The sequence below is a fragment of the Aphidius gifuensis genome, linkage group LG1 (genome assembly GCF_014905175.1).
Source record: "Aphidius gifuensis isolate YNYX2018 linkage group LG1, ASM1490517v1, whole genome shotgun sequence".
Taxonomy (NCBI): domain Eukaryota; kingdom Metazoa; phylum Arthropoda; class Insecta; order Hymenoptera; family Braconidae; genus Aphidius; species Aphidius gifuensis.
Window position 1 is genome coordinate 11,459,576 of NC_057788.1, and position 121,896 is coordinate 11,581,471.

Below are 121,896 nucleotides of genomic sequence, written 5' to 3' on the forward strand. Positions count from 1 at the left end.
AGAATGTCTTACAATATTTAGCAAAAAAATACTAGTTGAATTCTTTAAAAAAAAAAAAAAAACAAAGTACTCGATAGTCGATATACCGGTAGTTTTTTGAGCCGATATACCGAGTACCCGGTATTCCCACGAAACTATTCGATTCATTTTATACCGAGTACTTTTGTTGAATATCGAAGACCACTACGAGGGACAGAAATCTGAAAAGAACACGTGCATCTGCCCGAAATAGCAGTACTACTAGTGAGGCCTCAACTTCTGATTCTCAGAGCCGAACAGCTCTAACTGTATCTGATCGCCGAGAATCATTTTTCATCCACGTCAAGGTAATAGCAATTGCTTTTTTAATCTTACTATTTCAGACGTACATATTATTCTAAATTTAACCATCGAAATTATTCCTGACTACTTGATTATATACAATAACATACTTTTTTTGTTGATTTTTTGACGATCAGTTTATGAGTGTGGCATTGATATCTAGGTTTAAAACATATATTTCTTTGATATTTTCGATAAGATAAGCAGTATTATTTATCATTGTTTTTTTATCCATTACAGGATGCAGCAGCAATTGATCCAGCTGTAAATTCTCTTGAAGAAAAACTACTTGCAGCAAAATTGACATTTCAGCCAATCCCTCTATTTGTAGGACCTTTAGAACACCTTGAAGCAACATATGTTGTAGTTAATGAGACCAAGTACCAGGTTGATTCAGCTTTACACGCTTTGAATTTATGCTTACAAGCTTTTTATTCATTAGATTGCAAATATCCAGATCGTGCCAAGTCTCTCTGGCAGTTTATTCAAATTGTTGGATTTCAAATCAACGTTAAAGAACGTTGCAGCCAAGCACTTCATGCATTAAGTGGTGACATTGAAAAAAAAATTTTATTGAACACTGCTGCTCATGCTGAATGATAGCAGTTTTTTTTTATAACCAGTTAATGTATCATTATTATTATTCTTATTATTATTATTTTTGTATGTAATTTATTATTACTACTATCACTACTATTGTTATTATCATCTTTTTATACTTATTGTTGCTGACAATTAACACTTAAATATATTGGTTTAATCATTTATTTTCAAAATGTTTAAATGTTTTGAATGCGATTTTTTAACGATCAATCAAAAAGATTACATTGGGCATACACGTATTAGCCATAAGTATTTAACATCTTTCACATGTGGTTACAAAGCAAGTTCTGTTGATTCTGTCTGCGCAAAAACTTTTCGTTCCTCGAAATATTTACGTGAACATGTTAATCGACATACATTTAAAATTCGTACACTACTTCCAACTCAGAAGCCAGAAGTTCCTAAAAACTCTCAAATGTCAACTAATATTCCGTTAGAAAATTTGAATACCACGATTGATTCTGCGATTTCCCAAGTTCCAATGAAATGTATTTCTCCAGTAAAACAGACCGTAGACTTTTCGGAAAATCTCGACGAGAATCCTTCGGTCCCTGGGTGTTCGAAAGAGAAACCACAGACCGAAGAATTTTTGGAAAATCTCGACGAGAATCCTCCGGTACCTGGGTGCTCGAAAGAAGAACCACAGATTATTTCTGATAGATTTAACGATTCAGATAAGATTGACCCTCACATTATGTTTGCTTCAAAACTCCATAGTTTTCCAGATATGTCGCGAGCTCGTGTTACAGAAATAATAAATGATGTCGACGTACTATTTAAATTTACTATTGATAAAATTTCAAAAGATGTTCAAGACGCAATTGCTTCTTGTCATGATAAAGATAGTACTTCCAAGCGTGTAAATCAAATTTTTGAAGATAATCGATCAAAATTAGAAGATATAAAAACAGAATGGCTCTGCTTTAAGAAATTCGAAAGTCTGCAAACATTTATACGGCCAGAACATTATAACTTGGGACACCGATCAGACTATATTCAGGAAGAACAAGTTAAAGTTATGAAAATGGTGCTGGTTTCAGCGCGATTCGTTCCACTGCGACATGTTTTAAAAAAATTCTTTGAAATTCCAGGGTATTTGGATGATACTCTTCGTTACGTAAATTCTCTCCGTAATAATGAAAATGTCGTTTCTAATATCATCCAATGTCGGTTATGGAAAGATATTAGTCGGAAGTTTGGCGATAAAACTGCATTTCCTTTGTATTTATACTACGATGACTATGAAAGCAATAATCCACTAGGAAGTCACAACGGTCTTTCAAAATGTGGTGCTGTTTATGTGTCAATTGCTTGTCATCCACCAATATTAGCGTCAAAGTTAGAAAATATTTTTTTATTCATTTTGTTTAACACCCTTGATCGTGTCGTTTATAAAAATCCTGTCGTTTTTTCGAAAGCTATCAATGAATTGAATTTTTTAGAGCAAGAAGGCTCTCAAAAAGAAGAAGGCATTGAGGTTGATCTTCCAGTTGGTAAAAAAAAATTTTTTTTTAAATTGATATTAGTTTTAGGGGACATCAATTGTTCGGATTTATTGATAATTTTAAGGCCACTTTTTTTTGTAGATTTTGTCATATCATGCAAAAAAATATTCAACACATTTTTTATGAACGTGACTGCCAAATGCGAACAAAAACAAGTTACGACAATGATTTATTAATAAATAATTTTAAAGAAACTAGTATTGTAGAAGGGTGCGTATTTCATGATCTTGAAGATTTTCATGTCTTGAAAAATGTCGTTGTTGACGTAATGCATGACATGAGGGTATCTGTCAATATAAATTGGGAATTATTTTGCATCACTTTATTAAAGTCGAAAGAATATTAACTTTAAATGAGTTAAATGCTTATGTTAAAGGGTTCAATTATGGCAAAACTAAAAATAAACGAACACAAATTTTAGATAAATAACAACGAAATAAAGTAGAAAAATTAACGTTGTATCTCGTGAAAGTCACTTTGTTTATAAAGTCAAAACAAAATTTGTTTTTTAATTTAACGTGACACGTAGAAATTTTCACGGGATACCCCGTGAAAACTACGACATTGTACTCAAGAAATAAACTCATCTTTTTAATGTAACTATCCCGTGAATTCTTCGTTGTTGTCCTGTTAAGTGTTAAGTTTACATACTGTCACGAGATTATTAAGTTGTAGACGTTAGAGCACTTTCTGGTGGTGTTACCCCGTGGGCCGTGATTATAAAGTTATTTTCAATAATATTTCACGTTTTAATTCTCTCAGTGTGCCTGTATAACGCTCCATTTAATGTTTGCACGGAGTATTTTTGTTTTGTCCATTGTAAAACAAAAGCGATTTAGTCTTCTTGGTTTTGCAAATCCCACTCGAACATAACCCTAATTCAACGGTTTTAACAGGGTTCTAATTTGGTTGAGTAATCTATTCGGTTTGAATTCCGTTGGGATGACCGAATTCAAACGTTTCGGGAAAATCCAAGTTTGTTTTCGGTTCATTCTCGGTTAAATTGGGGTTGTCGGTTTAACTTGGGTTCGATTTGCGCAGCTTTCAACTGTGAATATTGTTCGTTTTCGGTTTAAGTACGGTTCAGGAGTTCTGCTAGGGTATCCTTGCCTAAGCCATTTGTCAATAGCTTTCACTTTATTTAAATAAATTAAAAGCTATTTAGGGGCGGTTTTATAGTCCATAGTTAAGTTAAAAGACCTGATGTAAAATATATGTCTTTAATACTGAAATTTTATTTGGGAAAAACCAGGTGGGGTCAAGTTTAAAATTTTTTTTTTCAATAGTTCAGACTTAATTACATACGTCAAAAATATATTTCCTTCTTGTCTTTCTGGTATCACATCTTAATTAATATACTCACAATTAGTGACAATTTCGAATACTTGACACTTTTTTTGAAAAAAAAAACTTGTTTTTTTTTTTTTTTTGTTGAGATAAATATTTCCATCAGAGTAGTGACTTGTTGTTTGTATGCCCCTTTCACATGAATGTAAAGAAAAAAAAACAAAATGATGATGAACACATCGGTATGTAGACCCCACATCGGTCGTCATATTTTGAGTAATATTTTTTCTTTCAATATTACCTCTATATTCATGAGTACCTTTTTCTAGCTGACCACATCATATGTACTGTATACTGTATGTATAACGAAAATTTTAAATCAATTTTTTTTTCGATTATAGTGGTGCCGTGAGACGAGACGAGACGAGAGTCAGTTCTTTCTCGTCTCGTCTCGACTTTAAAAGATCGTCTCTCCTCGTCTCTCGTGACGAGAGAAAATTTGTCTCTCATCTTGAATATTCTCGTCTCTCGTCTCGTCTCGAGTTCTCTTGTCTATCGCGGCATCACTAATAATGTTATGAATAAAATAATTCATTCGTGTAAAAAATTAAAAATTTTATAAAAGATAACTATATTGCTAATAAAAAAATTAGTTCATGCGTAAAGGAATTCATAGAATTATTTCTAATTCTATAGAGAAAAAAAATGCAGAAACTTTGAAAAATAATAATACAACCGCTATGCAATGATTTTTTTTTATTTTAAATAATTAAATTAGTGAATTTTGAAAACTATTATGTTTATTATTTGTTTGTGTAGGCATGTAGAAGATAAACCTGCTCAGAATGAAAATACTCCAATTTTAACAAAGATACAACTAAAGTTGCTCCTGAAATTGATTTAAACGATCTTGTTAGATTATTAATTTTTACTATATAAATAAAGTATGAAATATCTAATCATGTGATTTTTTCATACAGTTTTTTCCTGAGGATTTAAATAAACTTTTTTCAATCTTGTTGCATATATATTTTTTCATTTTAAATTACAGGGATCCAATGGTTAATTCTCCTTATATAAAAAGGACACTTGACCGCTTTTTATTCGTGGTGTGATTGGTCAAAAATTTTTAGCATTTGTTTATAACTAATATTTTATTATTTTCTCTCTCTCTCATACTAACACGTTGCTACGTGCTGTTGTATGGTTGCTATGTTTGTTTATTTTCGGCAATTAATTAATTTGAGTTGTGTCGTTCCTAGATCAAAAGTCATATTACAGCTTTTTATTAAGTTCTATATATTCGAATTTAATAAAAAAAGTATTGTTATATTTATTTATATTTATGAATACAACTAATATATATTACTAAATTAATATTTAAATAAAAAAGTTAAGGTGGTTATTACTTTATGGTTACTACGTTTATCAAAAACCTCATCATACTTATTAGTATTACTTAATTAAAATAATATATAGATTTAAATATTAATATTTAATACAATTGTATAAAGTATAAATATTTATATAAATAAGTAAACAAATAGAAAAAGTTAATGTGTGGGTGCTACGTATGATTGCTAATTATATTTTTTCATCAAATATAATAATACAATTGACTTTATAAAAAGCTGTAATATGACTTTAATACTTTGATTGAGCAACGACACAACTAAAAGATTTAGTAATTATTTATAATTAGATCAAATGATATCTTTGTTCATTACGATAATTATAATATTGATTATTAACTTGAAATAAATATAGTAATTCATGGAAATGACAAATAATAAAAGTACTTCATGTGATTAATAAAAAGATATAATTATGATGAAGAAAATAGTATTAATAAACATAGTACACAATAATATATAATATATACGCCGGAGGCGCGGGGTCGCTCTTGTTAAATAAATAAAAATATTTATTATTTTTCGAATATAATATTTGTTTTTCATTTTCGAAAAATCTTTAAAAATATTTGTGTTTGCCTAAATCTTTGTTCAGGTAAATGATCGGTAAATGTATTTCGTGAAGGATTACTCATTAGAATTATATATTGCGTCAATAAGATGAATGTCTTGTAATTATTGAAAGAATATGTTGTAATCAAGATAATTGTCATGTTTGAGAATTCACCATATTTGAAAATTTGGATATATCAGCAATAAATTTCACGTTTATGAAAAAAATATAGAATGATTTTTTAAGTCACTAAATCAAATATTGTTAAACCTGTAAATACAAATGTACGATTAGAGGTAAAAATAATTGTTTGATTTGAAATATTATTTGAGATAAAGCGTGCATTTATATTTTTTTTAATTTTGTTTAACAAAAATATTAACATTGACATCTGAATTTGTATGATTTCAAGTAATGTATGAAACAAGTTATAATTAAAATGTTGTTTCACAATGTCTTTACAAAATCATTGACTTGGTAACGTATTTTGTATACGATAAATTTAATTGTATCTATTGTATAACTAACCATTGAGATTCAATTATTGACTTAGAAGCTTTTATTATTAACAGATTGTACGTTTTTATGTGTAAAATGACACTATTCATACGATTTTTAGTTGTTTGATCAGCAGCAATAACCATGTTGATCGTAATATTATCTATACCCACGACACTAATCATTCCAAGATCTGGGTTATTTTTTATAAATTGACAGATACCAGCATCACTAAGTTTCTCGCAACCATTACAATGTAATTCTTTTAATCCTTTTAATCTGATAATAAAGTCATCTGTAATATCACAACAGCTTATATCTAGTTTTTGTAAATTTCCAAGTTAATTAAAGCAACGACAGCTGCTTCAGTAATGGCACTGCATCCTCGAATTAAAAAACTTTTTAAGCTCTTGCATTATCTTCGAGATTTTGTGCCTCACTAAGCTAGTTGACATGCCTCTTTCCATTTGGTACAAACTGCAATAAAAAGTATCAAATTTAAAAATTATTAATAGAAACATTGATATTTTATTAACAAAAAAGAAACTTTACTTTGATAATAATATATTCACCTTTTTCCATGTCTACCCTTTCTGGTATTGGCAACAACATGATGATTTTTGCTAATGAGTCGTAATCCAGTGAATTGAAGACAATTTTTGGATCCGTGTCACCATCATCAGAGATTCGTTGGTCTTCCTCAACACATATTGTTGTTGCATTCATTTTAAGTAAATTCTGAAAATGGTGTTGTCTACGTCTTCGAGAACCTGAGGTCTTCTAAAAACAGAAAAATATGTTGTTAAGTCCTGCTCTTTTTTTTTTTATTTATAAAAATTCAAATTTTTTTTAAAAAACAATTTAGTCGTTAAAAACACGTAGGTCACAGTATATTTTTTTTTTTAAATAAGTAAACCCTTTTTTTCAAGCACATTAAACTAATCTTTACCTGGAACTCCAGGTGAATTCCAGGTGTACGATTTCTTGCAGCTTTTATAAGGTTTAAAAACTCATAATTGTCGATATGTCAAATTCTACAAAATAAAAGTCGGTAATTTTTTAAAATAGTTTGTGCAGAATAGCTCGTAGTTTTCATTCATCTAAAAAAGTGCAAATGTGTAAATAGAATATGCATATTCTTTCATCACTATCGTGGCTAACCAATAGTAGTATATGTTTTTTTTTTATCAACTATGTCTACGATATCAATTATTTCTACACTTTTAAATGCTCAGTTGGTTCTGATTGTTAATTAATCAAAGCTTTATTGGTCGCTTTCTCAACACATGTTCTTTTAGCACTCATTTCAAGTAAACTCTAAAAATATATATATATTTAAAAAATAATGTTGAATTTAAACGTATTACAACCAGAATAATCAAATAAACAAAAATAAGCATGAAAAAAATATATATATTCCAAGATATAGATCAATTAAAACTGATATTTTTATACTTTATTTCTATACGTCAATTGATTATTGATAAATAATTTCGTCCAATAAAAAAACAAACTGTAATGAATATTAAAAATAATATATTAAAAAACAATTCAATGTAAAAAAAAAAAAAAAAACAATATCGTATAATAAAAACTTGTCATTTAAATTAGTATTTTTTTTTTTTGTATTTAAAATAAATTATTGATGTATCATTTGCACCTGTAGATATTTTTATTTTTATCAAAATTTTTCAGAGTAATAAATATCAATCGAAATAAAATGAGAACATCATTTATTTTATTATTATTTTCGGTGGTTTTCGCTGCGTGCAATTCGAGTAAGTAAAATAATAATTTAAATTGATAAAAATTAAAAAACTAAAATTCATTTATACCTACAATTAATGCATAATTATATTTTCAGTATCAATTGGAAAACACATGAGTAATAGATTGACCACACTTAAGGAAAATGAGCCAGCTTGTGAAACATATTTTTGTAATCAAGCATCAATTTTTTTCAACATTGATGCTGTATGTTCAAGATCACACAAAATAATCACCAGAATATCAGTAAGAAAAAAAAATATACCTAATCTTCCAAGTGATATATTCAATAAATTTTTTCATCTTGAAAATTTAAGATTGATAAGTATAAATTTAGAAAAACTTGATGAAAATATTTTTGAAAAATTGAGTGAACTTTTAATTCTGTCTTTGAGAGAAAATCAATTGACAATTCTATCAAATAACACTCTCAAAAACCTTGTTAAACTTGAAATATTAGATTTAAGTTTTAACAAATTGGAATATTTAGAATTTACAATTTTAAATAATTTAAAAAATTTAAAATTTTTACATTTAAATAACAATAATTTAAATTATTTAGAAGAAAAGAAAATTCAATAATTATACGTATAATTATTGAATTTTCTTTTGTAACTGTATATACAGTTAATTTGTTTATGGCCATAAAAATTATCCAATAATTTGTGAAATAAATATTAAAAAATAAAAAATTATTATTCAACTTATTTATTGTTTTTTTATTTTTCTATTATTTTTATAATATCATTTTGTTATTAATATTATATCCGGCTGTCAAAATAAATGTCAAAAAGTCAAGGACACTCAAGAAGCTGATCATCAACGTGGTTTTTCATCAAATCAAAATGATTATATTAATTTAGAATCATTTGTTCACGATCCAATCACGTGATTAACAAAAAATGACTAATTTTTAAATATATTTTATTATATTTATAAATCTATAAAGTGTTATCATTAAAAAAAAAAAAGAATAATTTATTTTTAAATATAGTCAAGTTTAAAAGATAAGTTTGACCGGTTTATCATTCTGTTCTCCTAATAGTTTCAGTGATTTTTTGACCCTATGAGCAAACCACCACCACCACCGCTACTAGCGGCAAGTGTAATGAGAATATGAATAAAATAGAAAAATAATATATTTCTCAACTTGCAAGTACTACTTACAACAATATGATAGTTGGTGCCGTGATGGCAAAATATTACTGATTTATACTCGAAAAACATAACAACAAAGAAGGTATTTTTGCATAATTATTATTTTACTTTAAAGTAAACTGCTCGATAGATTATGTTATCCTGATAATTGTGTAGCTATTTAGTTACCAAAGTTGACGACTATCTATATACTGATCAGTCGTTATTTTTTAATAAAGTTTTTACCTAAAAATAAATCGTCAGTCGATTCACCAAAGTGCACCAAAGTCGTGGTGGTTCGACCGTCCAACCATCGTACAACTGTACGACCGTATAAAACCGTATTTCGGACTAAAGTATAGGTCGGACGTGTATCAAGATAACAGAATAACCAAGGAGTTATTTTAAAATGTCTTATTGTTGATGGTAAAATAGATCACTCAGTTGATAAAACAGTTGATAAATATATTATACATCTCTATTTGTATTTTGTTATCCTGATACTGTCTGAGGTTTTACAACGCTCAAAGACACTAAAATGACTCAAGCAAAGTCAACATTATCACACTAAACTTGTTATTTTTTGTATTAAAAAAATCCATCAATTATTGACAATATAAATTAATAAATTAATAAATATATAATTAAAATTTGTTTTTTATTATTAAAATTAGAATTTTATTTACATTAAAAATCAGAAACAGCACTCTGCCGCCTGTAATCTGAATTTGCTGTTACACCATTATAATTTTTTTTTGATACTGCTGTTATTGCACTACCAATACCAGAATAAAATGTTGTATTATGACCAATTCCATAAAGATAATTATAAGAATTGATTGATTAAAACCAGGCTCAGCTTCAATAGTCATTGGTAATAACTAAAAAAATTAATTAATCAATAATTAATAAACAACAACATGAAGATGATAATTATTTATATTATATAATCATACCTGATGATGAAGCCGACGTGCATCAACAGCTTCTTTGATATTATATCCTTTCCAAATATTTAATATTATTACTAAAGCAACAGATGTTGTTATTTTTGTTCCACCAGCTTCACATAATTGCTAATTTAATTACAATAATTATTGGAACCATTGAACTCAATGGTCTTTTTCCTGGTTCAATAAAATTTGCTGGTGATGGAGGAAGATCAAAACGATTTATTATTCCAGGTGCACTAAAATCATCCATTTGATCATTAAATATTATTCCAGTTAATTTTGAGCGTATCATGGCACCTCAACTGATCAGACATTAAAATCAATATTAATATTTATTCCAAAAAAATAAATTAAATAAAAAATATACTTACACTTGATTAATTGTTGATGTTACTGATACTGCTGATCCACCATCAGCCAAGACAGATACATGTGATGTACCAGAATCATCTGGTGTTGCAAATACAGCACCATAATATTTTGGATCTTTACTTGTCCAATTGTCATCAATTTCTTGACGTATTTCTTTAGCATATGTTGGTGATGTTAAATTTTTTAATAATCCATTTATATCAACAAAATTATCGTCACCTAATTCTGTTCTTTTTGCATATCCCCATTTGAATGTTTCAACTAAACGTTACCAAAATATTGATTCATCTTTTGTTGGTCTTATACCATATAAAATATTCATTATTAAATTTAATATTACTCCAAAGCCTGTAAATGGAGCTGTATACATTGTTAATTTATCAAATTTCAATGCTATTGGTGAGCTTTATTTGATACTAAAAATAATAACAAACTAACATTAGTTATTGTTTTGTTTATATAAAAATCTAATTAATTAATCATACCGATAATTTTTTAAATCATTCATACCCATGATTCCTCCAACTTCTTTAATTTCTTTTATCAAATCTTCTCCCATTGTACCATTAAAAAAAATACCTGGTCCATCTTCAGCTATACGTTTTAATGTCCCTTTTAATATTGGACGTTTTATTCTATCACCTATCTTTAATAATAAAAACAATCAATTACTAATAACTTATTAGTAATAAGTATAAATTTTTTCAATTTAAAATTATTCGATGTTGGCTCATTGATAATTTTATTTTGAAATCTTCTCAATGTATTTGCTAAATACTGATTAACAACAATTCCATTTTTCGGTAATTTACCATTTTCACCAGTTATACCAATTGCTTTTCAACCTTTTAATATATACAAAAAATATAAAAATTTATTTATCAAAAACATTATAATTATTTAAATAATAAAACAAACCAAATTGTGATAAAGTTGCATTTCCTTCAAACATATTTTTGTGTGATGCTGCTGGTGCTGTTTCTCTGGCATTTAAAAATACAGATTTTTTTTTATTTGCATCCCAAATTGTCATGAAAAATCCACCACCAAGTCCCATATTGTAAATAAATAAATAAATAAATAAATAAATAAATAATATAAAAAAATTGATATTAATTTATTAAAAAATGATAATTTATAAATGTAAAAAAATTATTTTTATATTTCTTTAAATAGATTCTTTAAATTATAAAGATGATGATGATGATGATGATGATGATGATGATGATGATGATGTTAAGAAATTCTCGTTCATTCATTGAATAGAAAAAAATTACAGTTATCGAATAGTAACCGAGATTACGTGTAGCGGAAATATTGTTGGATCACGCTTTCACATTTTTGTTTACACTATCAGTTGCGAATACTGTTTGAAATTTTTTGCATATATCTCTTTTTTTATTCACAAACTTTTTTATTTACAATCAATATCGATTTCTATACACTTTTACATACTCAGTCGGTTCTAATTGTTCATTAGTCAAAGGTTTGTTGGTCGCTTTCTCAACATTTATTCTTGTTTAAATTTGGGTAAATAATAATCAATACTTTTTTGTAAATGGTTATTTATTAAAAGAATATGTTGCCAATGTTGTAATTATCATGTTGAAGAATTTACCTTATACTTACTAATTTGTAAGTATCAAAAATAACAGGCATGTTTATTAACAAAAAATAAAATGATTTTTTCATCCACTTGAATATCATCAAACTTGTAATTACATATTTACGATTAAGGGTAAAAATAATTGTTCCATACGAAGAATTATTTAAGTTAATGTTTTTTAATTTTGTTTGACAAAAATATTAATATTGGTATTAGAAATTTCATGATTCGAAGTAATATTAAAAACAAGTAATAATAATAATGTTCTTTAACAACGTTTTCACAATGTCATTGACATGATAACGTAATTTGTATGTGTTTTTGATAATAAATTAGGAAAAGTTATACGATGAATTTAATTATAGGTATTTAACAACCAACCATTGAGATTCAATTATTGACTTAAAAGCTTTTGTTTTCAACATATAAGATGTTTCTAAGTGTAAAATGATACCATTTGTACGATTTTTAGTTGCCTCATTAGCTGCAATAACCAAGTCAATTGTAATATTTTTTATATGTCTGAAACTAATCTTTTCAAGGTCTGGATTATTTTTTATAAATTGAATAACACCAGCATCAGTAAGTTTTTCGCAATTATCGCAATGCAATTCTTTTAAACCTTTTAATTTGATAATAAAACTGTTCGTAATTATATCAAGAAACCTTACGTCTAGTTTTTGTAAATTTTCCAGGTTTGTTAAAGCAACGAGAGCTGTTTTAGTAATAGCTCTGCAATTTTGAAGTTCTAATGTTTTTAGGTTTTTACAATTATTAGCGATAGCAGTAATTGTACTGTCTTTAAAACTCTTTGCTTGAGACAAGTTTAGATGTTCAAGACATTGTAATTTTGATAACTCATCAAGAACAGATGAAGAAGAAAATAAGTTACCATCAATAGATGGTACTATAGCACAACCAGGAATTTCTAAACGTTTAAGTTTTTTGCAATTGTTTGAAATTGCGATTATTGATTCCTTATGAAGCTCAGCTACACCAAGGACTAAACATTCAAGATTTTCCAACTCTGTCAACTTTTTTAAAGCAGTATTATTCATTGAGTAACCAGGATTATGTAGCTCCAAATGTTTCAAATTCTTGCAATATTTAACAATTGTTTTTGCTAAGTCAGGCTTCATATTACAAACAATACCAAGATGTTGTAAGTTTTGAAAGTTTATCCATTTCTTGAGAGGAATTTTATCTAGATCATAAGAACCATATGGAATGTCAAGGTGTTTTAGATTTTTGCATCTAGAAAAAATGGTATTGAGTACGTTTGTAGAAACGTTATTCGTACATGCATATACACATTTGACAATGTTCATCCTTAGGTCGATATATTCTAAATTAACAAGTTCACTAAATAGAGGAAACCCGTAGTGTATATCATATGGTCGGAGTTTGAGATAAACAAGTGTAGTTATTACTGATATTTCTTGAAGAATTATGTCGTCTAGTTCGAAGCCATGCACTGTTAATTTTCGAAGATTTTTAAATTTTTTAAAACTCTGAAAATAATAAAAAACCTCTTTAAATTATTTGTATTCAATTGATAGTATTGTTTGTTACTGATGATACATAAACATCTAGTTAATATTTGATAACAACTTACCATAGAAATATTTTGTTTGAGATCCCACAGAGGTTTAGCAAATAGATGAATTTCATGAATTTCTTGTGGAAAACTATTAATTATTGCAGAGAGATTAATTGTTTCATTCAAGCAGTGGTCATCCACCGTTATTTTGATGCATTTTAATTTATCCAACCGTGTAAATGCTTGAACCAAGTGATCAGCATTATCAATTAAGAAACTATCATCAAATTTACATTCCAAGATTGTTAAATTTTTACAATGATCACCAACAAATGGCATGATACTTGAATCACAAACATCTGAGAGAGACAATTCTTTTAAATAATTACCACATCTTAATAATATCTCCTTGAGGTATGATTGTGTCAACAAACGGTTATCATACAATGGATGGCTACATATATTTGGTACAAACTATAGAATAAAAAGTATCAAATTTAATAATTAATAATAGAAACATTGATATTTTATTTTAAAAAAAACTCTATTTTGATAATACTATATACCTTTTTCCATGTCTATCCTTTCTGGTATTGGCAACAACATGATGATTTTTGCTAATGAGTCATAATTCAGTAAGTTGATGACAATATTTTGATTCTTGTCACTATCATTAAAGGTTGATTGGTCTTTCTCAACACATATTCTTTTTGCACTCATTTTAAGTAAACTCTGAAAATATTATATAATAAAAAATTGCGATTGTGATTTTAAATGTATTACAACCATAATAAAATAAACAGAAATATATTACAAAATATAAATTAATTAAAAGTTGATGATTTACCAGTAAATCGACATCAATAAAATTATATTTATAAGCCAAATAATATTGAATGCAATATGTTAAAATAAAATTGATACACGAAATTATTTTATAAATGTTATTGTTGAAATTATAAATTATTTCATTTACCTCAATTGATCCTTTGGTTTTTCGATAATTAATTTAGGACTCCAAATACACAATGTCATTGACTCGGTAACGTATTTTGTACGTTTGACTTAGTGGTCTTCGATTTTTGCCAATGTGTCGACAAGCCGATTTTAAATCGGAAAGTATCGAATACTTTTACTTGATACTTTTTTTGGGCCGATGTATCGATTCTCGATACTTTTTTTCAAGAATCGGAAAAAAAAATCGGATGTACTGAGCCAAGAAAAAATATGAAATCACTTGGTTAATTTTTTTTATTTTGGATTTTTTTTCTATTTTTATTTGTTTGCAAACTATGGTTCTATTATATTAGAAAAAAAAAATAGTGTTTTTACCATTTTTCACTAAAGTGATGATTTCTTTACCTACCGAGTAACGTATGGCCTACCGTGAAATGGAATTTTTTTTAATTCAATAAACAAATCAATAAATAATTATATAAATGAATAAAATCATTTTTTTTTTTTTTTTTAAATTTTCTGAATTTTCTCATGAATATATAGTTAAAAAAAAAAAAAAATATTATAATCAAATGATAATTCATTCGAAAAAAAAAAAAAAAAGTACTATTTTTGGCCGATGCATCGATTTTCCGATTCTTAAAAAAAAAAGTATCGATACTCCGATTCCGATACTTTTTTCAAGAATCGAAGACCACTAGTTTGACTGCCAATTGTGCTATTGTTATTGGATAACCTTCAATATGGATTGATATGGATGTTAAAAAAAAAAAAACCTACGGGTAGATTAAGGTTGCTTACAAGGGACATAGTCGTACTATTATTTAGGCTTGGAGGACTCGTATACCACTACGTTTATTTTGTGGCCCCTCTTTGAAAATTTTGTTACGCTTTTGCCTTAAAAATCGTAGTGTGTGTGTAAACAGACAGGCACCAACACTATTCCAGCAAGCAAAATGGAAATCGTGAGACACTGTATTTTTTTATATACTACCACTACTACAGTGCATCATTGTGTATGTCACGTTGGTGTATAACACCCCGCTCGGCAAGTGAAAACTAAACAAGGAGAAGAGAGCAGTGTTGCCGGATCGCAATTCTCTCATGTCCTCTCGTTGCGAGAAAGACGAAAATTTCAAAATTTAACATTAAATATCTTTAAAAATCAACGTCAGAAAAAATTCAAATTTTTTTATCGTATTCGTCTTGTCGAGCACTACAATTTGATAGTAATTTGAAAATTTTTTAGTGAAAAACGAACTCGTTAAAAATAAAAATGTACGGTATATCAACTTATAGTCCTATCCTCGCGTATAAAAGTTGTCAACTTTGACATTAATTATCTCAAAAAAACGACGTCAGAAAAAATTGAAAAAAATTGAGAGTATAGATATTTATTTCATTTGAAAAATGAGCCAAAAAAAAAAAAAATTGAGTGACGATTTAATTATTTATAAGCAACCTTAACGTGATCCCAGCAGTCCAATTCACATTACAATTTAGGGCTTTTTTCCTCTACTGGTGGCGCTTGTAGAGCTTTTGTAATGTTGGGCAATGTTGAGGATTAATAAAATGTGTACAATGATAAACAATAACATTTTTTAAATAATCAACAACTAAGTAAATATCAAATTACTATATCTTATCAATTCATTATAGTATTTAATAAAAAAAAATAAATCAAACTTCAATATCTGTTATTTTTTATCACTGTAACCGCGCATGCGCAAGTTCTAATTAACAGGGGGATGAATAGTACAATAGTTTTTTAATTAATATTTAAAAAAATAAAAATTATTGAACAATGACAAACAAAAAATAATGATGTACAAACGATTTGCTATCGATTAAGCATCTTATTACTATAAAAATATCAGCCATTTGAAAATTATGAATTGTGAATTATGAATTATGAATTATAAATTGTCGGCTATCTTTTATTTATTATAAATAATAATAATTAATATAATTATTTAAACTATATTAATAAATACAATAATCAATAACAAACTATTTATTTCCTTAAAAATAAATAAATACACATTAATTTACTCCAAAATTTTAATATCATTTTTGAATTATTATTATTATTATTATTATTATAAACTTAATTTTTTGCCGCTATTATGACACAATTATTATAATGCAATTATTACAGTGCAAATAGCACCACAGCACCACAAATCCCTAGAAATTTGAGTTTTTCAAGTTTTTTAAAAGCTTGAACCAGCTCGAACTCACGACAAGAATTTCGCTCGTAAACGTGGCCGACATAATTCTGAGCGATTTGGGGTCCGTTCAGAAGCTCTCATTTTTCGGATCTTCAAGATGGAGGACGTCAGTGCCTATATATATGAGTGCCCATCTATCATGAAGACTAGAGTCCAGCTCTACCCTGGTAGAAATAATCTCTCCGGATTTTTCCCGGATTTTCTTCGAATTTTCTACGCAATTAAGACTTCCGGAGTTTTTTCGGATTTTCTTCGGTTTTTTTCAGAAAAAATTCCTTTTTTATTTTTCGTATGTAAACTCTTATTTCTAGGTTTTTTAATTGATTTTTCCATTTTTTTTGTTTGTTTTTTTAAGCGAAAATTCCGGAAAAAATCCGGAGATATTATAAAAATAGTCTGGAGATTACTCCGTAAATATCTCCGGAAGTCTCAATTACGTAGGAATCCGGAGAGATTATTTCTATCCGGGTAAACTCAAAAAAAAAAATTTGATTCCCCTGATGATTTAAAAATAATCAATTACCATTTTTAACAGTGTAATATATATCTATTGGTTTTTGACGATATTTTGTTAATTTATATATTTTTTTGACAGCTTCGCGAGTCACTTTTGTTTTTCGAATATATAAAGTTGTCAAATTTGGTAAATTTTCAACAAGTTTAAATAGCGCTTTATCAGTGATTTTAATGCAATTCGATACATCCAAAGTTTGCAATTTTTGATTAAATAAACATTGAATTGATTCATCAGTGATAAATTCATTTCTTTGTGATCGCGAACCAACAAGACTATGAGTTAAACCAAGATCGAAATCTTTTAATTGTTCTAAATTATCAATTGCACTCATACCAATATCAGTTATATTTGTGCCAGTTATAGATAAAAACGCTAACTTTTTAGCATTATTACAAAGATTAATCAGAAATTCATCTTTAACACCATATTCACACCATATATCTAAACTCTTGAGATTTTTCAAATTCCCAATTGGATACATATTGATTCTTGCATCAAACATTGGATGATTTTTCAGCCAAAGAGACGTTAGTGATAGATGAGCCAAATTTTTTATTTCACCTATCGACTGGAGTAATAGTTGACTTAGTCCAAAATTACTTATATTTAAAGTATTCAAAGCGATTAGTCGAGGAAATACCTGAAAAATAAATAAATAATTTATTAAAAATTAAATAATATTAATAAAATATTTTTTTATTGTAATATATGATATAATATTTATTAAAAATTTAAACTTACAGAAGCCAATGAGTCTGGTGAGAAAATAGCATGTCGTTTTAAGTTACATGAAAGATTTAATCTTTTCAAGGTTCCACTAATTTGTTCTAATGACTTGGCTAAAGTCATTGGTAAAGTTGAATCTCCACATTGCCATAAAATCGACAGTGATCTAAGGCGAGACATATTAGAAAAAACATTTTCAAAATCTTGACTCATTATTTCTTTGAATCCTAAATAAAGCTCCTCAAGACTTGGACAATTAGCATTGATAATTGGCATTATTTGAGAAATAGGATATTGTGTTAAATTTAAACACGTTAAATTAGTTCCACAGAGATTAATTAGGCACTCTAGATCATTTGCTTTTTCATGTAATTCTTTAACTGAATCATTTTTATTGCTCCTAAATGTATATGTTGTAAAGCATGTAGGAAGAAACCTGTTTTTCCAATCTTTGCATACTGAAAAATTAATTAAATATTTTCATTAGTATATTCAGAGTAATACAAAATTTTTTTTTTATCATTAAAAATTATAGTGTTGTTATTTTTTTACTTTTTTCAAGTCGTGGTTGACTAGCAAATAGAGGACCTATGCGAATCATACGCAAACCATACTGTGCTGTTAGTTCTTTGCTATACTTTTCATCATCATCATCATCATCATCATCATCATCATCATCATCATCATCATCATCATTATCATCATTATCATCATTATCATCATTATCATCATTATCATCATCATCATCATTATAATAATTATTATCATTATTACAGTTATCATCATCATCTACGGTATTATAACCATCATCTTGTTCTTCGTAATATTCATTGACCATAGATACTATCACATTATCATTTGAGGATTTTTTTGATAACTCAAGCTATATAGAAGAAAAAAAATTAATTTATTATTTAATTTAATGAACAATAAACAATAACAGTAGCTACGAAAAATATAATATCGTCGCATTAAAGGATAAAGGGCGTAAGTGCCAAAAACATCAATTTTAAAGGAAGAAGGGCGTAAGTGCAAATTTATAAATTTTTGGATTTTTCATCTAATTTTAAGGCTTTAAAAAGAAAAAGGGAAAAAGGGCGTAACAACCTTTTATAAAGGATGAAAGGCGTATGTCCAGGGACTTACGCCTTTTTTCCATTATCAAATTCATTTTTGATAGAAGATGAAGGGCGTATGTCCAAGGACTTACGCCTTTTTTCCGTTTTCAAAATAATTTTTGATAAAAGATGAAGGGCGTATTTCCAATTTTATTTTCAATTTATTCAAAGGGAGTGTTTTCAAATTATTGATTATTTATTCATAATTATCAATAAATAAATGATCAGTCGAAGTACACTGCCTTTGAATAAATTGAAAGTAAAATTGGAAATACGCCCTTCTTCCTTTAAAATTGACGTTTTTGGCACTTACGCCCTTTATCCTTTAATGCGACGATATATAACTCAAAACTTACTTCTTCTTTCGAAATTATTATGAATTTTTCAAGCCATTCGGTAGGACTTAAATCTGCAGTGTCCATATCGATCTTACTTGGATTAGTCTCCATTTTTTTTTTCAGTCCCATTTTTTTTTTCGGTTGACTGAAAAAAAAAAAAAAACAATCAATGAATGAATTATTATACCGTCAAATACTAAATTCAAAAATGTCTAATGGTGTTCAAAAGGTTACGTTAGGTACTCAGCTGACCTAGGTATGAAATCGATTGCCACGTGGTATGTAACCTTACTTTTTTAAAACCGAATTTTGCAGTAATATGATTAATATATGACCAATTTATGTGTGCACTTACCAGTCTATTACCAATGGTCAATGGGAGAATTAGAAAAAATTACCTAAGGATCAAGATGTCGGCGATTCCGTGCAATTCCGTGAAGACACCAGCACCCGTATTCAGAGAATGTTCTCATTAGGGCTTTTTTTTCCGATGGCGGCGCTTGTGAACTTTTTATATAGATTTTACATAGAAAAGCTTCACAAGCGCCACCATCGGAAAAATAAGCCCTAATGAGAACATCCTCTGAATACGGGTGCAGGTGTGCTTTCTTTTGTGTATTTTTTTTTTTTTTACTTTAATGCGCATGATCATGCACATGCGCCTGCATGCAAACTTGATGAGAGAACAGTGACGTCGAACAAATAATTCTTAAAAAATAAGAATTGAAACATAGCGGATCCAGCCCCTTCTGTACTACGCTGTTGCAAACTGACTTTTTGCTGACTGCGCATTCAATTGCGCATGCGCAAAAATAAACAGGAAAAAAGATAAATACACAAAAGAAAGCACCTAGGGAGCGTTCGATAGCTGGCCGAGGCCCCGAGGGCCTCGGCCTGGGCCAACGGAAAAACAACTTGATAAATCAAAAACTCACTATGAGAAAATCCCATGTAAATATTTGAAATTATAATGTCGCAGTGCTGACACTACGAACATATAAAATAAACCATGATAAAAAATTGGCCGGATTTTTGGCCTCGGCCAGCTATCGAACGCTGCCCTGGCCACCTGGTAGGCACCGCTTTGGCCAGTTTTTTTTTACGTATTCTGACCGTGCAATTGCGCAGAAGTCGAGGAATCAAGTAAAAATTTTAAAGTATATGGCAGCGTTCTTTGGCCAGTTTTTTATAATGTACATGTATTTTATTTATTGAATAAATAAATGACTACAAGGTATATTCTTTCACGGAGGATTTTCTGGCGGATTTCCACCTCTCCTAGCGTTTGAGCTTCCCTTCTCAACTAGTTATGCTCAAACGCTCAAAGAAGGGGTAAAAAAAAGAAGGGACATCTAGTGGAGGTGGAAATGCGCCCAAATCCGCCAGAAAATCCGCCATGAAAGAATACACCTAGACAAGCAGTAGCTAGGGAAAAGATGTAGCTAAAAAAAATTATATGGTAAAACTTTGCGATCACGTGGGTTTTATCCGTTTTATCCTGTTTTAAACGTTTTATCCATGGATAATTGTAAACAACTCAAAAACTCACAATATGCACATCCCTGCACCCGTATTCAGAGGATGTTCTCATTAGGGCTTTTTTTTCCGACGGCGGCGCTTGTGAACTTTTTATATAGATTTTCATGGAGGTCTACAAGGATTCCATGTAGATTTTACATAGAAAAAATAGAGTGGGTATAAGCAGATTATACCCACTCTAATAGAAAAGCTTCACAAGCGCCACCATCGAAAAAAAAAACCCTAATGAGAACATCCTCTGAATACGGGTGCTGGCCCAATGTATCCATGTAGGGATTTTTCATTTTTTCACTTTTAGTTGTGTCCAGTGATTGGTAAATGGTCGATTTTTGAGGTTTCATACACTTACAGTAAGATACCTCTGATGCCATTTTGAACATTCTTATTGACTGTCGACTCGACAATTAGTTCTTATTGCTCGATATATATTGGTACATTTAATTTATCTGTTATATAAATATATATAATATCAAGGAAAACCAGTTTTAAGGAATTACTGTTGCTTGAAACATAATTTTTTGGCAACATTAATTTCTTAGTTCTCCTTATTACTGCTTTTCCTCGACATTTTCTATTTATTAAATAAATAATATACATGTCATTTTATTTTTAAAAAGATGGAAATGTCCAAGAAAAGCAGTAGCTAAGGGAAAGATGTAGCTAAGAATTAATGTTGCTTAAAAGAATTTCTTTATAACTGTAATTTTAGTCTATCTTTTCCTCAGCTACTATTTTTCCTTGGGATTTTTATTTATTTCAAAAATAAAATGCATGTAAATTTATTTATCAAATAAATTAAAATGTCCAAGGAAAAGCAGTAGCTAAGAAAAAAATGTAGCTAAGAAATTAATGTTGCCAAAAAATTATGTTTTAAGGAATTAATGTTGCTTTAATTTTAAATAACTAATTTTTTGAATAAATAAAAATTCCAAGGAAAAATAGTAGCTAAGGAAAAGATGGAGCTAAGGAATTACAGTTGCCAAAGAAATTCTTTTTTAAGCAATATTAATTCCTTAGCTACATCTTTTCCTTAGCTACTGCTTGTTTTTGGAATTTTTATTTATTTAATAAATGAATTACATGTATTTATCGAATAAAAGAAAATTGTAGCACGAAGGTTCCACTTTTATTCGTAGAAGGAGCTGGGAACGCAATGTAAGATACCTTGATGTATGAAACCGATGATGTAAGATACGGTATCTTACATGGTATCTTACACATACCAAGGTATCTTACCTACCCAACACTGTTTTGTATGTGAAATCTATATAAAAAAAATTTGACAAGCGCCATTACCGGCAAAAAAAAAGCCCTAAATTGTAAAAAATTTGCCCTGTGAATTGGACTGCAGCTAGAAGTCTATGTTCCCTACATGGTTTTGATATCTAATGAGTTGGCTACAATTGACTACTGCATTCATTGAGTTGACTTCATCGACAATGCACTTATCAAAGTCTTACGTTGTAGTCAAAAGTTTCAAATTTTAAATAAAAATTTTTAAATGTTATAATTTGTTATTAATTAATAACTTATAATTTATAAATATAAAAAAAATAAATATAAAAATATAAAAAACATAAAATATAAAAACATAAATAATAACAAACAAATAATTTATTGTAATTTATTGTCATTTGTTAAAAGTTAAATCCAGTATATCATCAAACTACATCAGATAATTTTACCAATTACTTTATTTGTTTGTAATTCAATCTCCTTGTATTTATTTTTTCATTCTAAATTAAGATACACAATGGTTAATTAAATGAATAATAATATTTATCATTTTTGAAATATAATATTTGTTTTTTATTTTTAACAAATCTTTAGAAATATTTATGGCTGTATAAATATTTGTTTAAGTCAATAATTGATCAATTCATTTTTGTGAATGATTATTCATTAAAAGAATAGAAAATTTATAAAAAAAAAAAGGTAAAAATAATTGTCTGATTTAAAAAACTCCTCAACACATATTCTTTTTGCACTCGCATTTCAAGTAAACTATGAAAATATATATATATATAACACTCAAAATAATATAGAATAAACAAAATAACCATAAAAATATATATATATATATATTCCAAGATATAGATCATAAGATCAATTAAAAGTTGATGATTTACCAGCAAAATCAAGACCGATAAAACTATATTAAAAGGCAAATAATTTCAAATGTCACGTGATTATTCTATAAATTGTTAAAATTATAAATTTTCATTTACCTCAATTGCAGATATTTTTTGATAAATGATTTAGTAGTTGATGCAATTATAAATTTTTTTCTTTTTTACTACTCAATGTCATTGACATGGAACTGAAGTTAGCAGGAATGTTAGCAGGAAAGTTAAAGAGCGCCAGGGACGAATATGGGTCAGGGGCCCCGAGCACTAAAAATTTAGTAAATTTAGTTAGAAACAAAATTAAACGACGTGAAAGGAGTATAAAGTTTATAATTATGTCTCGAAAATTTTTTAAAGTATTAAGGAATAATAGAAAGGGATAAAGTAAAGGGTTAAATATTATTTATGTTTTTTTCGTGATTTCTAGTAGAGACTATAAAATTTGAGATTGATGGATAAATAAAGGAGGTCAAAAACAAGTATTGGGAATTTTTTGGGAATATTTGAAGGGATCGAAAGGGTTGAAGTAAAGGGTTAAATATTATTTTTTTTTTTTTTTCGTGATTTCTAAAAGAGACTATAAAATTTTAGGTTGGCGGATAGGTAAAGGAGGTCAAGAACAAGTATTGAGAATTTTTCGGGAATATTTGAAGCGATCGAAAGAATTGAAGTAAAGGGTTAAATATTATTATTTTTTTTTTCACGATTTCTAAAAGAGACTATAAAATTTTAGGTTGATAAATAGGTAGAGGAGGTTTAAAACAAGTATTAGGAATTTTTTGGGAATATTTGAAGCGATCGAAAGGGTTGAAGTAAAGGGTTAAATATTATTTTTTTTTTTTCGTGATTTCTAAAAGAGACTATAAAATTTTAGGTTGACGGATAGGTAGAGAAGGTCAAAAACAAGTATTGAGAATTTTTTGGGAATATTTGAAACGATCGAAAGGGTTGAAGTAAAGGGTTAAATAGTATTTTTTTTTTTTTCGTGATTTTTAAAAGAGACTATGAAATTTTAGGTTGATAAATAGGTAGAGGAGGTTTAAAACAAGCATTGGGAATTTTTTGGGAATATTTGAAACGATCGAAAGGGTTGAAGTAAAGAGTTAAATATTATTTTTTTTTTTTCGTGATTTCTAAAAGAGACTATAAAATTTTAGGTTGACGGATAGGTAGAGAAGGTCAAAAACAAGTATTGGGAATTTTTTGGGAATATTTGAAACGATCGAAAGGGTTGAAGTAAAGAGTTAAATATTATTTTTTTTTTTTTCGTGATTTCTAGTAGAGACTATAAAATTTGAGATTGATGGATAAATAAAGGAGGTCAAAAACAAGTATTGGGAATTTTTTGGGAATATTTGAAGGGATCGAAAGGGTTGAAGTAAAGGGTTAAATATTATTTTTTTTTTTGTTTCGTAATTTCTAAAAGAGACTATAAAATTTTAGGTTGGCGGATAGGTAAAGGAGGTCAAGAACAAGTATTGAGAATTTTTCGGGAATATTTGAAGCGATCGAAAGAATTGAAGTAAAGGGTTAAATATTATTTTTTTTTTTTCGCGATTTCTAAAAGAGACTATAAAATTTTAGGTTGATAAATAGGTAGAGGAGGTTTAAAACAAGTATTAGGAATTTTTTGGGAATATTTGAAGCGATCGAAAGGGTTGAAGTAAAGGGTTAAATATTATTTTTTTTTTTTCGTGATTTCTAAAAGAGACTATAAAATTTTAGGTTGACGGATAGGTAGAGGAGGTCAAAAACAAGTATTGAGAATTTTTTGGGAATATTTGAAACGATCGAAAGGGTTGAAGTAAAGGGTTAAATAGTATTTTTTTTTTTTTCGTGATTTCTAAAAGAGACTATGAAATTTTAGGTTGATAAATAGGTAGAGAAGGTTTAAAACAAGTATTGGGAATTTTTTGGGAATATTTGAAACGATCGAAAAAATTGAAGTAAAGAGTTAAATATTATTTTTTTTTTTTCGTGATTTCTAAAAGAGACTATAAAATTTTAGGTTGACGGATAGGTAGAGGAGGTCAAAAACAAGTATTGGGAATTTTTTGGGAATATTTGAAACGATCGAAAGGGTTGAAGTAAAGGGTTAAATATTATTTTTTTTTTTTCGCGATTTCTAAAAGAGACTATAAAATTTTGGTTGATAAATAGGTCAAACAATATTGGGAATTTTTGGGAATATTTGAAGGGATGTTGGCAGGGTTTTTTTTTTTCGTAATTTTAAAGATTGGCAAAATTTTTAGGCTTGGCGGATAGGTAAAGAGGTCAGAACAAGTATTGAGAATTTTCGGAATATTTGAAGCTTATCGGTTAAATTGAAGTGGGTTAATATTATTATTTTCACGATTTTAAAAGACTATAAAATTTTAGGTTGATAAATAGGTAGAGTGAGCAAATCGTACAGAATTTGGGGAATATTTTGAAGCGATGAAAGGGTTGAGTAAAGCGGCCAAATTTTCATTTCGCATAAAGAGACTAGGCCGACGGATAGAAGGTCGGGTACAAGTATGGCTTGGAATATCGAGCGATGCCAGCTGGTGCCAATAGTATTTTCGTGATTTTTAAAAATTGCGAAATTTTAGGTTGATGCGTGTTTAAAAACATGGGGAATTTCGTGAGCTTGAAATTATCGAAAGCGGTCAAAGACGCATAAAATTTTAGGCCGACGGATGTCAAAAATGGCATTTTATTATTTTTCGTATCCATGTTGAAGTAGTTAGTTTTTTTCTCGCGATTTTCAAAAGAGACTCATGTAAAATTTTAGGTCGACAACAGGCAGGAGGTTTCAGTGAATTTTGGGATTTGTGAGGGTTGAAGTGGTTAATATATTGTGATTTTGTAGAGACTGGCAAAATTTAGGTTTATAGGTAGTAGGTAAAAATATTGTATTTTGGGAATATTTGAAGCGATCGAAAGGGGTGAAGTAAAGAGTTAAAAATTATTTTTTTTTTTTTCGTGATTTTTAAAAGAGACTATAAAATTTTAGGTTGACGGATAGGTAGAGAAGGTCAAGAACAAGTATTGGGAATTTTTTGGGAATATTTGAAGCGATCGAAAGGGTTGAGAAAAAAAAAAATCATTAACCCTTTATCCTACCCCTTTCGATCATTTCAAATATTCTCAAAAAATTTCTGTCACTTGTTTTTAACCTCCTCTACTTGTCTATCAACCTAAAATTTTATAGTCTCTTTTAGAAATCGCGAAAAAAAAAAAAATTAATATTTAACCCCTTACTTCACCCCTTTTGATCGCTTTAAATATTCACAAAAAATTCCTAATACTTGTTTTTAACCTCCTCTACCTATCCGTGAACCTAAAATTTTATAGTCTCTACTAGAAATCACGAAAAAAAAAAAATACTATTTAACCCTTTACTTCAACCCTTTCGATCCCTTCAAATGTTCCCAAAAAATTCCCAATACTTGTTTTTGACCTCCTTTACCTATCCATCAATCTAAAATTCTATAGTCTCTACTAGAAATCACGAAAAAAAAAAAAATAATATTTAACCCTTTACTTCAACCCTTTCGATCGCTTCAAATATTCCCAAAAAATTCCCAATACTTGTTTTTTACCTCCTCTACCTATCCATCAACCTAAAATTTTATAGTCTCTACTAGAAATCACGAAAAAAAAAAAAAATAATATTTAACCCTTTACTTCAACCCTTTCGATCGCTTTAAATATTTCCAAAAAATTCCCAATACTTGTTTTTGACCTCCTTTACCTATCCATCAACCTAAAATTTTATAGTCTCTTTTAGAAATCGCGAAAAAAAAAAAAATTAATATTTTACCCTTTACTTCAACCCTTTCGATCGCTTCAAATATTCCCAAAAAATTCCCAATACTTGTTCTTGACCTCCTTTACCTATCCGCCAACCTACAATTTTATAGTCTCTACTAGAAATCACGAAAAAAAAAAAAAATATATTTAACCCTTTACTTCAACCCTTTCGATCGCTTCAAATATTCCCAAAAAATTCCCAATACTTGTTTTTGACCTTCTCTACCTATCCGTCAACCTAAAATTTTATAGTCTCTTTTAGAAATCACGAAAAAAAAAAAATAATATTTAACTCTTTACTTCAACCCTTTCGATCGTTTCAAATATTCCCAAAAAATTCCCAATGCTTGTTTTAAACCTCCTCTACCTATTTATCAACCTAAAATTTCATAGTCTCTTTTAAAAATCACGAAAAAAAAAAAAATACTATTTAACCCTTTACTTCAACCCTTTCGATCGTTTCAAATATTCCCAAAAAATTTTCAATACTTGTTTTTGACCTTCTCTACCTATCCGTCAACCTACAATTTTATAGTCTCTACTAGAAATCACGAAAAAAAAAAAAATATATATTTAACCCTTTACCCTACCCCTTTCGATCGCTTTAAATATTCTAAAAATACTGCGGAACATCTTTTCTGAACCTTCTTTACTTTTCAATCTTCATTAATTTACATAGCCGTCTTTCATATTTCGATTTCTATCTACTCTTTAGTTTCACATGCCCAGGGCCCGAGATTTACCGTATTCGTCCCTGGCTTTTGAGATTGTTCCTGCTAAAGTTCCTGCTAACTTCAGTTCCATAAAAAATACCGACCCCCAAGATAGCGTTTTAGGGGCGGGGGGAAGGGAGACGGAAACTTTAATTTTTTTTTTTATTGCTTTTAATTAGTTGACTAAAAAAACTAAATTAACATGTATTTTTTTATCTATGAAGTAGAAAAAATCCCAAGGAAAAGCAGTAGCTGAGAAAAAGATGTAGCTAAGGAATAAATGTTGCGGAAGAATCAGGTTTCTAGGAAGATATTTGCTTGGGAAATAATTTTTTGGTAACTGTAATTCCTTAGCTACTGCTTTTCCTTAGAAATTTTGACATGTATATTTTTTACTTAACAGATAAAAATGTCCGAGGTAAAGCAGTAGCTAAGGAAAAAATGTTGCTAAAGAATTACAGTTGCCAAAGAATATGGTTTTAAAAAAAATATATTTGCTTGAAAAATAATTATTTAATTAACGAATAAAAATGTCTAAGAAAAATTCAGATACGTTATTTCCTTGAAACATAATTTTTGGCAACCTTATTTCCTTAGCTACATCTTTTCCTTGTCTACTGCTTTTCCTTGGGAATTTTCATTCGTTAAATAAATAATAAACATGTATTTTTATTTTAAAGAAAAATAAAAGTCTAAGGAGAAGCAGTAGCTAAGGAAAAGATGTAGTCAAGGAATTAAGGTTGCTAAAGAATTATACTTCAAGCAAATATATTTTTTTAAAACCTAATTCTTCGGCAACCTTAATTTCTTAGCTACATCTTTTCTTCAGCTACTGCTTTCCGTTGAAAATTTTTAAATCTATTTTTTTTTTTTAACAAATGAAAATTCCGAAGGAAAAACAGTAGCTAAGAAAAAGATGTAGCTAAAGAATTACAGTTGCCAAAGAATTTTTTTTGTTTTAAAAGAATATTATTGCTTGAAATATAATTCTTTAGCAACCTCAATTTCTTGACTACATCTTTTCCTTAGCTCCTGCTTTTCCTTGGATTTTTGTTTTTTTTAAATAAAAATACATGTTTATTATTTATTTAACAAATGAAAATTCCCAAGGAAAAGCAGTAGCTAAGGAAAAGATGTAGCTAAGGAATTAATGTTGCCAAAGAATTATGTTTTGAAGAAATATATTTTTTTTTAAATAAATTCTTTGGAAACATTTATTCCTTAGCTCCTCCTTTCCCTCAGCTACTGCTTTTCATCAGACATTTTTATTTTTCAAAAATAAAATACCATGTATTTCATTCATTTTATAAATAAAAATGTCCAAGGAAAAGCAGTAGCCAAGGAAAAGATGTAGCTAAGGAAATAAGGTTGCCAAAAATTATGTTTCAAGGAAATAACGTATCTGAATTCTTCATAGACATTTTTATTCGTTAATTAAATAATTATTTTTCAAGCAAATATATTTTTTTTAAAACCATATTCTTAGGAAACTGAAATTCCTTAGCTACATTTTTTCTTTAGCTACTGCTTTTCCTTGGGAATTTTTATTCGTTAAATAACTAATAAACATGTATTTTTATTTAAAAAAAAAAAAAAATCCAAGGAAAAGCAGGAGCTAAGGGAAAGATGTAGTCAAGGAATTAAAGTTGCCAAAGAATTTTATTTCAAGCAAATATATATTTTTTTGAAACAAAATTCTTTGGCAACTGTAATTCTTTAGCTACATCTTTTTCTTAGCTACCGTCTTTCCTTTGGAATTTTTATTTGTTAAAAAAAAAAAATAGATTAAAAAATTTTCAACGAAAAGCAGTAGCTAAGAAAAAGATGGAGCTAAGGAATTAAGGTTGCCAAAGAATTTTGTTTTAAAAAAATAAATTTTCTTGAAATATGATTGTTTGACAACCTTAATTCCTTGACTACATCTTTTTCTTAGCTACTGCTTTTCTTTGGACTTCAATTTTTCTAAAAAATAAAATTACATGTTTATTATTTATTCAACAAATAAAAATTCCCAAGGAAAAGCAGTAGCTAAGGAAGAGATGTAGCTAAGGAATTACAGTTGCCAAAGAAGTTCCTTCTAAAAAAAATATATTTGCTTGAAATATAATTCATTAGCAACCTTAATTCCGTGACTACATCTTTTCCGTAGCTACTGTTTTTCCTCGGACTTTTATTTTTTTTTTAAATAAAAATACATGTTCACTATTTATTTAACAAATAAAAATTCCCAAGGAAAAGCAGTTGCCAAGGAAAAGATGTAGTCACGGAATTAAGGTTGCTAATGAATTATATTTCAAGCAAATATATTTTTTTTAGAAGGAAATTCTTCGGCAACTGTAATTCCTTAGCTACATCTTTTTCTTAGCTACTGCTTTTTGTTGAAAATTTTTAAATCTATTTTTTTTTTTTAACAAATAAAAATTCCAAAAGAAATACAGTAGCTAAGAAAAAGATGTAGCTAAAGAATTACAGTTGCCAAAGAATTTCGTTTTAAAAAAATATATATTTGCTTGAAATAAAATTCTTTGGCAACTTTAATTCCTTGACTACATCTTTTCCTTAGCTACTGCTTTTTCTTTGACTTTTGTTTTTTTAAAAAAAAGAAATACACGTTTATTATTTATTTAATAAATAAAAATTCCCAAGGAGAAGCAGTAGCTAAGGAAAAGATGGAGCTAAGGAATTAAGGTTGCCAAAGAATTTTGTTTTAAAAAAATAAATTTTCTTGAAATATAATTTGTTGACAACCTTAATTCCTTGACTACATCTTTTCTTTAGCTACTGCTTTTCCCTGGGAATTTTCATTTGTTAAATAACTAATAAACATGTATTTTAATTTAAAAAAAAATAAAAATCCAAGGAAAAGCAGGAGCTAAGAAAAAGATGTAGTCAAGAAATTAAGGTTGCTAAAGAATTATATTTCAAGCACATATATTTTTTTTAAAAGGAAATTCTTAGGAATCTGTAATTCCTTAGCTACATCTTTTCTTTAGCTACTGCTTTTCCTTGGGAATTTTCATTTGTTAAATAAATAATAAACATGTATTTTTATTTTAAAGAAAAATAAAAGTCTAAGGAAAAGCAGTAGCTAAGGAAAAGATGTAGCTAAGGAATCACAGTTGCCAAAGAATTTTGTTTTGAAAAAATAAATTTTCTTGAAATATAATTGTTTGACAACCTTAATTCCTTGACTACATCTTTTTCTTAGCTACTGCTTTTCTTTGGACTTCAATTTTTCTAAAAAATAAAATTACATGTTTATTATTCATTCAACAAATAAAAATTCCCAAGGAAAAGCAGTAGCTAAGGAAAAGATGTAGTCAAGGAATTCAGGTTGCTAAAGAATTATACTTCAAGCAAATATATTTTTTTAAAACCAAATTCTTCGGCAATCTTAATTCCTTAGCTACATCTTTTCCTTAGCTACTGCTTTTCTTGGGAATTTTTATTTGTTAATTAAATAATAAACATGGATTTTTATTTAAAAAAAAATAAAAATGTTAAATAAATAATAAACATGGATTTTTATTCAAAAAAAAATAAAAATTCCCAAGGAAAAGCAGTAGCTAAGGAAAAGATGTAGTCAAGGAATTAAGGTTGCTGAAGAATTATATTTTAAGCAAATATATTTTTTTAAAACCACATTCTTCGGCAACCTTAATTTTTTTTATCTATAAAAACGAAGCGTTGGTTTTTCACGATTATTTATTCATTTTCTATGTCTCGTCTTTACCTTGTCGTTATTTACTAGCAACAACAATTTATTCTATTGCTTTTTTTCTTCGGCTGTTAAGGTTTATACATTATCAACCACTCTAACACCAAGGACGGTAACACAAAATGACAGATAAGGATACTGAACAATTTGAGAATGGTAGTGTGCCATCCGAAAACACTCTTACTGATTCTTATCAATCATTGACTGACAGCGATTTTGATATGAGTGGAGTCACCAGTTCAATTTATTATGCGGATGTATGTATTTTTACTTTTTATTTTTTTATTTTTTCTTAATCGTCTATAATTATATTTTCCTCGGTTTTTCGATTCATAAAAAAAAAAAAACATTTTTTTAAACAAATTATCATATATGTAAGCATGCTGCAGGATGCTTTGTTCGTCTTATATGCTTCAGTGCTTTTTTGTAGTCGGTACAGCTTATAGCCTGCTTTAATGTCATAATAAATCACTATTCTTTTTGCTCATTTTTTTACAAATTGACTGTCTTATTTTAACAGAATCAGCCGTTATCTACTGTACCAGTGCTTAACGGTAATAATCAGGTTTATTATTCTAAACAGAACGTCAATCATGGTCCTCTAACGTCAATAATTAACTCAAATCATTGTTTGAATAACAACATAATACAATTACCACAGACTTCAATCTCTACCGATAACACATCTGAATTAAATACAGCTAATGAATATATAATATTAAATCCAGTAAAGTTGCAAAATTCTCCAGTCATAAAAGATGTTCCACTATTGATAGAACAAAATTCAAATTCAATTCTAAATGACGGAGCATCCACTTCGATTCCAACAAATAACTCATCTGCAAATAATATACGTTGTATAAATAATTCGACTACGAATAAATTACCTATAAAAAATCTTGTTTTAAAGTCGAAAATTAACGAAGGTGGATCTACGTCACGTGGTACAAATAATTCAGCTACAATTATTATATGTACCTTCAAAAAAACTCGTTTTGAATTCTCAAATCAATGAAGGGGCATCAACCTCACGTGGTCTAAATATTTCAGTTACGAATAATGTTCCATCAACTACAATTACACCAAGACCTAAATCTGTAATTTTTGGCGAGGCTTGTTTGAAGATTCCCCAAGTTGAAATTGAAATATCAAGAAGTATTGTAATACCTCTCAATGATTGGTTGCAAAGAACTCCAGTAGGGGAGTCAATTTTGAATTATTACACCAGTTTTAACAGATTATCGGACAAATTGCAACTAAAACTTTGCGACGCTATTTTATTTCGTGAATTTCATGGCGTAACTGGTCGTCGAAAAATAACTCCAGAAAGATTTACAAAATTAACTAAAGAAATAACAGATCTGTTTCCAAGTGAGTTGCCAGGAACTTATTATACCCCAAAAGTTGAAAAAGGAATTACAGAAGCAGTAGCAGCTTATGGTAAACTGATACAACAGTACCGTTATTTCAATAGAAAAAAAAAAGGTGATGTGGTTAATTTTAATTTGAATAAAGAATTAAATCGTCAACTAGAAAATTTGGATCCACCGTCGAGTAAAGTTGATGTTAAAGAAAAATTAACTTTTCTGGAAAGAGAGATTACTCCTTGGACAACAATTATTAAAAACTGGGAAGAAACTCACGAGGAAAGATTGAATAGTTATAAAAACCTTCGTGAATATTTCGAACGCTTTCCATGCTTAAAACAGCCCCAGGCTGCTAGTTTGGTAAGGATTTTCGGAGTTATTTTCTTTTTTTTTTAAATAAGATTAACTTCATCATGATTTTTTATAAAATGAAGTCATAGCTATTATTTTATTATTTTAACTACTCTATATTTTTTTTTTTAGCTTACACTCGACTTTGATATTAAGTGGCCAGAAGTCGCAAAATGTATGGAAACAGAATGGTATGGAAGTTCAAATGTTATCATATATACTGAAGATGATGATGGAACATTGACCAAAAAACGTAAAATTCCAACCCAGGTAGGAAGTGACGACGGGCACAAGCCTGGGACAAGCCTGATTACCCGGCTCTCGGGCCTGTGTCAGGCCTGTGACACAAGCCTGTGTCAAGTCTGGAATGTTCACGATGTATTTACTGGTGTCGGACTAGTGTATCAGGCTTAGCACAGGCTTGTGTTCCCAGGCTTGACACCGGCTTGCAAAAAAAATTATAAAAAAATATAAATAAACAATTATTATTAATTTATTAATTTATTAATTATCGATGATTATATGAACGAAAATAAACGGCGTAACGGGGGATCGATCCTAGGTCTCTCACGTGGAACTCCAATGCTCTATCAAGTCGACCACGGGGGATTCATGAAAGAGTCAGTCAAAATTTTTTATATGAATGAATTTTTTCGACAGTCAATACACAGTCCTTGTAAAAGCCTGGCACGGTAGTCAAAACCTAATAATTTTTATTTAAAATGTCTATTTACAATTTATAGATCTAATTAATTAATTTTTTTTTTTTAATTGAATATATGCACAAGTCAAGTCCCGTGTGAGGCTTGGTAAAACGGGCTTGACACAAGGCTCGTGTGAGGCCGGGGAAAACAAAAAAAACAGGCTTGACACCGGCTTGGACTATTGAGGCCTGTGTGAGGCCGGTTGAAAACAACGGGGACAGTCTTGTGTCAAGCCTGTGTTAACAAGGTTCGTGTGAGGCCGGGGAAAACAAAAAACACAGGCTTGACACCGGCTTGAATTATTGAGGCCTGTGTGAGGCCGGTTGAAAACAACGGGGACAGTCTTGTGTCAAGCCTGTGTTAACGAGGCTCGTGTGAGGCCGGGGAAAACAAAAAACACAGGCTTGACACCGGCTTGAATTATTAAGGCCTGTGTGAGGCCGGTTAAAGACAACGGGGACAGTCTTGTGTCAAGCCTGTGTTAACGAGGCTCGTGTAAGGCCGGAGAAAACAATGGGCACAAGCTTGTGTCAAGCCTGTGCTCCCCAGGCTCGATACACGACCCTCGCACAAGCCTGACACAGTTGTTCAAGCCCGAGAACTCCTACCTGGGAACCACAGCTGAGTGTCAAGAGGGCCTTTTGTTTCATGTGCAGGTAAGGCAAATTGAAAACTACTAATCATTCGTCTCCATCAATTCATATATCTATTTTTTCTAAAATCAATTATAGGCTTGCTTTAACTACTCTAAATAAATATCAAAATTTTATAGACTAAGAATAAATAATATGTCTTTAAAAAGACATGAGCATTTCAAAACTAAAAAATTAGAAGTACTTTTTCTATTTTCGCGATGTCGGACCTAAGATTTTTTTAAAATCATTCTAAACAGTAATGTTCTTTCAAAAAACGCTCTGATCTTTTTAAATAATAGTGGTAAAAAAAAATATAAATAGGCTAATTATCTATTAGTTGTTTAATTGAATGATTACATTTTTAATGGCTATGTAGTGATACATTTATTTTCGACTTTATCTAGTTGCTGGACTGTAGTTACTATAGCTTTAGCCAGGCTCCGTGAAGTTGGCGCGCAACTTCATCGTAGAAACTTTATATAGGGCTTAAAAGAAAGCTCTGAATTTGCAGTATTTTGTAGTAAAAAAATAAGAATTTGTAGTTCAGAAAAAAAGGGTTGAAAAAAGGGTTAACAGCAATTTCCTGCAAAAATCGACTAAAGACGTTGTATATGGGTCAGAAATTTTGTCAGAATTTGTAGTAATTTGTAGTGAAAAAATTAGAATTCGTAGTTCAATAGTTTTCCCGGTAAATTGAATAATTTATCAAGGTATTTATAAAACAAGTTTTTTCTTCGTGAAAATTGTCAAACTACAAATTCCAATTTTTTCACTACAAATTGCAGCATGTCTCCCTGCATTTTAAAAATATTACAATTTTTATTTTTGACAAAAAACAAAAAAGTTATACAATTTTTTATTATTTTATCAGATAATAAATATTAATTAATTTTCTTATTTATTGATCGGAATCAGAATAAAAATGTCTATTCAATGCAAAAAGACCTGCTGCAATTTGTAGTAAAAAAATTAAGATTTGTAGTCTGATAGTTTTTTAAAAAAATATACTTGTTTATAAATACATTAATACACAAATTAATTTTCCTGGAAAACTATTGTACTACAAATTCCAATTTATTGACTACAATTTTCTAGAAGTCTTCATGCACCTACCTGACATTATAGAATAATATTATATTGATAATAAAAAAAGTTATATTTATTTAAAAATTTTGGAGTAAAAAAAAAATTAAAAAAAAACCTATCTTCCGGAGATAATTTTTGTCCAAAAGATAGGTTCAACTACAAATTCTAGTTTTTTTACTACAAATTTCAACAAGTCTTTCTGCTTTAAATAGACATTTTTATTTTGATTAATAAATAAAAAAGTTAATTAAGATTTAAAATTAGATATATTAATAAACAAATGCATAACTTTTTTGTTTATTGTCAAAAATAAAAATTGTAATATTTTTTTAATGCAGGGAGATCTGCTGCGATTTGTAGTGAAAAAATTAAAATTTGTAATCTGATAGTTTTCAAGAAAAATATACTTGTTTATAAATATCTTAATAAACAAATTAATTTTCCGGGAAAATTATTAAACTACAAATTCCAATTTTTTTACTACAATTTTCTAAAAGTCTGCCTGCACTTAACTGATGTCATAGCATCATATTATGTTGATAATAAAAGTTATATTAATTTAAACATTTTGGAGTAAAATAAAAATAAAAAAAAAACCTATCTTCCGGGGAAATTTTTGTCCGAAAGATAGATTCAACTACAAATTTTAATTTTTTTACTACAAATTACAGCAGATCTCTTTGCATTGAATAGACATTTTTATTTTGATTTTGAACAATAATTAAAAAAGTTAATTAATATCTATTATTTGATATAATAATAAAAAATTGCATAACTTTTTTGTTATAAATTGCATAATTTTTCTACTACAAACCGCAGTGAGTCTTTCTGCATTTAAAGAATATCACAATTTTCATTTTTGACAATAAACAAAAAAGTTATACAATTTTTTATTATTATATCAGATAATAAATATTAATTAACTTTTTTAATTACTGTTCAAAATTAAAATAAAAATGCCTATTCAATGCAAAGAGACCTGCTGTTATTTGTAGGGGAAAAATTAATATTTGTAGTTGAATCTATCTTTCGGAAAAAAATTTTCTCTGGAAGATAGGTTTTTTTTTTATTTTTTTTTTACTCCAAAATGTTTAAATAAATATAATTTTTTTTATTATCAACATAATATTATTCTATAATGTCAGTCAGGTGCAGGAAGGCTTCTAGAAAATTGTAGTCAATAAATTGGAATTTGTAGTACAATAGTTTTCCAGAAAAATTAATTTGTTTATTAAGGTATTTATAAACAAGTATATTTTTCTTGAAAACTATTAGACTACAAATTTTAATTTTCTACTACGAATTGCAGCAGGTCTCCTTGCATTCAATATACATTTTTATTTTGATTTTGATCAATAAATAACAAAGTTAATTAACATTTAAAATTTGATATATTAATAAACAAATGCATAACTTTTTTGTTTATTGTCGAAAACGAAAATTGTAATATTATTTTAATGCAGAAAGACTTACTGCAATTTGTAAAATTTGCAAATGGCCTTATATTTTTGGCCTCTTAAAAATGGCCTTAAAAAATGGCCTTATTATTTTGGCCTCTTAAAAATGGCCTCAAAAATTGGCCAAAAGAGGCCATTTTTTAAAGCCATTTTTAAGAAGTCAAAAAAAAATTAGGCCATTTTTTGAGGCCATTTTTAAGAGGCCAAAAATATAAGGCCATTTTAAAGGGCCATTTTTTTCATGTACGAGGTTTAGATCGTCTTTTTTTTAAACTATATTTCACCATGTTGCCATGGTATTTACGGCAAGCCGAAATAACAGACGAACTTCCCGGCTCTGATTATGAATAATTTATATGAGAATAATTTAATATAAAATCTATGTATTTTATAATTCCGCTATGAATTTGGAATTTTTAATGTCGAAGTTTATCAATACATGTAATTAAAATTTTTTTTCAGACTTCAAATGATATACAAGTGTCTCTTGCACGTGCTCGGAGTTCTGTTGTTAAATTAAAAAAGAGTTTCCAGCCTCGTCCAGTTATTGTTGGTCCAATTGAGAATATTCAAGCAAGCTACATTGCTATCGACAAAGAGCTGTTACCAGCAGATAATCCACTTCATGCAGTTGAGGTTATGCTTAAAATTTACTACATTTTAAACCTTGAGTTTCCTCCCGAAGCTGCACTTAGTTGGAAATTTCTTGCACTGGCCATATATAATTTTGCACCTAAAGGTAAAATTCCAGGAGGGATTAAATCCTTGATTAACGAAGTTAATGACATGCGTAAAAAAATTGAGCAACGCTTAATCACTTAAAATTTTTTTCGAACTTATAACGTTAATTAGTTTTTAATAATTATTTTTATTTTTTTTATTATTTCATATTCATACTGTGAACTACAAAATTCACACTGATTATTTATAATTTTGTATACCTGACATTAAAATTTCTGTAGTAAAACTTTGTTGATCTTTAAAGTCAGGGTAATTAGTGAAAAATTAAGCAACGCTTAATCACTTAAAATTATTTTTGAACTTATAACGTTAATTTGTTTTTAATAATTATTTTTATTTTTTTTATTATTTCATATTCATACTGTGAGCTACAAAATTCACACTGATTATTTATAATTTTATATACCTGACATTAAAATTTCTGTAGTAAAACTTTGTTGATTTTTAAAGTCAGGGTAATTAGTGAAAAATTAAGCAACGCTTAATCACTTAATAGTATATTATGTATCGAGTGCGAACAGTAGGTGGTTCACGCACGAGCATGGAGAGATGAACGAAGTACAGGAGAGGGGATAGCGAGTGGATTCTCAGCGAAGGGGAATCGGAAGACGAGCCGTCAGGCGAGTCTGAGATTTGAGCTGAAATCTACAGCTCTCCTGTACTGAGTGAAATCTCTTCATGTGAGTGTGGAATCACCTACTTCGCACGAGGTGCATACGCTATTTTTCTTTACAAAAATTAAGAAAAATACCACGCAATAAACGACTATCACAATATATGTGGGGCCCCAAAGCGGGTCCAGGGCGAGCAGCCCTGGCGAGGTCCAGGGCGAGGAGCCCTGGCGGATTCGAAGGGCGGAGCCCTCGTGGGGGGGTCTGGGGGGGTGAAACCCCCCCAGAATAAAAAAAAATAATTATGATTATAATAAAAAGTATTTAAAAAATAAAACAACAATTTTAATACTGTTGAAAAAAAAAACTGCATTAATACCATCAATCTAATACAAACAGGGCTAAAAAAAAATTTCAAACAATAATTCAAATTCATTATATCAAACTAAATTATGTTTATTTATAAAAATAAATGAATTTCTATTACATAATAATAAACTCAAGGCACAGAGTAATTTTTCATTAATTACTTTTTCTTCTAAACAACTCGTATAAATCTATTAAAATTATTTATCTTTGTTTTTTTGGTATAATTGCGTTTTGACAAGTCAAAACATATTTTTTTAAATCATAAAAAAAAAAAAAAAAACAAAATAATATTTTAATGATGAAAAAAAAAATTATAATTAATAATGCAAAACAAAAAACAAAACTGGAAATTATTTAAATTTTAACCATTATGCTGGTTTTTTAAAAATAAATAAAATAATTCATTTGATTTCTCTGGTAAAAAAGGGCATCAGCTTGTTGACGAATGTCATCTGGTATGTCATTTTCATTGAATGTTTGATTGTCATCTTGATCACTTTCACTCTTTGATTCACTGGATTCAAGTATAATTTTTGGGTATTGGACATTCACGATAAATATCAACACTTTTTTTATTTTTATTAATTAAGTATTAAATAATTTATATATAAGACATTTAGCAACACAACAAAGCAAAACAAAATAAAAAATAACTTGTAAACACACAGACACGTGAATAGCTTACAAACACATATACTATTCATAATATTATTAATTTTGTCCGCCCGATGTCGCTACTTTTGGGGCCCTGTATTATCGATATTTTGAGCTTCACACATTATTTTGGAAATTCACACATTATTTTGGAAATTCACACATTGTTTCAGTCCCAAATAATGTGTGTACTTCTTGATCGACACACTAATTCCTACTATACCAGAACCGCCATCTTTATGAACTGAAAACGATGCAGATTGGGGGTATTTTTCTTAATAGTGTAACAAAAAATTATTTTTGAACTTATAACGTTAATTTGTTTTTAATAATTATTTTTATTTTTTTTATTATTTCATATTCATACTGTGAACTACAAAATTCACACTGATTATTTATAATTTTGTATACCTGACATTAAAATTTCTGTAGTAAAACTTTGTTGATCTTTAAAGTCAGGGTAATTAGTGAAAAATTAAGCAACGCTCAATCACCTAAAACTATTTTTGAACTTATAACGTTAATTTGTTTTTAATAATTATTTTTATTTTTTTTATTATTTCATATTCATACTGTGAACTACAAAATTCACACTGATTATTTATAATTTTGTATACCTGACATTAAAATTTCTGTAGTAAAACTTTGTTGATTTTTAAAGTCAGGGTAATTAGTGAAAAATTAAGCAACGCTTAACCACTTAAAATTATTTTTGAACTTATAACGTTAATTTGTTTTTAATAATTATTTTTATTTTTTTTATTATTTCATATTCATACTGTGAACTACAAAATTCACACTGATTATTTATAATTTTGTATACCTGACATTAAAATTTCTGTAGTAAAACTTTGTTGATCTTTAAAGTCAGGGTAATTAGTGAAAAATTAAGCAACGCTTAATCACTTAAAATTTTTTTTGAACTTATAACGTTAATTTGTTTTTTAATTATTACTTTCTATTTGTTATTTTTTTTTATTATTTCATACTAAACGATTGAGAAATATTACGTTAACGCAGTATTCAAAGCTAAGTTAAAATTTCTTCTTAGTAGTTCAGCAGCTAGTAAGCTTATATATTATTAATTTGTTTTCTTTTTTTTTATTTTATAATTTTATATTGTAACATTTCCGTCGTGATCAGTTGAATCTGAAAAATTTTTAAAGCAGTTAGAACTGAATTTAAAATTACTTTATTGAAAATTATATACGACTACGTAGCAATAAGTCTTTTGTTCTGCAATACAATTGTTATTTCATGTAATTTTATAATAAGTTGTTGAGAAAATAGTTAAGTAAACATCCATATTGTCAAGAATAATTCAAGTTAGTTTTGAATTTGTATCCATTGATTGACTCATTATCCACCTATTTATAATTTTATTTTCACTTTAACTTATTTGGCGATTAGTTTGATACATAACAAAATTTTAAAATTGAGTGTTATTGAGAATCAATAAAAGTATATTAATAAAAAATATCAACGGCTGATGGCATTTTATATCTATAATTGAACAAGTACTGTTAGGTCTAAAATTTGGTTTTTCAATAAAATAATTATGGCGTTAATAAAATGTAAGTGCTTACAAGTTTTTGACTCAGTTGATACTTTTTATTCACATTGTCATGAGAACACACATTTGGAGAAAACTCAATATTTTGAGTGTCAAATATCGGGTTGTGATCGACGTTTTGGCATTTTTAAGACATTACGTAGGCATTTACAAAGTATACATGAATTTAAACGAGGTCAACCTAAACCAAATTCTGAATGCGAACCAGTTTCTGTTCCGAATATACAAATAAATGATAATAATCAATGTGTAACAGAAAATTCATGCAACCCAAATATTCGAGAGAATAATGTTTTAGATGTTGATGAATCAGAAATTAGTTTGAGTAGTTTTCAGACTTCTTTTAATGAAAATGTAAATACAGATAGTAAAGAGTTGGATATTCATTCACCTAATACCATTGCATTCGGAGTTTTCGATACTTTATTTAAGGAATGTACTACAAGTTTGGTTCAAAAATTACATGCGGAGTACAATATTCCTCGTAACTCAGTTCAAAAAATCATTACAGATACAACACAAATTTTTAACAGCCAAGCGATAACTTTTCTTGAAGACCAAATTGTTACTTTATTACGTGAACTTAATAGTGATCAAGGAAATATTAAGCTAGTTGAAACAATGTTTGATAGATTAAAAAACCCCTTTTCTGGATTAGAAACTGATTTTAAAAGAATGCAAAATTTTAAAAAAGATAATAAATTCGTTTCTCCTGTAGATGTAGTAATTGGATATGATGATAAAAAAAAAACAAAAAAAAATGAAACCATTATAGAACGTGTTGATGTGGTCCATCAGTATTTCCCAATAGCTTCAACTTTAAAGAATTTTTTTGAAATGGAATTTGTTTATGAAGCGGTTGTCGAGTACACAAATTACCTTCAAAATGTCGAGAACAAAGACGTCATTTCACATTTTATTCAAGGCGAGCTGTGGAAAAATATGTCTTCTAATTTTCCAGACAAAAGAGTCATACCACTATTTTTATATGTTGATGATTTTGAAACAAATAATCCTCTTTCAAGTCATGTGGGAGCATCTGGTAAATTGTGTGGAGTTTACATGAATATGCCATTACTTCCTCCCGCATTCCTCGGAAAGCTCGATAATATTTTTTTAGTTCAAATTTTTCAAGCTCTTGATCGTAAGATCTATGGCAATAAAATGATATATCGTAAAATTATTAATGATTTAATCGATTTAGGTAAAAATGGAATTGAAATCAAAACTGAAAAAGGGTCCGAAACAATTTATTTTTTAATGGGAATTTTAAAAGGGGATAACCTGGGTTCAAATGAAGCTTTAGGTTTTGTTACAAGTTTCAATAGTGACCATTATTGCCGAACTTGTGAGATGCCTAAATACTTGTGTAAGCGCAGTTCAAGAGAAATTGATGCATATGTTAGAACTGAAGTCTCTTACAATAATGCCTTGTTGAACCGTGACCCTAAAAAACTCCATTCAATGGGTATTGTAGAAAATAGTGTCTGGAATGAGCTGCCATATTTCCATGTGGCAAAAAATAGGATGCATGATCTATTACATGATTGGTTCGAAAACGCAGCCAAGCACGAATTAGGTAATGTTTTGTACCATTTAATTTTTAACGAAAAAATAATTGATGAATTTACAATTAACGAACGATTAGAATCATTTAATTTCGGAGAAAATTGTAAGCGTAATCGTCCGCTTGAAATCCCACCGCGAGCGTTACAAAATTCGCAAGAATTAAAAATGTCATCAGCTGAGATTCTTTGTCTAATACGCCATCTTGGATTATTGGAGAATTCCAATTAATAATCTTGCATGAAGTTTACATCTCTTTCAGTGAGTTAACTTGTTTGCTACTCAAAACAGCGTTTCATAAAAATGCAATTGAACTTCTCGACACAATGATTCGTGATCATTTACTGTTGTTTATGGATGTTTTTCGACTACCTTTAAGACCAACGCAACATTTCATGACCCATTACCCTCGAATAATTCGTGAAACTGGGCCAGTTGCAAAGACGTGGACAATTCGAGAAGAACACAAACATCAGGTTTCTAAGAAAATGGCGGCCAAATGTCAATCACGAGTCAATATTGCAAAAACTTTAAGCATTGGTCATTCAATTAAAAATTATGATTATGTATCAAAACGCGCAGTCAATATTTCTAATTTAAAAATAGGCCCAAATCATTTAATTGATATTAGCGTAATTGAAAATTATGACCGTTTTTGTAATCAATTGGATCATTCAATATTAACAAAAGTATATTATTGCAATTGGGTCGAATACCATGGTGATTTATACAAAAAAAATAGTATTGTTCGAGTTACTGATTTTGATGAAATGTTTTTTGAAATTTTAACAATTCTGATCGATGATAATGATCAAGTTTTTTTTGTGACTCATCCAATTCAAGAAGTAGTGTATGACAGGCATTTTCAAGCTTATGAAATAGTTTGTCAAGATTCTCATTGCTTTAATATATTATATCTAAAAAATACTAATGGGATTGTCTCAAAAAATAAATCACCAAATGGAAAATGTTATATATGTATCAGGTGAATATATGAAAATGAAAATAAAGTATGTATAATTAATTAATAATTATATTAAAATTATTTTTAAAATTAAGGATGTTCCAAAAATAAAAACATTTATATATCGAATAACTATTTTAAATTATTGTCTGTGACTATTCTTTATTCTGATTCCTTGCATAAATAATGTGTAAAATCGTTATTTTATATGTAAATTGAACTATTAAAAATCTGTAAACTAAACAAGATTTTTATCCACAAAATTTGCTAGATGTTTCCATTTATTTTTTTTTTTTCAGTAATAATTGGTATCCATATGTAAATATATCCATACCTTTTTTTCAAGATCAATTAAATTCTATAATTTAGACAATACAATACTTTGTTTTGTTTGAGAAATTATGTTAAAAAATAATTTCAATCGTTTTATTTTTTAAAGTCGAACATTTAAAAAAAAAAAAAATTGTTATGAACGGGATGTGAACGCGCCGTTCTCGTATTTCAGCTGAATGCTTTAACGCTCAGCTAGGAGGACTAGTTAAAAAAAGTAAATTTTACCTTTTGAAAAAGTAAGCCATGGAAAACAATTAAAAAAAGTAAATTTTATATTATAAAAACGTAACGCAAGCTTTGCGTTAAAAAAAGGTAAATTTTATATTATAAAAACGTAACGCTAGCTTTGCGCTCAAAAAAGGTAAATTTTATATTATAAAAACGTAACGCAAGCTTTGCGTTAAAAAAAGGTAAATTTTATATTATAAAAGGCAAGATTACGATATCCGAGACACCCCTTTTTTTTGTTGGTTTCTTATAGGAAATTTTCTCAGGATTACGGGAAAAATACGGAAAAAATTCCTACGAATGCGCAAAGTGGTTAAAAATCGAGTTGAAATATCAAAAAACGGCTATTTATCGGTTATATATCGTATAGTTATTAAAATAATAATTATTTCTAGAATCTAGTAAGGGCGTTTGATAGAACTCGTTAAGTTGAAGAAAAAAGTCTAAATAAAAATTTCGATATCTCGAAAAGATTTCGAGCCGCGATAATTCAAAAAATTCGATATATCGGGTTTTTTGATTTTTTTTAAATTTCAATAATGGAATTCGATAGAACTCGTCGAGGAAAAAAAAAGCCCATATGAAAATTTCGATATCTCGAATAGTTTTTGGATTATTGACTATAAGTAAAATGTTTTGGCTTGTAAAAATATGTAGGTATTGTTTGTTTATCTATAACTAAGACTAAGGAAAGGTGTAGCTAAGTAAAATAATGTAGATATTGTGTGTTTGGCTATAATTGTGACTAAGTAAAAAATATAGCTAAGTAAAATATTTAGCTAAGTAAAAAATATAGCGTGTCAAATTTTCATTATTTTAAAAAAAAAAAACACATATTCGTGCTTAACAATAGGTGACAATCAGTAATTAAAAGTTTTTTTTATCTTTAAAATTTTTTTATTTAAAAATATCGCTGGCTCGAAAACTATTCGAGATATCGAAGTTTTTATATAGGCTTTTTTTTTCTCCTCGACGAGTTCTATCGAATTCCATTATTAAAATTTAAAAAAATCAAGAAAATTGATATATCGAAATTTTTAAATTATTGGGGCTTGAAAAATTTTCGAGATATCGAAATTTTTATTCAGACTTTTTTCTTCAACTCGACGAGTTTTATCAAATGCCGTTACTAGATTCTAGAAATAATTATTATTTTACACAGTATATTTACATAATCGATAAATAGCCGTATTTTTAATATTAAACTCAATTTTTAACCACTTTGCGCATTCGTAGGAATTTTTTCCGTATTTTTCCCGTAATCCTGAGAAAATTTCCTATAAGAAACCAACAAAAAAAAGGGGTGTCTCGGATATCGTAATATCCCCTTATAAAAACGTAACGCAAGTTTCAATAGTGACCATTATTGCCGAACTTGTGAGATGCCTAAATACTTGTGTAAGCGCAGTTCAAGAGAAATTGATGCATATGTTAGAACTGAAGTCTCTTACAATAATGCCTTGTTGAACCGTGACCCTAAAAAACTCCATTCAATGGGTATTGTAGAAAATAGTGTCTGGAATGAGCTGCCATATTTCCATGTGGCAAAAAATAGGATGCATGATCTATTACATGATTGGTTCGAAAACGCAGCCAAGCACGAATTAGGTAATGTTTTGTACCATTTAATTTTTAACGAAAAAATAATTGATGAATTTACAATTAACGAACGATTAGAATCATTTAATTTCGGAGAAAATTGTAAGCGTAATCGTCCGCTTGAAATCCCACCGCGAGCGTTACAAAATTCGCAAGAATTAAAAATGTCATCAGCTGAGATTCTTTGTCTAATACGCCATCTTGGATTATTGATTGGAGACCTTATTCCAATTAATAATCTTGCATGGGAAGTTTACATCTCTTTCAGTGAGTTAACTTGTTTGCTACTCAAAACAGCGTTTCATAAAAATGCAATTGAACTTCTCGACACAATGATTCGTGATCATTTACTGTTGTTTATGGATGTTTTTCGACTACCTTTAAGACCAACGCAACATTTCATGACCCATTACCCTCGAATAATTCGTGAAACTGGGCCAGTTGCAAAGACGTGGACAATTCGAGAAGAACACAAACATCAGGTTTCTAAGAAAATGGCGGCCAAATGTCAATCACGAGTCAATATTGCAAAAACTTTAAGCATTGGTCATTCAATTAAAAATTATGATTATGTATCAAAACGCGCAGTCAATATTTCTAATTTAAAAATAGGCCCAAATCATTTAATTGATATTAGCGTAATTGAAAATTATGACCGTTTTTGTAATCAATTGGATCATTCAATATTAACAAAAGTATATTATTGCAATTGGGTCGAATACCATGGTGATTTATACAAAAAAAATAGTATTGTTCGAGTTACTGATTTTGATGAAATGTTTTTTGAAATTTTAACAATTCTGATCGATGATAATGATCAAGTTTTTTTTGTGACTCATCCAATTCAAGAAGTAGTGTATGACAGGCATTTTCAAGCTTATGAAATAGTTTGTCAAGATTCTCATTGCTTTAATATATTATATCTAAAAAATACTAATGGGATTGTCTCAAAAAATAAATCACCAAATGGAAAATGTTATATATGTATCAGGTGAATATATGAAAATGAAAATAAAGTATGTATAATTAATTAATAATTATATTAAAAATTATTTTTTAAAATTAAGGATGTTCCAAAAATAAAAACATTTATATATCGAATAACTATTTTAAATTATTGTCTGTGACTATTCTTTATTCTGATTCCTTGCATGGCTCCAAATAATGTGTAAAATCGTATTATTTTATATGTAAATTGAACTATTAAAAATCTGTAAACTAAACAAGATTTTTATCCACAAAATTTGCTAGATGTTTCCATTTATTTTTTTTTTTTCAGTAATAATTGGTATCCATATGTAAATATATCCATACCTTTTTTTCAAGATCAATTAAATTCTATAATTTAGACAATACAATACTTTGTTTTGTTTGAGAAATTATGTTAAAAAATAATTTCAATCGTTTTATTTTTTAAAGTCGAACATTTAAAAAAAAAAAAAATTGTTATGAACGGGATGTGAACGCGCCGTTCTCGTATTTCAGCTGAATGCTTTGACGCTCAGCTAGGAGGACTAGTTAAGAAAAGTAAATTTTACCTTTTGAAGAAGTAAGCCATGGAAAACAATTAAAAAAAGTAAATTTTATATTATAAAAACGTAACGCAAGCTTTGCGTTAAAAAAAGGTAAATTTTATATTATAAAAACGTAACGCTAGCTTTGCGCTCAAAAAAGGTAAATTTTATATTATAAAAACGTAACGCTAGCTTTGCGCTCAAAAAAGGTAAATTTTATATTATAAAAACGTAATGCTAGCTTTGCGCTCAAAAAAGGTAATATTCACGTTTTGAATTGGTAACACAAGTTTAACTCAAAAAAAGGTAATTTTTACCTTTTATCTCTTAGCGTCCCTCGTTTCATCTCAAAAAGGTGAATGTTACTTTTTTTTTTGTAAATTGTACATTTTATTTTTCTCCGTGATATGGAAAAATATAACAATTTTTTTTCTCCCAATTTAAAATAAAATATTGAGACTTGGCTCAAATTTAAAAATAGCTGAAACTTGGAAAACTAAACAATAATAATAACTAAAATGAAAAAATATTCTACTGAGAATTCGAAAGTAAAATATTTTATGTTACAAGGGCAGTGGGAATAATGTGTGAATTTCCAAAGCGTAAGAGGGGTAGTGCGCTTTTTAGAAATTCACACATTATTACCACTGTCCCTAGTAACATAAAATATGGTTCGTTACATGTGCCCAATCAGAGAGCCCGCTCACAACTCATTTGGAGGGGAAACACTCGCCGAGGCTCTCGCTTGCCCCTTCAAATTCGTTGAGAGCACACTCTCTGAGTGGGCACTTGTAACGAAATATACTATTTTCGAATTTAAGGCTGTTTGTAAAAGTCATCGTCAAACCAATTTTTTGTAGTTTGAGGGGCCCGTATATCGTAACACTAAATCTCATGCCCGGGTACCCGAAATTTTGTTGCGCTTCTGTCTCGAAAACCGGCTTTCGAGTGTAACCGTGCATATACAGACAGACACTAACTCTACTGCTAGCAAGCAAGTACAGGGGTACGTTCCAATACCGCCGTTCGGTTTTATTCTTCTAGCTCTATCCTTCTCTCTATCTCTTCTGGCTCAATTTTCCATCTCTTCTTCTATCCTTCTCTTACAAGAAATGTACGGTTTTGGAACTTCCCCTGTACACAGCTACATTATGTATATATAATGTAGCATATACTTGTATATGAGTATGTCACGTCTGTGTGCATCACTTGCCGCGAGAAAGCAAACATATTTTTTTTTTAAACTTAAATAACATTTAAAATCCGTGGCAAACATAACTTATTTTTTCAAATCATATTCGTTTTTTTCTCATCTACAATTTGATAGAAAAAAATAATTTTTCGAGTAGACAACGACTCTACTATATGCTGTTTGAGAAAAAAAAAATTGTTCCGCCCTATTCTCGGGTATAAAAGATGTCAACTTTGACATTCATTACATTATTAAATAACTATTGTTCAAAATATTTATTAATATTCAATATTTAGTAAAAATGTCGTATATGTTCACCTCTTATAACAAATTTAAATATTGTTTAGTGCCAGATTTGATTCTTTCGATAATTGTTTGTTTGTTATAGATATTATTCAAATGATATTGATAAATATAAATTAAAAATGAAATTTATAAGATGGAGAAATTATGAGAAATTTTTTCTTTTAATTTACAATTGCATAAATCTATAAAAAAAAAATTATTCATAACAAACATAAAACAAAATACAGCAAAATCGGCCCCCATTGATCTCGTTATTATTAATCGATAATGTTTTTGGAATTTCTATTATTAATATCATATTGATGTCATTCTTTTTATTATGAACATTATCAATATTATTGTTTTCATTATTAATTAGATAAATATTAATATTATTGGAATTATTACAAATAAATTTGAAGATGAATAGATCCATGAGAACAAAAATGGCAGAATCAATCAAGAAGATTGAGGTTCTAAAAGACTCCGAATTCTTTATATGAAAAAAAAATAAAATTGAAAAAACCAAACAAAATTGTACTCGATTTTCTTTTTTTTTACTAGACCATGGGGAAAATCTCTGTGTTTATATTTCTTTCTGTCTTACTTATACACTTGTGAGACCATCTACATGATAAAATAACTCGACAGACTGCGAAAGAAGTTTCACTTCCCTCGCTCGTACTGGTAACACACACAATTTTTTTTTTGTTTCAGTTTTTGTACAAATCCAATTTTTATAACGAAAATACCCAAGTGGAAAAAATTTGTATAAAATATATATGGAATATATATAAAATATGTATGGATTTGGACGTAGATTTTCCATATATTTTCCATATATTTTCCATATATATACACAAAATACTAACACAAATGTCGAGCTAAAAATTAATAGCTATAATTATTATTATAAAATTCACTTATTTTGGTATAAAAACTTCAGTAGTCGAGCTTATTGTATCATACTTCTTATATGTTCGATTATCATCTGCTTCCTTCTTTTGAGCAGCTGCACTGAGAAAAAAAAACCACAAAAATTGTTGTGAGAGCACAACAAACTAGAGGCGAAATCCTATCCTGTCGCTTTTTGTTGTGCTGCAACAAAAATTGTTCTATCGTTAAACAAAATTTGTTGTGCTACAACAAATTTTATTGTATCGTTGAACAAATTTTATTTAGCTGCACAACAATTTTTACCATCCAATAATATTTGTTGTGTTGCTTAATAATATTTGTTCGGCTGCTCAATAAATATTGTCCAGTTTCAAGGCAAATATTACCGTGCTGCACAACAATTTGATTTTCGGGTGTTATCGGTAAGACTCGGTCTTGTTCGTGTGCCTCGGTATATCTACATGGCATTGTGTGGAATTTTCTAAGTCAGTCTAAGTTGAGATCAGCTTTGGTGTGACTGACGTTTTAAAAATAAATTAATTAATCCCAAGATGTCAAGTTTTAATAACATTTTAATCATTGAATTATAAACTAAAATATTTGTGAGCAACTAGATAAATAACCAAACTTGATATTTAACAAATCACATCAACAATAAAGTATGAAATTATATGAAAATGACAAACATAACCTGCATCTGTCATTTTAATGCAGAGATTTTTTATTTTAATCTTCAATAATTATAAATATGAAAAATAAATCAAAGCATTAATTTGAATTAATTTGTTCCTCAATTGTTTTCCTTCTTCTTTTTAATTATCATAATGAAAATTTATTTCGTAATTTTGAAAAAAAAAAAATTTAATATGGTTTTAGATTTTTTGTTATGTGGAATAATAAAAATTATTAAACTAAATACAAAAATTGTCGTTTGTTCAACAGTTTTTGTTTGGAGCATAACAAATTTTGTTGTATGTCTATTAATTTTTGTTTGGAGCATGACAAATTTTGTTAAACAGCACTGTAATTATTACTCTGCCAGATGAACAAAAACTGTACTACCGGCAGAACTAATATTATAGAGTTTCAACTTCGCCTCTACTTTGTTGTGCGGCACGACAATTTTTGTCCTGTTTTCTCAACAATATTTGTCGTTTTTTTTTCTCCGTGTGTATCTTAATAAAAATAAGAATTAAAAAAAATTATAATAATTTGACAAACAATATAAATATACATTGAATTAATTGATGGAAAAATATGAATTCATAATACTTACATGGACAAATTGAAGAGACAAACGATAATTTAATTCCTATTGATACATCAGCTACTTTAACAGCTTTCTTATTTCCATTTTTACGATACAATTTTTTCCTGATAAAAAAAAATACATAATATTATTCAAAACTAAACAACAAGTACATTTTTTTTATTAAGGAAATTATTAATAATAACTCACCCAGTTCGGTCATATGTAGTCCAATAAAAAGTATTGTTAAATGCCACTAAATTGTCAGTGGACTTTGGAGTTGTATCAATCTCAGCGATATCATTTTCATTTAATGGTAGAACATAGGTATCAATGTTAACACAATCTGAATTATTAAAAATTAATAAATTATTTAATTTTTTTATATGTATTAAATATTGATATTAATAAAAGATACTTACATAAAATATAATTTAACGGATAAGATGAAATCCAGCACAATTTATCAGTTTCATAATCAATAGTAAAATCAAGTATCGTTCTAGTATAATGGTGAAATAGTCGACTTGCAGTATTATTCAGTAAATCAGAAGTATACCAAAGAGAACCAAATGATGAGAAAAATATTTTACTAGAAAAAAAAAAATTAATTATTAAAAAGCTATATGCAAATGATTTACTTATACTATTGTTACGTATTATTTTTTTTTTTTATTCATTAGCTTATGTTGTTAATTAATTTTATATTTTACTCACTCATGCTTTGGATAAACTTGAAGTTTCTCAATATAAAAGGTAACTAGGGGTTGAAAAATGTATTTTGTTTCATTGAATGATTCATCTGTAACTTTTATTGAATATTCATTGTCATTCTTTTCAATCCAATATACTTTGCCGGTTGTCCAATCAGATGAAATTGAAATTGCCTTGTTAAATATATTCTCAACTTGATTAATTATTTCAAATTTTTCATTTTCATCATAGCGTATTACATCAAGCGTTTTTTTTTTCATATCTATAAAAAAATATTTACAAAGTAAATCGTTTGTTTCATATGCAAAAAAAAAAAAAAATAAATAAAATAAATAGTAACAGTTTTTTTTTTCTTTTAAATAAAATGATATTTACCATTTGAAAAATTGTATCTCAAAATATAAATATTGTTGCTTGCACAATAAGAATCTAAAAATTATTGTTCCAATTGTAATATATAACTTGTAAAATCCTAACCTTGATTACTTTTTAAATAAATTTTTTATTTGATTTTATTGTAATAATTGTTATTTGTTTCTCATTTAGAACTAATAAAAAATTTGTTGACTTGGCTGAAATATAAAAAAAAATTATCAATAATAATAGTAATAAAATAATCCTTTAAGTTTCATCATTATTACTCGAGTTTCTTGCATTGGTGCAGCCAAGAAGTCCAAAACATATCACAAAAATGGCAAGTGAGACAACCGCTGAAACATTTATGTAAAATAAAAAAAAATTAATTAATTAATTTTTGCAAGCATTGTTTTACATAATAAATTAAATTGTTATTCAAATATATTATTGTGAATAAAATGACATAAAAATATAGGTAATTCAAATGGTATTAATTTATAGAAATAATAAAAATAATACTTACATAATCTCATTTTGAACCAATGAAACTCTTTGAACAGAATTATTTTAAATAATCAATTTGATTTATAAACGAGTCGATGGTTAACCAAGTAATGATTTTCTTTCTTTACAATCTAGCTATATGTATATATACGATTTTTTCAACACATAACTTATGAGACTCTAAAAATAAGTCATCAGAAATAAACAATATTGATAACAGCTAAAAAAGAAACTATTAAAAACAAGAAGCACAATCATTAACTATGATAAGTTAATGATTTTATAATATTGTTTTTTGTGAACTTTTTATATTTTTGTCTTTCTTAAAATATATTCGAGAAACTGATGATTTTGTTCTATATGTGCCTCGGTGATAAACAAAACTACGTCTATTCATCTCTGATAATTTAGTTAAAAATAATTTTTTATTTTTATTTGCTTAGTAAGTTATTAACGAATAAAAATAAAATTTTAGATAATAAGACACATGAGAAAATAAAATAAGAAGTAAAACATGTAAAATCGAACTTCAATGTATATAATTACAAATTTATTATACACGGATAATGTCAATATATTGCCATGATTATATTGACAGTCCTCTTTGTTTTTTTGGAGTAATACATTATCAAAATTTCTTTGAAATTTAATTTAAACATCAATAACATTGAAAAAAAAACAGTTATATTGTTTATTACGAAAATCCTATAATGCATCTTTTTGATTTCGAAAGAAAATTTATATTCGAAAAAGTGTTTTATTCATTTACTTTTTTTTTGAATATCAATTCTAAAATAATAATTTATATAGTTAATTGTATACTGTTCAACATGTACTTCAGCTAATAATAGTTCGTAATTGCCGAGCTATTACTGAAACAACTCTCGTTGCTTTAACAAACTTGGAAAATTTACAAAGACTAGACGTAAGTTATATTAATACAATTACAGACAGCTTTCTTATCAAATTAAAAGGAATAAAAGAATTGGATTGTTCTTATTACCGGAAACTTACTACTTCTGGACTTATTCAATTTATAAAACATAATCCAGATCTTGAAATAATGAATGTCAAAGATATAAAGATTATTACAATAAATTGACTTGATTATTAATGCTGATCAAGTAACTAAAAATCGTACAAATGGTATCATTTTACACATATGAATATATAATCCGTCAATAGCGTGTTCTACGATCCGGACCCTCATATTATTCACCTCAACCAATATTCATGCAGACATAAATATTTATAAAGATTTGTCAAAAATAAAAAACAAATATTATATTTCAAAAATAATACATATTTTTAATTATTTCATTAACCAGTAAGTATCTTAATTCAAAATTAAAAAAAAAACTACAAAAAGATTGAATTAAATTTATTCAAATCCCTAGGAACTAAGCACGTCAGTCATCAGACTAAAAAAAAACTACATGATTAGATTCTTAATTTATTTATATAGTAAAAATTAATAATTTTACAAGATCGTCTGAATCAACTTCAGGAGCAACTTTAGTTGTATCTTTGTCTGTTAAAATTGGAGTATTTTCATTCTGAGCAGGTTTATCTTGAGCCTCATTTTTTCATTCTTGTTTAGATCAGTAGTGTCATTTGCTGTCAACGATTATTTTTCACTTAGAAAATAAAACATCATTTGTTATTATATAAAGCTTAAATCAATATTTATTGCATGCAAAGTGAATGGAGAGTTTCCTTGAGAATACTATTTGGAGTTTTTTGCATATTATAGCTGCATCTAATTCATCAGCAGATAAATAATGATTGAGCATGATCAATGTTGTTCTTGACGATCAAAAAAAAAAATTACCATAATATTTTAAATTTTATTTTTTAAATATTCTGGTAATTATTTTCACTTGCAGGGTAGTGACGAAAAAAAAAAAAAACAACCATTATTTTTCGGAACACGCATACAAAAAATTAAACAAAAACAACTGAGAAGCTTGTATATACAATATACATATTATATGTAATAATTATATACATATTATATATAATAATTATTATATATTAAAAAGATTGCGTAATTAAGTAAATATCTAAACCTATATATTGTCATTAAATGAATTAATGAATGTTCAGGTATTTAGTGGTAAACATAACATCGAATTTTATGATTTCTGGGTATCGTTTAGATCTATATAGCGATCTGTGCACATGTGTTAACAGATATATATTATCAAATCGGGTATCTGCAGGTATCTTCTAGATTTTTCTCCGAGAAATCAGAGTTTGATTTTTTTTTAAAGACGGCTTCTCGATTCGATGGTACCTCTTAATTTTCAAAGAATTAATTGAGCCAAAAGGTAAGCTTTTCCATTCTGTTCTTTAGCCATTTGTCAATTGATAGCTTTTTGTGAAAAGAAGAAAAAGGGAATTGGACTATCTTCGGAGATCTAGGGAGTTTAGCTGAAGATCCTGTCATCTAGACATACCCAGAAAATTTTTTTCTTATAACTGAAAAAAATTGCAAAAAGAATGCCAACGGCACGTGGTGTTCCAAGCGGTCCCCATCAAGTACTAACCACGCTCAGCCCTGCTTAACTTCGGTGATCGGACGAGAACCGGTGCATTCAGGCCGATATGGTCGTTGGCGATAGTCGACTGAGATGACATCTATAAGACTACAGTTGTTTTTGAGCAAACCGTCAAATTTGATTAAAAAATATATTTTATGAAAAGTCACTTAATAACTTTTACCAATTAGTTCAAATGTAAGCTTAGATTTTCGGCTTTTTCAAGAAAAACTATTAGAAGAATAAACAAGTTTTTCGTTCATTTTTATTTTATAACTATTTGGTTCATCACCTGAAAATGCACCAGCGCAGTCGAATACATGCGTAGAAAAATATCAATAATCGTGATAATAAAAATAAAATATTGAGAACAAATAAAAATAAAACATTAGGAATACTAGGATACAAGAGAATACATTGCCATAGTTTTAATACTGTATAATTCTCTTTTAATAAACTTTTTGTATCTTCGAAATTTGTTCATTCAAATTATGTGATAATGAATTAACAATTGAATTTAAACAAAAAAAAATATAAATTGAACTTATTCAAGGTTTCTCTGTTTTTGATCCATTGGATTGCGTTGATAATAATAAGTAATTTTTCCAATAACGGTTTTATGCCAAAAAAATTTCTTCAGCAATATGGGCCAAAAACGGAGGAAAACCGGAAGAAGCTGGAGAAATGGCGGAGAAATATTTCCAGCCAGAAAGAAGTTTTCAAATTAATAATTTTTTTTTAAAACGAAACTCGATCTTAGGATACTTGACATTTATTCATCATAAAGACGCTCGAGAATTGGCATATTTTTTTTGGTATTATATTTCATCGAGTATACCAACATTTTCAAATTGTATTATTGTTCCTCAAGTGGTTCACAAGTTCGAATCATAATTTGTTACATAAAAAAGATCCTTTAGTTTTGTCAAAATAATTTGAAAATTGGTAATAGATCCTCGAGGAAGACGAATTTCCATGTTATCTGGAAATTTATTAAATTTTTTAAATTTATCTATTAAGTTTATTAAATTTCTTAAATTTATTTATTATTGCTATCAGATGATGTCAAACATAGCTAAAAAAATGCATTAATTATTTCATATATTAATGATGTGAAACATATAGCTGATTACTTAATTAATAAATTTTTTTAAGCGATGTTTGAGATCATCTGGTATGGCAGCCAGAAATAATTTAATATATTTATTTAAGGTAGAATGTAAATCGCATGATCGGGCGACTTTTTGGGTTCACGAGGGTACCTATGAAACTACGTTAAAAAAAATATTTTAGCGCCCTCCTATGCCTAAAATCTTTGTGCTTTGTTGATGCGTCTTTCGTTGTATATGTTTAGGCCGGCCTGTATTTACACACACTAACACTACCCCAGCAGCGAAAATTTAGATCGTGAAACGTCGCTATTACGCACACTACTACACTGCTCACTGTTAAGCAGTTAAATTAATAAATAAAATAAAAGAAAATTATAAAACTTAATGATTTTTTCTTGAAGAAGCACCTGATTTATTTTTATTATTTATTTAAAAAAAATTTATTTATTTAAAAATATTTATTTAAAAAAAAAAAATTATAATTTATCAATTTATATACCTATATATTTATAAATGCACATATATATAATCCTTTGAATTCAAATTGTTTTGAACGAGTTTGTTGGTGTGTGTGTGCGCAATACACGAAACAGATAAAAAAGATGAGAGAGAAAGCATGCGGTGTTGCCATATCTACGTTTTCAATGTGACGTCAGTCGGCTGACAACAATAAATTTCAAAATTAATTAATTAATATCTTTTAAACGGTGTAGAGGAAATTAATAATTTTTTTTCCATAATTTTTGGAATTCTACAAAGTACAAATCTGTAGAAAAAAATCAAAATTTAAATTGAGAGTTTTAAAAATACAAGCGCAAACGTACCTATACTCTGCTATACTCCCTATGCTTGCGTGTTAAAGTTGTCAACTTTGACACTAATTATCTGGATTTTCGCGTAGAGGAAAATTACGAAAAAATTCCACCAAATAGATAATTATTTCATTTAAACATTTAAAAAAAAAAATCGAAAATTAAATTCAGGGCAATTCATTTACATTCTACCTTAAGGGAGTTCGAACGAAAAAATTACAAACAAGAAATTTGGCCTAGTGGGCACCTCAATGCTATAGTAAAATTTTTTAAATTTTATGCAGCACCCTTCACTTTTTGTTGCGTAGACGGTCATGTTTTCCACCAACACATATACAGTTATGTGTATCAATATGCACGCAAACGTATTTTGTTACCTCCACTCCTTCACTTTTTAACTTTTTTTTTTTTTAAACAATGATTGTTTAACTTTCTAGCAAGGAACTTGAATTTTTTTTTTTTTTTTTCTATAATTTTTCTAAGATTTTGAAGTTTTATGAAGGTAGTTTTTTATTTAGGTGGTGAGACAAAAACACCGTGAAAATTCGAGATATGTTGTTTTTTTTTTAACATTTTTTGTTTTTTTTTACGTTAGCGTACACGTTAAAAGTTGTTGACTTTAAACATTAATAACTATTTTACTAGCACGGATATAGACTTCTGAAATTTTGGCATAAGATAGATTCATAAGATAATTTCATAAACCTACTCTAAAAATTAAAAAAAAAGTCAAAGATGATCGAGTGTTGTTCGAACTCCCTTAAAATATCTATTACTTATTATAAATTTCACTATTTTTAATTTGACATTTTAATAATTTTAATAACATCAAAACAAAAATTGTTAATTTTTATTTACAAAAGTAACTCGTTTTTCCCTTTTAAATAAACAGAATATGTGAAATAAAAATATAAATAAAGAAAATTAGGTCATATATACATATATCATATCTATTTAACTATACATCGGAAAAATTCAAGGCTATACGCCATTTGGATATATCCAGGATATATATTTTTTCGTGGGGGTAGGCTCATTGTATAAGGAAATATTGATATTAATGAGGAAGGTAATTTTATTTTTTATTTATATTTAATAATAAGTAAGTTATTGAGCAATTAAAAATTCGTGACGTCATACCCATGCAATCTATTTATACTATTACTCGGTAAGTCATCTCACGCTGGAAAAGAATGACTTGAACACAAATATCATGAATAATTTATTATTATAATTTTCAACTGTTTGGCTTTCTTCGACTTTTATATTGAATAAAATTGATAGTGGGATTTAAAATTTTGATAAAAATATTAAATACGTGACAAAAAACATGTGTATTTAGAATAAACCCTCGTGATCGATTGTGTCGATAAATAATAATTACTTTTCGTTAACTATAGTTATCTATATATAGATTTTAACGAGTTTGACCGATTTGACTTGTATTATAAAATTTAAAAAAAAAACACCTGATATTAAATATTTCGTTTGAATTTGATTACATGTTTTTTACTGATTTTGTTTATTTTCATTCATAGTTTTAATATTATTTTTTTTTTTTAAATTTAAACTACGTGACGAATATTACGTTTTTTTATATTTTGTATATCAAAATGAGACAAAATGAGCTACTTTTGTATACAAAAATTAAAGGTTCGTGTTTTGATGTCATATATATACTGATTTTAGGTATGAGGAAAAACAGGTGGAAATTTTACAAGATGTTGATCTTGGCTGGAATTTATGGACACTGACGTGTCCATTTCAATAACACTTTTGTAAAAGACACGCACGTAAATTGTTATTGGAATGGACTTGTCAGTGTTAGGAATATTATCATGATGGGTTCTAAAATGTTAGTGATTAATATATTAATATTATCTTATTAGGAGTTGCTTATTTCGTGTGACGATTTTGCCTGTGGGGATAAAAACTCCAAATGTATTGTGACTTGTTTTTTAGTCGAGACAACGTTGATAACAATACTTATTTTTAGTTATTAGAAAACAATGTTAAAAGTCCAAGGCCATCTAAAATGCGTCGTTATATTAAGTTGTTTATCAATAATATTAATAATATGATGAAAATATATTGTTATTGAGTATAGGTATATACAACAAATTAATGAATATTCGAATATTTTAAAACAATATATTATCATCATTTTATTCTTTAAATACGCAGTATGTATCGAGCTTGTTATCACCATGATGATTTTCCAATTTTATTTTATTTCTGATTGGCTTAATAAATAATTAAGTGTTATAAAAGTGGTATAAAACGAAAGATATTGTATGTGACTCGATGTGAGGATTGTGTCGAATTGAATCATTTCTATTATAATCCAGGCCTTGTCACCCAATGATTATCAACAATCCAAAAATAATTAAGATAAATTATTCATGTTTTTTTAATTTTTATTTATATAGTACCAACAACACTGAAACATTTTTTTTTTTTTTCTTTTCGACGCTTGCGCAAGTGTATTTATTTTTGTCGTTGAGGGATAGATACAGATCACCAGAAAATCGGCTATGAAAGAATATTCTTTATTTCGTCATATAATCATACAAGAAAGTTGGAGCTGGTTAGAGCTGGTTAGAGCTGTAGACATATTCATATATCAAACTGAACCAAACGTACGATTACCCATGACGTCTTTGTCTCAAACTCAGCTAGATAAAACGGCTGTCGAAAATTTTCGCGAGTATCTGCAAATTCCATCGGTTCAACCAAACGTTAACTATGGTATGTAATTGTAATCAACTATTATTAAATATAACAAAAATATATCAATTGTTAATTTAATATCTTTATCTAATAATAAATTGATAGTTTATAAAATTAGTATAGCCAAAGCTTTGAATTTATTTTTTTTATATAACAAAATAAGTCTAATGGAAGTGATGCTCTTCATACTTCACATTCAGTTTACATTATTATTATTAATTACTAAATATTATTAAATTTATTACTAATAATTAATTATCAATAAACAAATAAATGCAATGCACATAATTTTTTTTTTTTTTTTCTACTTGTTGATTGTTTATAAAATTGCTAATTATTATACAAATTTTTTAATGAATCTATTATTTGTAATTAAGATTAATGTTTATATTTTTATGCTATTTGATATTTTTCTTATTTATTCATATCATATGATTTATTTTTCAATGGCTGTTGTTTGAAGCATTTAAGCGCCCTGCCCGTATAATTATGAATTTAAATTATATTTATTTAATTTATATTTATATACTTGTTTTATGTTATAATAAAAATTGGATTTTTAATAAAAATAATTTTTTTTTTTTGTTCAACAGATGAATGTGTTGCTTTCTTACATAGACAAGCAAAGAGTTTGGATTTGCCAATTGCTGTTCATGAGCCATTTTCAAATAAACCAATTGTCGTCATAACATGGACAGGAACTGATACATCAGCATCATCAATTTTATTAAACAGTCACATGGATGTTGTTCCTGTATTTGCAGTAAGTAATTTATTGAAATTAAATAAATAATTAAATGAATATATATAAAGATATTTTTATTATTCAATAAAATTAGGACAAATGGACGTATCCACCATTCAGTGCACATATTGATGATGCTGGTAATATTTATGCTCGTGGTTCACAAGACATGAAATGCGTTGGTATACAATATTTAGAAGCAGTAAGAAGATTAAAATTAAATGGAATAAAATTAAAACGTACATTACATATGTCATTTGTGCCTGATGAAGAAATTGGTGGTATATTGGGAATGCGTGCATTTATACATAGTAAAGATTTTAAAAATTTAAATGTTGGATTTGCACTTGATGAGGGTGTTGCATCACCAACTGATAAATTTTACATGTTCAATGGTGAAAGATCAGTTTGGCAAGTATGGATACACTGTAATGGGCCACCTGGACATGGCTCAATGCTCATACCCAATACTGCTGGTGAAAAATTACGTTTTATCATTGATTGTTTTATGGATCTACGAGCAGAATCAAGTGCCAAACTTGCTACTGGAAAACATAAAATCGGAGATTTATTATCAATTAATCTGAATCAAATTAAGGTATTTATTAATAAAGCTTTTTGTTTTATTTATTAATTATTTTTTTTTATCATTCATACTTGTTGTTTAACATGTCTGCATAATACTGTGTGCATAGTTAGGGAGGATTACTTTAACGCGTGAGTATGTGCGTTTAAAAATTATAAATAAAAAATTTTAGTAACGGATTCGTTCTATTGAAAATTGAAAATTTTCAAGACTCCGGCGAAAGCCCGTGTGGTTCCTCTTGATTATTCCAAATTCATTTTAGTTTTTTTTTTTATTAATAATTTTAAATTATATGATTAAATATTTTTTGTTTTTTTCGCGCTGTTTTTCACCTGTCAAATTATGTACATAAATCAAAATACAGATGAAAAAAATTTGAGGTTATACCACTTGTAATTAATAATTTTATTAGATTCGTTCAAAAAAGAAATCAATACAAATATAAAATAAATCGTTAGTTTACTCAAAAGTAATCTTTTGCCATGTAATATATCTATCCAAGCAAATTGTAACCACAGCAAAGAAAGTTTTACGCATGCGCTTTAAACTCTTTTTTGAAGAAAAAATGTTCAAAATAAAAATCGGTAATTGTTTATATTTCGGATAACTTTTGAACAAATTAACATAAAAAAGTTTTATTAAGCTCAAAAAATTTGATATTAAATTCCTGAGAGCCACCCTGTCTTCATAAAAATCGCTAAAATCACTCCTTCGTTACTATTTTTCGACTGTAACATAAAGGCTGATAGTGATTGTTATAAACAATTGCTGATATCTAATTAACGAATGATCAGAGCAAATTTTATCAAGAGTGGCTGGCTCTCGGTATCGAAAAGACAATTAATTTGAGCTATAAACAAAGCTTGTAAGTTAAAATTTTAAAGAGTTATGCAAAACATAAAAAAACAGCAATTTTGTTTTTTTGTTTATTAACAATCTTCCAACGACATTAAAAACAATTTTCAACTCGATTATTATAAATTCCGTCATTCTTAATATCCTGGCAAAAAATCGCATCCATGATTTGTTCTTAGTTTTCTTATTATTTGACTTTGAAAATTACACGGTGATCGTTTTTTGTTAATAATAAATTAACTAACAATTAAAATTACTTTTAGTAATTCCCTGGTTTTAGTATTTTCATAGACGAATAATTTGGTCCTAATACGATCCTTCTACCTTTATTACTTTACAAGATATGATCATTTTAAAAAAAACGTGTATGAATTTAATACTATAGGCTTCGCCTACGTAAAAAAATAATTTATTTACGACGGTAATGATAAGACGTAGATGATACTTGTAGTTTATAAAAAAATTCAAGTATTACATCACTCAATTTGAGATTACATCTTCTCAATCAATATTTGTTTTAAAAACATTTTTTGTTTTTTTTTAATCTTGTCCAGAAAACATGTAACAAAAGATTTTCTTTTATTTTTCAAGATCAATTATTAATTTATTCACTTTATATCACTATTAGCTTTTAAGAAAACTATTTTTGAATAAGAATAATAGTAATTTTAACAACATTATTAAGTATTTATTTTACTAAATAAATGATTATTTGATTTTCAGGGTGGTGTACAACTAAATGTTATTCCTGATGAATTAAAGGTTGCATTTGATATAAGAATACCTCCGACAACTGATCATGATGAATTGGAAAAATTATTTCGTAGGTGGTGCAAAGAAGCCGGTGATGATATAACAATTGAATTTGAACAAAAAAGTCCAAAAATTGAATCAACAAAATTGGATGACAGTAATCCATATTGGATTGCTTTCAAAAAAACAACAGACAAATTGGGCATTGAATTGGATATTGGAATATTTACTGGTGCTACTGACAGTCGATACGTGCGTTCGGTAAGTCAACATGATTTTATTTATTTTTTGTATTATTAATTATATTTTATTTATAAATTTATATTTAACACAATAGGTTGGATTACCAGCAATTGGTTTTTCACCAATGAATAATACAAAAATATTACTTCACGATCATGATGAATATTTAAACAAAGATATATTTTTACGTGGAATTGAAATTTACATGAACATTATATCTGCAGTTGCAAATGTATAATTATCATAATTAATTTACAAAAAGACGATAATTATTATGATTGCAGTTTTTCAAAAGTGCAATTATTTTATACATATAAATATTTATATTTACACAAATTGAAGCTAATAATTTTTTGAACAAATTCAAAAGTAAATTAAAATTAGGTCCATTTTGTTGCTAAACTATAAATATTGTTATTTTATTAATTGTTTTAAATTTATAAAATATCTATCATTCGCAATAGTAAGTTTTAAAAAAAATATAAAACAGTTGAATTATTAAATTATTTACAATTATTATAAATTGTAAAAATTATTATTGAAAATAGTCTATGGAAGTGTCAAAATAATTGTTGCAAAGAATCAAACGATTCAAATATAATAATTGTATAAAAGATTGTTGCTAAATAAAAAATAAAATTCAAATGTTCAATCAAACAAAAACAATACAATTGCACCTCGCGCACTATAACAATAACAGAGATTGTAAATTGAAATTTTGCAGCTGACGTCTTTCTCTTCAAAAATAAAAAAATAAATATTTTTGGTAATGAACTTTTTTAAAAATTGACAAAAGAGCTGGTCGCAACTTGCGAAAAGTGGTCAAAGTTTTTCTCGAAAATAGAAATTTTAGTATTTTTGATATTTGACTCATTTTTATTTATCTTTATTTACAAACTGTCACTAAACTTATTTATTTCTAATTTATTTATCTCGTTACTATGGTCATCATCTGTTCAGCTAAAGTCTGTCTCTGTTTTCTGTATGGGAGGAAGGACTTTTGGTTGCGAAACCGTAACACTACACGGAGAGAAATCCGCACCAAATATTACTGTAGTGGTATCGTAAAAATCATAGCTGACGTCATTAAAGCGACTAATTCCCACTTATTATAATGATTATTATTATATTTCATCTAAATTTTTTACTGTAGTCTACCGGAATTTTTGGAAGTCTCGAGTTAATGGTATACTTTATGCCAGAAATTACTGTAGTGTACAGCAGGTTTTCCCGCCAGATGACACGAATATTTATTGGAAATCAAGTGTGTTCCTAACCTCTTCTAAAAAAGTTTATTGTTTTTATTTTATTCATGAATTTAAATAAAAATACGGTGAAACACATGAAAATTATAAAATGGTTTATTTTTTTAAAATTAATAAACACGTTACATTTTTATTCTGATGTTTAAATAATAAGGTTTTATTTAATTTTTTGTGACGTTTTTTTGTTTTGTTTTGATTAAAATTACTGTAGTGTAGTAGGAAATTCTAGTCGATCCTGGTGGCCTCCCCACGCAACTTCTCAATTTCCAGTAGACTACAGTAAAATTTGTTTGATACTCTACAGCATTATTTGCTGCGGATTTCTCTCCGTGTACTCTTTGCCCGTCAATCCGTGAATGTTCAACAATCTCATTGAATTAATGTATCGAGGATTCTCGAATCACCATTTATGAATTTGAAAATTCTTCATTGAGGGTATTATTATAGGCGTTCCCTGGTAGAAATATTTCTCCAACTTTTTCCAACTTTCTCCGCCTTTTTTCCAACTTTCTCCACCTTTTTACGAAAATGACCCATGGTTGGAGAAAAGTTGGAGTAAATTTTTGGTTGAAGAGAGGTTGGAAAAAAGTTGGAAAAAAGTTGGAGTAAATTTTTGGTTGGAGAAAAGTAGGCGGACCAATTTCTCCAACTATGGGTCATTTTCGTAAAGAGGTAGAGAAATGGCGGAGAAAAGTTGGAGAAAAGTCGGAGAAATATTTCTACCAGGGTGGTGAAAATATTTCTTTAAATTTTTTCGAATTTCTCCGTAATTATTCTGAATTTCTCCGAATTTTTCCCAAATTGACCTATGCGGAGAAATGAGTGGAAAAATTTTCTTCTCGTCGTTGACCCGAGTGGAAATTGAATCCGGCTTGGCCGGATCCTGATCCGAATCGGATCCAGTATGGCTAAGGTAATCCGGATCCGGGTTTCCTGACCCTCTTCGGATCCGTTATGGCTAAGGCTAACCGGATCCGGCTTTCCTTACTCTTACCTGATCCGAATCGGATCCAGATTGCCGGACTTTAATCGGACTTTATTTTTTTTTTCAAAGTCATCTCCGGGTTAAGTCAGGTTTGGCTAAGGCTAACCGGATCCGGTTTTCCTTACTCTATCCTGATCCGAATCGGATCCAGATTGCCGGACTTTAATCGGACTTTATTTTTTTTTTCAAAGTTATCTCCGGGTTCGGTCAGGTTTGGCTACGGCTAACCGGATCCGGTTTTCCTTACTCTATCCTGATCCGAATCGGATCCAGATTGCCGGACTTTAATCGGACTTTATTTTTTCAAAGTTCCGGTTCGGTCAGGTTTTACGGCTAGGTTATATGATAGATCCAGATTCCGGTTTAATTGATTTGAAACGGATTCCAACTTCTAGTAAATTCCCTGATTTGAAACGGATCCAACTTAGAAGTATTTGAAAAAAAAAAAAAAAAAATTAATTTCAGAATGTCATTTTATTTTTTGATAATAATAAATACATTGTTGCATATATATAGTATTAATCATATCAAGTTTTTCTGATGTAATTTTGAAATAACTTTCTACACTTGTAAAGGACTTTTGATTTCATCGATTCCACGTACGCCGCCGTGGTCAATAGGATAGAGTTGCCGACTTTGAACAGAATAGCCCCGAGATCGATCCCCGCAAAATCCGGAATTTTAGTTTAGTTTAGGTTGAATTTTCTAAGATAAAAATATTGTTAATAAAGATTGTTAAAAAAAATAATTGAAAAAAGCAAATATATTTTTTTTTTTAAAACAAAATTCGGATCCGGTTTAAATATAAATTCGGATCCAGTTTAAGCATAAAATCGGATCCAATTTGGATGTAAAATCGGATCTGTTTTGGATGTAAAATCGGATCCGATTTAAATGTAATTTCAGATACATAATTTGGTATCCGATTTAGCCACGGTGGCCTTATTGTAACCGGATCTGGTTCACCGGATCCGATTCGGAGCCTAGCCGGCGTTACATTTTCAGTCCGAATCGGATCCGGCCAGCCTGATCCGATTCGGATATGTAATCAGGTAAACCGGATCCGACCTGGATCCGAATCGGACTGAAATTTCCACTCGGGCGATTTCTGAAGAATTTCTCTGAACTACTTTTGATTTATCCACTTTAGAGACAGCTGTGTTTAAAGGCTGCAGAGTTTTCGGAGGCTGTTTTCAGAGACAAAATTTCATCTCCGGATATCTTGTTAACATAATATTTTTTTATGTGGTAACCTAAATAATAATATTTCTTCCATACAATTTGGCTCAACTGGTATTTGAAGATGTTGTTCGATCATTAATTCTTGTGGATTATCAACTATTTTTAATGCCAATTTATGCATTTGAGAATTATTTGTTGATTCATTTGTTGGATTGGAAATTGTATTATTCAATTGAATTATTGAATAAATTATAAATTCTATCATTTTCTTCTGTGAGTCGAATTTTTCCCACATAAATGCGCTTGACGGACAAATCTACGGCAACACATCTATTTAGATCTATTTGATTTTCTTCCAGGATATATATTCTGAGATTTTCAAGAGTTTTATTGAAAATGATTATTCTTCTGTTGTTTTTATTTTTTTCGAAACTGTTTTAAAACTATTATTTTTGACCAACACATCCCTGGTAGAAATATTTCTCCAACTTTTTCCAACTTTCTCCACCTTTTTACGAAAATGACCCATGGTTGGAGAAAAGTTGGAAAGAAGTTGGAGTAAATTTCAGGTTGGAGAAATGGCGAAAAAAAATTTTGTGAGCCATCTAGACTCGCGGGTTTATTATATGTGTAAACAACTTCGGCGTGTTGTTGTAATTGAACAAAATAATAATAAGTACACATTTAAACAAATTTTTTTCATTCATTTATAAAAATATTGTTTGTTTTTATTTCATTTTTTTCCATTTTCATACAATTATTGTTGTTCAGTAATTTTCAATAATCAATGATTTTAGAATTTCGATATATCGATTTTTTGTTCTAAGAAAAAGATGTAGCTGAGAGGAAAATTAAGCTGATAAAAATATATTTGGCTATAACGGAGACTAAGTAAAAAGTCTAGCGGCTAAGTGAAAAATCTAGTGGCTTAGTTAAATCTAGTGGTTTAAAAAAAAAAAAAAAAATTTAATATATCGAAATTTTTATTTTGACTTTCTTTTTTACTCGAAGAGTTTTATCGACTGCCATTATTATATTTGCAAAAAATATATATATATATATTAAAATTTATAAATTATTACCTAAATTTTTATCGAAACATTTTTTTTTCCTTGACGAGCTTTATTGATTGATATTAATAAATTTTATAATCAATCGTTATTTTAATAACTATACGATATATAACCGATAAATAGCCGTTTTTTACCTACTTCAACTTCATTTTTAACGACTTTGCGCATGTGTAGGAAAATTTTTTATAAAAACTGAATAAAAAAACAGGTTGTCTTTAATTAATACGTCTTCAATTTTATACGCCGTGTACCTATACATTACAGCACCTCGATAGTTCAGTTCCCAAATTATATTTTACGAACACTATTTCGCATTTAGTATGTTAAACGAACTTGAATAATTGGAAATCAATAAATATCGACAGATGAAATATAATACATAGTTAGATCTTAATAATATCGATATTGAAACTTTAAATATCACTGTGTTTTTTTAGATGTAATATATTATACTTATTGAAAAAAAGGAACCTTTTTAGTTTAAGGGAGTTCGAACGAAAAAAGTACAAACCAGAAATGTGACCTAATGGGCCCCTCAATACTTAAGTAAAAATTTATAAAATTTCATGCGGCAACCTTTACTTTTTTCTGCGTAGACGGTCCTGTTTTCCACCAATACATGTACGGTTGTGTGTATCTATATGCACACAAACGTATTTTGTTACCTCCACTCCTTCACTCTTTGACTTTTTTTTTTTTTTTAAACAATGATTGTTCAACTTTCTAGCCGGGAACTTGAATTTTTTTTTTTTCTATAATTATTCTAAGATTTTAAAGTTTCATACAGATTTGATATATGTTGTTTTTTTTTTAACATTTTTCGACTTTCCCGTAAACGTACACGCTAAAAGTTGTTGACCCTAAATATTAATAACTATTTTACTAGCGGGGATAGACTTCTGAAATTTTGGCATAAGATAGATAACTATTTCATAAACCTACTCTGAAAATTTAAAAAAAAGTTAAAGATAATTGAGTGTTGTTCGAACTCCCTTAAATGAAAAATTATTTTTTTAACTAAAAAGGACCTTTTTTTAATTCACTATAATAAACTTAATAATTATAAATATATATATATATATATATTTATCAAGTATACCATTTTTTCTTTACTTTGATTAAAAAAGTATAAATAAATTATATTGTAAAATTATTGTACAATTACAATAATAATTTTCTTTTTCAAACTAACACTAGGGCTTCATGCGGTACGAGACGAGACGAGATTCAGCGAGTGAATATGGCGATATTATCGTTAATGTCACGAGATTGTCGTGAATATGACGATATTATTGTGAATAATTTCTATTATTTATATTATAAAATTAAATAATTCTGATATTTTATTATTTAATATTATAATTTTTATTTTGTCGTCATATTACTGAGATTTATTCTGCTGGGCATTACTATACGTATGAAGAAAAAAAAAAACAAATAAATATAAATATAATCGTTAATAAATATAAATTTAGAAATTTAGAAAATAATTTTTCATTTGATTTAATCTGTCCAGATTACGCCGGAATATATATAAAATTATATTTTTTGGTTTTTTTAAATTGGTTAAAATATTAACATAAATCGGTTGATTACAATATAGATATATAAATATACGTTGACGCGTATGTCATCTTAAATTTATTATTAATTATTATTAATAATAACATTGCAATTTTATTTCCAGAATTGATAATGCAATACAATGGCAAATTTCTGAGTAATATATTACTGATATATAATTGGTCCGAAATAATTATTTTCAAGATTATATACTTGAACTTAAAAATTAATAAATGGATTAAGAAATTATTATACTATTATCTAAATTAATATTGATTGAATTTTTTTCAGAATTCTTTTAAAGCTTAAATGAATATTGAAAAATTTCAAATTAGAATTGTTTATTGCAATTTTTTATATAAATAAATAAAAAATAAATAAAAATATATTTTTTGACGATATTATCGCAATTATCGTGTAGGTATTATCGTATCGTATAATCATATCGTAACGATAAAATTTGCATTATCGTATCGTCTATCGTGATTTATCGTATCGTATTATATATCGTCTACCGCGGCAACATCTACAAATGATAAATAATTAATCCAAAACTTGAATGATATTATTGTTTTTAAGTTGACAGAGAAAAATAATTGTAATTAATTGTAAAACAAATCTTGAATAATGTTAAATAACACTGGTTTATATGAAAAAAAAAATAAAAACAAAAATAATTTGTGTGGTTTCCTTACGGTACCATCCAAGTACTAACCACTGCCTACAGTGCTTGACTTTAGTGGTCAGAAAGCGAACTCATATGAGTCCAGTTATTCAATTGGTATAGGTAAATAAAAGTATTACAATTATATGCAGCTTTTTACACTTTTTTTCATGCTAGTCAATTGTTTTAATGGACGTGTGCTTTTAGCTCAAAAGAGGGTCCAGATAAGATGTCAAACATATCTAATACATATTGCAAGAAACGTTTCTATTAAATACTTACTGTGGTTTACAAATATAAAGTTTTTATAAGTAATTTAGACGGTTTTTCAGCGTAGTCAGGATGAGATTATATGGTCAGTTGCTTGATCTAGTGTAAATATAGATTTTGAAGCAGTATGACTCTATTATTTGTTTAAGATAAAAAATTATTATCAGTTTTTTCGGGTTAAGTTAGAGATAAATTGTTATGAATTGGATTCTCAAAATTACTAATCGATAAATCAAAATATATTAAAAAAAAAAGTCGAAAGATAACGACACATGCGGTGTTCCCAAGTGGTCAACCATCCAAGTACTAACCACGCTCAACGATGCTTTACTTCAGTGATCAGACGAGAACTGGTATATTCATCGATATGTCGCCATTCTAAAGACAGTTACTCCAAACCATTTATGACTAGCTTTTTACATATTTCACTAAGTTGATTGCATATAAAAATACTCGCGCTGGAAAAATGAGTTCAGACCCTGCAACCAGGTCTTGTGCATGATATTTTTACCTACTGAGAAAAAAATGTCTCGAAAAAATTCAAATATTAGAACGTTCATCTTACATCTGCAGAACACTACTTTCAACTGTAAGGCCTAACATCATCAATGTCTATTTCTTTTTTAAAACATGAAATTAGTCAATAAATATAAATAAATTATTATTGTATAATAATTCAATATTTTGTTTTAAGTTTAGGAAATATTATTTATATAAACAATAGTATATTATATATACTAATCTACAATATTAATCTTGTAAATTATAAATGAAAAATACATGCATATGCATGTATACATATATATGTACAATATGAACTTAATTTCGCCTAACAAATGCAAGCATAACCAATAAATACAAATAAAATACTTGTATATTAATATATACAACGGCATATATATAACAATAAATAAATAAATATATAAATACTCGCATTTAAATTCATCTATATACTACAGAACGCCTGATGGTAACGGTTACTGACCGATTACCATGGCGCTTTATGCCAATGTAGACTGACAGAAAAATGGATTCTCGCCCAGATCCCATACTGGATCTACGTCTAAACTCAAAGTTTTTTAAGTTTTTACTCCATAACAAGTTGAGCCCAAAGATGTTTACACATCAAAAAGTTGGAGAAAAGTCGGAAAAAAGTTGGAAGAAAGTTGGAGTAAATTTTTGGTTGGAGAAAGGTTGGAGAAATTTGTCCACCATTTCTCCAACTATGGGTCATTTTCGTAAAGAAGTGGAGAAATGGCGGAGAAAAGTTGGAAAAAAGTTGAAGAAAAGTCGGAGAAATATTTCTACCAGGGTTGGTTATACTTTGCATATATGGGGCATTCCATGTCAACTCACAGGGTTTCCCCTCACCTCTCAAATTTGAAACGAATATTTTTGATGAGTCATCGATCAGATAAACTTGATTTTTTTTTATTTTACCATCATTAACTGCCGAGCCAGAATCAAAACGCATTCACAAGAGAAAACTACGATTTCGCCATTTTTTAAAATTCTGATTTTTACTGAAAATAGTAGAGCACAAGATTAGTCAATTTCCAAATTTTATCATGGATAACGATGGGTTCATTATAAAAAATTTTTTCCATGTGAAAATTACTAAAAATCAGGTAAGATCATATCCCAAAACAGGTTTTTTTTTTTGTTTCGTATAGGAAATTTCTTCACGATTACGGAAAAAATACGAAAGAAATTCCCACGCATGCGCAAAGTGGTTAAAAATCAAGTTGAATTATATTATATATTAATAATATTATTTCATTTCTTGTCCTCATTTTTGCCATTAATATATAAAATGAACAAACAACAAATAATAATTATTGAGTGATTAAAGAAAGTGATTATTTTTTCGAACAAATATAAATGATTGTTTGTGGATTTTTTTTATTTGTTTAAAGTTACACACAAAAAGCAACGAATTCGCTGAAGTTTCGAAAATTTTCAACAGGTAATGAATTCGTTATCTTATATTATTTTTGCATTTATCCGTACTTGTTACTATCGAATAAAATAAAAACCAAAATATTAATAAATTCAATTTTATACTCTATAATTTTTTGAAACATAGGTCATCCTGGACACTTTTCTGGTATGTTATCAAATCATATATTCGTTATTAATTACTATGCCAACTAGTGTACATTTTTTTTTTTTGCTTTAATTCAAGGCAACTTCTTTATTATCTGCTATATTTTTATCATCTGCCCATTTTTGTTTTTCTCCCGAAGCAAATAAACTGTAAATCACAGCACCAACAAGATAAATTATGCCGGCAATTATAAAAACTATTCTCCAACTGGCAGGAGACTATAAAAAAATTATAAAAGTTTTGTTAGATTGACTTTTTTCAAATATAATATATGAATAGTTGATATTCACCTTATCTTTGACAATGAAACCGGTGATACATGGACTGATGATTCCCGTAAACATGGATATTGTTGTACTAATACCGAACAAAACACTGGCATGTCTTGGTGCAATGTCGAGAAAATTAATACTAAAACCTGACCATGCAAAACCACTAATGCTTATTGCACTTGTAATGCAAAAAATAACTTGAAAGCTTGAATTTAAAAACCCAGATGAAATAATGAAGATTGATTGGCCTATAAATGCTCCACATGTAAATATCTTTCGTACCTAAAGAAAAATTTAAAAATTAGAAAATAATAGTTATATGATTAAGATTCTTATTTTTTGTTATTACCTGAGTTGTTGTGAGATAATTTTTTGATCGTAAAATATCAGCAAGATGACCTGAGAATATAATAATAATTGTCATTCCAAGATAAGGAAGTGCCGATAGAAAACCAGTTTCAACAATTCCAAAATGCAATACCTCTGTAAAAAATTATTAATTTCAAATGTTAATTTTAAGTCATAATTATTATTGAATATTTTTAAATATTTCATATCTAACGCTGCATAAACGTTGGTAATTGCGTCATCATCGTTTGATGTCCCCAGTTTTCACTGAAGTGAGCAGCAACGATTGCCCAAAATGGTACTGATTTCAATATTTTTTTCCAAGGATGTGATATGGGTCCCTAGACACAAAAATTGTTATCACAAGATTTATGATAGAGCATCATTATTTCGTAATTTAAAGAACAAACCTCAGTTTTTCGGGTATCAGTATTCAGCGATTGTTTAATAAAATTAAGCTCAAGAGGTGAAATCCAAGGATCATCATCAGGTTTATCTGATATAAAGTACAGCCACATGGCATACCATATTAATCCGAAAAACCCGTATATATAAAAAACAGCTGGCCAACCAAGACTTTCAGCAATAAGACTAGATAATGGCAGTGCAACAACAGTTCCAGATGAAGCACCAGAAAAAGATAGAGTTCCAAGTTTTGATCGTTCAAGTGGTGGTGCCCAATTTGCCCATATAGAGTTTACTGAAGGATATGTAACACCCTGTTAAAGAAAAAATTAAACTTTAATTAAAAAATGAATTGAATTTTATAAATATAATTCTAATTTTGTAAATCACAGAAGTTATACCTCAAATAATCCTATAACAATTCGTAAAAAAATCAAAAGAAAAACACTAATACGTGCAGATGTAGGAATAGCTAATGTCAACAATGCTGATACTCCAATTCCAACACCAATGACTTTTTTTCCTCCAATTCTTGCACTCAATAAACCACCCAAACATTGAGTGGGAGTATAACCATAATAAAATGAACTCAAAATAAAACCTTGAAGTGTTGAGTCCCAACCAAATTCTGCTTTTGTCTGTAATAAATAAAATTGAATTAGTAATGGCTGCATTCTCTTTGAAAATTGAAAATTTTCAAAACTCCGGTGGGAGGACGCGTTAATTGAAATTATAATTTTTATTTATTATTTAATAATGAATTGTAATATAATAATAATTTATTATATTACAATTATTTATTATATTGAATTTATTTATAAAACTTTAACCTCAAACTTTCAAAAAACAGGATAAATACAAAATAAATAAACCAAATTGATTCCTAGAATTGTTGAGTGCTATCATCTGACATCTTAAAAAAAAAAAATCTAATGGTAAAAATGAGTGGGTAGTATGCTCTACAGTCACAAGTGCGCGTGCGTACGGCAAAAAAAATGATGAAAAAAAAAAATAATGATTATTTAAGTCTTCATTAATTGTTTAAATAATTAACTAAATAATCTCATATTATAGTCGAAAAATTTGTTAGAAAATTTTCTACAAGCTGTTAAGCCAAATAAGCTCATTGAATGATTTCTTTGTGGTTCTTTTTATTTTATAAACTCTGATATTTTTTATAAACAATCGCTAATTATAAAAAAACTAATTGTTGAAAAAATTTCGAGTATGGCTCTGGTTGTAGATTTTTTGACGAGAAATCCATTAAAACGAAAATAAAACCTTTTAGTTAATTTTAAAAAAAGTTATGTCTGTTCCAAAAAAATGTCGTTTCAGTTTTTCTTGAATAAACAAACGAATTCGATTTTAAAAAATATAAACTTTTTTTAATTATCTTTATTTCATCATTTACTGTAATCTGCGAAATTTTTGCATCCATGATTTTTTCTTAGTTTTCTTAATATTTCGCTTCCAAGTTTTTGTTACCTTTTTCTTTCGGCATTTGTAAACTCAATAATTACCCGAAAAATTTTAATTTCATCAGAGGCTCTAGAGCTCGTCAAGATCTTTAATTTAAGCCTAATACGAATAATCTAGCTTAATTATCATAGAAGCTATGAGCGGTATAATTCATAAAACATATAGTGAAAACAATACTATGGTGGGACGCTTCGCGTCTATTCCACCTCCGTAATATAACTCAATTATTTTAACTTTATATATTCTAATCTTTTGAATACTATTGATAAACTTACCTCATTCGTATCAGTGGTCATCACAACGATCATAATATTGAGGCATGCTCTGAGAGTATAAGCAATGAAGAATCCAAAAAATATAAAGATACCAACTACATTACGACGTTTTTTCCATAAATTCCAACCAACATCAACATCTTTTGAAATTTCCACCTGTTTTTCCTCATCACTAAAATAAAACAGAAATGTTATTTCACTTTTTTTGTTTATTTAAATAATAATTATTATTGCTGTTTAATTAATCCACACAATAAAAAAAAAAGCCATTTCTTGCACGGAGAGAAATCCGCAGCATATATTACTGTAGTGCGGTATCGTAAAAATCATAGCCGACGTCATTAAAGCCACTAATTTCCACTTATTATAATGATTATTATTATATTTCATCTAAATTTTTTACTGTAGTCTACCGGAATTTTTGGAAGTTTTGAGTTAATGGTATACTTTATGCCAGAAATTACTGTAGTGTACAGCAGGTTTTCCCTCCAGATGACACGAATATTTATTGGAAATCAAGTGTGTTCCTAACCTCTTCTAAAAAAGTTTATTGTTTTTATTTTATTCATGAATTTAAATAAAAATACGGTGAAACACATGAAAATTATAAAATGGTTTATTTTTTTAAAATTAATAAACACGTTACATTTTTATTCTGATGTTTAAATAATAAGGTTTTATTTAATTTTTTGTGACGTTTTTTTGTTTTGTTTTGATTAAAATTACTGTAGTGTAGTAGGAAATTCTAGTCGATCCTGGTGGCCTCCCCACGCAACTTCTCAATTTCCAGTAGACTACAGTAAAATTTGTTTGATACTCTACAGCATTATTTGCTGCGGATTTCTCTCCGTATGGAAACGCAGTTTTTAGCAAGCTACTCGTCCGATTTACTTGATACATTTAACATAGTTTTATAATTATTCCTCTTTATTCATATTCATGAATAATTCCTTTTCAATCAATTTATCACCTTTTTTTTCTACAAACAAAGAAAAATATATCTATAAAATAATTTTTTTCGTTCTTAGGGTTGTTTGCGGAAAACATAGTCGAACCAATATTTGTAGTTTGAGGGGCCGGTATATCGTAACGCTAAATTTTATCCCCGGGTACCCGAAATTTTGTTGCGCTTCTGTCTCGAAAATTGGCTTTTGAGCCCAGGTAGGAGTTCTCGGGCTCGAACAACTGTGCCAGGCTTGTGCGAGGGTCGTGTATCAAGCCTTGGGAGCACAGGCTTGACGCAAGCTTGTGCCCATTGTTTTCCCCGGTCTCACACGAGCCTTGTTAACACAGGCTTGACACAAGACTGTCCCCGTTGTTTTCAACTGGCCTCACACAGGCCTCAATAGTCCAAGCCTGTTTTTTTTGTTTTCCCCGGCCTCACACGAGCTTTGTGTCAAGCCCGTTTTACCAAGCCTCACACGGGACTTGACTTTAAAATTTTTTTTCTTCAATAGTTCAGACTTAATTACAACGTCAAAAATATATTTCTTTCTTGTCTTTCTGGTATCACATCTTAATTAATATACACACAATTAGTGACAATTTCGAATACTTGACACTTTTTTTGTAAAAAAAACTTGTTTTTTTTTTTTTGTTGAGATATCACATCTTTTTGTAGAGTAAACAATTTATTTATGCTGTCAAATCCCTAACGGTACGGTCCAACCCCTTATGAACCGTTATCAAACGGTTGTCTCGAGGTTGGAATGTGCGCAAAAAAAATCGAAAACAAACCCTTCTTAAACCTAAAAATAACCAAATGAGAACTAACTGTTAGTTAACTGTTGATAAACCTTGTTCAAACCCGAATATTTTTGATTCAAATAACTCACCAAAAACTAACCAGAAACTAACTCTTTTGGGTCACCATTTATGGTTTACTCATAGTTTATTTAGGGTTCGTTGGCGGTTAATTAAACTTAGTTTATTCGTAGATGGTTAGCGGTTCGTTAACGGTAATTATCTGATTATATACTACAGTGAGCAGTGGGGGTGGTATTTCTCAGCGGCCGTCCGCCGCGGAAGGAAACCTAGAACAATTATGTAACAAGCGGTGATCAAAAATGCGTTGGATTATAAATGAACTGGACAATTTTTTTTTTTTCAATTAAGCATGTGTATGTGCGAGTTTGTATGTGGTTCTCCATGAGCCAAAAGAACACAAAAGAATACATAGATTGTCATATCATGAAAATATTCAAGCGATGAATAAATACTTCTAGTTTGTCTGCTCAAAAATAGTCAAACAGATGATCTATTAATAACAACTATTATATTTTCTCCGTCACCGATACCATGCCGGAAAAATTTATCCGCCATCAATCTCACGCTGGAGTAATTTCGCTGGAAATGGGCCAACAACGGAATAATGCCGGAGAAAGCCGGAGTAACGGCGGAGAAATAATTCTACTAGGGATAGGTCGTCTGACATTAGTAGATGCAATTCAACCACAAACAAACCCTATAAAAACTTCAAACCTCAGAATAACCTGATTCTAACCCACGAGACTGATTGGGTCATATCATTGCGGCAACCTCGAAGCAACCGAAATCCAACCGAAGTTATTGAACGGTTAAATAACGGTTACAGCAAACTGGTCTTCGGTTCATATAACCTTAGAATAACCATTATACAACGCGGTTAAAGACGGTTGTTTTTGCGCACATTACAACCGTCAGGTAACAGTTATCCAACCACGAACAAACCTTAGAAAAACTTAACCCTAAAATAACCCGATTCGAACTGACGAAACGGGTTGGGTCGTACCGTTAGGGATTAGTTTAGAGGGTATGTCATGTATACAAACAAATAATAACATACTGCAGTGCAGCCAAAATATAAACACTAAGAAAAGAGAAGAGAAGTAATTGTAAAGTTTTACCAACTGAACGGAAGAAATCTGGTCGATTTGATAAAAACGCAAAGACCGTAAATATCAATTATGCTTTAAATATATATTACCGCAATGAAAAAATCTAATTTTTTTTAAAAAAAAGCTTGACATCGATTTATGGGATCATTACCAAACCTCAACATCCTCATTCAACTCTATCATATTTTAATTAAATTTCTAAAAGATTTGAGACGGAAGGGGACAAAATATTTGATGTATAATAAGGCACGGTAGTAGTAGTTAATCTCATCTCGCACATATTCTCATCAACACATATATATTTTTTTCTCATACTCGACTCGAGGCACTACCGTATTATCGATAATCAGGCCCGATATATTAAGGTTGTTTTTAAATGAAACTCCCGTAATTTAATTTTCGATTTTTTTTTTTTAATGTTTAAATGAAATAATTATCTATTTGGTGTAATTTTTTCGTAATTTTCCTCTGCGTCAAAATCCAGATAATTAGTGTCAAAGTTGACAACTTTAACACGCAAGCATAGGAAGTATAGGTACGTTTGCGCTTGTACTTTTAAAACTCTTAATTTAAATTTTGATTTTTTTCTACAGATTTGTACACTTTACAAATACGAAATTAATGAAAAAAAAATTATCCATTTCCTCAGTGGCGTTTAAAAGATATTGGCTAATTACTTTTTGAATTTACGGGTTTCAGCCGGCTGAATTACATTGAAAATTTGGGGTACGTTCCAATACCGTCGTTCGGTTTTATTCTTTTAGCTCTATCCTTCTCTCTATCTCCTCTGGCTCAATCTTCTATCTCTTTTTCTATCCTCCTCTTACAACTAATGTACGGTTTTGGAACTTCCCCCTGAATGTTTATTGCTAGAGTAGTATTAGTGTCTGTAAATATAAGCCGGCAACACTCACACTACTTATGATGCATCAGTAAAGTAAAAAGATTTTAGGCATGAGGGGGCGCTATAATTTTTTTATTTAACATGCGTTTGTAAGTACCCTTGTGAACCCAAAACGTCGCCCGGTCATGCGATTTAAAAACAACCTTAAGGCATGTCCAACGCCGGTTTTAGAGTGTTGTGGAGGGGAGAATGTCCTATCTATTTTATATTACAAGAAATGCACTGCCAACCCCAAAAAAATAATTTTTTTTTTTTTAAATCAATCATAACACGTTATTTTTACCATATTTGACCTTATTTCACAATAAAAAAATGTTTATTATCTTATTTTATTTAAATTTATTTATCCAAAATATCATTTACTATAAATTAAAAATTATGTTGAAATTTAATGTTGGCCAACTTGAATATAGAGTGAGACTGGCAGAAGAGATCACGGCACTTGCGTCTGTGTGACCACACATGCAAACTTTTTGTCAGTTTTACTCTATGTTCAAACTATGCCGACAATAATATGTCAAAATTCCTAATTTTCGCGTCTATTTTTATTTATTAAAAAAAACCCACCGACAAAACTTTTTTCATATACGGCTCAAAATTTTCGTCTTTTTTCATTTTATAATATATCAGTTTTTTGAAATTGTTTTTGTATTTTTTCATATAGTTTCTAACCAGGTTTGTGTGAAGTGTACTCGGCTGGCCATAAGAGCCTATGTATAACCTCCTTCGAAAATGTCAACTTTATTAATTAATTTAAGAAAAACCACCGACAAAAAAATTATAAAAAAATTAGAGATTGTGTATTATTACATAAATAATCTACTGTCGAAATTTCAAAAACTTCTCTGTATTTTCGTTCCGCGTTGGACATGCCTTAAAAAGACAATCGGTTAGTTATTCTAGCCGGCTGGATAGCTAGCGTGGCTAACCAGCTCGTCAGGTTCGACATAATCTCAATGTCAACAGCTGTTGTGTTCATCACCTCTCTTTATTGACAGATGTACCAAATTATTATTAACAATGACTAAAATAATGCATATAGTTATTAAAAATTTAGCATAAGATTTTGTATTCAAGTTGGCGTTTATTTGGTGCATCAAATTTAGTATAAAATTGGTCAGATATTAATTTTAAAAATTAGTAAATGTACATTAATATATTGTTTTTACTTCGTATGTCTATATACTTATAGTTATGCATATACGCGATATACGCAATCCTAAATAGCTACTACAGCGATACCAGCTTGTCAGGCTTTGGATAGCTGTAGCTACCGCAGCTATCCAAAGTATAGCTAATGTAACAAGTAGGCAGTAGGCACGCTGTTTTCACAAGAATAGTAACCTGTCAAATGTGGATTGCCAAAATAACAATCATAACAATCCTCTGCTAACTATCCAAAGGTTAGTTAGCCGTGGATAGGAGAGACAGCTATCTAGCTCGTTGCTGCAGTTAAAAATTTTTTACAGTGTTGTGTCTGTCACTTCTGTGTGCATTACTCACAGCGAGGAAGTAAATATTTTTTTTTTTTTTAAGGAGGTTATGCAGAAATTACTCTTTTTTTAAAAAATATAATGAGAATGTTCTGAAATTTTGTACACAAGTAGATCTTTTCATTCTGAATACAACGGTATAATTATTTTCTTATGTTGATCGGTTAAATTTTTTGTAACTAATTATTGAAAATAATATTTAACATTGGCTCTTATGGAGATTTCAACCATTTTTTTCGGATAGAAAAAATGATGAAAAAGTCTTGAAAAAAATCACACATATACTAGAAACCGAGTTTTATTGATTGCGCGAAAAATTTTCATATGTTGATCGGTCAATTAATGAGAAATTAATTATAAACTTTACAAAAATTAGATGTGACAACGTATGGCATGTTCAAACACACACACATACCCGCAATCCCATATATTGTATACGGGGCGCAGGCGCTTTTCACTTTATTTTTTTACAGTGTAGCCAGATTTCAGTTTTGTCTGTGACGTCAGAAGCGCCCCGCAACACCCGCAATGAATTTGTGCATAACCTCCTTAAACTTGAATAACCTTTAAAATCCGTAGCGAAGATATAACTTGTTTTTTCAAATTATATTCATTTTTTTCTCATCTACAATTTGATAGAAAAAAATAAGTTTTCGAGTAGACAACGAAACTACTATACGCTATCTAAGAAAAAAAAAATTGTTTCGCCCTATTCTCGTGTATAAAAGTTGTGAACTTTGACATTCATTATCTAAAAAACCCCTTGGGAACAAAAATTGAAATAAATTGTCAACATAGATGATTATTTCAATCAAAAAATACGCCTAATTAAAAAAAAATTGAGTGAAAATCCAATTATCACCAAACAACCTTAAAAACATATTCTAAAAATTTTCAACAAAATTTTTTTTTTATTGCATCAATTTTGTTTCAGCTTTTAATCGAAGAGTAATAAAAAAATTTTAAAAAATTAAAAATAAGATAAGTTAAAATATTTTTTGGGTGTTCCATTTTGCCCCGCTTCCGCCTATATACATATATAATATACATATATAATATACATACCTATATATTATTAAAAACTATTTATTATTATTATTTTATTATTATTACATATATATATTTTATTATTATTTTTTTATCAAAAATTATATTTATTTATTTATCATTATTATTATTATATATGTACGTATGTATATATGTTTAGATAGTAATGTTATTTTTTTATTTTATTTTGAATTTTATTTTGTTATGTGTGCGTGCGTGCGCATAGCTGCAAGCCCTGCAAGCAAAAGTGCCGGCAAAAGTTTAAATAGAGAATGTGTGTGAGGTAAGTATGGAAGAGTGTAAGACGACCGTGTTTGTTTTATTAGTTTATAGTAAAAACGTTCAACAATTCCACCACGTAACCAATTTTTTAGCTTTACGATACTACAACCAACTACAACACGGTAATATATACACACATACGCAGGCGTACAGGGCGTATAGAACATACAAATAAATAGAATGAATGCGGAGAAGAAACGAATAGAAGCAAAATTGTGGACACTTAGGCTGAGAAAACTGTGTTTTAATAATAAGATCTTGTACTTGGCTTTTATGGGGTGTTATATCTAATTCATTCTGCAACAGAAAAATTTGAGGCTAGGCTCATTGGATAGGGAAATATTGATATTAATTAAAAAACTATTTTTACTTTTAATTTAAAATTAATATTGAAGGAGTTATTGAATATACGAAAAATCGTAACGTCATACACAATACACATGCAACCTATTCATATAATATACCCGGTAGATCAATCTCGCACTGGAAATAAATGAGTTGAGACTCTACCGGGTCTCTTGATATGTATTTAGGATTAATGAGTTTTATAAATTGTATATAAAAAAAAATAATTTTTTTTTACCTTTTTGAAAAAATTTTATTTTCATGTAATTCTATCCCTTCTGCGGTCATGTTGTCTGTATAAATATAAAAAACAAACTAATTCAAGGAAGCCCGAACAGCACTTAACTGTGCAATCGTATTTGAAAATTTCAGAAATCGGTCTCAGCTGGGGATGTTATCCCACTGACGTGTCCATTTTAATAATACTTTGGGAAAAGACACGCACGTAAATTGTTATTGGAATAGACACGTCAGTGTTAGGAATATTATCACGATCGATTCTACAGTGTTAGTGATTAATATATTAATATCGTCTTATTAGGAGTTGCTTATTTCGTGTGACGATTTTGCCTGTGGGAATGGAAACTCAAATGTATTGTGACTTGTTTTTTAGTCGAGACAACATTGATAACAATACTTATTTTTAGTTATTGAAAAACAATGTTAAAAGTCCAATCCCATCTAAGATGCGTCGTTATTAACTTATTTATAAATATTCTAAGAATATACCTTTAATATTATTGTTATTAGTCAGCTATACAACAAATAAATAAATATTCAAGTATTTCAAAACAATATGATATCATCATTTTATTTTTTAGATGCGCAGTATGTATTTAGCTTGTTATCATGATGATGATCATGCTGACATCAGCATGTTTGATAATAGAAAAACGCAAAAAAAAGTTTCCAAATTTATTTTAATGGCTATTAATAATATTATATGCGACTTGATGCGAGCACTGAAAAAATGAAAATGCAGGATTTGCATTGTAGCCTGCAAATTTTGCCGCTGACAAAAAAAAAGTAATTATTACAGTATAGAAAATAAAAATCACATTATTTTAATACAATCTTTGATTTTTAGATTTTTAATGTAAACATTGCAGTTTTTTCTTAGAAATTTTACACTACCTTTTTTCGTTTCTAAAACTTCATTTTTAAAAATAATAAATAAAAATAAAAATAAATATAAATAAATAATAATAAATAAATATTATTTTTAGCAGTATAAAATTGTAGAAATTGCATTTTTTCTGTTCACTCAAATATTCTAAATGTAGTTTCAACAATCTGGAAGTAGTTCACTGAGCATATATAATATGAGATTTTTCAGTTAATTATTTAAACAATTAATGTAGATTTAAACAATCATTTTTTTTTTTTTTTTTTCTATCTCAATAATCTGCGTTTTTACATATGGCTGCCGTAAATTTAAATATGGCGCTTCCGATAAAAGAGCGAATTTAATACCAACAGTCGGTATATTTATCTCCATCTCACTCTCAATAAAACAAAAATAAACAATAACAACAGTCAACAATAAAAAAAAAAAAAAAAGAGGTTGATTGGTATAATTATTAAAAGTAATAACAAAGCTTTTTTTTTTTCATTCATATAATTGACAGTTCGCAGGTAGCTGTTTGTTTAAATTTTTAGTTGTTTTTAAATGAATTGTTTGTAGTTACGTGAATCAACATTTGATAAGTGATAGTAAACACTTGTAGAGGTTATGTTTATTTTAATATTTTAATCAACAATTTCTTTATTTATCGTCAAAAAAAAGTATAGGTATATTTAACTATGTTCATTTGAGTATTAAATTATTTGACATAAAAAATTAAATAATCTTGACTGTCCAATAACATGTATTGTTTATATTTACAGTATTTACCCATAAAGCAGGATGACTGCAAAGAGGATACTTTTTGAGAAGGACCAACAAGTCTCTGTAGATGATGTTGAGGAGAAAATAGATCTCATCAACTCTCTTGATAATGATTCATTAGCACAAATATTCATGCTGCTGCCAATATCTGAGAGGATAACTATGGATCAAGGTATAATCATTGAAATATATATTATTTGGTTTGTTGATATAATTGATTTAAATTTGTTATTTTCTATTCCAGTTTGTTCCAAATGGAAAGAGGCCTGTCAACTAGCTTGGTATGACATTAAAAAATACAAAAGTACCAATGCAGTTGTTCGTAGATATGAAAAATGTATTTTAACACAATCATATGTAGAAAAAATATTATTCTATTGTGGTATTTATTTAAAAGAATTAATTCTTTCAAAAATTTGTAAGTCAAGTATCATGCCAGTAGTTGCTAAATACTGCAAAAATTTAACAACACTTGAATTCGAAATTGACGTAAATAAGGATGATTGTTATACTGATCGCTTTGTTGAAGCATTCACACAGTTGAAGCAATTGAAAGTCGTTAAAATACATGTAACTGGAGATAAATTTCAATTTCAAACACTGAATAGTCTTCCAAAAGATATAAATGAAATTCATTTATTTTTTAGAACTACTGAATCACCAAATAGGTTGGGTATAGACCCAGAACAATGGCTTATGGTAAGGAGCTATCGTTAGCCAATAATTATATTTTTTTGTCATTAATATGAAAGAATACTAACGTTTAAATTTATTTTCTTTCAGGGTTATTCTCCAACTTATTATGTATCACCATCACTTTTTGTAAGTACTTATTGTTAGACAATAATTATTTTTATTGTCATTTATAATAAAGAATATCAAATTCATTTTGTTTTAGTCTTTGAGAGAATTTACCAATCTTCAAAGTTTGACGATACGTTCTTACAACATCACCGGCATTATTCAAGAAATATCAAAAAAAAACAACACTTGTTTATCTCGATCTCCAAAACTGTCAAGCTGAAAATGAGATTTTTACATTTAATCAACTTTCAAACCTGGAACATCTCGACATTAAAGATACGTTGTTCTGGAATAGTCAATTGCGAGATACTTTAAGGTTGATTCCAAGTCCCATCGCCGTACCAATATTTATGCCACAAAGGGCCCGTATATTAATAACGCTATTTTTTATTCCCCGTATCCTGAAATTTTTGTGGCGCCACTGATGAAAAAACCAAGTTCTTTAGTAGTATGTGTGTGCGCGGCAACACACTAGCAAACAAAGTTTACGTCGTACGCCAAAACCATGCTTGTGTTCATGTCTGTGTGCCGCGCATCTAGCAAAATTTCGAAGTTTAAAAGTTAAATATTTATTAAAAGAAAAAGAAGAAAAAATTGAAATAATTATCAAAATTTCGTCTTGTCCAGGGCTACAATCTGATAGTAAATGTACAGTTTTGAATCAACACAAAAAAAAGTTATTCGTAAAAACATGAGGTAACGCGTATACCTTGTGTGTTAAAGTTGTCAACTTTGACAGTAAATATCTCGAAAAAAGCAAACAAGAAAAAATTCAAAAAAATTCACAATATAGATAATTATTTCATTTAGAAAATAAGCCGAAAAAATCGAAAGTCTATCAGAAATTCAGATATTCGGAATCAACCTTAAATCCAATCAGTGATATTTTCAATACATGCAAAAATCTAAAACATCTTGATGCACCAGATTTCCATGTTGATCTAGCTGAAATTGAAATGGAAAACTGGGTAAACTTGAAAAACTTGGTATATCTAAATATTCGCTGGCAAGCTAGTGATGCAATAATTAAAAAAATCATCAGGTATTGCAATAATTTATAATTCATAAATACTGATACATTAAATAGTGAAACTATTATAAAATTAACAAAATTAGAAAATCTTAATTATTTGAAATTGGCGGAGGCAAATAGTATCAATAAAAAAGTAATGGTTGCAACTTTAAATAATCGTAAAAAAATTAAACATCTGGTAATTCACGGAGATGATAGAGTGGAGGGATCAATTTTTAATAATTTATCAAAACTGCAGTATATTGAAAATTTAAATTTGGCATTTTGTTGCAACCTTGAAGATAGTGCTATGATTGCTATTGCTAAAAATTGTAAGCTCTTGAAATGTTTAAATATTGGAAAGTGTTCTCTCATCACTTCAACTGCTTATATTGCTTTAACAAGCTTGAAAAATTTGAATGAACTAAACGTTGAATCGAATGAAAATGTTGAAGACACTTTTATAGTCAAATTAAGAGGAATTAAAAGTTTAAATGGTTTTGGATGCAACCAACTTACTCATGCTGGTGTCATTCATTTTATAAAAAATAATCCAGATCTTGAATTTCTTAATGTCAGTTATATCACAAAAGTTACAATTGACACAATTATTGCTGCAGAAGAGGCTGTTAAAAATCGTACAAATGATACTTTTTTAGCTATAAAAACTGATGATTTAGATCTTAGAAAAGCCTGCAAAAAATCTCAATTGTTAGAATTGTTTTAAATTTTTTTTTTCCTCAGCAAGTACATCTTGTATCTTTTCTATATTTTTACCAAAAAATCGTATTTAAAATACTAAAAGCTAAAAAAAAATCATTACAAAGCTGTTGTATTAGTATTTTTTCTATATAGCTGTTCCATATATGTTGATTCGTTTTTCAAACAAAAAAAAACAGTTGTGGGAAATTAGATTTGAAAAAAGTTTAAGGGATGATGAGTAGTTGTTGAACTTATTAAATAATCGTGTGACATAATAAGCCTGATTATAATAATAATTTACATGACATTGATAAATAAATAGCAAATAAACAACAATAAATTGACAAGCCCAGATAAATTAAGAAAGTTATAATTAATTAAATAAGATTTAAAATGAAAAAAACTTTTTATATAATTTTATATACCTAATTACATTTTGATTTATAAATTTTTTTTTGTTTTTTTTTTACATTGTAAATTTACTTATAAAAGATCTATAAAAATTTTCATCTACGTCGTTACAGTTATTATATACAGGTTAAACATACATCAAAAAAAAAATATTTTCTACAACATGTTTCGCATACAACGTAGTAAAACGTCTATGGATTACCAATTCAATTTATAAAAAATTTATAAAATACAATAAATAATTTATGATAATTATCGCTATGAGTTTAAATTTAAAATAATACAATGTTTTTTTTTCTCATCGCAGATGAGTTACAAATTTCTTTTCTTTGTGACCTTTAAACGAATGATAAGTTTCTATCATTCTCAGTCGAATAAAAATACCAGTACAATTGTTGAAAAATAACATACAAAGCAACCATTATGATTAATTTATCTAATTAAGTATCGATCAACGCCCTGGAGTAGAGCATCCTTAGCATCTTCACATTTTTAATTTTATAATCAATTTTTCAATTTATTTATAAACATAATAACTTTAAAAAAAATCGTATCACCCTTATAAAGGTAATTGAGTCAATATTAATAACAATACAAGTGAATTAATCCAGTAGCATTAGTAGCTGAAATAATATTATTGGTAAAACAAAAAAAAACAAAATTAAATGAATAATTTTTAAGAGTAATATTTTCACTATAATTTGACTAGATAAAATTATAATTATTAATAACAAGATACAAGAATATTATTTAGAATAATTTTTCATATTTAACTTGCTGAAATAAAAATATAAATTGTGGATTAAATAAATAAGAAATTCGTTTTTTTATAAATTATATATACGAAAATGTATATAATTTATTGAATAAAATTAAATTAAATAATTGAATATAAAAAATTGATATTGTGATTATAAACTTTAAGTAAATTTTTTTTTTTTTTCCATTGTGTATTTTTTGTATTTTATTTATTCATTTATTTAATAACTTCATGCTTGAGGCCAACAAGGACCTATTAGAGTACGTTAATAGATTTACCTTGTATCTTTTCTACATTTTTACAAAAAAATCATTTTTAAAATAATAAAAGCTAAAACAAAATCATTACAAAGATGTATTTTTGCTAATTAACTATTTCATATTTGTTGAGTTTTTTTAAAACAAAAAGATGTAGTTCTTGAAAATTAGATTTAAAAAAAAGTTTAAGGGTGATGAGTTGTTGAACTTATAATAAATAATAATAATAATTTATATAACATTGATAATTATATGCCAAATAAACAACAATAAATTGATAAGACTAGGTAAATTAATAAAGTTATAATTAATTAAATAAGACTCGAATTTAAAAAAAAACTTTTTTTATTTCCATGTTGTTTCTTTTTTTTTTTTTTTTGAGCCAAAAAATTGATAAATAATAAATATTTTTGTATACCTATTATAAACTATTATATACTATAAAATTTTTTATAAAACATGTTTCGAATCTTTTGTAGCTAAAGAAGAGGGTAGCTATTACCCCTCGTAATTTTTTTGAAATATTTCGTATACAACGTATAGTGAAATGTCTATATGGATTACCGATTCAATTTATAAAAAATTTATATAAAACAATAAATAATTTTTGACAATTATTGCTATGAATTAAGTTTGAAATAATACAATGTTTTTTTTTTTCTCATCGCAGATGAGTTACAAATTTCTTTTCTTTGTGACCTTCAAACGAATGATAAGTTTCATTTCTATCATTCTCAGTCATATAAAAATACAAGTACAATTTACATTACTGGGGTAAGAAAAAAATCATTCAATACTTTTAATTTTAAATTACATCAATAGAATATTTGTAAATTAAAATATAGAATTAACAGTGTATATATATATATATATATATAGAGTCAATCACAATGTCAATCTCAAAAAAACGTAGCATTCGTCAAGTTATCATTATGTTTCTGTGGCATTAATGACCACGTATCAAAAATATATTCGTAAATTCAAATACAAATTGAAAATATAAATTCTTCAATTTCAATTGACATTCATAACTTAATCAAGAAAATAAAAAAAAAAAGTGTTAGTTATAATTTTATCTATGATAACTCATTTCAATAAAAAAAGAAACTATTTTGGATAAATTTGAATAGATCAATTATTCAAGTATATATATTGATTGTATATATTGATTTTTTATTTGCGATTGCATTTTTTATTCTCGTGGATCTATAAAAAAAAATATATTTTTCATGTTCACAATATTTTAATCTTAAAAAAGTTATTATGAGTCGGTTGTTTGTCAGCCGTTTAGTCACAAAAAAAATCTTATCGATAATAAAAAAAATATAACAAATAAAAAGTTTTATAATTTTTTTCCAATATAAGATAATAATAGTACTATTTTATCCTTGATGTAGAGATGCACACGAGACGAGACCAGTCTCGGCACTTTCTCGTCTCGTCTCGCGAACTCGAGACGAGACCGAGACGAGACTGACAATTTTTCAGGCGAGACGAGACCGAGACGATAACTAGCATTAGCCCGAGACTTCTCGCGAGAGTCTCACCGTGTTATCAATATCAAATTTGGTTTTCTTAATTTTTTTTTTTTTTTTTTCGTGGTGCCTTTTTTAGTATAAAGTTCTTATATGTATACATATTGCATCTACACTGAGAGAAATTTTAACTAAAAATTAAAATCATGGTTGGATAGAAATTACTATAGTACTTTGTAATTTTTGTTTTAATTCTGGGACTGGCCGCGAGAGTCGGAATTCTACAATAAAATTATGTAAAATGTGTAAAATGTCAAAAAATTGTTGGGTTACTTCAAGCCTCTATACATCGTTATCTATTGCAGATGGACATGGGGTTGAGTGAAGTTTATTATTGAAAATTCAATTCTAAACAATTTATAAAGAATTACTTTTTTTGATTAATCTCTTAGATAATGAGTTATGAGTTAATTAAAATAAAGACATACATGTTTTGTGAAAACAATAAAAATTATTATATGGTTGAATAAAAAATACTGCACAATTTAATAAATATTCTTATATATATAATAAAAATTATCATGTAGACATATAAAAGTTAGCATAGACTTAAATATTTTTTACTATATAGCTTTGTAAAAATTCTGTTTGTGGGACGAAATAACACAAAGATGGCCGACCGATTGAACAAATGATTGAACTGTCATGTAATTTCAAGCATTTCTACAGCCTTATCTGTTGAAGCTAGGTATGGGGTTAAGCGAGGTTTATTGTTGGTTATTTATTTCTAAACAATTTATCAAGAATAACTTTTTACATATAGCCCTATACATATAGCCCTAACGGCAGCTCGCAATTTGTTGTTAAATTAATAACTCGGTGAATAATTGATAAAAATATCTAAAAAATTGTATAAAACTTCTTGATATACTGACCAACAATATTGCCACTGACAAGTTACTCAATTTTTAAATTTCTTTCTTTTTTCATTCAAAGTTAGACAAATTGAATTTTTCCTCGACATTAAACAATCATATATTAAAAATTAAAAAATATAAACGAATGAGTTTTTTGATCATACTGATGCAATTGGTAGTTTATAATGAAGCTACAGTCAAAAATTCAAGTCAATTTATTAATTTTTAAAGAAGTTGTCTCGAGTTATATATGATTAAAAAAAAGTATTTTTTTCAAAAAAAAAAATTTTGTTTTTATTTTTTATCGCGTTAATTAATTATTTTAAAAAAAAATTTATTTGAAGAAAAATATGTATTTTTTAATTCTATCGACGACTGTATTTTTTATTTTTCTGATTTATCAATTTTAATTTTTCTTATTTTCCACCCACCGCAACACTGCCGTTTTCTTGTCTTCGAGCGCTCGTCTGGTTATTAGGGCTTCATGCGGTACGAGACGAGACGAGATTCGACGAGTCTCGGTATCGGTCTCGCTCGTTCGCACCAGGTCTCGGTCTCGGTCTCGGTCTCGCAATTTTAAGATTTTAGGTCTCGGTCTCGGTCTCGGTCTCGGTCTCGTCTCGCAAGTCTCGCCGGGTCTCGCTTTTATACTAATATTTATTCGTCCAAGTAAAGTAAAAAAAGTGATTGAATAATACCATGTATATCAAATTCGTGTAAAATAAAAACAATTAATATTGTATTACCTAATTTTTTTAAAATTATAAAATATAAAATAATGCAATAAATATTGAATTATATTAATTAATAAATTGATTATTAATTTTAATATTAATAAAATTGATTAATCATACAAAATTATGACGAGAATTATTTTTATATACGACGTTTGTTTTTTATTTTCATTTATTAAATTCATAAAAAAAAATTTGATGTTTTCTTCAACCTGACCACAGAGGAACTGAACAACTTCAAGGATGAAGCATCAGAACGTCCTAATTGTGTAAACAAATACAGTACACGGAAAAAAATTTATAGTCTTTATTACTATGTTTTATGATTAAATTTACTATACTTATAGTAAAGTTGGACAGCGGTAAAAGTATAGTTAGATTTACTAGAAAGTACAGTTAAGGTTACTATACTGGTATGGTAATTAAAACTATACCGGTATAGTAAAACAAAAAAAAAATTTTATACAGATTTACTATACTGGTATAGTAAATTTAACTGTACTTATAGTATCTTTTACCATACAGTATAGTAAATTTATGCTTTTTTTAAAAAAAAATTAATTAAAAAATAAAAAAATATTTTAACAAAGTAAAACATTATAGTTTATTAAAAAAAAAAAATTTATATTCAATAATATCAATTGAAATGTTTTCTATTAGTTAAATAATAATGAAGATAAAATTCAATAAATATTAATATTCAGAAAAAACAATGTTAATAATATATGGGATTCGATAAATTTTTAAATCAAATATAAAAAATATATATTTTTTATTTACTTTTTAAAATAAAAAATATTCATTAAAAAACTATACATTTTATACATGTATAACTACAGCTTAGGTATAAAATTTTTCTGATTGTTTAAAGTTATTACGTACGTAATGACTGCATTACCTGACAAAATCTCATTTAATTTCATCTCATTCAATATCAATTGATTTATTTTACTACAATACAAATTTTATTTTCAATTTTCAATATGATATACAATGAATACCCAATAAAAACATGGTCCTTTTTCTGATGGAATAATTTAAACGGAATCATTACGAAGAAAATATATATTATTTTGTTTACGAAATTCAAAAGCACGTTGTTTAGTTTCAAATTTGTCCAGTGGTGAATAAACCAATTGTCATGAATATTGTTAATAAATTAAGAAGTTATTGCCCCCAGCACGGAAATGATTCATTTTATTTTTTGTAATTGAGTATTCAGATATACGTCAAGAAATATATTTTAAATTTTTTTTTCCATAAAGAATTAGTTTTTGATATTTCATTAGTTAACTGATTTCAAATACTAGTAGCTTCCAGTTTTAATAATTTTTTCACTTCAATATAATAATGTCAGTAATTTTGACTCGTGGTAATTCATAAAGATTATATAATTTAGAAACGAATAAGGTTGCTTGTTCATCTAAATCTAAATAGAAAATTTTTTAATGATTCAGCACATCTTTCATCAGAGCTATCCTCTTCTAATTTATCAGTATCTATATTGATGAATTTTTTATTGAAACAGATTTTATATATGGCTATTTATATTTTCAATATGTTGATCAGTGTCATGATCACTCAGTCGATGTCTTTCAAAACTACGATGTGACCAATATATTTTATTGCAATTTAATTCAGCCCACTTGAACAGATTCTCCTATTTACAAAGTGTTTTTATATGAAATAATATTTTTGAATTTTTGAGACACGGAATTCTAAATTCACTTGTAATTTTTTACGTAATCAAATAATAAATTGAGATAAATTATAAATAAAACTAAGAAAATTGAAGAAAAAAAAAAAAAACTACAAATTCGAGTAATTATTCGTTATAGTTTTTTTTTATTTTTTATTATAAATAAATTTAAATTTTATTAAATATTTTTGAATGTCTTGCCTTAAATTTATTTTTTGTTTTCTTTAAGCAACTTATTCAAATAATTTATTTGGTAAAAATTTTCTTTTTTATTAAATAAATTTATTCATATAAATAAAGAACTGTACCAGTATAATAATGATTACAATACAGTACAATAATATTTACCATACAGTAATATTTTACGATACAGTATAGTAATAGTAACTGTACTTTTTAAATTTTTCATGTATATACTATACCAGTATAGTAAGTATTACTATACTGGTATAAATTAAAATATTTATAGTTTTTATTACTATACGGTATAGTAAATTCAACCATACTTTTGTCGCTGTCCGAATTTACTATAAGTATAGTAATAAAAACTATAAATTTTTTTCCGTGTAGACATAATCTTTCTGTTTCCAGAAAAAAAATAAAATTGAAAGACAAACGAATGTTCAAAGTGAATCTTGAAAATTTAAAAATCGTTAAATTAGTCTGAGAAAAGTCTTTAGAAATGCCATAAACAAATAGTATATTTTCTTTTTTTTTTTTCTTTTACTTCATCGATATGTATTTTTTTTCCAAGAAGTAAATCATTGCTTTTGAAACATCAAATACAAAAAATATCAGTTGAGGAAAATATAATTGGCGTAACTTAAGTCTTTACAATTTTCATTGATACATAAGGCTTGTAAATATCTTGTGACTCTGGCGTCAGTGCCCTACTGTGCAGTGTCTTACTGTGCAGGAATATAACAGTTCTTTTTTTTCAATATGATTCGATACGGTAAGAGGAAAAAAAAAAAAAATATTATTTAAAATTTTCAGAGTCTCGCGAGACTAGCGAGACTTTCAGACGATACTCTCGGTCTCGGTCTCGGTATCGTTTTATTGATTCAAGGCGGTCTCGGTCTCGGTCTCGCGTCTCGCGAGACGACGCATGCGAGACCGAGACTAGTCTCGGTACCGCATGAAGCCCTACTGGTTATTGCATCCGGACCCTCTTTTGTAATCTCTATATTAATGGACAACAACGAACTCAAGAATCTTATGAAAAAAAAATACATATTTTTTGTTGTAAGATTATTAATTATTAAATTATTAAGTGGTACCTTATTTGTCTTTTATAAAAATGCAACTACTGCAAACGTGCACTTTTTATGCACTTTTTAATTTTATAGTCTTAATTTGTAGTCAAATTAATAGTCAAAAGTTTCAAGTTGTAAATAAAAATTTTTCAATATTATACATAATAACAAAGTGATTGTGCTGTAATTCAGTATCACAAATGAAAATTTAAACCAAGTGTTTAATCAAACTTCATCAAATGACCTTACTGATTACTTTAATTGTTCAATCAAATCTTCTTGAATATATTTTTCTATTGTAAATAGAGATTCTTAATGCTAAATTAAATAAATAAAAAAAAGTTATTTTTGAAATGAAGTATATGTTTTTCATTTTCAAAAATTTTTGGAAATATTTATCTGTATCAATATTTGTTTGGGTAAATAATTAATCAATTTATTTTTGTGAATGATTTGTTATTAAAATAATATATTGTCAAAAGGATGATTTTCATGTTTAAGAATTTATCTTACTTACAAATTCATATGTATCAACAATAACTGGCACGTATAATATAAAAATATAAAATAATTTCTTTAGACACTTGAATATCATCAAGCCTGTAATTATACACGATTGAAAGTAAAATTTTTAACTTTGTTTACAAATTAACATAATGTCATTTAAACTGTTATGATTCCAAGTAATACAAAAGTCGAAAACAAGTAATAATAACAATGCTCTTCTACAATGTCTTTACAAATCATAAACTTGGTAACGTATTTTGTATGTGTTTTAAGAATAAATTCGAAAAAGCTATACGATAAATTCAATTACGTGTAAATTCAACAACTAACCATTGAGATTTAATTATTGACCTAGAAGCTTGTCGTATTGCCGGATCAAATATTTGTATATGTAAAATGATACCATTTGTACGATTTTTAGTTGCCTGATCAGCAGCAATAACCATGTCAATTGTAATATTATCTATACCCCTGACACTAATCTCTTCAAGATCTGGGTTATTTTTTATAAGTTGAATGATACCAGCATTAGTGAGTTTCTTGCAACCATTACAATGTAATTCTTTTAATCCTTTTAATTTGATAATAAAGTCGTCTGTAATATTAAGAGAACGTACGTTTAGTTTTTGTAAATTTTCCAAGTTTGTCAAAGTAACGAGAGCTGTTTCAGTAATAGCAATGCAATCTTGGATATCTAAACTTTTTAGGTATTTACAATTATTACCAATAGCAATAATTGTACTATCTTCAAGATTTTTTGCCGCACGCAAATTCAGATGTTCAAGATATTGCAATTTTGATAACTCATCAAGAACAGATGGAAAAGAAAGTGGGCCCCCAGGAATAGATGGTACTATAACGCAACCAGGAATTTCTAAACGTTTAAGTTTTTTACAGTTTGAAATTGCAATTATTGATTCCTCGCTGAACTCATTGTACTGAAGCAATATTAAACATTCAAGATTTTTTAACCTAGTTAACATTTTGAGACCAGTTTCTTCTATATAGCCGCGACGTATCATCAAATAATTCAAATTCTTGCAATATTTAACGATTGTATACGCTAAGTAAGGCGTCATTTTACAAGTAATACTAAGATATTCTAAGTTTTGAAAGTTTATCCATTTTTCGAGAGGAATATCAGCTACATCATAGAAACCATATGGTATGTCAAGATGTTTTAGATTTTTGCATGTACAAAAAATAGTTTTAAGTAGTCTGGTAGATGGGACCCTCGGTATGTCGATATATTCCAAATTGACGAGTTTATTAAATAGAGAAAATCCTTTGTGTATATCATATGGTTGAATGCAGAGATGAACAAGTGTAGTTTTTTCTGCTATTTCTTGGTGAATATTGTATGAACAATGATCATCTATTATCAATTTTTGAAGATTTTTAAATTTTTTAAAAGTCTGGAAATAATTAAAATTTATTTAAATAATTTGTATTTATTTGATTGATGGTATTGCTTGTCACTGATGATATATGATCAACTAGTTGGTATTCAATCACAACTTACCATAGAATCTAGTCTTATTCGACTGGAATAATGTTTAGTACCAAAATGAATTTGATTAATTTCTTCTGGAAAACTATTAATTATTTCAGATAAATCATATTTTTCATTATCATAGTGATGAATAACCTTTATTATTATTTTAATGCATTTTAATTTATTCAACTGTTTAAGTCCTTGAACAATGTGATTAACATCGATAATTAATAATTTGACGATAAAATTACATTCAAGACTTGTTAAATTTTTACAGTGATCACCAACAAATGGCATAATACTTGCTTTGCAAACATCTGAGAGAGACAATTCGTTCAAATAAATACCACACATTAATAATATTTTCTCGAGGTATTGTTGTGTCAACAAACGGTTATCATAAGAGCGTCCAATTGATAATTCACATTTGTATTTTTTAATGTCATACCAAGCTAGTTGACATGCCTCTTTCCATTTGGTACAAACTAAAATAAAACGTATCAGATTAAAAAACTAATAATAGAAAAATTAATATTTTATTAACAAAAAAAAAACTTTATTTTGATGATAATATATATATTTAATATACCTTTTTCCATTTCTATTCGTTCTGCTATTGGCAGTAGCATAATGATTTTCGCTAATGAGTCGTAATCTAGTGAATTGTTAACAACTTTTTTTTGATCCTTGTTACCATCATCAGAGGTTTGTTGGTCTCCCCCAACACATATTCTTTTTGCACTCATTTTAAATAAACTCTGAAAATATAGAATTAGAATTAGAATTATAATTTCTTTATTAATAACCCAGCAGGCAAAGCCAAAATATAGCCAAATATATATATATCAAAATTAAAAAACAATGACTTATTTAAATGTATTACAACCAGAATAAATAAGATAAACAAAAATAACCATAAAAAAAATATATAATCTAAAAGATAGGTTAATTAAAGGTTGAAGATTGACCAGTAAAACCAATATCAATAAAACTATATTTAAAGCCAAATAGTATTAAATGTCATGACGATGAAATTCAATTGATACATGTGATTATTTCATAAATGTGATTGTTATAATTATAAATTTTCATCTACCTTAATTGATCCTTTGATTTGTTGATGATTGATTTAGTAGTTAATGGAATAAATTTTGTTCTTTTTCCATACACAATGTCATTTGCTTGGTGACGTATTAAAAAAAATAAAAAAATTTATTATTTTAATGATGAGTTTTGATTAGACAATTTCGTACGTTTGACCGTTAATTTTTCTATATTGTTATTTATGAATTTATCATTAGTTGTCATTAGTAAACCATTGAAATGAATGTAAGAAAACGAAAAACCAAAAAAATCCACATGGAATAACGTGATCCGAGCTAGACGTCTAAGTTACCAACATGGTTTTGACATTAGAAGTAAAGTATTAGAAGATGAAGCATTAGAAGTGATTGAAAGTCTCAAGTTGGGTGAGTACCAAAATTTACGGTGTGCCAAAATAAATTGTAGTCTTGTATGTAATCAAAAAAAATCAAAAGTTTCAAGTAGAAAATAGAAACCTTTAATTATCATAAATGATAAAAAACAAAGGGGTTGTGCTGTAATTTATTATCAGCTATGAAAAGTTTAACCAAGTGTTCCATCAAGCTGCATTAAATAACTAAATTAGATGAACAATTGAGGGTCCGGATTCTATAACATGCCGAGCGCTCGGAGGCCTATAAAACGTATATAACGTTGTTCATGTTAATTAAATTTAAGAAAATTTCAAAATGATTAAAAAAAAAAAAAAAATATGCCAAGTTTCAAGTCGATTCATCAATTATTAACAAAGTTATGACGAGTTAGACCTGGAAAAATAATGTTTTTTTCGAAAAAAAAACATTAACCTTTATTTTTTAATTCATTAAATAATTGTAATTGAATATAATTTGTTTGAAAGAAAATATGTCATTTTTGATTCTTTACATTAATGTTTTTTTTTTTCAATCATTTTGAAATTTTCGTAAATTTAACATGAACAACGTTACGTTTTATAGGCCCCCGAGCGCTCTCGGCATATTATAGAATCCGGCCCCTCAATTGTAGTTTTTTCTGCTATTTCAATTAGACAATTTGCCACTCATTGCGCTATTGTTATTTGTTATTTGCCAACCTTTGATATGGATGTAAAAACAAAAAAAAAAAAAAAAACCCACGTGCCCTTTCATTTTTAATGCATGTTTTTTAGTCGTTATTTTAATCCTAAAAAAAAAATTAATAAATGAACGATTTTAGCTCACACGGATTACAAACATTATTATAATCATTATAACGATAAAATAAATATTGATTTATAATATTTAAAAAAATGCATAAATATTTTTTATATTTTAATTTTTACTTTCTCAAAATAAAAGAAAAAAAAATATAACTATTGATAAAAATCGATTGGAATTTTTTTATCACTTATATAAGTTAAGGTTTCGTTAATATAATAACTTCACCAAAATAAAAATAAAATTTATTAACAAGTAACTCAGAACTGATGTTTTTATATTTTTTTTATTGTTTAAAAATATCTTAATCAATTTTTATTCTAATGACCAAATATAAGCAAACGATTCGTCTGATTATTTTTAATCTTTATAAATAATATTTTTTTTTATTTTTAATAAATAAAATATCAAATAATAAAAAAAAAAACCCAGAAGATATGATTAGAAGTATCACCTGATATTTGATAAAATATACACAATAGAATAGGAGTTCTGAGAAATTTTTTTATTTATTTTGTTTCCAATATATAATGGCTGCCGGAATAATATTTTTTATTTTTCGTTTTCAAAGAATGGCCTCTTATCAAAAAAAGTTTTGATAATTTGTCGAACTGACGAGTAATCTCAGAGATAAAAAAAAACCTATGTGTTTTGAAAAATGAAATTATGAATAAATAAAAAAAAAGAAAATTAGATGAATCGACTACAAAAAGAGAGAAAATCAATCTAAAACCCGAAAGACAACAACGAATCCCAGAACGAAAAACCGCTGTTATTTTTCTTTTTTTTATAGTAGGACATATATAATTACATACGATAATTATTTCCTAAATCCAATTTATCCACGAGTTGACAATAGAATTCAATATCAAAACATGCAAAGTAGTTTTTTAAAAAAAAAATTATCAGATGTGTGGGTCACAATGACTCACGACAAAAAATGAAAATAAAATACTGCGGCCTTTCAACTCTTAGCCTTCTTAATTTTCCTAAAAAATAAAAACCAAAAAGCAATATGAATCATAAGATAACAATGAATCATAAGATAACAATGAATCTAGCCTGCGTAATTTTCCTAAAAAATAAAAACCAAAACGCAATGAATCATAAGATAATGAATCACAAAAATACTCAAGCTCAACGTGTTCAACAACACATCGTCGAAAAAAAAAAAAAAAAAAAAAAACTGAAAAAAACTCACCACTGATAAGGGAGCATTGAAACGCTTTTTATTCATTGAGGTGTTGTCCAGCAAACGTGTAACACACGCATTTAAATATTTCTAATTAAATCAAAAAAAAAAAAAAAAAAAATTATTTAATTTAAAATAACTTGCATCATGTCTCGTAATATTTTTATATTATTATTGTGCTGTACTTGGATTGTGTTTGGTAAATATTTAATAGATTAATATTCAATTATTGATAAAAAAAAATTGTGTGATAAAATTTTTATAAAAAAAAGTGAACATGAAGGAAAACAAATAATAAAACAACTATTTTATTATTTCAGGTGAAGGTCATTTGATTAAAAGTAATGATTCTACAGATTCTACAACACTGCAAGTTATCCCAGCTAAAAATATACGTGTACCTGCAAATGAATATGTGACCGTCTCGTTGAACGTGGAATATCGAAATGACACAACGTGTACAATCAAAAATTCGCAAATGGTAAATATTATTATTAAAAAAAAAATAATTAAAAATTACTTAGATTAATATATTAAAATATTTGATTAATTCAGGTGGCAAGTAATCAATTTCAAAGAGTTGGTGCATGTGGATTTCGTGGACTTGCTGATGACTTTAAGAATGTTGGGTGGGAAATAGTTGAAGAAACCAAATTATCTCATAAATATAGTGGAACATTTATAGTTCGAATTCAAAGTCCATCAGAGATTACCCAAATTCACGTAAGAATAAAATAAACTACGTTATTAAATAATAATCATAATTTTTTAGTTTTCATAAGAATAAAAAAAAAGATACTTTTTAATTTTTTTTTTTTCACTTAAACATACGTACTCAAATTATCTGGAAATTAGTATTGAAATATTATCTATATATTTTAATTTTTTATTTACTATATATGTAATTATTTGATATTCATTTTTTTACAGTTTTACAAAGATAACAAAAGAGAGCCTTCAGTAATCCCACTGGATATTTATAACAAATTATATTGTAAAATTCTAATGCCGAATAATGAATATGTTAAAAATGATAAAAATAATAAAGATGTAATGTTTACAAATTCAGAATACGTTATTAATAAAGAAAATGAATATTCTGGTAAATGGATTGTAGAATACCAAGTCAGTGGTGAAAAGGACATCAAACAAAAAATATATGATGTTACTTTTGAAGGTGATTATATAATTTATAATTTTTATTTATTGAGTTATTTAATTTGATTAATTTTATTTTTCTTTTTTTTCAGATAAAATAATACCTACAATGAAAGTTTCTACTAAAAAAAATTCTATCAACGATTCAGTTATTGAATTTCAATGCAGTATTAATTTTAAGAGAATTACTCAGTGTTCATTTGAAGGACCATCTGGTTTAATAATAAATGAAGGAATTGCTGATAAAAGTGATAGGTACACTGATAAACTATTATTAATATTTCATTTATAAATAAATTTATATTAATTAAATAATTATTGTCAATTAAATTAGGTTTGATTTTGAAGTGAGCGATAAAAGAAATTATCCGACTATACAGAATCCAGCATGTACATTAACAATCCACAATCTAAGAGCAGATGAACAGGGACAGTGGCAGTGTTCACTTCGTGATGAAACACAAACTGCAAATGGCACAAAAAAAATTGAGCAACCCAAAACATTAACAGTTGAAATTTTTCAAAAAATCGGCACAGAATTTAATGTAAGTATTAGACTAATAAATATTTAAATTATAATATTAATTAAATAAATGTATTATTATATTTAACAGGTGAATTGCACAGACAACAACGAATGGGAAGAATGTCATATCGTTTTACCAAACGGTGAAACTGTAGAAAACACTCTACCCGATTCAAACAATAATGACGGAAAATGTACAACGAAAATTAAAAGTGCTGATGAATCATGGAATGGTAATTTGACATGTAATATTGGTCATCAGAAAGGAGAGATAAATTATAAAAAAACATTTATTGTTCGAGTTACAGGTAAATTTTTACTTATTGATAAATCAAACAAATCATTTAATATAATTAAAATGTTCTTTTTTTGTCTTTTTATAAAACAGAGGACTTTGCATTAGCTGATTTTAAATATGAAATTAACGATGGAAATAATCAAGCAGTACTCGAAGCACGTCCATTTCCAACTGATGAAAATAAAATGAAAAATATTACAGAATGTAGATGGACACATCCAGTTGATAGTAATTATTTAAGTTATGATTCTTATTATACAATGACAAATGACAATAATGTTTGTCGACTTGTAATAAAGTGTAAGTATTAAGTTGCCCAATTTAATGTTGATAATATTATTGTAAATATTTTATTTTATTTTATATTTACTTGTTGTTAACAGATCCACAAGAATATGATAAAGGATCATGGTCATGCATCATAACGTTAAAATCTTCTAACGGTGCTTGGGATAAATTCATTTCATTTGTTAATGTAAAGGAACTTGAAATTTATTCAATGTTATGGTGGTACATACTTTATGGATTAATTGTAGCTTTGATCATTATTGCTATTATTATATTCGTTTGGTGGGATCTTGTTTTTCAAAGTAAAACTGCAGTTCTCAATAAAGAGTAAGATTTATAAAACGTCTTTGAATTTGATAAAAAATATTTATTATTTGTTAATAAAGTTAGTTAACAAATAATTTTAATTGTTCCAGTAAGACACAACAAGAAAAACAGTTCAAATATATTTATGGGAAATTAAACAGAACAAAAAAACCAAGTTCTAATGAAAATGAAAGTCCAATATAAATTTTTTTTTGATTTTTAAAAAATTTGACAATAAATAATTTGAATAACAATTAAGAAATATCTTTTCATAATTAATATAATAAAGAGAAAAGAAATCTATAAAATAGTTATAAAAAAAAACGAAAATTTAATTTTAATCACAATTTTTACCTGAAATAATAACATACTTGTTGTTTTTATTGATTCTTCAAATAAATGTTTCTTAAATAAACAAAAATAAATAAATAATTTGTTTTGTTTTTATTCAGTTACTAATAACAAACAATATTCAACATCTTATTTTATGTATTTATTTATGTCTTTACATAAATAATTAATGTTGAAAAAGTCAGAGAAGTATGATGAATTTATTAAAAATTAATATTTTTAATATTGAAAACTGCTGTTGGCTGAATACCAGCATTTTACAATTTTATTACGTGAAAATGATCCTATAAAATTGACGTAAAAAATAGTTCATATTGTTGCTTATATAAATTTATTTAATAATATTTTAGTTATTTAAATTTATTTAAATTTAATAATAATTTAGTATTATAAGATTTATAAGTAATAAACGATTGGGTTAAATTTTTTTTATGAGAAATATTACCTGATTGATACCCAGTCCAATACACTCTGTTGTATACTTTTATTTATGTTGATGTCGTCTGTGTATTAACTAAGCTTATTAATTAGATACAACAACAATTCAACAAGAATTTATTTAAATTAATAAAAAAGAAAACAATTTTTAAAATCTATTTTAACTTTCAAAATTAGTTGTTTTTTGTCTTAAAATATAAATATGAAGTGAGAAAGTCAACATTATGAGAAAATTTTTTGAGAGCATTATGGACCAAATGCAAACTTTATGGCTGAAAAAAAAAATGATATCATCTTCAACGCAAATTTTTCACTTCTTATCATTTTTTAAAATATATGAAAACGTCATTTCAAACTCACCTACAGATGTTTTTTTTTAAATATAATTGACAAAGGCAAAAATTTAAACAATAATACTGACTGATTTATATTTTATTTATTTTCTTCTTCATTTCATTAAGTTAAAGTTAATATTCAAAAATAATATATCGTCAATATAATATTATCATTATTTATAATATATAGTATAACAATGATATTTCAACTTTATTTTCAATCGAAATAGTTGCTGTTTTTAATACTAATCTTTAAACGAAATATATTTTATTGTAGAAGTCAAGTTACTTTACATAGTTAATTGTAACAACAAAGATGATTATTATTTTTATTTGAAAAAAATGTTTTTTTTTTTTTAAATATATTAATATCATGAGAAATAGTTGGCAATATTGATTAATCATAGTAAAAAATTATGAATTTTTTATAAACATTAAAAGAAAACTTTAATCTAGAGAAAAATTATTTCCATAAATTGAGTCAAATATTTTTTTTTTTCTTTTTGTTATATAATAACGATTAATATCACACAGACCATTGCAAATTGCCTGTTTGTAAAATACCTCGTTTAAATATAAAATAAAAAAATAAACACGTGATAATATAATTTTTAAAAGGAGAAAAAAAAAAAAAAAAAAAAAAAGAGAAATTTAAATAGTTAAAAAAAAAAAAGTAATTAATTAAATAAATTTAAATTTATAATTTATAAGTCAAGTATGCTGATTTAAAAAAAGTGCTTTTGCAGCCATAGAAAGCATTTTCATACTTTTAACAGAACGATGAGTTGGATTTGTTGCAATAAATGATGAAAGTTGAGTTTCAAGCTTCATTAAAACAGTTCCCATATGTTCACGTGTCACTGGATCCATTGGATTCAAATTAAGAATTGCCTCTTCAAGCCATCTAAAAAACAAATAAACATGAAAAATTTAATATTAATATTAAAAAAATTATTGTAAATTTTATAATAAATTAAATTATTAAAAATTACTTGTGCTTGAGATCAGTACGATGTGTAAGATCAGCAGAGAGTTGTTGTACAAGAGATAATATCACAGGTTGTTGAAGACAACACCTATTATGAGCATTATCAGTTGAAAATACTCTGGAAGGTTCTGTTTTTTCACAAACATAAACAACAAGACTAAGATCACTAGCATTTAGTGCTTGTTGAAATGCAGTATTATATTGTCCTCTTTGAACTAATGAAAGAATTCGAACTTGTGCTTCAGCTGTATTTGGTACAGAAAGACCAGGTGTTGTTGCTCTTGATCTTGCTTGTATGTCAATTAATTGTTGTCCCAAATTATCTCTAATTGATTCTTTAATAGATCTTAATACACCTTCTTGAAGTGGACCAAAACCTTTAATCATACCTGATCTTAATTCTTCACGTACCATATATGACAATGTTTCAGTTTCTTGTTCATTTCTTTTTTGACATGCTCTTTCTAAAACTGTATCAATATATTGTATATATTCTTGTGTTCCATTTGAAAATGCATCTTGAATTTGTCTAAACATTGTTTGACATGCTTTTTCAATTCCAGGAAGTAAAAGTGTCTCAAATGCTTCTCTAAAAGATATATCAAGTGCTGGTTTTGCAGCTTCAACAACTGCAATTCTAATAGTATCTTTTATATATGAACTACCAATAAGTTTTGTCAAATTTTCTTTTAATAAATCATCATTATTTTCAGCATTAATTTGTATTTGTTTTTTAATTGGTTCAACAGCATCATTAACAATTTTTGGTAATATTTTTTTAATATTATCAGCAACAGCTAATTCAATTGTTGTAAATAATTCACTTTGATGATTTTGTCGATTATAAAGACTTTTTTCAATAACAGATAGTTGTTGTTGTGATGCTCTTGATAATGCACTTTCAATTCTACTCAAAATTGGAGTTTCTTGTTTATATCTTGACATATCTTTTTGTAAATCTTTTATACTATCTTTTTGATCTTCAATTGTTGACATAATTTTATCTAATTTTTGTGTAATTGTTGTAATCCATGCTGGATCAATCTTTGAATTATCAACAATTTTTTCACATTTTTTATTGTCATTTTTTATATCATTAGGTATAACATGAACATCTGATAATAATGCTATTGGATGATATGACCAATTTTCATTATTTTCATGATCAGAATCAATTTGTTTCAAGTCTTCTTCTTCTTCTTCTTCATCTTCTGGCTCAGCAAGTGAAAATATTTCACGAACTTCACGTGATGGTGATGAACCACCAGATGCAGGTGCTTGTTCAATTTCACTTGTTGCTAATGGTGTATCAATTGCATTTAATGCTTGAACAACTTGAATAATTGATGGACTTGCTGATAATACATTTCCTAATTCTGGACTTGTTGAGCTTGATGTATTATTTTCTTTTTTTGCTGGTGAACTAAAAGCATCTGGTGTCATTAAATTTAAACTTGCATTATTCATTGCAGCTTCTATTGTTGCTGCAACACTTTCATTAATACTACTACTACGATCACCAACACTTTGATTTTCATTATTATCATTATTTTCATGACGAGTATTTTGAAGATCATCTGAACCAATTAATGAATCATGAGTCAATGTATCCATCATACAAGCATTTTTTACTTGTCTAGCTGGTTGAAAAGCAATATGACATTCTTGTAAAGATTTTGGCTGTACTAAATACATTCGAATAACCAATTGATCCTCACTTTCATCATCACAAGGACAAAGATCTTCAAGTGATTCACCAGTTGGACGTACTTTTCTAATTCCAGCATCTACAATTCCAAAACTTAATATTGGATATGGCAATCTAAATTCAGATATTGTTGAAACATATGCAATACTATCTGAACCATCTGCAATGTCTTTTGATAAACTCAAAATATATAATGCTTTATTGGAAATATCAGATAATAATAAATAACCAGCAGCTAAATCTAATCCTGCTTTTAAAACTGGTTCTATATTACTTAATGGTGATACTTGAAAATTTATTGTTTGCAAACAAGTCCATTTTTCACATGACCATATTTTAATTTCACTATTATTATCACATCCTGTTACAGAAAACCTCCAAAATTGTGCTTCAGGCTGTGTATTTTTATGATCATCAAGGAAAAATAATGAACATATTGGTCGACCATCATGTGGTTTCCATTGATGAAGACAATTTGGTTTTTCTAATGTAACACCATGAATATTAACTTGAAAAAATTTTACTTTACCATCTAATGATGCTGTTGCAATTGCTGTACCTGTAATTTAATAAATATAATTATTAAATATATAATTATTATTTTTTAAACATTTATCTTACCATCTGGACTAAGAATTGCTTCGACAATAGTATCACCATGTTGACATATTTCAGTAAAACCACCACAATTTTGTACAGTTGAATCTTGTAAATTTAATGGACCAGGACCAAGTTGTGCATAAACATAGTCAACTTGCCAAAGTTCAGCTTTTGATCCTCTTGTTACAATAAGTAATTTTGATACATCTTCAGCTTCATTATGTTCTTCTTCTGGTATATATGGACACCAAATAACTCGATGGGTCATTGGTGATGATCCTTCAGCAACTACACTTAGCAAAAGATTGCATACTAATTGTGACGTTGATGAGACAATTGTGTGAACAAATAAATTTCCAATTTGATCAACACATGCTAGTATTGCATTTTTAACATGAGCAAATGCTAAATCTTGAATTTCTCCATTCATACCACGAAGTAATGATCGTTGTTCAGAGTCTTTTGATACAACTCTAACTACACCTTTTCCTTGAGATGATTTTATTCCATATGCAAGATATTTTCCAGAAACATGAACTGCCAAAAGTTGACCAGTATAATAGTGTGAGTCCCAGGTAAAATCAACAATATTTTTTAATTTTACTTTAGAGCTGCCATGATCAATACCATTGGGTGATGCAATTACAGATACTTTTTTACTGTAAAGCTCAACTGAATTTAAATCATCATGTCCAGTAAATGTGCTGTTGATTTAAATAAAAAATGTAGTTATTTAATGTTTATTGTAAAAAATAAATTAAAAATAAATTAATATAAATTAAAATGTAACAGCTTTCATTGTCAAATTATTATCAAAATAATACTTACACTGCCTGAGGACAATTTTGAAGATTTTCTTCATGAGTTTTGCTCATCTTGAAAAATTCTCTTTGTCAATTCTGAAACCGATAAATTAATAAGAGTTATACAATGAATTAAATTTCATATTAATAAAAAAATATTAATTAATAAAATTCGTGTAATTTAATTCAACCCGGCAAAATCTAACCTATCTAACCGGCATCACGCCTGCGAAAAATATAGAAAAAAAAAAATATCAAATAATTGAACACAGAACTTTACCTTATTTAAATAAACAGTAAATAATTTATAACTTATATTTTTTATTTTAAAATATTTTTCTGTTTATTGTAGCTATTACATGACAATTAACTATCAATTTAAAAAAATATTATCATAATAAGAACGTTGTTTTTTTTTTTTTTTTCAACAGAACAAGTTTTTTTTTTGTTGAAAAAAAAAAAAATATATAGCAATCTCAGCCAAAGATCAAAGCGTTACCTGACGTGTGTTAGAGCAAGTGATAATGTTGTCTACCAATAATAATGATCATTAATTTATTCAGTTAATATTGAAGTAAAATTTAAAAATGAAATTGTAATTGTTTACTTTATTTCAATTATTTTCATATAGGTTTTTAAGTCTTGATGATGTTGTCTTATTTGCTAATTTAATAATAAAAACATAAAAAGCCATTGAATAATTAGAAACAAAAAAAAAAAAGATGCCGAAACCAGGGATCGAACCAGGGACATTTAGATCTTCAGTCTAACGCTCTCCCAACTGAGCTATTTCGGCAGCTATAGAATATAGATATAGAGTCTACACATTTTGAATGACACAAAAATGCTTTGAATTTAGTAGAGATGACGATGTTCATTATTATTGTTTATTTTTTGAGCTAAATGACGGTTAAATGTCGGCTAAAAGTGTCCACACAAAACTCTAGATTGTTCCCAGGTTTTACTAAAAATTTAGTTGTTTCTAGTGATAATATAAATGATCTTGCAAGAAATTCTTGAATAGTGGACATCCTCCTTTAAAATGCGGCATGTGCCGGCTAATCGCATAACCAACCACTGCGTATCTATATATATTTCCCATATACATATTCACACATATTCTATAACTATTTATAACTATTGTGGCACTGTAACTTGTAAAAGGTAGGCTATTGTCATTTACCACGATCAGACACTATCCGATTGCAACCAATGCACGTGCCAAAAACTGAAAAAAATTAATTAAATACATATATATTTTGTTATCTTGTTATTAAATTAAGTATTTGAAAATAATTCTTGATATTTTTGTAACTGATAATAATTTATAATTAAGAATAACTCAGGACAAATAAAACATTAAAATTTTAAAATCAGAAGTGAAGAAAAAAAAAAAAAAATGTCAGAAGAGACAAATAATATTCCAGTCAATCAAGACAAAACAAAAGAAAGTATGAAAGATATTATTGAGAAAATGGACACAGACAATGAAGACGATAAAATCAACAAAAGTTTAGTTGAAAATCAAGATGTTTCATCAGATGGAAATACAAATCAAAGTTCCACTGCCAATGCCGGCACAACAACAGCAAAATCAGATGAATTGGTTGATCACAATGGCGCTATTACTGAAAAAATAATTGAATGCAATGTTAACAACAATGGCATCAAAGAAACATCAAAAGAAGAAAATAAAATATCTCACAAAAGTAATTCTATCAGTAATGGTGAAAGTTGTAAACGTAAATTAGATGAGTCAGATGATCAAGCTGCAAAAATTTCACGAACATTTTCTACCAATGATGCTTTCAATGATGATCGTAACAAAACGATGACCACTTCAAATGATTCTTCACTAAATATTTCTTCAAAAATTAAAACATCAGAGCCAGTGCAAAATGAATTTGTTGAAGAAAAAAAATCAAATTCAACAGAAAATTTGAACAATGGAGAAAATAAAAATTCTAATCATGGTACAAATGATACAGATGATACCAACATGTTGATAGATAAAAATATAGATACCGAAGAATGTAACCTTACAAAAGATGATAAAGTCAATGATACATCAGACATTCCAATACAAACAACAAAAAGTAGAATGAGCATTGAGGTAATTTATGATAAATCAAAACAACCACCAAAAAAACCTGAAGAACTCGTTGAAATTGATGAAGAGGGAGAAAAAATTGTTCTTGATTCATCACAAGAAAATGATATAATTAATGTAAAAAATATAGATGCTAGTTTTGATAAATCATCAACAGATTTAAAAGACAATAAAATCACAGAAAATGATGTAACAAATGGAAATGATGATGAAATCAGAACATCTACCAATGGCAATCCACCAATACATTCGAATGATTCAATACAACAAAAGTTTCCTGAGGTATTGAATTTGATAAGTGATAGTGAAGGTGAGTCATTTATAAATGAAGATGTAAACACAAATGATAAAATGTTGTCATATACAAAAGAAATAAGTTTTACTGTAAAATTAAAAACAGTTTATTCTGTTGATAAAATAACAAAAGAAATTGTAAACAAAGAAATAATTTCTGTTGATTGTTTATCTGATCAACAATCTCACAGTGATTCTTGTCCTGGTGATGTTTCTGCTTCTGACAAAGAACAAGACACATCACTACCATTATCTTCAAGTAAATCATCTTTATATAAATTGCCAAAATATCCAAGAGCTTCAATAGTATCAACAGTTAGTTCATCAAGTTCATCGTCAACAGAGTCAAATAAAAATGACAATGAAAAAAATAAAAATGAATTTTGTTTACCTCAAGGTGTTCCAAAACAAGCAAAAAAAAATCTTGATGAATCAAATGATAAATTGAAAAAAGACTGGAAAAATGTTAATCTTTTAACATCAAATATTTTAGAATTAATGAATGCTGAAGTATACAATAGTTTCTTAGAAAGTGAATCAGATGAATCATTAGAAGAACGTCAATTAAAAACATCAACTCCTGAAAAATCAACAAAAACAAAACGTTCAATAAATGCTAAATCAAAAAGTATTAAAAAAAATAAAAGTGCAAAAAAAAGCAAGCCTGTAATCAATACAAAATCATTAAAAAAATCACCAACTAATGGTGATTCACCTGTACCACTACCTTCAACACCAACAAGACCTTTAAGATGTACAACATCATTGAGAAATAATACACCACGTGCTAATGCAAAAGATGTAAGTGATACAGAAGATTTAAAAGATAGTAGAATAGGTAAAATATGTTTTGCTAAATGGACACATGATAACATATATTATCCTGCAAGAGTAGTAAAAAAATCAAAAGATAACTTTTTAGATGTTAAATTTTTGGATGGTCAATCAAAAACTCTGAATGAAAATTTGGTTGTACCATTACTAAAATCTCTTGTTGATTCAGAAATACATTATCGTCTTCAGAATAAACGATATAGTCATGTTGCAACTGTTAAATCAGTTATTGATTCTAATGTTCCTGATGATGAAATTCAATTTAAAGTTTTAAATGAAGAAAACAACGAAGCAACTGTTGATATAAAAGATATATTTTTAACTGGAAAAGAAATTAAAATGCTTCAAAATAAGGAACCAGATAATGCTGAAGCATATACACCACAAACACTTATTACAGTAACACCAACAAAAAAACAACCATGTGCTTCAACTCCAAAATCAGCTGAAAAAAAAATTACTTCTGAAAGTACAACAAAAGTATTACCAACCGAAAATGCACCATCAAGTTCAAGTGCTAGTAATAATAAACAAGAGGTTAATTTAATGATCAATTGTTTAAGATCTTATGCAATTGAAAAAGATGGTTTTAATGCTGTACAAGAAGAAATTGCTGATATGCCAAATGACATATCAACAAAAGGACCAGTTAATAGAATGAAAGGAAAAGCTAAAAATACTAAAAAAAAAGAAGATCAAGAAATTATTAAACAACTTGGACCAATACCACCAGCAGGATCAAAAATTTTTTCAGGAATGTCTTTTATGATTGTTTGTGTATCAGTACAAACACTTGAAAGATATGCCGATGAAAATCCAATTGATTCAAATTCAGAACCAGAAACAGATAATGAACTTGAATGGACAAGACAACCATTATTAAGAGATAGATTAACTGAACAAATAAAAGCTGGTGGTGGTATAGTTTATGACAAATTTAATGATATTCCACGTGAAAGTTATGGTATTACAAAATTAGTAACAAATGTTCCAAATTCTTCATTGAATTCATTACTATGTTTGTCAGTTGGAATAAGATCTTATAATCATGGTTGGATAATACAAAGTTGTCATCAAAATAAATTAATGAATGCTTCTGATCACGAATTACCATCTGGTTGGAGTTTAAAAAATAAAGCATATGTTGAATTTTGTGAACGACCATCAACAACACCATTCAATCATGCTATTGCTATTATACCAAAAACTGATAACAATAGTTTCTTTGTTCAATATTGGAGCACAATTATTCAAAATCTTGGTGGTTTTGTTCGAGTTATTACTGCTCCAAGTAAGTAAATTAACAAGATGATGATAATCATTATTAATAAATTCAAAAAAAATTCTATTATTATTATGTATTTATGATAATTTTTATCTTTTTCAGCTGAATCATTTGAAGAAGGTACTTTTGTTTTGACAAGTGAAAATTTTCCAGATTGGCTTCCATCACTTGCTGAATATTGTCAATGTCCACTTGTCTCATCTAGATGGGTTATGCAGTGCCTCATCGAGGGAAAAGTTGTTAGTTACGAGGAACAATTAGAATACAAACATGATTACGTTAAAACATCAGAATAATATTTATATTTTAATGGTTTTTTTTGCTTTTTTTCCATACTTTTTTATTATTAATTATTGATGAAAAAAAAAAAAAAAAAAAATGACTTGAAACAACTTTTGTATCTACATATCTTTTGTACAATTTGTTCCTTTTTTTTTTTTTTTTTTTTTCTTTTATATATATAAATAAAACTAGAATATTTTTGTCAATTATTTTGAAATTAATTGTATGATTTTTTTCATAATTAACATTTGTCAACAAAATATTTTCATGGGTTGTAGGTAATATTATTAGAAAATTCAATTCAAGGATTATACCAGTCTAAAAATAAAAGAGAAAATGATATAACCACAATGAAAAATAAAATGAAAGCACGAAGACTAGCATTTCTTTGGATTGCTTGTCTAATTTGTTCATTTGCATCTTTAACATTTTCAGTTGCACCAACTACTGTTGTCATTAATCTATCAAGATCTCGATCTTGTGTTAAAACATTTTCAGTAAAAATTTCTTGTAATTGAGCAATATGAACAACTTTATTTTCAATTATTTTAACTTCTTCTGTTAGTGTATTTAATTCATTATAAAGTTGTTTATTTTCAGCTTCAAGCATTTGCAAATCTTCAGGTGGTAGATCTTCATCATAAGCAAGTAAATTTACATCTCCATTAATTTCTTGTATATTTAATGGACTTGAATCAGTTGATGAATTTTTATTTTTATAATTAACATCATTAATTATATCTGTTTGAAGATTTTTTTGTCTTGAAAAATCATTATTACTCAATTCATTTGATAAATCAAATTTTGACATTTTACGAAGTTCCATTTCTTTTTTTACTCTCATGGCTTTTTGTTCAGTATATATTTTACTAACATTTTTCAAGTATTCTTCAATATGATAAATTATATTTTTTTTATGCTTAAAATTTTGTGAAAATTCAACATTAGATATTTCATTTTTTAAGTCATCAATTGTTTGTAATGATGATGATATTATTTTTTGAACTTGATTGTCAATTTGATTACGCTCAACATCACCAATTCGTTCTTTTACTGCTAAATGATGAGCAAAATTTAAATAAGAACTACGATTTTCAAGAAGAAAAGATTGCAGTTTTGAAATTTCATTAACAAGTGATTCTGTTTTTTTACGAAAAGCTGATTCTTGTCGTCTTTTTCTTAAAATTGGTTTTGTAACATCCGTGTCTAAGTTTTTTTGTCGAAGACTTATCGTTTTTACAGAAGCACGGAACAAAGAGCTCACATCCATTTTTTGTCAAAGTACAATCAAAACACCTGAGTTAACTTCTGTAAATGAGTAAAAAACAATCATAATTTGTTGTAATTTTTTTTTGTTTTTTATTTACCTCTGCTAGAATTTATAGTTGAGATTTAATTTGTTATTGAATAATTTTTCATAGGTCTATAGTGTTATTGTTTTAAATTTTTTTCATACAAGGCTAATTTATGTTAAGAACTTGTAATGACACAACTGACTGCAATTGACAGACATTAAAAGTCAAAACCAGTCAAAACAACAATGAAATGTGGGAACAGGTGGGAAGCAGAGAATATAAAAGGAGTATTTATTTACGTGTCAATAATGGTATGTCTCGTTTAAAAAAGGATGTCCGCCACAGTTGGGTAAATAGTCGATTTTTGAGTATATTACAACTACGTGTAAGTTACTGTAATTTATTGTAACTTACATGGTTACAAGTGTTACAACTTACATGAGATGCTACTTTAAGCCTTTTTTTTACTGACCGTCAATTCATATTTGTACATGTATGCGTCAATTGAAGTGCTATTTAGTGTTTAGAGACAATTAAAATGTAATTATTGGAAGGTTGATAAACATTGTAAAAATTGAAAAAAAAATTTTTACTCAAAATATAGGGCTCAAACTCACAACAAGTTAAAATTTTCCCTTGTAAACATGGCGGCTGTGAAAACAACTAAATTATAACCAAGAAAACTAGAAATAGTTTTTTGCTTTATTATGGCAAATAAATTAATTAGTAATTTTTATAAAAATCCTGAGTGCTGTATATTAGGTGCTTTCTGTTGTGTATTTTTTTTCACTTCCATGTGCATGATCATGCACATGCACCTGTCATGCAAACTTGAGGAGAGAATAATGGCGTTGAACGAATAATTCTTAAAAAATAAGAATTAAAACATGGCTGATCCAGCCCCTCATGTCCTCCGCTGTTGCAAACTGACTTTTTGCTGATTGCGCATTTAATTGCGCATGCGCGAAAATAAACAGAAAAAACAAATAGGTGCTTTCTTTTGGGTGTTTATTTTTTTTCCTGTTTATTTTCACGCATGCGCAGTTGAATGCGCAGTCGGCAAAAAGTCAGATTGCAACAGCGTAGGACATAAGGAGCTGGATCAGCCATGTTTTAATTCTTATTTTTTAAGAATTATTTGTTTCGACGCCACTGCTTTCTCCTCAATTTTGCATGACATACGCATGTGCATGATCATGCGCATTAAAGTGAAAAAAAATAAATACACAAAAGAAAGCACCTAATGAAAGATGCTTTCTTTTGTGTATTTATTTTTTTTCCTATTTATTTTCACGAATGCGCAATCAGCAAAAACTCAGTTTGCAACAGCGCAGGACATGAAGGGCTGGATCAGCTATATGTCAATTTTTATTTTTCAAGAATTATTCGTTCTACGCCAATAGGTGCTTTCTTTTGTGTATTTATTTTTTTTCCTGTTTATTTTCACGCATGCGAAGTTGAATGCGCAATCAGTGAAAAGTCAGTTTGCAACAGCGTATGACAAGAGGGGCTGGATCAGCTATATTTTAATTCTTATTTTTTAAGACTTGTTTGTTCGACGCTACTGTTCTATCCTTAAGTTTGCATGACAGGCGCATGTGCATGATCATGCGCATGAAAGTGAAAAAAAATGAATACACAAAAGAAATCACCTAGAGAGCGTTCGATAGCTGGCCGAGGCCAAAAATCCGGCCAATTTTTGATCATGGTTTATTTTATATGTTCGTAGTGTCAGCACTATTATAATTTCGAATATTTAAATGGGATTTTCTCATAGCGAGTTTTAGGTTTATTAAGTTGTCTTTCTGTTGGCCCAGGCCGAGGCCCTCGGCCAGCTATCGAACGCTCTCATATTTTTGTTTTTAATTTATTTTTGATCATGCGTGAGTTGAATGCGCAGTCAGCAAAAAGTATATTAGGTGCTTTCTTTTGTGTATTTATATTTTTTCACTTCAATGCGCATGATCATGCACATGTGCATATTATAACTGATACAGTGGCGTCGAACAAATAATTCTTAAGGGATTACCTCGGCCAAATTTTGCGGTATAAGAGAGGGGATAAAGCCTATGTTTAATACATTGGTCTGAGAGCCATTGCCAACCTCAAAAAGATGAATTTTTTATTTTTTTTTTTCGATAAAACAATAGTTTTTTGAAATAATTTTTGTATAATAACCTAATATTATTAATCCCTGAAATATAATTGATCAACTTTTTATTCTTTTAAACATTTATTCAATAGTTAAAAAAAATGTGTAAATCGTGAAACACCGCAAAAAAAAAAAAACAGTTGGTTGTACTGAGAGTGCGGTTGTGTTAGTGTATGATATAGCTGCTGTGGCAGTATGTGTGTATCAATGTGGGATTTATTACTGGCGTTTTTAAACCTACGCGCCACAACATGGCGGATCACTATTCGGTGTTGCCAAGCGTACATTAGAATATAGTAGACGTCATATATACTGCTCGATTAGATGAATTTTTTCATACTTTAATTATTAATTATAAAAAAACTAAGCTCCAAACCTCTTCAATTTTTTTTCCATACGTTTTGTTTTGTTTCACTTCATAGCCCAATAGGTTTTTTTTCACGATGTCATTATTTCGATTAAAGATATCGGTATTTTAATGGACTTTTTTTTGACAAAAATCGTATTCTCCATAAGAGCCCATGTTAAAAGTTGTCAACTTTGAAAATTAATAAAAAAATAACGATCTTCCAAACAATTACCAAAAAATTACATAAAATGTATCAGTATTTCAAGAATCAACTGTAAAAATTTCAAAGCATTCTCATTATTAGTGACTGGCCGAGGTAATCCCTTAAAAAATAAAAATTGAAATATGGCTGATTCAGCCTTTCATGTCCTACGCTGTTGCAAACTGACTTTTTGCTGACTGCGCATTCAACTGCGCATGCGTAAAAATAAACAGGAAAAAAAATAAACACCCAAAAGAAAGCACCTATTATGCAAACGTGTAGAGAGAACAGTAGCGTCGAATGGTAATGCTTAAAAAATAAGCAATCAAAACAATTAAAACGTAATTAATCCAGCTCTTCGTGTACAACGCTGATGCAAACTGGCTTTCTAAATCGAAAAAACAAAATAAACCACTGAAAGAAAGGTGCTTTCTTTTGGGTGTTGAATTTATTTCCTATTCATTATTGCGCATGTGTAGTTGAATGCGCAGTCAGCAAACCGATAGTTTATTTATTTTCCAATTTATTTCTATTTATTTATTCATTTATTTATTTTTATGAATACGCACTGCATGGCGCAGTCATCAAAAAGTTAGTTTGCAAATAATTCTTAAAACATATGATTTAAAACATAGCTGATCCAGCCTCTCATGTACTACGCTGTTGCAAACTAACTTTTCGCTGACTGCGCATTTAACTACGCATACTCAAAAATAAATAGGAAAAAAAATAAACACCCAAAAGCTCACAATAAACACACAAAAGAAAGCACCTAGTACCTAGTCAGTTTGCAACAGCGTAGTACATGAAGGGCTGGATTAGTTATGTTTTTTAAGTTTTTAATTCCTACTTTTTCTGAATTACGTTTTGTCGCCATTATTTTCTCCTCAAGTTAGCGCATTAAACATGCGTATTGAAGTGAAAAAAAAAACGCCCCAAAGAAAGCATTTAGCACCTAATTCTCCATGTAAACTGTATATATAAGATTCTATGCAATTATAGATAAAATTTGATGTTTACTTAAATGCAATAAAGCCTTTTAGCCATGTCTTTTTATGTAACTACCGCCAACGACCACATCGGCCTGAATCAGTGTTGGGTAAATGGTCGATTTTTGGGTTTAATACTTTCATACCGGTATGAAAGTATTAAACCGGTATAATACCGGTATGAAAGTATGAAAGTATGAAACTCAGGAACGCCCCCTATGGCATCAAAATTGTCTACCATACCAGCATAAAACTCTCGAATGTCAAATTTTTTGTTGATATATTAATAGATGTATTACAGAATAAACAAATAATATGAACAATATTTGATTATAAAAACAACAACAGTATTAAAGTTACATAAAGTTATTTATATTTAGAATTAATTTTGTTAAAGAAATTAATATAAACATCCTTTCCTCAGCTACCATTTTCCTATGACCATTACCTTTTTATTTAAATAAATAAAGAGCTATGGGAAAAATATTATCCAAGGAAAGGATGTTGCCTGCATGTTAATTTCTCTGTCAAAATTAATTTCGTATAATTAACATGATAACTTCCTTTCTCTTAGCAATCATTTTTTCCCTTATAGCTTTTTATTTGTTTAAATTAATAAAAGCTATGGGAAAGTATTAACTACGGAAAGGATGTTGTTTGTGTATTAATTTCTTTGGTTAAATTAATATTTTATGAATTAACATGTAAACAACATTCTGTCCATAGACATTTTTCCAATAGGTTTTACATAAATAAAAAATAAAAACTATGGAAAAATAACTAAGGAAGGTGTTGCCACATATTGATTTATAAAGAATTAATTGAGCCAAAGAAATTAATAGCCCTCATCCTTTCCTTAGACATTTGAGTTTGCAACAGCGTAGTACATGAAGGGCTGGATTAGTTATGTTTTTAAGTTTTTAATTCCTACTTTTTCTGAATTACGTTTTGTCGCCATTATTTTCTCCTCAAGTTAGCGCATTAAACATGCGTATTGAAGTGAAAAAAAAGCCCTTGAGCATTACCACCTAATTCTCCATGTAAACTGTATACATATATAAGATTCTATGCAATTATAGATAAAATTTGATGTTTACTTAAATGCAATAAAGCCTTTTAGCCATGTCTTTTTATGTAACTACCGCCAACGACCACATCGGCCTGAATGCACCGGTTCTCGTCCGATCACCGAAGTTAAGCAGGGCTGAGCGTGGTTAGTACTTGGATGGGTGACCGCTTGGGAACACCACGTGTCGTTGGCATTCTTTTTGCAATTTTTTTTCAATTAGAAAAAATTTTTCTGGGTATGTCTAGATCACAGGATCTTCAGCTAAACTCCATAGATCTCCAAAGATGGTCCAAATATTTATACCTATTATAATCGATTGTACCTATTAATTTTTGAAGAATTAATTGAGCCAATAGGTAAGCTTCATCCATTCTTTGCCTAAATGTGTGAAGTTTACCTATTGGCTCAATTAATTCTTTAAAAATTAATAGGTACAATCGAATCCGGAAGCCATCTTCAGAAAAAAAATCATTTTTCTCAGAGAAAAATCCATAAGATACCTGCAGATACTCGATTTGATAATATATATCTGTTAACACATGTGTAAAATGATACCATTTGTACGATTTTTAGTTGATCAGCATCAATAATCAAGTTAATTGTAATAATCTTTATATCTGTGACATTCATTATTTCAAGATCTGGATTATTGTTTAGAAATTGAATAATACCAAAAGTAGTAAGTTTCCCAATATGAACAATCCAATCCTTTTAGTCCTTTTAATTTGATAAGAAAGCCATCTGTAATTGTATTAATATAACTTACGTCTAGTTTTTGTAAATTTTCCAAGTTTGTTAAAGCAACGAGAGCTTTTTCAGTAATAGCTCGGCAGTTTTGAATTTCTAATATTTTTAGATTTTTACAATTATTAGCAATAGCAATAATTGTACTATCTCTAAGATTTATTGCATTACGTAAATTTAGATATTCAAGATATCGCAATTTTGATAACTCATCAAGAACAGATGGAGAAGAAAGTGGCTCAGTATGAAAAGATGGTACTATAAAGCTATATCAGGAATTTCTAAACGTCTAAGTTTTTTTACAATTGTTTGAAATTGCAATTATTGATTTTTCACTGAGTCTGATTAAACTTTCAATATTTTCCAACTCTGCCGCAACTTTTTTAAAGTAGTATCATTCATAATGCTACGAGGATTATGTATTTTTAAATGTTTCAAATTCGTGTACGACTTCTTGCAGCTTTCATAACTTAAGTTAAAATTTTTAAATTCATAATTATCGATGAGTAAAATTCTACAAAATAATAATCGGCAATTTTTCAGGTAGATGACGCAATGAAATATTCTCAAATCCAAGATGGCCTCGCCTTTGTTAAGGTATGTTAGCCATGGAGGTCGTGATTTTATACTTATATATATTTATTTGTGGTTAATATATTTTATTTGAACTTATAAAAATAAATTTCGAAAATTTATATACTTGAATTTTGACTTTTTTTTTTCAAAAAATTATCCTACACTAATGATTCCTTTACTAAATTAATGATCTGTTTTTTAGTTTTCATGAAATGGGATTTTATCATTTACCAGCAGTAATCACGCATGTTAAAAATATCAGCGGACAAAAAATAATATACATTGGACATTCAATTACAAAAAAATATACGATACTTAATGAGTCTTGCTTCAGCTTACTTTTATGAGTCATTTAAAAAGTCCTCTAAGAATATAATTGGACCATTTGCAAATGACATCAGTGTAAAGTTAAAGTTAATTATCCCAATTTTCTTATTTAAATTTACTCGACAATTTAAACAAAACAATTCAAATTAAAAAAAAAAATAAATAAAACAATCATTAATTTTTTTTAGTGGATAGCACGTTTAATTGGATTAAATGAATTTTTACCTCGTGGAATTTTCATAAAAATGCTTGCAAGATATGGCTGTGATCTTGTCACTGTTGAACGTGACATTTGTGAAAACATTTTGTTTACTTTACAAAGTAAATTATTTCAACTTAATAAATTATGTTTATATTTTCTTAAAATTAATTATCATTTTTTTTTTTATTTTTTATTCAAGACGCTACTGCCAGTTGTAATATTGGGACACATGAACCAGCTGGTACATCAACAAAAACAGTTATTCATTATGCCATAATAAGAAATACATTCTGGTCAATTCCAAAATTTCGATTATGGAGAAACAGAAAATTTAGCTAAATACAATTCATCAATGCCTCCATCTTATGATTTATCAAAAATAAATATTCCAATTGCATTTTTTTATACAAATAATGATTGGCTGGCTTGATCTTGCGAATTTTTTTTTTGATTTTTCATTATTTCTAAAATTTTTTCATGTGATGGTTCATCGATAAAACGACCATAATTATATTCAAATAATCGAATATAATACGTGAATGAATGAATGAATGAATCAATCAATTATCATAAATTACATCAAATAACTTTACCGATTACATTGTTCGTTTAATAATAGGATAAAGATAATGTATCCTCAAACCTTTCAAATTCTTTCAATATTTAACAATACTGTATTCGTTACGTCAGACATTATGTCACAAGCAATACCAAGATATTCCAAGTTTTGAAAATTTATCCATATTTTTTAAGAGAAATTCTAGCTACATCATAAGAAGCGAATGAAATGTCAAGATGTTTTAGATTTTTGCATGTACAAAAAATAGTATTGAGTATTTCTGTAGAGAGGTTCTTCGCAAATCCATTCTCTGTACTCATCGTGAAGTCGAAGTATACTTAATGTTGGAGTTTATTAAATATAGAAACTATTCATTCATTTTGTATGTAATAAATATTAATAATTTTTTCAATATTTAAGCTTTATATAATAACAATTGATGTTTTATTTTTTAAGTGAAAAAATAATCGTTGACAACAATTGGCACCACTAAGCTAAACAAAAATGAAAAAATGATCTGGATTAAGTTAATGAAGTAATTTACCAAAAAAAATGTAATGGAATTATAAATAAATATTTAAATACTTTTGGTTTTTTTTTTCAACAGGTTTCTGGCAGATACATGATACATTCAATTAAACTTGACTATCTTTTAGAGTATTTGGAGTTAGAGGTAAAGAAGCAATGGCATATAAACGTGATCTTGAAAAAAGTGATATCAAGATAAAAATAAATGCATACATTTTGGTAACAAAAAAAAAGATATTTATTCATTGGTTTTGCATATTAAAATTTGATAAAAATAATATAATGTTTTCAATTTATCAAGGTGAAGAGAATTAGTTTTTTGCATAATTGGTCAGAGCCATGATAAAAAACAAGTTGGTTATTTAGTTAGAAAATTTTTCAAAAATGAATGTTTTAGTTTCATATGTTGATGTACCTAGTAAACAATGGGTTAATGATAATTATTGTGATAAAATATAATCATCATTTTTTTGTGTTTAATTATTTCCGGTGTATTTAAGTGTACAAATTAATTTGGGCTGATGAAAGAAGTGTTTTTAAAGCAATAAGAAGAGAAAAGAAATGATATAGTTGATAATTTAATTAACACCATGTTATAAAATGACGATGTCTTAAAACCTGGTCAAATAAATGATGTTGAAATTTAATATATATGGAACAATTTAGCTTATCGTGCTATCAATCCAAATTCACCATTGCCACCTGTTAAAAATGATCTACTTGCACTAATTAAAGCAATGAAAAAATTGATTCATGTGTAGAGAAGGTCATAAAATTATTTCTAATTTCAAAAGAAAGAAAAGATACAAAAGGTTTAGAAAATAATAATACAATTGCAGCTATGTAATGATTTTTTATTTTTATTATTTTACACAACTACTGATGTGAATGTTGAAAATGTTTATTATTTGTTTATATAGGGATTTGAAAGAGGTACATAAGATGCACTCGTTCAGAATAAAAATATTTCAGTTTCAACAGACAAAGATTCAACAAAGTTACTCCTGAAGTTGATTTAGACGATCATGAAAAATTATTAATTTTTATTTAATAAATTAATTAAGAAATAAATATCTTATCATGTATTTTTTTTTCAGTTTAATGACTGACATGCTTTGTTTTTGGAGATTTAACTGGATTCAATTCAATCTTATTCTATTAATTTTTTTGTTTTAGATTAAGATACTTAATAGTTAATCAAATAAATGAAAATACTTTTTATTTTTTAAGTATAATATTTGTTTTTTATTTTAGAAAAGTCTTTAGAAACATTTGTGTTTGTATGAATATTTGTTTAGGTGAAGAAAATTAATCTATTTATTTTTGTGAATTATTATTTACGAAAAAATTCATTGTCAGTAAGATGATTATCATATTCAAGAATTTATTGAAGCAGTTTGTGAATGTCAGCAATAAATTGCATGTTAATCAAAAAACAAA

At 27.9% G+C, this 121,896-nt stretch overlaps 9 protein-coding genes, 2 non-coding genes and 4 pseudogenes across 16 annotated transcripts; 6 read left to right on the plus strand and 9 right to left on the minus strand.

Annotated features, from left to right (window-relative positions):
• Nucleotides 1-9,770: 9,770 nt before the first annotated feature.
• Nucleotides 9,771-11,465, minus strand: LOC122851600 (annotated as a pseudogene).
• Nucleotides 11,466-12,373: 908 nt separating this feature from the next.
• On the minus strand, nt 12,374-18,823 carry LOC122851681 (F-box/LRR-repeat protein 4-like). The gene is made up of 5 exons (XM_044151101.1): nt 18,760-18,823; nt 18,195-18,443; nt 18,001-18,098; nt 17,524-17,899; nt 12,374-13,218 (listed from the first exon to the last, which is right to left on the minus strand). The coding sequence occupies exons 1-5, from the start codon at nt 18,821-18,823 to the stop codon at nt 12,374-12,376; spliced, it is 1,632 nt and encodes a 543-aa protein (XP_044007036.1).
• Nucleotides 18,824-31,454: 12,631 nt separating this feature from the next.
• On the plus strand, nt 31,455-33,666 carry LOC122851747. The gene is made up of 4 exons (XM_044151227.1): nt 31,455-31,589; nt 32,259-33,059; nt 33,183-33,320; nt 33,646-33,666. Exons 1-4 carry the CDS (start codon nt 31,455-31,457, stop codon nt 33,664-33,666), a joined length of 1,095 nt encoding a protein of 364 aa, XP_044007162.1.
• Nucleotides 33,667-54,785: 21,119 nt separating this feature from the next.
• LOC122847961 lies at nt 54,786-54,901 on the minus strand (annotated as a pseudogene).
• A 3,943-nt stretch (nt 54,902-58,844) lies between these two features.
• Nucleotides 58,845-84,494, plus strand: LOC122848393 (aminoacylase-1-like). Of its 5 annotated transcripts, XR_006373454.1 has the most exons (9): nt 58,984-59,494; nt 60,070-60,239; nt 60,316-60,819; nt 62,386-62,676; nt 83,381-83,553; nt 83,626-83,662; nt 84,029-84,080; nt 84,165-84,203; nt 84,280-84,494. XR_006373454.1 is itself a non-coding variant. In XM_044146468.1 (5 exons), the coding sequence occupies exons 1-5, from the start codon at nt 59,281-59,283 to the stop codon at nt 62,894-62,896; spliced, it is 1,323 nt and encodes a 440-aa protein (XP_044002403.1). In that variant the 5' UTR covers nt 58,845-59,280; the 3' UTR covers nt 62,897-62,906. The 5 variants fall into 5 exon arrangements, 1 of the variants encoding a protein (XP_044002403.1); XR_006373453.1 differs by having other exon boundaries at nt 83,626-84,080; nt 84,256-84,494; XR_006373452.1 differs by having other exon boundaries at nt 83,626-84,080.
• On the minus strand, nt 69,921-70,041 carry LOC122847962 (annotated as a pseudogene).
• Nucleotides 71,753-81,986, minus strand: LOC122848385 (vesicular glutamate transporter 2.2-like). Its single transcript, XM_044146440.1, has 8 exons — nt 81,732-81,986; nt 74,547-74,718; nt 73,194-73,430; nt 72,798-73,106; nt 72,602-72,728; nt 72,389-72,522; nt 72,058-72,321; nt 71,753-71,985 (listed from the first exon to the last, which is right to left on the minus strand). The coding sequence occupies exons 1-8, from the start codon at nt 81,779-81,781 to the stop codon at nt 71,836-71,838; spliced, it is 1,443 nt and encodes a 480-aa protein (XP_044002375.1). The 5' UTR covers nt 81,782-81,986; the 3' UTR covers nt 71,753-71,835.
• A 7,378-nt stretch (nt 84,495-91,872) lies between the features above and the next one.
• LOC122851832 (protein ARABIDILLO 1-like) lies at nt 91,873-96,209 on the minus strand. Its single transcript, XM_044151345.1, has 4 exons — nt 96,000-96,209; nt 95,662-95,895; nt 94,385-94,768; nt 91,873-91,952 (listed from the first exon to the last, which is right to left on the minus strand). Exons 1-4 carry the CDS (start codon nt 96,154-96,156, stop codon nt 91,873-91,875), a joined length of 855 nt encoding a protein of 284 aa, XP_044007280.1. The 5' UTR covers nt 96,157-96,209.
• Nucleotides 96,210-96,636: 427 nt separating this feature from the next.
• Nucleotides 96,637-101,647, plus strand: LOC122851914. The gene is made up of 11 exons (XM_044151466.1): nt 96,637-96,640; nt 96,745-96,879; nt 99,181-99,341; nt 99,416-99,583; nt 99,791-100,037; nt 100,111-100,273; nt 100,353-100,563; nt 100,633-100,852; nt 100,933-101,142; nt 101,226-101,457; nt 101,547-101,647. The coding sequence occupies exons 1-11, from the start codon at nt 96,637-96,639 to the stop codon at nt 101,638-101,640; spliced, it is 1,845 nt and encodes a 614-aa protein (XP_044007401.1). The 3' UTR covers nt 101,641-101,647.
• A 1,006-nt stretch (nt 101,648-102,653) lies between these two features.
• On the minus strand, nt 102,654-107,443 carry LOC122848410 (enhancer of mRNA-decapping protein 4). Of its 2 annotated transcripts, none has more exons than XM_044146482.1 (5): nt 107,159-107,443; nt 106,685-106,755; nt 105,878-106,560; nt 103,553-105,815; nt 102,654-103,464 (listed from the first exon to the last, which is right to left on the minus strand). In XM_044146482.1, exons 2-5 carry the CDS (start codon nt 106,729-106,731, stop codon nt 103,272-103,274), a joined length of 3,186 nt encoding a protein of 1,061 aa, XP_044002417.1. In that variant the 5' UTR covers nt 106,732-106,755; nt 107,159-107,443; the 3' UTR covers nt 102,654-103,271. The 2 variants fall into 2 exon arrangements, with proteins under 2 accessions (XP_044002417.1, XP_044002424.1); XM_044146489.1 differs by lacking the exon at nt 107,159-107,443 and adding an exon at nt 106,940-107,067 and having other exon boundaries at nt 103,228-103,464.
• Nucleotides 107,383-107,455, minus strand: Trnaf-gaa. Its single transcript has one exon. It is a non-coding gene; the product is annotated as a tRNA-Phe (tRNA).
• Nucleotides 107,456-107,569: 114 nt separating this feature from the next.
• Nucleotides 107,570-111,506, plus strand: LOC122848425 (putative uncharacterized protein DDB_G0292292). The gene is made up of 2 exons (XM_044146502.1): nt 107,570-111,188; nt 111,285-111,506. Exons 1-2 carry the CDS (start codon nt 108,059-108,061, stop codon nt 111,476-111,478), a joined length of 3,324 nt encoding a protein of 1,107 aa, XP_044002437.1. The 5' UTR covers nt 107,570-108,058; the 3' UTR covers nt 111,479-111,506.
• A 231-nt stretch (nt 111,507-111,737) lies between these two features.
• Nucleotides 111,738-113,053, minus strand: LOC122848433 (syntaxin-18). The gene is made up of 2 exons (XM_044146514.1): nt 112,832-113,053; nt 111,738-112,772 (listed from the first exon to the last, which is right to left on the minus strand). Exon 2 carries the CDS (start codon nt 112,732-112,734, stop codon nt 111,766-111,768), a length of 969 nt encoding a protein of 322 aa, XP_044002449.1. The 5' UTR covers nt 112,735-112,772; nt 112,832-113,053; the 3' UTR covers nt 111,738-111,765.
• Nucleotides 113,054-117,594: 4,541 nt separating this feature from the next.
• On the plus strand, nt 117,595-117,713 carry LOC122847959. Its single transcript, XR_006373416.1, has one exon. It is a non-coding gene; the product is annotated as a 5S ribosomal RNA (ribosomal RNA).
• A 1,470-nt stretch (nt 117,714-119,183) lies between these two features.
• LOC122851991 lies at nt 119,184-119,799 on the plus strand (annotated as a pseudogene).
• Nucleotides 119,800-121,896: the final 2,097 nt, after the last annotated feature.

Excerpts from the sequence above, each read along its gene's own strand:
- LOC122851681 (XM_044151101.1), bottom strand. The coding sequence starts at position 18,823 with ATGGTCAATGAATATTACGAAGAACAAGATGATGGTTATAATACCGTA. Across the intron at positions 18,444-18,759 it reads CGTAGATGATGATGATAACT|TATGCAAAGATTGGAAAAAC; the intron begins GTAATAATGATA and ends TTAATTTTTCAG. Across the intron at positions 18,099-18,194 it reads AGGATTCAAAGAAATAATGA|CCAAGTCATTAGAACAAATT; the intron begins GTCAAGATTTTG and ends CAATGACTTTAG.
- LOC122851747 (XM_044151227.1), top strand. The coding sequence starts at position 31,455 with ATGACAGATAAGGATACTGAACAATTTGAGAATGGTAGTGTGCCATCC. Across the intron at positions 31,590-32,258 it reads GTTCAATTTATTATGCGGAT|GTGGATCTACGTCACGTGGT; the intron begins GTATGTATTTTT and ends AAATTAACGAAG. Across the intron at positions 33,060-33,182 it reads AGCCCCAGGCTGCTAGTTTG|CTTACACTCGACTTTGATAT; the intron begins GTAAGGATTTTC and ends TTTTTTTTTTAG.
- LOC122848393 (XM_044146468.1), top strand. The coding sequence starts at position 59,281 with ATGAAAGAATATTCTTTATTTCGTCATATAATCATACAAGAAAGTTGG. Across the intron at positions 60,820-62,385 it reads TTAATCTGAATCAAATTAAG|GGTGGTGTACAACTAAATGT; the intron begins GTATTTATTAAT and ends TTTGATTTTCAG. Across the intron at positions 62,677-62,752 it reads ACAGTCGATACGTGCGTTCG|GTTGGATTACCAGCAATTGG; the intron begins GTAAGTCAACAT and ends TTAACACAATAG.
- LOC122848385 (XM_044146440.1), bottom strand. The coding sequence starts at position 81,781 with ATGACCGCAGAAGGGATAGAATTACATGAAAATAAAATTTTTTCAAAA. Across the intron at positions 73,431-74,546 it reads TGACCACTGATACGAATGAG|ACAAAAGCAGAATTTGGTTG; the intron begins GTAAGTTTATCA and ends TATTTATTACAG. Across the intron at positions 71,986-72,057 it reads GTTTCATTGTCAAAGATAAG|TCTCCTGCCAGTTGGAGAAT; the intron begins GTGAATATCAAC and ends ATTTTTTTATAG.
- LOC122851832 (XM_044151345.1), bottom strand. The coding sequence starts at position 96,156 with ATGAGTGCAAAAAGAATATGTGTTGGGGGAGACCAACAAACCTCTGAT. Across the intron at positions 95,896-95,999 it reads ACGAATAGAAATGGAAAAAG|TTTGTACCAAATGGAAAGAG; the intron begins GTATATTAAATA and ends GTTTTATTTTAG. Across the intron at positions 91,953-94,384 it reads TGAAGAGATTAGTGTCAGGG|ATACTGATAAATTAGAAGAG; the intron begins GTATAGATAATA and ends TCATCAATATAG.
- LOC122851914 (XM_044151466.1), top strand. Across the intron at positions 100,038-100,110 it reads ATATGATGTTACTTTTGAAG|ATAAAATAATACCTACAATG; the intron begins GTGATTATATAA and ends CTTTTTTTTCAG. Across the intron at positions 100,853-100,932 it reads ATTTATTGTTCGAGTTACAG|AGGACTTTGCATTAGCTGAT; the intron begins GTAAATTTTTAC and ends TTTATAAAACAG.
- LOC122848410 (XM_044146482.1), bottom strand. The coding sequence starts at position 106,731 with ATGAGCAAAACTCATGAAGAAAATCTTCAAAATTGTCCTCAGGCAGT. Across the intron at positions 106,561-106,684 it reads CAAAATTGTCCTCAGGCAGT|CACATTTACTGGACATGATG; the intron begins GTAAGTATTATT and ends TTAAATCAACAG. Across the intron at positions 105,816-105,877 it reads AGCAATTCTTAGTCCAGATG|GTACAGCAATTGCAACAGCA; the intron begins GTAAGATAAATG and ends ATTAAATTACAG.
- LOC122848425 (XM_044146502.1), top strand. The coding sequence starts at position 108,059 with ATGTCAGAAGAGACAAATAATATTCCAGTCAATCAAGACAAAACAAAA. Across the intron at positions 111,189-111,284 it reads TCGAGTTATTACTGCTCCAA|CTGAATCATTTGAAGAAGGT; the intron begins GTAAGTAAATTA and ends TATCTTTTTCAG.
- LOC122848433 (XM_044146514.1), bottom strand. The coding sequence starts at position 112,734 with ATGGATGTGAGCTCTTTGTTCCGTGCTTCTGTAAAAACGATAAGTCTT.